This window comes from Gnatocerus cornutus, chromosome 8, assembly GCF_029298725.1.
Source record: "Gnatocerus cornutus isolate USDA-ARS CGAHR chromosome 8, icGnaCorn1.1, whole genome shotgun sequence".
In the NCBI taxonomy this organism is placed as follows: domain Eukaryota; kingdom Metazoa; phylum Arthropoda; class Insecta; order Coleoptera; family Tenebrionidae; genus Gnatocerus; species Gnatocerus cornutus.
In genome coordinates, this window is record NC_142240.1 from 7562398 (window position 1) to 7706576 (window position 144179).

Below are 144179 nucleotides of genomic sequence, written 5' to 3' on the forward strand. Positions count from 1 at the left end.
TTATTTTAAATCTAATGCAAATTGTGTTTAAAATTTGCGAAAAAAACGCTGTTTTATCAAGTTAGTTTTCAAAATTCTAACAGCGCAGCGGCAAACTACGTTTACACCAAAATTTCACAAGTCACATTATTCACTCTTATAAAGGTTAATTTTGATTATCACGGGTATGTTGCACTTTATGGACACCAGAAATCGTTAATTAACATCGACAAATCGACAATTTCACCAATTAAGACTTTTGTTACAATCTAAAGCGAACCAAAAGATAGATGTCATTTGGACACCAGATGTTGACAGATGGGTGTAAACGTAGTTCCCAATTTTGACGTAATAAAATTGGAAACTAACTTGATAAAACAGCATTTTTTTTTTCAAATTTTGAAGACAATTTGCATTGAATCTAAAACGACAACTGAGATATTTTTAACACATATATATTGAAAAAAAATTAAATTAGAGGTTGATATCACAAACCCTCACAATTAACTAAAAATTACATATTTAAGGCGTCGCGACGCCAAAATTATTAGTGATAAAAAACAAATCTTTGCGTCAGGTTCTAGAGCTTTGTCAACTATGAGCGTATGCAAATTTTCAAAATTTTATTTTTAAAATTAAAGACGATTTTGGGGGTGGACACAAGTGTTGCCGGACCCTGTATATACAGGGTGGCCCATCTAAGACTTTCGGGCTCAATATCTTTGTTATTTATGAACGGATTTTTCCAAAATTTAAAATATAATTTCTTGAATAGGTAAGGATGATGTGACATTACCAGCGTCATCCTTGTCTTAAAAATGTTAATTTTACTTGTCTTATTTTAAATTTTAATTAGTTAAGATTTATGTCATTTTATAAAACATCAATAATTATCCGAGTGTGCCAAAACTCAACCGTCTAGCTAGTCAAGTTGCCGAGAAAAAGAGAAAAAAGACCCTCAACATTTCGAAAAGATGCAAAATCATAGTCGGCTATGAAAAAAATAATTTCCCACGCCCAATTTTGGACATCCCTGCGTTCGGTTTGTCAATAATCGCTGACGTCAGTGACGTTCTTGACATTTGTAATATTTCTCATTTGAGGTTATGTTTACTTTTGAGCATGATGATGAAAATCATTGATTTAAACTTGCGCAGAACGATTTATCTCGATCTTTTGAAATTGGAAACTAATCACAATGCATCAGGCAACGTTTTGGTGCAAAAAATGCGTAGGCACAAGGAAATGTGAGTAAAAAAACTTGTTGAAAGTTGGTTATCACCAGAAAAATGATTGCAGATTGGTTTGCTATGAGGTGCAACTAGAATTCACGACTTCTTTAGAAATGTCACTGGTTTATTGGAAATGGAAATTCAGTGACACGTATGCAGTGAAGCGATTTGACTCATTTATGATTGCATTTACGTTAAAACAGTTATTTCAATTATGATGGAGACAGAATTAGCTGATTTCATCTTTTTTCGGCGCCTTCTTTACTGCGCCTATAAAATGTATGGTACTAGATACTTTTAACATTTTTCTTTTGTTTAATAATGTCATTAAACCAAAGTAGATTAAGCTCGAAGCTCCAATATGTGAACTACCGTAGTCAAGAAGTCAAAATTGGTTCACAATACGTATGAAATCTAGGACGTAGTGCTGCTATCGAAAAATGCTGGTGCAGTCGGTATAGTTGGTATGCAAAAGTAACGAAGAATGCTGTATCGTTGAGTGGCTTAGAACCTACAAGAGCAACGGCAAAGACAAGCTTACCCATGTCAAAACGGAGTTTTGTGGTATTTAGTGGCTATGCGACTAATAAATTCGTATGTTTCAATTATGATTTGTAGAAACAAAGTCGAATCGACAAATGTAGGCACAATTCTGCACACTTTCAAGACCGCCTTGCTAAAAGGTGTTATCATGAAAGTTTTTTCAAGTCCAAATTGGTCGTACAGTACCATTAATATTCCGTTTCGAAAGATTAGCAAATGAAACTTTGAATAGGAAACCAACTAATGATACCAAGACGTATAAGTAATATGGAAATCAGATACGTGTACTTACCGACAACTAAGCGGTTTTGGATCACCAAAAACGCATAATAGTGAGTTACATTTTCTAAGGTCATTGCAAATTGTAGGAACACTGTTTACATCTGATATTTCAGATTCGTGTTTTCGAACTGAATATGGTGCATGATGTTGCGAGTTGTATTTGTTGCTTCAACAAACCTTGCGAACTACCTAACGATCTAGGACCACTATACCCCTTCTATTATCATATGAAAAATGTGCTTGCACGGTATCAAGACAATTTCTCACTAAGAAAGAATAACGAGTCAAAGAAGTAGTGCAAGAAAAAAATGAAACAAAATGACAATGAACATCATTTATAACTGCGTTCTAATGAAAATTGCACACATGATATTTCTAACAAAGTATCGTCGGTCGACTCTTTCAATGGGATAATTCTTTAAACAACCAATTAATAACTTGGACGAGTGAAAAAAGACGAACAAGACTGAAAGCAACACACTGAAAATGATGCAGTACTTCAACACGGACTGTTACTTTCAATATTGAACCTGTTTTTTCTCAATGAACCGCCAAAAGATGCAAACATGTAAAGGACTCTTATTGACACCATATCGTACCCTGCTGCAAGCATTAAGAACGATTGCAGAACGTTCTGGACGGTGTTGTTGACCACCATGAACGACTATGCCACTTGGATTCTTCTAACATGGGTGGATATGTTTGACGGACAGTAACCAAGCTGCTAAAAGTGCAAAACCCTGCTTGTTGATGAATTCGATGAAGAGTCGCCGCAACATTACATGGTAAGTGTTCAGCGAAGGCAAGTGACTAGTACCATCGAAGCAATTGTTCCAGTTGAAAGCGACAAGCGATTTGCTCGGACCAAGGGACCGCAAATTCATTCTTCACCATCACAGAACATATCCAAAAACTTATGCTGCCCCTAATTGTTTGTGTCCATTTCGTTACAAGAAAGTTCAAGAAATTAGTTGCTAGTAAAAAAGAAAAAGCCAAGTCTCATCGCCAACAAGCAAAATGGCAGTGAACAAACGCAATATTCCAGCATTATTTGCACTTGTTATAAATGTTGAAAGTACAGAGACATGTTGTAACAGTGTAAATATTTGATACATTAGTAAATTTTTGTACATTCCTTCATTACTATTGTAGAAAATTTGGTGTTACATTGCTTTAATTGCCACTGGTATAGCTTATTCACTGTTAAAACTTTGTACCTTACAATAAAATACCTTGTAACAAATTATTTGTTAATCAAAGTAAAGTAGTTTCCTGAAAAAGGACGAAATCTTGTGATCATCTAATTCTGTCTTCATCATAAATGAGATTACTGTTTTAACGCAAATGCAATCATAAATGAGTCAAATCGCTTCACTGCATACGTGTCACTGAATTTCCATTTCCAATAAAACTGTGACAGTGCTAAAGAAGTCGTAAATACTAGTTGCACCTCATAACGAACCATTCTGCAATCATTTTTCTGGTGACGACCAACTTTCAACAAGTTTTTCGCTCACATTTCCTTGTGCCTATGAAATTTTTGCACCAAAACGCTGTCTGATGCATTGTGATTAGTTTTCAATTTCAAAAGATCGGGATAAATCGTTCTGCGCAAGTTTAAATGAATGATATTCATCATAATGCTTAAAAGTAAACATAACCTCAAACGAGAAATATCACAAATGTCGAGAAACGATGCTCGGTTCAATGCATTCTGATTAGTTACTAAAAGATCGAGATAAAAAATCGTGAATGTGCATGTTTAAATCAATAGTCCTCATCATAATGCTCAAAAATAAACATAACCTCAAATAAATGTCACAAACGTCATGAACGTCACGGATTCATCAACAAGTCAGGGATGTCCAAAATCTAAACTCGCTGTAGAAGTCGATTGTTTCATAGCCGACTATCAGTTTGTATTTTTTGGAAATGTTGAGGTCCTTTTTTGTCTTTTTCTCGGCAACTTGACTTGCTAGACGGTTGATTTTTGGCACACGCGTATAATTATTGCTGTTTAATAAAATGACATAACTTTTAACTAATTAAAATTTAAAATAAGACAAGTAAAATTAACATTTTTAAGACAAGGATGACGCTGGTAATGTCACATCATCCTTACCTATTCAAGATATTATATTTTAAATTTTGGAAAAATCCGTTCATAAATAACAAAGATATTGAGCCCGAAAGTCTTAGATGGGCCACCCTGTATATATTTTAATATAAATGTGTTAAAAATATTTAAGTAATTAAGGCAGTAAACCTTCATATTAATCCTGACATTGTAAATAATTCTTTAGCGATGGTAGGGAGCAAAGGTATCTTCAACTGCGACAACGCAATTTTACGCCACTGATTTAAAATCGGGCCCTAAGTTCTTATTTTTCAATGTAAATAATTAACTATTTCTATTTAGTATCCAAAAAGTGCAACAATCAACGTTAATCAAAATTGACGTGACTTGTAAAAAATTGATGTAGTTTGCCACTGTCCGTCATAGTTTTGAAAACTAACTTGTTAAAACAGCAATTTATGCTCAGTTACATTAAATTTAAGATGAAGCTGGTCACAGTTATGTTAAAAAAACAATTCGCGAGTATTTACGCAAAAACTCAAACATCGCTAAAAATTACTCTTCTAACGCATCGCAAATTTTTGCTTTAGATTGTTAAGCTTGATAAAGCGAATGCAAAATTGCAAGTATTTATTTTTGAAACTAAAAACGATTTTGAGGGTGATTATTACTGTTGCCGGACTCGGTATAATTCACTGTTTTTCACACAAAATTTTGTTATTTACGCATTAATTTTACATTTCGTATTTTCCAGTTTTAAATTAGAAGACCTTTTTTCCGCAATTATAAAATGTGTATTATTGGGAACATTTTCTATTTCAAAAACTTTATCCGATAATTCTGACTTAAAACCGCTAATTACATTTTTACTTTCGGAACTATTCCTAATATTTTTCATCACCGTTTTTTAATAAAATTGTTGGCTCAAATCTTGGTGTTGATAAAAATTATCAAAAACACAATTTATTCCCAAACACCAAATTTTGTCAAAAACTGCTGACGTGCAAGTTTGATAAAAGCAACTGACCAACTTTAATCGACAAAACTCTAGAAATTTAAAAAAGTAGGTACATTGATTTACAAGTCGAGCACAGTCAAAAACACAAGTATCCAAAGATTGAAAGAATTTAAATATTTTTTCAAGATATTTATTTATAGGTTTTCGAAATACATTTTTAATTGCTTTTAAAATTCGTATAATTAAACTACTAAGATGGCCCCTTGAGAACACAGCTACTTTTTAAGGAAAACACCCCGATTTTCAAGGGTTAACAGAAAAGCAGAAAAATCGTGAAAAGACTCCCGTTTTTAAGGTATATTTTAAAATTAACATTTTTTAAAGAATTTGTCCGGTTTTTCGAACTCTTTTTTAAAAAAGTCAAAATTTTAAGAAGTATATCCTGTTTTATCAAACGTGAATACGGTTTCGTACAAACAAATTTCCCTTTTAAAAACATTTAAAATTAGGAATTTTACCTTGTTTTCAAAGATTTTACCCTGTTTTGAATTTTGTACTAGTAGGCCCCCTCAGAACACAACACATTTTTAATGCTTTTAGCCTGGTTTTCAAACTAACTTGAAAAGTTAAAGTTTTTAAAGAATTTGACCGGTTTTTCGAAGTCACCCTTTTTTTTAAAAGTCAACATTTTAAGGAAAATACACCGTTTTTTCAAACAAGAATACGGTTTGGTCCAAACAAATTTCCTTTCAAAAACACTTAAAATTCGTCTTTTTACCCTGTTTTTCTGTTGGGCTACTTCAGAACAAAAATGAATACGGTTTTGGCCTGGTTTTCAAAGTAGCTTTTAAAAAGTTAAATTTTTTAAAGAAATTGCCCGGTTTTTCGAAATACTTTGTTTTTTAAGCAGTTTAGTCCTATTTTAACAGTCTTCTTAATTAAAAGATAAAATTTGCCTTTTTTGCTCAGTTTTTCTATGGAGCCACTTCAGCACACATATGAATATGGTTTCGGCCAAGAAAAGTTACAATTTAAATATACTTAAAATTCGTCTTTTGTCCTGTTTTCAAAGATTTTACCCTGTTTTGAATTTTGTACTAGTAGGCCCTCTCAGAACACTTTGTTTTTAATGCTTTTAGTCTGGTTTTCAAAAGTTTTTAAAAAGTTAAAATTTTTAAAGAATTCGCCCGGTTTTTCGAAGTCACCCTTTTTAAAAAAGTCAAAATTTTAAGAAATATATCTTGTTTTATCAAACGTGAATACGGTTTCGGCCAAGAAAAGTTACCATTTAAAAATACTTAAAATTCGTCTTTTTACCCTGTTTTTTCTGTTGGGCTACTTCAGAACAAAAATGAATACGGTTTCGTTCAAACAAATTTCGGACAAAATCTCCATGAGCGAAGCGAATTTCCCTTTCAAAAACACTCAAAATTAGAGATTTTACCTTTTCAAGTATATTTTTCAGACTTTCCCTTGTTTTTAAAAAAGTTAAAAGTTGAAGGTACTTATTTTTTATTCAAACATACATTTTTTTAAGTTAATACACTATATGTTGAAACAATAAGTAGTTAAATATATGATATATTCTAACTCAGATTATTATGCCTAGTTTTCTTAGTCATTTTCCTATTTTCTATGCATTTTTTTCAACAAAAACCCGTATTTCTAGCATCAAAAACATCAAAAAACAACATTGAACTTTAATCGATAAAACTCTAGAAATTTAAAAAAGTACATTGATTTACAAGTCGAGCCCAGTCAAAAACACAAGTATCCAAAAATTGAAAGAATTTAAATATTTTTTCAAGGTATTTATTTATAGGTTTTGGGTTTTACAGTCTTTTCTTGAAATGAAAATTATGGTGTTAGCTTCGACATATTTGAAAGCTAATTGTCTTATTGGTAACCTATAAAATCCACCGGTAGCAGGTAAGATTAGAGACGAGGATTATTGTGTAAAATTCGTACAATTAAAGACACAAGTGGATTCAGATTTTTTAAAAAATAGTTTTTTTGCATAATAACATTAAACGCCAATTTTGCTTTTCCTGAGTGGTTCTGGCTTAAAAAATATTAATTAGGGAAGTATTTTTATTGATTAGTGGGATGTATTATTATGAAGAGTTAACTTTTAAATCACAGAAAACAACAGAGTCTAAAAGGTCCAAAAACTCATGTGTCAGGTAAAAGGTTTGGTTAAAAAAAATTAAATGCGTTTTTCTCAAATAAAAATATTAAAAAAATAAGTAATTTTAAAATTTCCCCGGCGACCACTGAGGAAAAATTTTGGATCACATTTACGAAAATTACATTTTTCAATTAAAAAAACATTCTTCCATTACGTACTATGGGAACTGGAAATTTGGGGATTTTATACATACATTTTCCATTAATTGAAAAAAAATTACACCCGTAAAATTTTTGTCTACTAGAACCAGAAATTTCACAAGCTCAAAACGCAGAGAAACTCAAATCCGGATATTTTAACTCATCTTTGGTCCAACACGAATTTATTGTTCCAACCGCTGGGTTTCTTAGGAAATGTGCAGGTCAAGCGACCGTTTCCATAAAGTTTATGATCCGCTCATTACCAAATCCTCGGTAATCCCTTTTGGCAGCTGTCAATCAAAGGTGTTGTTAAAGTTGCATACTTTTCAAACACGAAATTTTCGGGCAGGCTCGTAGACCCTTAAAGACGAATTTGAGGATGGCCATAAGTGTTGCCAATCCTGTATACAGGTTGTCCCAAAATTCGCGAATTCCGAGTTCAGAGCGTTGTAGAAAATCACTCAAATCTGAAAAAAGAATAAAGATTCGGGAGTTCCCCACTCTTTGAACTGCATTTTATTCAAATGCAGACTAAAAATTCTAGTGTTGATTGTTATTTATAGTGTAGACGATTGTGATTGATAACAATGTAAAACAATTCCATAAAAAAACTAAGTTTCTAGAGAAAGTAATGTGGGTTGCAGGTCGCACGGCGCCATATTATTTATAAAAACCCATAAAATGGTGGAAACCTTCCTAATTTGCAGAAGGCGAAACGATATCTGGAAATTTCTAGTAACTAGAAAGTTAAAATATAGTATCTAACCTACATATCGTGTGATCCGTCAAAATTCCATTCGCAGTTGGCATTGAGAAAAAGTGTCATGACATCTGAAACCATTGCTAATACTTAATGTTCTAAAACTAAAACTTAAACTCATCCTCAGTTGACTTTGAAATTTTAAGTTATGAAGGTTTTGAAGAAGCAGTCATTTGTTTCTGTCAAATAATTTGATGTCAAACTGAAAATTTTGTTGAAATTTTAATAAAAGATTTTGACAAGTCCATTAAATTAATCACAACAAGTACACAACACGCTATGAAATTCCAAAGGTAACTGAAGATGAGTTTTTATTTGATCTCTCGATATTTGAGAAGTTTGACAGTTTTTCGAGGAAGAAACCGACATACGTTCAACATTCATGGTTTGCTTAGGAAATTTAATACCACATGATTGAAAACAAATCAAATTCAGTCAGCTTTGAGAAACAAAACCAATGAAAACGTAGGATTTGGTTTAAACCCTTCAATTGTCAATAACTGTCAAACGTCTAATTCAAACCAAGTTTTTCATTGATTTTGTTTTTCAAGGATAACTAAATCTGATTTTTTTTGAATGATAGTATATCACAATATAAAAAAAACTTAACAAAAATGTTCAAAAAATGTTTTAGAACTCAAACAGTTTATAAATTTAGAACATATTTTTTTTAGACTTTGCACTCATATAACTCTTAAACCACCAATTTTTCAAGATTTTACATTTTTTTACAATTGCAGTTAGAAACTTTCGAACATCAAACAAATTTGATAGTCAGCATTGTTATTTGTCAAACAGTTTCATGACTAAATGACTGCACATTCTAAAACTAAGACAAAGAAACAAAAATTTAAGAAATTAAGAACCTAAAATGCAGAGCTTGGCTTGCACTAGAGATTTATAAACTTTTTAATGCTAACTCTAATTAACATGTTTATTTTATCTGCTTGTGGACACCACTATACAGGTAATTCATGAAGATAAGCAAATATTTAAACCAGGGAGGGAAAGATGAGAAAAATAAAGACCCTAGTGAATCACCTGTATAACAATATCAATCTTTTGAAGATCGTTTCTTTTAAATTATAACGCATCTAAGATTAAATATGTCTTAAAACCTACGAGTTACGACCCTTATCACATAAATTATTATTATTTTAGTATAAAATTCATACAGTAAACTTATTGAACTCATTGTTACAGCTACATTCAGACGGGCTTAACAAAAACACATCGTGAATGTAAGAGGCACTTTTATTTCACAAAAATATGAAAATGTATAGATTAATTTTAAATATATAAATCTATTAAATACTATTTGGCCTTGCATGACTAGGATTAGGCACATATTACTGGTTTAGTTAAGTACATGATAAACGCAAAAAGATCACAATATAAAACATCTTTGGCAATATAATAAAAAATAAAACTCTTGGAGCAATCTAGCACTAAACCTGACACTCGCCCTCAGTCGGTAACCGTTTAATCTTACTTTTCTCCTGTTTCCTCGACTTCCCTGAAATGGGCTTCAAATCAGGCAAATGGCACTTTCTCTGGTGTTTTTTCAGCAGAAAATTCCGCGTAAACGTGGAATCACAGATCTGACAGCGAAACGGACGTTCCCCTGTGTGTATCAAAATATGTCGCTTTAAATCAGTCGGCCATCCAAACTTCTTGGGACAGTAATGGCACTGGTACTTCCGGACTTTCCCTGGACTGCCTCCATCCTCTGCCATTGTCACCAGACAGAACTTCAGAGGATTGACGTCTTCCACGCCAGAGTCGCTCTCAACGTCGGAGTCGACTTTCTTCCGGAAATTGATAGGGTACAAATCGGGGAGTCTCCTGGGGGTCAACGACTTTAGGGCATGAAATGCGAAATGTTGAAGCAACGCAGCGGCGCTTTCGAACTCCGATTGGCATTCTGAGCACACCAAATCTAAAAAGACAGTTTTAAAAACAGTACAAAGGGGGCAAACGCACCTTTCAACGCCTGCATTTCGAAGATTGAGGTTAGGTCACAGCATTTCCCAGGATCTCACATTTTCGAGTTTGATTTTTTTGGAAACGTGAAGTTCGGCGAATTACCCATAAGGCTTTGTTTACACCGGAACATCCGTTACGAGGCGGTCGCCATTACAACCGACAACTTCTCGCCAGGAAATTTTCACGTCTAAAACACTGCAAAATTACAAGAAGAGGCGGTTTTTACTATCACAAGCATAGGTGAGTCTACTTACTATATTTCCCAAGAATTTCACCAACGCACGACGCGAACTGCGTTGCAAAAGTTAAATTTTTAAGATAAGTCGCCATGTTGCATTTTCTTACCAACCCAACAACATAAAATCCTCTCACGACTAATCAGACTAATGACTAATTTCAACCCGCGACATCGAAAAATTACGCCACCAATTAACAGCAATCATTTTTGTGAAAATTGCGATTATTCAACTCAACCCATCGTTGAAATCATTGCGCCGAGTCAGGCATACCAACTTCGAATTCCGAAATCAATATGGCGCTAGAACTAGAAAATCGGCCAAAAATCCACGAAAATCGCAAAACCAGACGTGTTTTTCACAACACTCAAACATACGACTCTAATTACACTGTTGATGTATATTTATTTTTTATGATAACGCCTCAAGGCCTCTTACGTCATCGCTTTTCAAACGCGCGGCACAGGAAACTCCGCATGTTTCCGGTTGAGTATTCCATGTCGCCGCCATTTTGTACAAATCAAGTCTCTATTTCTACTAAAAACTCTTGTAAATTACGATATTTGTTAATTTTTTAAATGGTTTCAAGTAAAATTCTCACCGGTGATTCTGTGCAATCGATAACACAAGAAAATTCCAACCCGTGAAAACGTATTTCGGGAAAAACTGACGTTACAAGTTTCGTTCGTTTCGGAAGAACATCTTCAGGTAAGTGACATTGGGGACTACCGCTTTACCGGTTTTTGCAAACTTTCATTGATTACAAGGGGAAAAATGGTTGTTTGTGTAGCAGGAGTGATGAAACGGGTAAATAAACGCGAGGACTGAGTTCGTAGGTTAAGTTTGGCTGTTGGTTGGTTTAGATGAAATTTAATGGCGGCTCAGCGTCATGTATTTGGTTTCGCAGTGTTTTTTTATGGTTTTCGCGTGTTTACGGTGGCAATTGTAAATTGGGTCAGGTTAAGTCGGATGTCATAAATAATAAAGTTACATCATTAATCAATAGGTGATACAGTCGAACCTTGAGATTTGAATTCGTTTTGTTTTTATAGGGTTTTAATGATATAATGTTAGACGAATTCATGATCTTTTGAGGAATGAAATGGATAGGAATTAGAATATGCTGTATTTTTTGTTTTTATTCAATTGTAATTCACTTATTTCTTAAAATGTTGACAAAGGCAGTACTCTAACCTAGCGAAAAAATTATTGTTTTAAATTAAAATCTGACACGTGTCAATTTTTCTTTATTTTGATGGTACTAAACTATACAAAATTAAATTTATTTAGATACAGTATGTTCCAGAAGTAAGAATGTGTCAACCACATAATCTGTCTTACTTTTTTAGGATAATTATGCAAAAACAAAACCTTACTTAGAATTTATAATCTTACTTTTTGGAGTGTCAACTTTGACAGTTTTTATTTTTTAATTTCAAAACATTATAGAATTTACGGTATTTCTTATATTGCAAGGACCTGACTGCAGATCATATAGTTCTGTACTAAAGAGATTATTCTAATTTTTTTGGCTTTAAATACTTTAGTCATGATGATTTATAATTGACAACTTGCAGTTCTTTGATGTTCTAAATGTCAAAAATGACAATGGCAATAATGCAGACAAATATTTGCAACGTCAAAAAAATTACGTCCAATGCTGTTATTTTTTTGCCAAATGTCAAACAAGAACATTTATCAAATTATCACCAAATTGTAGGAGCATCTGCAATAAACTTGTTTTTGTTATTTTTAGGGCAGATTAACAGGTATTTTATTCTAATTTTTTGTTTTTTATTATTCTCGGCATGAAAAATAACAAAATAATAGTTTTCTCGCAAGAAGGAACGTTTTTATTTGACGAAATTTGAAATTGTGAGGTTTGTACTCTGAAGTTCTAATTTAAAATTAAGTTTGATCAATAAAATTAAGAGTTTTGACTTTTTTTGCATTTTTAAAAAAAAGATGATTTTAGCATCACGACAAAATGCAATTTTTAACGATTTTCAAGGACTTGGGGAACCAATTGCTAATTTATTTATTTTTTAATATAAATGCGTTAAAAATAACTCAATTGTCATTTTAGATTTTGCAAATTGTTTTTAAAATTTAAGGAAAAAATCAAGTTAGTTTCCAATAACCTCGAAATTCAGCTACGTCAACATCTTGTGTCACAAATGTCTAACAAAAGCGTGAAATTATCGCTGTTTCAATTTTATTTAACGATTTCTATTGTCCATAATCTAAAATACGCTGGCTTTAAATAAAATTGACTTTCATACGAATTAATTAAGTCAAAATTATGTAAAATTTTGGTATAAACGTTGTTTGCAACTGCTCCGTCTTGATTTTAAAACTAACAACTTGATAAAACGGCATGTTTTTCTTAAATTTTAAACGCAATTATCAAAAGATTTCAAGTAAAACCTGAGATACGATATATTATATTTTATTTACAATTAAGTTGAGTTTACGAGTATTTCTTAAACAACTAAAAAATCGACAAAAATGACACTTCTTGGCCATCACGACGGCAAACGAACGGTGACAAAAAACAAGTTTTTGCGCCGGATTGTGGAGTTGGTCAACCATAAGCGTATGCAAATTTGCAAATTTTTATCTTTGAAATTTAAGACGATTTTGAGGTGTCCATAAAAGTGTTGGATAAACTTGACGAATTCACAAAAGCCGGTCTTAACAAAACATAAGAAGTGGTTTTCGCTCTTATATCAGTTTCACTTTTTTTGATAGAACCATTTGAAACAAGCAGATAAATATTTTTTTATTTGAAAATTCAGTTAACTGTAACCATTATAATGAAGTTTTAAATCATTTGCAACGAATGCAACCAATTTTAATAAACAAAATATCAGTACTATAGTTTATCCGGTGAGAGATTGGGAGATTTCGACTGTTGACATACAGGGTGATTTTTTTAAAACGGCAGGAGTTGTAGAATTTTTATTTATAAACCGATTTCAAAAATTTTAAAAACAAATTAAATGGTTTTTAATTTACTATTAACTGATGATTTTAGAATTTTTTTAATCGTCTTAGTATCTTTTGGGCGATATTCAACTTTCTTATTTTAAATTGGCACCCATATTTTTTTTTCATAATTTGAATGATATTAATTTTCTTGATTCAGAAATGTGTAATATGTTCTAGTTTTACAAAAATATTTTTTAAATAAATATCAAAAATGAAGAAATTTTGGCAATAAAAGTTAATAAAATCTAGGTGCGTGCTGTCAAATAACACAATACCATTATTGTAATGTCAAAAAGCAGCAAATAACAAAAAGGATTGGCAATCTTTTTTGAAATTATTGATAACAAAAGACGATAATAATTACAAATCAGAAAAAACATCTACCTAATTTAATTAAAATACTGTTGAAACGCCATCCCGTTTTTTCATTGTACAATTGACACCATGCATTTAGTTTTTATTAACTTTTTTCGCCTATTTTTTTCTATTTTGATATATTTTTTTTAAATATTTGTTTGTAAAAGTAGAACATATTACACATTTCTGAAAGAAGAAAATTAATATCTTCCAAATTATGCAAACAAAAAATATGGGTGCCAATTTAAAATAAGAAAATTGAATATCGCCCAATAGATACTAAGACATTTATAAAAAAATTAAATTTATCAGTTTATAGTAAATTAAAAACCATTTAATTTGTTTTTTAAAATTTTGAAATCGGTTCATAAATAACTGCCGTTTTTAAAAAATCACCCTGTATAAGTTGGTATCAAATTATGCTACAAAATACACTAAAAACACTAAATTCCTACGCGAAATGGGTTGACAGGGTTGTCAGTAACTGGGGTTATTTTGCTATTTTAAATTTCGCGCGTATGGTACACTTTTCATTGCGTAGATTTAGTGACTTTTCTGTCATTCAAACTCTCACTGTACGAACTATATAAGGAATTGAAAATGTTAAATTTGTTTTGTGTAGAATATGGCAACACTGTATAACCACATCTTTGTCAAAAAAGCCTTTTGTTAAGTTTAAGTACCAAAACAATGGTAGACGTATTTTCAAAGCGTTTATTTTTAATTTTTGACTTTATTTATTGTGATCAAAGTTGGTTAGTACCATTATTTAACACTATGTGTACTTGAATATAGGGTGTCTATAATAGGTAAAACATACAAGGTGTTTATAAATGTTTCTAGCATCAAGGCTGGCTATGAAATGTCAAAGAAATTTGCCGCTCATGTGGGTTTCAATTTGTCAACTGACATTTGCAGTTAACCTCAAACATGAAGTAAAGTAAGTTTTGAGAAATAAACTGTTCTAGTTGTGGTTTAAAACCTGGAAATCAAAAGCTTGGACACAAAACTAACTGAAACGTCATTGACGTAAATAACATTATAAATAATTTTCAAGATAGTTATATTTACTATGAAAACAAAGCGGCAAAATAGTGTACGACAGGAATTCCAGAGCCACCCTTGATGCTAGAAACCTTTATAAACACCTTGTACTTTCTTGATTGTGTCAATTTCTTATTATCCTAGGTAATAAAATCAATTTTTACAAAAACCAGGGTACCTCTGTAATGAAACAATTTGCACTTCACTGTTTTGTCATGTTTGACTTTCAGTTTTACACAATATAACCGATAAATGTCAATTTGACCATTAAAATTTTTTACTGTCAACGGTAAGTCTGGAATTTGGGTTTTCATATTTCTTTATTCTCAAATTCACAAATTTCCATATCTCCAAACTCCATTTTCTAAATTTCCAGGTTGTTGACTTATGACATTCGCGGATTTTTTGTTTCTTAAGGATGTTTTTGAATTCATAGATCATGATATTCCGAATTTCTAAAATGGCATGCTTTAACGTTGTCTGCCAACTAAAAACAGAGATTTTTAAATCTTGCAGTTTTTCAGTTTCTGGAGGTTTCAGGTTCAATTTTGATGTCTGAATTTTTTAGGTTTTTTAATTTTTTTGGGTTTCTGCTAGTTTTCAAGTTTACGGGGTCGCGGTTCTCAGGGTTTTTGCTTCTTTTCAAACGCTTTGAAAATTTTAAATTTTTAGTTTGAGGTTCTTATTCTTGTACTTTTTAGTTGTTGCTTCAATTATCTCAGATTTTACAGCTTTCAAGCTCTTTATTTTAATGGCTTTTTAATTAATTCAAAATTATGCTGTAATTCGGGCCTTTTTTAGACGTTTTATTATGTTATGTACAAAATTTTTGCTTTTATGTGTATTTAAACTCAAATCATTGATATTCGTTTGAGTTCCAAATTTTTGTTTGGCTTTGAAATTTGAAGTCATGTCGTTGATTAAAGAAGAAGTCTTTTTTTGTCATCGTCATGGCCTACTCTGAAAGCATTTTTTATGTTATTAATTTCGCAAACTAGCACAAAAAAATCCATTGAACTTGTAATAACACTCATCCATTTTTTTTCAGGTGAACTCTAAATACCCAGAAATGGAACCTGGGTCTGATCTTGTTGAGAAACTTCTGCAAAGTACTGGTCTATCATGCGAAGATTTGCTTCAAAGACTACAACAATATCGCTCAAATATAACGAAAGATACTGAAGAAACAACGAGCGAATTGCCACACATAGGCAAGCAATGTAATAAAAGCAATGATAAAGATAATTGTACAGTTCCAAATGTAGACAGTGGCAAAAAAACAAACGATACACATCATAGTGACAAACCAGAAGGTGGTAAAAGTCAAGAAAAAGAGGTAGAAAAGCCTTCAGCAGTTAGAAAAACTCTGAAAAACGAAGACTCGACAGTAGTAGTAGCAGAAGTTAGTAAAAGTAAAGAAAAATCTCCAGATGGCGAGGACCCAACAGCAATTGAGAAAACTCAGAAAAAAGAAACCGTTGAAGTTTTAGCACTAGATAAAACGTCACTAGTAGCAGAAACTGGTAAAAGTGAAAAAAAAACTACAAATGAAGTTAAAAAAGCAACCGTAGAACTAGCAAAACCAGTAGACTGTAGTAAAGTACCAGCACTAGATAAGTCCACACCAATAAGAGAAGCTGCTAATAGTGAAGAAAAACCTTCAGAAGAGCTAGAGAAATTTCCCGAAAAAGTTGAAAGATCAGCAAAGGCAGTAGAATGTTGTAAGGCACTATTAGCAGATGGGAAAAGTAATGAAAACCCGTCAGAAAAGCTAGAAGAACCTCCAGAGAAAGTTGAAGAAACAAAAGCAATTTTTAAAGAAGTAACAAAACCAATCGAATGTAGTAAAGTCGCAGCAGCAGTTAAAACTACACCATCAGCAGAAGGTGGTAAAAGTAATGAAAACTCGTCGGAAAACCTAGAAATGCCTCCAGAAGAAGTTGAACTAGCAAAACCCGTAGAATGTAGTAAAGAACTTGGCACTTCTGATTTGAAAAACCTTGATAAAAAATCAGAAGACACTCCAAACGATCACAACTACAGCACCAACAACGAAGAGTTACAAAAATCAGAAGACAGCATCAGAGACAGCCTCAGGATGCAGCTGAGCTCGTTGCGCAACATGAAAAAGAGCTGCGGATATTTACCAGAACTGAAAACAACAGCTCTGTTTTTCCACAATCTAAAGAAGAAAAGAAAGTCGTGTGACGTAAATTCGAGCACCGAAAATGTGACAGACGACAAAGTGATGACTTCTAGTGACTCATTAGTGTCGCTGTCTGACGAAACTAACTTTCTCATCGTTGACGTGTCCGGAGGTGTAGACAGACTCAAAGAAAGTGGCAACGAAGCGGAAACTCCAAATTGTTACCGGAAGAAGAAGATAGCATCGTTCGAAAGTCCCCAGGAAATGCCGAACGTGTCAGTTAGAAACATCTCCGAGAGTTTCAACAGAGACCCTGGAATCAAAAGGTCGGTGAAGAACAGCGAGAAATCTCCATTCGTGAGTGATTCGTTGGAGGATTTTCTCAACGAGAGCGCGGAGCTGCGGGTTAGTTATCCCATTCCGAAGTTACGAGCCGAGGAAGGCATCAAAGAAAGCACCAAGACGAGCCCGTTCGACGATGTTGTCAGCAAACCGTCCAAAACTAAAGGACGAACCGTCCAGAAGGAAAAACAGAAAGTTGTCAAAGCCAAAACGTTGGCCGAGATGAGGCGGCAGTTTGAGAAGCTCAAAGCGAACGAACAAAGGACCATTAAAAAACAAGAAGTGAAGAGAAACTTATTTAATGAAGTGATGGTGAAAAACCGAACAAAATCGCGAAATAGTTTCATCTTCTTTAATAATAAGAAACTGTGGATGACGAGCAAGTATAGAGATCGCTGTCTAGGAGTGGTACGATCGAAGCACGAAGAGCCCGAAGAGGTCGTACCAAAAAAACCATCCCTTCTTTCAGGTTTAGCCCAGAACAGATCTGGGAAGATTACGTACCGACCCGGCCCCTTATCAAAGAAAGCATCTCTGCAGAGTGTGGACAGTAGGAGTCACTGGATGACTGAAGTCAAGGCGTTGCCCAAAATTTACTTGGAAGTGACTCCAGAGGCTTATAAACCGATCGACCCCGCGGTGGTGCATCTCTTGCCCACTTTTGATAATCCTGTGGTGACGGAAGAAAGAGCGAAATTCGCACTCAGTGTGCTTCAACCTAACACTTCAAACCAGGAGTCGTTCAGTTTCCACGTCCCCTACCACAACAAACAGGAGCAGATGATGGTGCGAAGACCCCACTCCTCTGTGTCTCCGGTGGTCCAAAACAGCACTGATGCTGAAGACCCGGAAAAAGTCATATCGAACATTCTCAACAATCTTTTAACATACGTGGAGATCAAAGAAATAGCAAACTCGGTCATCCAAGACGAGGTTGTCGACGCACCACTGGAAACCGAAACCACGGTAGAAGTTAGTCCCAAAAGCAAGAAGAAGGTTAAAAGAAAGAAGTTAGATCTCGAGCTGCGTCGACTCAACTGCAAAGTTATCGATGTCGCTACTACCGAAGATGATGTTAATTGTGCGAAACCTTTCTGCAGACTCGGTTGTGTCTGTAAAAGTCTTCAATGCGAGAGGATCTACTCGAGTCACTGTCAGTTAGTGGGGTGCATGTTCGGGTGCAAGTGCCCCCCGGAGAAGCTCAAAAATTCCTTATCCATCCTCACTGTTAACCACCTTGAAGACCAGGCCAAGAAGAATCTAGCGAAGGTAGAAAGAGAGTTTACTCAAACTCTCATCCACACCGACAACGACGCGATTCTCGTCGGCACGACGAAGATGCGGAGATCCTCGAAGCCGCCCAAGAAGTACACCGACTTTATCGGCAACGACTTCTTCGAAAGCAGCTTTAGGATTTCAGAAGAGGAAATATCAAGAGCGAAGAGAAGTCATGTCGTCTTAGAAAAACTCGACCTGGAAGGCGTGATTCCGTTGTGTCTTTACCATCACTCGTACAATTGCGCGTGTGAAGGTGAGCCCTTACCCAAACTTCGTCTCGTCAAGAGAAAAGACGAGAAAACCAAAGTGGGTCTCGACAGTTGCGCGAGGATCCGAAAGGTGTTTTCACAGTACAAAGAGAGGAATCGCAGTCCCTTCTACAACCAGAGGCTCATAAGGAACTTCCGAGAAGTGACACCCGCGCCTGACGCGCCTAAGAGGACCAACAAAAGAAAACAGTCGTTTACTATCCGGGAAGACTTCAGCACAGAGAAGGAGTTCGCGCTGCAACGACGGAAAAAGAAGGTTAAGATCACTAAGTACTCTCCGGTGTTTGAAGGCGAAATTAAACTTTCCCTGCAGGAGAACAAAGACATGTTGAAGATCATAGGAACCGAAAATGCGTCTTTAGAGTATTTGCGCATGCTACCGTGGGCTAAACTCATCTTGAGCTACCACTCTGGTGCTATAAAGATTTGGACTAAAATAAAAAAATCGACTATTTTGTTTTGTAACACCGCGGAGCATCTTCCTCCGAAAGGTTTCACTGATATCAAAAAGTCGCTTTACAAGTTTGACATCATCAAATGGATTTTGAGTGATTCTTTACCACCGGGACTCAACCGAGACCTCATGCATCTCATTTTGACTCCAAAAAGCGGACACTTTCTTATTGCCGGGTACTGTTTAAAGAAGATTAAAGAGACGCCAGTGGATCCGTTGAAACTTTCACCAACCACCAGTCAGAGATTTGAGGAGATCAATGCCAACATTCCGGGAATTCTAGATGATGAGTCGGATATCGAAGTCGACGACAACATAAATGAACACAGCCAACGTCTGATTGACGATTTGGTCGAAAACAAAGCGAAGAAGCTAAAGATGATCGGACGGGACATGATCAAGTTGGGGACGAAGTTCGATCATCTTTACGAAGAGAAGAAAAAACAGTCAACCGCGGTACCCGCGGAACCCGAGAAGATAAAGAGGCGGAAATACAACGATTTGATAAAAAAATTGAACGAACCTGTTGAGAAAATAGAAAAAGAAAATGGTGCTCTTCCGCCTACTAAGGTGTTTCGAAAGATATTACCGCGACCTCAGGACCCTCTTGAGATCCTCCCAACAGAACTCCCAAAACTGGTGATATTGAACACAGATAAGCCTCTGGAAGAACCTCCATCTACGCCCCAAGTAGAAGGGGTAGTTGGGCAACCGTCGCTCTGTATGACTAGCAAAGTGGTAAAGTTAAACTGGGGACCCAGTGAGGATCCTCTTTATGACCTTCCTCAAAGTCTCGCAAACAACGTTAAGGTGAAACACCGTACGAAGACATTAAAGAAAGACGACGAACCGAAAGACCCCAATCGCTTTCAGATAGTTCCAAACAACATTAATTTAAAAAAAATCACAAAGACACCAAAGAAAGACAAAGCGAAAGCCCCCAATCCCCTTGAGATCGTTACAAACAACATTAATTTGGAAAACTCATCAAAGGCATTAAAGAAAGAGAACAAAGCGAAAGCCCCCGATCCCTTTGAGATCGTTACAAATACCATTAATTTGGAAAACTCATCAAAGGCATTAAAGAAAGAGAACAAAGCGAAAGCCTCTGATCCCCTTGAGATGGTTCCAAACAGCATTAATTTGGAAAACCCCGCAAAGACACCGAAGGAAGATAACAAAGCGAAAGCTTCCAACCCCCTTGACATCGTTACAAATAACATGAATTTGGAAACCCCCACAAAGACACTAAACAAAGAGACCAAAGCAAAAGCCCCTGATCCCCCTGAGATTGTTAAAAACAACATTAATTTGGAAAACTCCACAACGACACCAAAAGAAGACAAACTGAAAATCTCGGAACCCCTTAAAATCGTTCCAACCGACGGTAATTCCAAGGACCCCGTCAAGCCTCTGGGAAAATTCATCAAAATCGCCCAGGTTAGGGAATTGATGTCTCGAAAACTGGCAGCTGTCAAACCCCTTAAGAGTCCAACCCCTATAGTTAAAACCGTGAAGTGCACTCTCAAACAGGGTGAGACAGACAACTCTACACAGCCAAAGACACTGATAGAAACTGATAGAATCTATAGAATCTTTCCGGAGCACGACCGTTGTGTGGACATTTTCCATCCTCCAAATACCGTGGATCTCGGTCAAGTGAAAGAAATGATTGCTCAGAAACGCTCCGAGTTCCAAACCCCCGATAACACAACTACTTTTAGCAAAATCGTGAGGTGCACCCACAAAGATATTTACAACAAAACTCAAGTTTTGAAGGTAACTAGTAAACTTTTCGCTAAGAGAGTTCTCCACACGGAAGAAGGTGAGATAATTGAGCTAAGTGCGGCATTGCCACATATCGATGACAATTTGAACTGGAGAATGATTTATCTAAACTCAGATTTTACATATCTAAGTCTGGAGAAGGGGAAGTACTCGATTAAGTACACGGATCTTATGGATGTGGCAAAGATGGCTTGTAATATCGAAGCCACGATAATTCTACAGAACGATAATTGTTTTAGAAAGTACAGACATCCTATGTTTGGGATTTTCTGCGTTCCTGAGTACGAAGATCGTCTTTTCATCGGTCCTTACACGAGGGAAGATCCTGACGTTAGAACCCTTCGATATTTGCAAGGTCGATTGGTCGAAACGTACCTCTTCGACAAAATGGTTGGACAGAAAGTCGTAGAAAAAGAGATCTTCTTGTACGAAGGAAAAATATCTAAAACCATCCCTGAAGCAATTGTGATTGATATATCAGACGACGAAGGAGACGTGGTGAATGAAGGAATGACCAATTGGCTTACTCCACCGTTCGTCGAAGTCCTGAAAGCAAAAGAACTTCAAGCAAAACGCAACGTCAATAGATATGTCATAACAAATATTCCACATTTGGGCTATTTTGAAGCTTGCCAACAAGATGGTAAAGCTATAGAGGTGTATTGGCCCACTGGCACCAAAGGCTATAGGTTCCCCAATGTGACTTTCGCTAAAAATTTGTTGACACAGTAAGTAGCTAAGTTGTTTGAATTGTTTCTTACTGGTTCTTTAGGTACCTGTTGCAAATTTTTTGCCCAATCCCGCAAGATTTTAAGATAAATGTCATCATTATGACGAATTTGGAAATTGAAGGTGATCACCCAATTGATACGAAGTACTTCTCTCACCCGGGGCCATTCGTAAGTAATCAGTGTTTGTTTTTACGCGATACTTATTTGAATTTGGAGCTTTGCGTTTTTGGGATTAGAAAAGTTGATTCTTAATTTCAAAGTTGACTTTTAAAGGAAAATACAGGGTGTTTTTGAAATGCATGTACAAAAGATTTGATTTAAAAAATGTTTTTTTAAACTTCTTAGTTTTTCTGGAATAGCGCTGTACTGTTTTGTACACTACCGCCTCAAAAGTATTTGCCCAGTTTAAAAAATATTAATAATTCTTTTGCGATTTCGCGGTTATTTCTGCTGATTCTGTGGTAAGAGATTATCATTGCACACGTTTCCACACCTAACTTAACTTTCTTCACCGTTTCTGTACAAAATTCACTAATTTTTTGAGAAAAACTTGTAGAACAATAAACTTTCGCAACCACAAATTAAAAAAGTTTTGTTGTCAAAGAGTTTTACGATATTAAAAAAACGGTAAACGTCAATCAACACTTAATTTGTGAAAATGTGTGAGACTCTTACTTTTTCAAAATTTTTAAAAGTACATAAAAAAAATAAAAAAATTGATCTTTCCTAAAATATCAGAAAAAGAAAAAAATTGCTGTTAGCATAAATGAAGTATATAAACATGAAAACAAAAAACGCCAAACAAAAGCGAAAGAAAGAAATTATTTTGGAGTTACTTAAAAAAATGTTTGTGGGTAAATACTTTTGAGCGGGAGTGTACATGCATTTCTAAGATATCCTGTATAAAGGTCTTTTTACATTTGACGGTTGACATTGTCCAAAATTTAGGCGTTGTATTTAAATTGCGCTACAGAAAATTTAATCAAAATCGTTAATATCAAAACATTTGTCAACGAAATGTCAAAAAAAAATTGAGTCTAACTTAGATGTTTAAAATTTCTATTTTTCAAAATTATCTAGTGTTCAACAGTTTTTTATGGTTACTGATGGTACTTTAAACTGTGACATTTCTATTTTTTGAACATTTTTTTTTGCATATTCATTTATCTACTCTTTATTTATACTGTAGAGCTCCTTACTATCGGTCCACTCATTAAAAAGTAAAGTAATTTTTAGTAATATAACAGTTGACAGCCAAAGCGTTTGATCTTGACGCTCGTGAGCTTTAATTTAGATATGTTGTGTGGAAACAACCAATCAACTGACAAACTTTCTACTCTATTAAATAAATTATTCAATTATTTTAATGGTTTGTGTCGATATCTAAATGCCACTTTTTTTTCCTTCAATTTTTACCTCATAATTTTGCTTTTGTCAATGTTTTTAGTCACGGACGGAAAAAAAGGAACAAGTACTGGAAATTTCGTCATTGTAATACGAATTAAAAAATTTAAAATTACATTCACACAGCCAAAATTTCGAAAATATCGCTGTTATTTTGTTCGTCACTAAAAATACAAGTAATGAAAGAAAGGTAAAAATATGATTTTCATTTTTGGAATGTATTTCGTTTGTGCCACTCGCGTTGCACTGTGTTTGAACTATGTATACTATATTTCAGAATTATTGACATCTCGGTAGGCCATGTCCGTGCCTCTAACAATGTGAACGACTTTTAGCATTTTGGTTCTAAAACTGTCAATGTAACATTTTGAGGTTATGAAGTAAATTACTTTTTTAAGCTAATGGATTGATATTTTAATCAGATTCTGAATCTACCATCATAACACAGATTTCTTCTGCTTCAGATTCCAGTTCCTCTTCAGAATCTGATGATCCAGATTCTAAGTTGACGTGACACACATTACATACACATAGGGATAAATATAAATCTAAAAACACTAAATACGCTTATATTAGAAGATTCTGCCAACATAAATTTGAATTTCCAAGGCAAACTGAGATGTCAATAATTCTGAAATATAGTATACATAGTTTTGTCACTTTGGACTTCTGTCAATAGTGTCATTTGTCAATCGTCAAAATTGAGCAGAGGTTTGTCCCTTTAGCGATCCAGAGTTCAAGATTAATACCTATCGAATAATTTTTAAAAAGTATTTTGAGGTTATGCAACCAACGTTCCAATCATCTTCGTAAAGCGGCATTTTTTATTCGGACGGAAAATCATAGGCGACTAGATGAAACTTAAATAGTGAGAGACTTTGATAGTATACATAAACAAAATGTATATACAGGTGTCCCAGAACTCGCGAAGAGCCCGTAAAGGACAGAATATGTCTAGAATTGTAGAGTAAATCAGCAAAAAAATCCCAACTAATTCAATTCAAAGTTAAATCAATTATTCGAAGATACATTAGTAGTTACTCAGCAACATGATTTTTTTTGTGATTAGTCAATTTAAAAATGTAACGTTTCTGATTGCCGATTTTACACAAAATATTTACACAAAAATCACTCTCAGAATGCAAGACAGAATTTGTGGTTAGCGAGTTCTTCCCGAATTCTGGAACACCTGTAGATAAAGAAGAAAATTAAGTAAAATAAAGACAAAATTTTAAAACGTGGTTGACTATGGTGAAAGTGGTCATTAGAGCTAAGTGGACAATTCGAATGTCATTAACGTACATTAAAAAATATGGTCAAATTACTCACCTTTAGCCATATTTATAAGTTGTGTCCACTTTTTTTGCTCATAACTGTACTAACAGATGTAAATTCTTGATGTTAAAATACAGTTGGGAGCAAATTTTGGGCATCAGTTAAAAGACACAGATCTTTGCTTTTTTGGTCGTAAACTAAAGCTGCGTTCACATTGGATAGTAAAGTGATTTCCACAACTTTTGGGTCATAATTGCACCCACTAATATCAATGAGTAAAGTTTAAATACAGTTAAAAGCAAGAAATGTTGCGCTTTATTTGATAAAATGTCGTTGAATTTACGTTGCAAAGTAAAGTTGTTCTAAATTTACGAACATATCAATGATTGACGTTAAAATACATGGGTTCAGAAAACTTGTTTTGTCTATTATAATTTGTATCTGTAAGTAATAAACTACAAGCTGTTTATAAATGTTTCTATAGTATATCCGGTGAGAGATTGGGAGATTTCGACAGTTGACACATAGGTTGGTAGCAAATTATGCTGCAAAATACACTAAAAACACTAAATTCCTACGCGAAATGGGTTGACAGGGTTGTCAGTAACTGGGGTGTGTTCATAAAGTGAGACGTCTGTTGGAGCGCGTGACGTCAGAGTGATGGGATTAACACTGAGATTCGCCAGAGCGTTGTTGCGTTTATGAACGGTTTCTTTGGTTATTTAAATGTTCGACGAATTGGTACATCATTTACATACAAAACGCAATTTTTGCGAAAATTTATGACTAAAACTTTGACAAATTTCCGATATCGATATCTCGCGTATTTTTTAGAGTAAACTTAAGTCATTTACATCATTGCACGCAGAATTTTACGCAGATTCCAAATCTGGGATTTAAATTTAGATCCGACAACAGATAACTGAGTTATGGCCGATCAAAGTTTCGGAAAGTTGGTTTTCATTTTTCCTAATTTTTAAAGTTAAATATCTCGGAAACTATTTGAGATATTGAGATGCGGTTTGCGTCATTCTGTTTCCCGGCTCATTTGACGTTAGAAAATGTTCTTAAAAGCCCAAAGTTCGATAGTCGATTTTTGCGAAAAAAAAATCCGACTAAAATGATGAAAATTTTACATTTTTTTTATTTTTGGTCATAATTCGTAAACTATTTGTCCGATGGATCTCAAATTGGGCCAGTGGATAGAGTTTGAGCTCCTCTTTCGACTGATGTAAATTCAAAGCTATTAAACGTCGTTTTCACTTTAAAAACTTTGGTTCAAAATCATCCGAAAATGACGTCTTCAAAACAGTTTTTGGCCAATGCCTCGTTTATTATTAAGCAATCTCAACAGATCTGAGCTCATTTTACGCAAATTGTCAAGCTGAATCCAAAAACATGAGAATTTTTAATTTTCGTCAACAAATAACTGAGTTATGGCCGTTTGAAATTTTGGGTTGTTGCCAGAGGGCCAAATTTTTGAAGGTTGAAAACAATTCGTGCTTGATATCCCGGAAACTATTTGCGATATTAAGATGCGGTTTGCGGCATCGTTCTTCTCGCGATTTTTTACATAAGAAAAAGTTCATAGATTTTCCAAAAGTCAAAATTTGCAAATTTTCGCAAAAATTCATGACTAAACCTATGCCAAATTTCTGATATCATTATCTCGCTTATTTTTTAGAGTAAACTTAAGTTATTGTACGCAGAATTTTCCGCAGATTCCAAATCTGGGATTTAAATTTAGGTCCGACAACAGATAACTGAGTTATGGCCGATCAAAGTTTCAGAAAGTTGATTTTCATTTATCCCCATTTTTTCTAATTTTTAAAAAATGTATTTTTCTTAAACAAAAAATTGAAGCACAATTTTCAACGGGGTGCGGAGACCTGCTTTCAGGTTCTAAGAAGTGCGGCTTACTTGGAAGGTTAAGAAACAATTATTTATGGCAACAAACATTTGACGTGCATTTGAAATCCAAGTCATTGTGCATGCGGAGCGTTTTTTATCGGGTTTCTGAGTCCGGCGATTTTCGAGCACTCTGTGCGTTCTTAGCGTGGTATTTATGAACGCTCAAAGTCGAGTGACAGAAAGCATTGCGCATCTTTATGAACGCTTTTGTGTCACATTTTACACGGAGTGATTTTTATGAACGCAGCCCTAAGGTTATTTTGTCATTTTAAATTTCGCGCGTATGCTACACTTTTTATTGCGTAGATATAGTGACTTTTGTGTCATTCAAACTCTCACTGTCCGAACTATAGCATCAAGGGTGGCTCTGGAATTCCTGTCGTACATAATTTTGCCGCATTGTTTTCATACTGAATATAACTATCTTGAAAATTATTCATAATGTTATTTACTTCAATGACGTTTTAGTTACGGTTTTGTGTCCAAGTTTTTGATTTTCAGGTTTTAAACCACAACTAGAACAGTTTATTTCTCAAAACTTACTTTGCTCCATGTTTGAGGTTAACTGCAAATGTCAGTTGAAAAATCTAAACCCACATTCGTAATGAGCGGCAAATTTCTTTGACATTTCATAGCCACCCTTGATGCTAGAAACATTTATAAACACCTTGTATGTAAATTATATGTTTTCCAGTTTTGCGGGGAATTCGGGATTTACGAGAAAGACTTGATCCCTACGGACCTCCTCATGAAATGCAATGTCCCTTCAGTGGACACTCTATTACAAACCCACAAAAAAAAACAACAAAGCGAAGAAGAAATGATACGAATCTTCGGCTTATTCTTGATGTCTAATGAAGAATTGCGGAAACATACTCAGCCAGAAGAAATCCTAAAATGGGTACTTTATTTCTAATATTTCGCGATGATTTATCTTACAACTCTTCTATTTCAGGCAAAATCCGAAATCTACATTTTAAAGAAACTCTGCGATAACTACGAATCAGAGAAAGCTGATCTGATGGGCATAATCCGTACAAAAACATGGCAGATCAGAACGCAGAACGTGACCCACATTAGCGACACGCGAGACAAGAATTCGTCGGAAACGATAGAAATTAAAGATTCGGATGAAGAAGACGATGAAGTACCGACGATACCGGTCTTCAGGAAAATTTCCACAAGCGGAAAGGTAAGAAAAATGCTTTTTTCGAATTTGCCGCTTTAATAGATCCATTAGAGTACTCAATTTGGAGTCGTTTATAGGTATCTACAGGGTGATTTTTGAAAAACGGCAGGCGTTGTAGAATTTTTATTTATGAACCGATTTCAAAAATAAAAAAAACATATTAAATGATTTTTAATTTACTATAAACTGATGACTTTTTTTTTTAATTTTTCTAAATGTCCTAGTATCTTTTGGGCGATATTCAACTTTCTTATTTTAAATTGGCACCCATATTTTTTTGCATAATTTGGGAGATATTAATTTTCTTGATTCAGAAATGTGTAATATCTTCTACTTTTATAAAAAAATATTTTTAAAAAAATTATCATTGAAAAAAAATAGAAAAAAGTTGCAATGAAAAATTATCATTGAAAAAAAATAGAAAAAAGTTGCAATGAAAAAACGGGATGGCGTTTCAACAGTACTTTAATTAAATTATGCAGATGTTTTTTCTCATTTGTAATTATTATTGTCTTTTGTTATCAATAATTAAAAAAGATAGCCAATCCTTTCTGTTATTTGTTGATTTTTGACATTACAATAACGGTGTTGTGTTATTCGACAGCACGCACCTAGATTTTATTAACTTTTATTACCTAAATTTTTTCATTTTTGATAATTTTTTAAAAAAAATTTTGTAAAAATAGACTATATTGCACATTTTTAAATCAAGAAAATTAATATCTTCTAAATTATGAAAAAAAAAATATAGGTGGCAATTTAAAATAAGAAAGTTGAGTATCGCCTAAAAGATACTAAGACATTAGAAAAATTCTAAAATTCTCAGTTTATCGTAAATTAAAAACGATTTAATTTGTTTTTTAAATTTTTGAAATCGGTTCATAAATAAAAACTACAACGGCTGCCGTTTTTTAAAAATTGCCCTGTATAAGAGAACTCAAAGAAGGAAATTTTGTTTTTAAAGAGTTGGCAGAACTAATTAGTCAAGTCAATTTCACCATTACGGATTTTACGATTCGTGTTTAATAAATTGCTGCGTGAATAAAAAATGTATCAATATAATTGATAAAATAATTGTTCTTTGCGGCCAACAATATATGTACCTAAAGATAATAGATGTGAATGTAGGTTGTGAGGTTAGGTTACGTTAGGTGAAACTCAATAAGTGTCAAATTTTAAATTGAATTTGAAAATCAAGTGGCTAGTCGTGGTTACAAAACCATTATCAATCGTGTAACACGAAAACTCTTAGAATTGGAAAATTTAAATTTTTTATTAAAAAAAGGTTGCAAATTCGAAAAAATAGTATAAAGGACTTGTTTTATAATGGCATTGGTGTACTCGTCCCATACATTGGCCTTTATTAAAACCCGTTCTTTAATATACTACTTTATTATATCTGTATCATAATTCTAAATTAAAACACGCAAAAGCGTGCAAAAAGTGGTCTGACCTGACCTGACCTGACACATAGATGGCGCCACTTTTAAGTCAAAATAAGCGCTAAAATTCAAAAAAAATATGTAAAATTAAGTAAAAACCTGTAATTTTTGACATTTTTTTAAGTTCCAGACCTGACACATAGATGGCGCCACTTTATGGTCAAGTTAGGTCAAATTATACTTAAAAATCAAAAAAAATATGTAAAGTAAAGTAAAAACTTGTAATTTTTGACATTTCCGAAGTTCCAGACCTGACACATAGATGGCGCCACTTTTGAGTCAAAATAAGCGCTAAAATTCAAAAAAAATATGTAAAATTAAGTAAAAACCTGTAATTTTTGACATTTTTTAAGTTTTGAGTCAAAATAAGCGCTAAAATTAAAAAAAAATATATGTAAAGTAAAGTAAAAACTTGTAATTTTTGACATTTTTGAAGTTCCAGACCTGACACATAGATGGCGCCATTTTAGGGTCAGGTCAGTTCAAATTAAACTTAAAAATAAAAAAAAATATGTAAAGTAAGTTAAAAACCTGTAATTTTTGACATTTTTGAAGTTCCAGACCTGACACATAGATGGCGTCACTTTTGCACTATTTTGTTTGAAGGTTTGAAGATTTCCATCCCACCTGACGTTTCAACTCATCGATGCTCATACCACTGTTTACCATAATCGGGTAGATTCAAAATTAAACGCAGTTCTGCCTGTTCTGCTAGCCTTTTAATATCTTCACTCATTTTGTGAAGGGACTTTTACAAACGTGAAAAAATGTGCAAACAAACAATTGCTAACCGTCTCACGAAAACGATTCACACACAACCTTTGATAATTTTATTGTGTAAATTCACATTTTTTCAATGCTCTGAAAGGATTGTAAATGGATAGGTATAATAAAAAATAGCGTACAACACTCGTTTATAAGCGCCTTTAAAACACTTGCGACGTTAACCTGGCGCGTGTTTTAAAGGCTTGCTTATAAACTTGCATAATAATATACTATTTTCTCCAAACGTCACAAAAAACACTCTTTTTTAGTCGTTTTTAGACAACAAAGCAGGCAATTTTGTTATAAGTAATGAAAAGCGCACTTCTTGTGACAGTTACTAGTTGAGACGTCCATTTTGTATGGCACTTTTAGGTGTTTATAAATGTTCCTAACTATTTTGCCGCTTTGTTTTCATAGTGAATATAACTATCTTGAAAATTATTTTTAACGTCACTTACATTCATGATGTTTCAGTTACAATTTTGTGTCCCAAGTTTTTGATTTTCTGGTTTTAAACCACAAGTAGAACAGTTTATTTCTCAAAATTAACTTTGCTTCATGTTTGAGGTTAACTCAAAATGTCGGTTGAAAAATCGAAACCTACATTTGTAATGAACGGCAAATTTCTTTGACATTTCATAGCCACCCTTGATGCTAGAAACATTTATAAACACCTTGTTGTTCAATTCGAGTTTACTTATTGTCGGTCGTGTAATTGAATCTTTCGTTTGGAGAAATAGTATATTAAGTATTAAGAACGGTAAGGACACTTTACCGATCGAAGACAATTGTTTGGAGGAGGAGCGCAGCGACGACTATAATTATTGTCTGAGATCGGTATAGTCCCTAACGTTCGTGATGCTTATAATATTTTTTGCACCATAGACAAATTTCGATTATTTTTATAAAACTAAAAATGTTACAAATAATTGACATTAATTGTGCTTCAAAAATTCCTGAAAAGTCAAAATTTCGGTCTGAGAATGGATATAAATCCTTCATTTTTAATGACTATTTTTAAAGTTTACCGTTTTGTTTATCTTGGTAACCAGTAAACTCAACTTACTGTTCCAGCAGCAGGCGCGGTAACTAAGCAAAATTGTTCTATCGTGCAAAAACGTATTTATTATTTGCTGTCTCGCTATTTTGCATTCGCCTTGCTACTCCAATTTGATTGCTCGACAAAAAGTGCCACTTTTCTGCCGTATAACAAAATCTACTATTCTTGTATGTTCGTCACTTACCAATTTTTTTTTTCAGATCGACACGGATGTGGTTTTTAAAAACAACAGTCGCTCATTACTAAAACCAAATGTTGTAGTAAAACCTGGACATTCGCTACTTAAAACTACCGACCAAAGACTGACATTGGAGGCGAAGGACAAGTCGCCTTCAAAAAGAGTAAAATTACTTAGTTCTGTTGTCGTGAAAAAGAAAGTTGTTGGTGTCTAATAAGATAAAATAAGACTTGTACATATTTATTACGTATTTTGTTAATTATTAGTTTTTAATATAAGTGTACTTTTACTATGCCATGGGGGATCCCAGTTCTGTGATTACATACCACGTTTGTTATTTTTAAACTACGAGAAATAAAAATTATTTGGTAGCACCATCGGTTTTTAACTTGTAATTAAAAGTGAATTAAGCGGGATGATTAAGCATGTGGAGCTATCCGGGTGTGACAAAAGGGGTGAGGATGCGGTAGAAAATCATGTTTATTCTGTGAAAGTGTTGTGGGTTTTGGTGAATATTTAGGGGAGGTCATCTGGTGGTGTCTATTTAAAAATGCATTTTGCTCATTTTCCCCACAGAACAATAAGGGAATGTTATCACCGTGTGTGAAATAATTTTTGCACTGAATTACAAACAAGATTTTTCTGCAGGTATTTTACCGAAACACACTGTATGTTGGGTTGCCGAATGCTTCTTTCTATTTTCGTAATTTGTTTAGGACCCCTAAAATTGCCTTTAATTTTAAAGATAAAATTTTGAAAACTTGCATACGTTCATAGTTGACAAAGCTCTAGAGGCTGATGTGATTTTTTTTATTTTATTACGGTTCGTTTGGCGTCGCGACGCCCACATAGTATAATTTTTAACTTTGAGTTTTTGTGGAAATACTCGCAAATTCAAATTTGAGTTTTTATATCTAATGCAAATTGTGTTTAAAATTTGCGAAAAAACACTGTTTTATCAAGTTAGTGTTCAAAATTATGACGGCACAGTGGCGAACTACGTTTACGTTGATTTTGTTTCTCGATCGAAGTGATAAATTATCACTTGCGATAAATGTCATTGCGTAGGTTTTACTGCAAAACTTGTTATTAAATCCCCAAAAGTTTACAATTAACCCTTAATTTTAAAAACTTATAACTCAGAATTACAATTTTGAACTTCTATTTCGACATAAATTTCCAATATTTATCACCTCACTAAGAGCTATCGAGAAAATTGTTACAGAATGTAGCATCTCAACCAATCAGCAAACGAGATTTTATCGCTAGTTTTTTTCGAAGGTGTAAACGTAGTTCCCAATTTTGACGTAATGAAATCGGAAACTAATTTGATTTGCATTAAATCTAAAATGACAACTGAGATATTTTTAACACATTCATATTGAAAAAAAAATTAATTAGCGGTTGATTTCACAAACTTTTACAATTAGCTAAAAATTACATTTTTAAGGCGTCGAGACGCCAAAACTATCGGTGATAAAAAACAAATTGAAAGTTAAATGTTAATCTTTTAAAACACCACACACAGGTGTCATTTTGAAATTTTAATTCGAAAGGTAAAATACACTTGATTAAAAAATGCCTGACCTTACATCAAACTAAGAAAAAACACAAATATGGCTGAAATTTTTTTGAATATATTTATATTTATATTTGAACATATCTAATCATTTCATTGAGGATCATTTTACCCCGGTCTCCCCTACTTTTTCTGCCCAGACAGAAAAAGTGTTTCCTTGTCAACGAGCGCTTTTCATTACTAATAACAAAATTACCTATTTTACTGCTTAAAATGAACAAAAAAATAGTGACTTTTGTGACGTTTGGGGAAACAATATTTGTTTAGTTGGTGTGATTGCCAATAATTTTTTAAAGCCATTTTTAAAATCAAAAAGTCGATTTTGCGGGATAGTGTATTTTCTACAGGGTGTTCAGGGTTTCGGCTGGCTAATTTACAATATATTTATCTTGATAATCAAGAGCATTTTTAATTTTTAAGGTCATCGTTTGTTCACAATAATATTAACACTAGTCAATTAGTCAATAAATTTTGCACATTTTGGACATTTCTAAATGTGAAGCCCGTTTTTCTCAGAAGTTTTTGTAAAATATATTTTCTAATACCCCGCGTTCACTTTTGTTTTTTTCAACTTTGCTTTACAACGTGTAAAAATATGGAACTCTAAATATACCGGGTGTTTTTGAAATGCATCTACAAAAAGCGTGTAGTAATGCCTTGACACAAATTGAGCCTATTAAGAGAAAAAAGTTTTAGTAAAAGTCTTGTTTTCGAGTCAAAATGGCACAAAAATTTCAATAAATTTGCTTGTGCGCCACTGATTTTAAAAGTTAAGAAACTCAAGTTGCTGGTTGCTTAGGAAACAAGCCATTCCAGGTGCGTTTTTTGCCAGTGGTGTAGAAAGTTCGTGGATTGGGGTTAATTTTACCTTGTCAGTTTTTGACCTAAAAATTAGTTTTTAATACTTGCATTTCAAAAACACCCTGTATATCATTGGAATGGTATTTAAATAACTTTTCCAACGAATTATTGTAGAAGTCGCCGAGAAAATCAGTTTTTGCGAAGATATTTGAGTAAAACTCACGAAAATTTTGAAAAATGAACGTTTTTTTTTAATTTTGACACTTTTTTGTATTAACTTAAATTTGTGTTTTGATTGTTTATTGTAATACGTCATTATAAAGGTTGAGATCTCTGCTTTCTAACGCGGTGCTAAAAGTTTATTATTTCTTTGTCATTTGTTTATAGTGACTTTTTTATAATTTAGATAAATTTGAAAACGTTTTATAATATCAATCAAGATAAAATATATATAAAATTGATATTTTCATCGGTTTCGTATTCGAATCGAAATTATTTATAATGTTACTTTACTTCAATGACGTTTTAGTTATTGTTTTGTGCCCAAGTTTTTAATTTTCAGGTTTTAAACCACAACTGGAATAGTTTATTTCTCAAAATTTACTTTGCTTCATGTTTGAGGTTAACTGCAAATGTCAGTTGACAAATCGAAACTCACATTTGTAATGAGCGGCAAATTTCTTCGACATTTCATAGCCACCCTTGATGCTAGAAACATTTATAAACACCTTGTATAAATAAGTAATAATTACGTAAACATCTCTTAAAAAAATAATTTAAAGTAATATTTATAATTCAAGGGTGGCTCTGGAATTCTTGTTGTACAATATTTTGCCGCTTTGTTTTCATACTGAATATAACTATCTTGAAAATTATTTATAATGTTATTTACTATTTACGTCAATGACGTTGCAGTTTTGTGTCGCAAGTTTTTGATTTTTAGATTTTAAACCACAATTAGAACAGTTTATTTCTCAAAACTTACTTTGCTCCATGTTTGAGGAGTTGAAAAATCGAAACCCATATTTGTAATGAGCGGCAATTTTTTTTGACATTTCATAGCCACTCTTGATGCTAGAAACATTTATAAACACGTTGTACAATTACACAAAAATTTCAATAAATTTGCTTGTGCGCCACTGATTTATAAGTGAACAAAAAATCTGTCAAATTTGCTTGGGTTATTACCAAATTAAAACTGAAGCATTGAACATTAATAATTTTTATTAATTCTCAGAAGGAAATTTTATATTTCTGGATACCATTATTTTTTTCTGTGTCAACGTAACAAAAAATATATTCATTGTCAATTACAATCGACAATTTTTGACGTCGAGAATCGAATGAATTATCACAGAAACGCCGTTTGGAATTTGTAACCGTTTTTTTACACTTGTGTTTACACTTGTGACAGTCTCCATTTTGTAATTTCAAAATAATTAGACGTTTTTAGTGTTCCGGTTTTGCAGGGCTATAAAGTTCGTTTTTTTTTTAAACCACCAACACGCCATCTTCTTCTGCATTACAACCGGCAACGTTGCCCAGGGAGATTTTTGGTGAGAAAATAGTTGTCAAATTTTTGACATTTCTAAAAATTAGGCAGTGTTTCCGTTAAAAACGTTTCTTTTACAGCCTAGTAATGTTACTTTAATTATTAAATTCTTTGATTTGCAATGCAACCGGGTGTAAAAGAAACGTTTTTAACGAAAACACTGCCTAATTTTCAGAAATGTCAAAAATTTGACAATTATTTTCTCACCAAAAATCTCCCTAGGCAACGTTGCCGGTTGTAATGCAGGGGAAGATTGCGGTGTTGGTGGTTTTTAAACAAAAAAACGGACTTTAATTGTGCTCTTGTTGAAATTGAGTTTAACAACAATTTTTTTTTAAAGTCTTACAATTTTGACAATTTCTGAGGCAGATTGTAATAATTTACGAGAATACAAACTTTTGATTGCAGTCTTAAAATGAAAATTACAGTCGTTTTAGTCAAAGTGTCCACTTTGAGAGTTATTTCTTTATTTATGGTTAGAATCTTATAACTGAATTCACTTTGGAAATTTTAAGATGACACGGTTGGCATCCCTTAGAATTTGACATTTGTTAATTTTGAGTTTGCTGATGAGGAACGAATGACATAAGAAATACTTTAAAATTTGTGACCTTTGCTGGAAAGATTTCAAGATGGTATTTTAAAACTTAATTCGTATACATTTGCGAGCATAATATTTTGGACGTCATTTTTGACATTTTCAAAATTTGAGTAGTCCATGCGTTACCGCCACTTTGACATGTTTGAAAATTAAAATTAGTACACTACCGGTTATAAAATTGTAGGCAATGTCAACTGTCAAGTGTGAAATGCCATTAAAAAACAATTTTGAAGTTTTGACACATTAATCAAAATGACAGTAAAGCATGTATAGTTTATCCGGTGAGAGATTGGGAGATTTCGACAGTTGACATATAAGTTGGTAGCAAATTATGCTACAAAATACACTAAAAACACTAAATTCCTACGCGAAATGGGTTGACAGGGTTGTCAGTAACTGGGATTATTTTGTTATTTTAAATGCGTTTATTGCGTAGATTTAGTGACTTTTTTGTCATTCAAACTCTCACTGTACGAACTATATCAGCATGCTATGAAAGTGATTTAACTTTGACAATAATTAAAATTTAGAATTAAATTACATCCAAAATAAAATATATTTTTTATATACAGTTACTGTCTGAAAATTTCGGACCTAAAAGACATGGAATTGTCATAAAGTCTGTTTTTATTATGGCAGTGAAAACTTTTCAAAATGTCAAAAATTTCAGGTACACTTTTGGTCATACAGTCGAGACTAAATTATTTCATTTTATTGACATTTTGAAATGACATTAAATCACGATTTATATTAGTTTTTTCTTTGGTGTCATTTAAAATCTTGTCCAAAATTCTCTGACCGCATGTGTACTCAAATTTGGTTATTGAAATTTTCTTAAGTAGCAAACAAAGTATTTTCTACCATAGGTAAAGTAAGAGCTTCTACAAGGTGTTTATAAATGTTTCTAGCATCAAGCGTGGCTATGGAATTCCCGTCGTACACTATTTTGCCGCTTTGTTTACATAATGAATATAACTATCTTGAAAATTATTTGTAATGTTACTTTACTTCAATGACGTTTCAGTTATTGTTTTGTGCCCAAGTTTTTAATTTTCAGGTTTTAAACCACAACTGGAATAGTTTATTTCTCAAAATTTACTTTGCTTCATGTTTGAGGTTAACTGCAAATGTCAGTTGACAAATCGAAACTCACATTTGTAATGAGCGGCAAATTAATTTCATAGCCACCCTTGATGCTAGAAACATTTATAAACACCTTGTATAAATAAGTAATAATTACGTAAACATCTCTTAAAAAAATAATTTAAAGTAATATTTATAATTCAAGGGTGGCTCTGGAATTCTTGTTGTACAATATTTTGCCGCTTTGTTTTCATACTGAATATAACTATCTTGAAAATTATTTATAATGTTATTTACGTCAATGACGTTGCAGTTTTGTGCCGCAAGTTTTTGATTTTTAGATTTTAAACCACAACTACAACAGTTTATTTCTCAAAACTTACTTTGCTCCATGTTTGAGCCAAATGTCAGTTGAAAAATCGAAACCCATATTTGTAATGAGCGGCAAATTTTTTTGACATTTCATAGCCACTCTTGATGCTAGAAACATTTATAAACACGTTGTACAGTTGCGGCGGATGAAAAGTAAGACAAAATGACAAGTTCAATATTTTGTCTTTGTAAAACCACCTATAATTGAAGTTTTTGAAATGTCAGTTCGATTGTCATTGAGACAGGACGATTCAGTGTCGTAGAAGAAAGAACTTTAGTTCAAACTTCAAATATTTAATAAAATTAAATGTTGTTAACAAAAATTAATATTTTATTGCTGCATCACCGGAATTAATAACACTTTCAAGTCTTCGTGGCATCGACATAATAGCATGTTGAACGAAATGTTCAGGTATCATTTGCCAGCTATCCGAAATGCTCTGGATCAATTTTTCGCGATTATTGGGCAAAATTTGTTCATTTATATTTTTGGTCATGATACCCCGAATGTTCTCAATAGGATTCAGGTCGAGACTCTTTGCCGGCTAAGGTAGTGTTTGCGCCCTGTAAAAAATTGCTGACAGGGCTCGGACTGCAGTTGAAAAGGGGTTTTTGCGAAGAAAATTTCTTAATACCACGTCTTCGTCCGGGGTTGATATTTTTCTTCAACCAGTTCCTTGCTTCTTGGTTCCTGTCTCTCGAAACTAACTTTTTGCACGTAAAATCGTATTCTTATTGACACCAACTTTATTTGCAATAGTTTTTATGGCGAATCCATCTATCAAACGAGCTAGAATCAGAGTTTTTTGCAATTCTGTGAGTTGGGGCAATTTAAAGATGTTTGGGACGACTCTGGTTTATTTTCTGTTGACAGTGACATTGTGATCCTTGATTAAAACCTAATTTAGACCTTATAATTTTTGAAATTTTCAAATACAGGGTGAAAAGTCGATGTCTTACTTTTCATCCGCCGCAACTGTACAATTACACAAAAATTATTAAATTTGCTTGTGCGCCACTGATTTATAAGTGAACAAAAAATCTGTCAAATTTGCTTGGGTTATTACCAAATTAAAACTGAAGGATTGAACATTAATAATTTTTATTAATTCTCAGAAGGAAATTTTATATTTCTGGATACCATTATTTTTTTCTGTGTCAACGTAACAAAAAATATATTCATTGTCAATTACAATCGACAATTTTTGACGTCGAGAATCGAATGAATTATCACAGAAACGCCGTTTGGAATTTGTAACTGTTTTTTTACACTTGTGACAGTCTCCATTTTGTAATTTCAAAATAATTAGACGTTTTTAGTGTTCCGGTTTTGCAGGGCTATAAAGTTCGTTTTTTTTTTAAACCACCAACACCGCCATCTTCTTCTGCATTACAACCGGCAACGTTGCCCAGGGAGATTTTTGGTGAGAAAATAGTTGTCAAATTTTTGACATTTCTAAAAATTAGGCAGTGTTTCCGTTAAAAACGTTTCTTTTACAGCCTAGTAATGTTACTTTAATTATTAAATCCTTTGATTTGCAATCCAACCGGGTGTAAAAGAAATTTTCAGAAATGTCAAAAATTTGACAATTATTTTCTCACCAAAAATCTCCCTAGGCAACGTTGCCGGTTGTAATGCAGGGGAAGATTGCGGTGTTGGTGGTTTAAAAAAAAACGGACTTTAATTGTGCTCTTGTTGAAATTGAGTTCACCATCGATTTTTTTTACTCATGTTCCCAGATTTAGTTGTAAGTCATTAAATTTCCATTCGTAGTTGGCTTAGAGAAACAATTTCATATGTCGCAATTAACACCACTGCTGCAGTTTTGACTTGACACTAAATAATTATTTCAGAATGTTGACAGTTCTTGAAGAAGCCGGTCATAAAGTCCGTTTTTTTTTTAAAACCACCAACACCGCACTCTCCTACCACTTTACAACCGGCAACGTCGTCGATGGTGACTTTAAATAGGTTAGTTGCCTAATTGACAATTTGATTCCACAAAACGGCCTTTCAGGCCGTGCCGAGTCTTTTCACTTTTAAATCCTTTGATTTGCAATCCAACAGGCTGTAAAAGAATAGTTATTTACAGTCGCGTGTGGTAACTTACATTTTACAGCGCGAAATCAGTTTGAAGCACGACGGCGTAGCCGGAGTGCTTTAATGATTGAGCGCTGTAAAATGCTTAACGCACAAGAGTTGTATTAAACTTTTTGGCCGAAAAACTTTTAATTTAAATAATTGGGTTCTTCAAAATTCATAAGAACTGTCACACCTGACATTTGTAAATTTCATCATCTGTCAATTCTGTCAATTTTGTAGTTGGTGCACAAAAAGTACACAAGATAGCGCTGTAAAAAACGTTTTAATATTACTTTAAAAATAGAAATATTGTCTTAATTGAAATAATAATTTAGGTAGATTCCACTTTGGTGATCAATCTTCATTATGGTAAAGTGATTTTAATTTATAAACGCATCTGAAGAGCAGACGATTTGGGCAATTTTTACCGCACGGCGTGTGTAAACGTCCAGGGCGCTTGTAAATCTAGTGTTTTCGAAGATGTCAATTGAATGTTAATTTGACGTTTACAATTCATGAGGCCAAAAACGTTTTTAACGGAAACAGTGCGTAATTTTCAGAAATGTCAAAAATTTGACAATTATTTTCTCACCAAAAATCTCCCTAGGCACCGTTGCCGGTTGTACGTTCAAATCTTGGCTCCATATTGAATTTTTGGATCATTGACATTTTTGAATTTTTGACCTAGTTAGTTCATCTTTATCGGTAAAGGAGGGGCAACCGCCCCTACATCCCCCCTTCAGGTACGCTCATCCATATTTATAGTAGTCTAATATATCTTATCAATTTATCAGTTATTATCATACAGGACTTTAGAAAAAATATATATATATATATATCATTTTGAATTGGCAGCACATTGTTAAATTTCGCAATGTTTTGAATGTTTAGCACTTTCAACTATGTAATTCCACATTCTGAAAAATAAAACCCATTCCAGCTCAAACTTGTACACCCAAACAAAACCCGACTTGATAAACCTCGCAACAAACGAGATTATTATGAAATGTAGCAGATGTTTACACAGGTAGAAAGAGTGGAACTCGAGGTGCAGGTCTTCCTGTCCACCAGCCCAGGTGTCGTTTCCCTCCACTTCGCATGCGCGCCCACCACACGTGTATCAACATTACTCCTCCCTCGACAGCTTTCACGTTTCCACCAGTTGCGAAAGACCGTTGAACGCAGGAAGAAGTGTCCGTTCAACTCAGTGCGCGCTAACCACGTGAATGAGCTTGTTGTGTTAGATTTGTTTACAATGGATCTTGCCTGTACTGAGAAATTCACCGCCCCCAATTACGCTCCCAAAGACCCAAACATCTTCAACGACTTCCGAGTTATGAAACACTTGTTGAGCGACGAGATGTTGTATACTCCTCACACCAACTACTTCCAGAATGTCCAAACTGACATTGAGCCGTTCATGAGGAAAGTCGTGGCGACGTGGATGCTGGAGGTACTTCTTGGAGATGACGTCGGAAAGGTACTCATTTCGATTGATTTTAGGTTTGCGAAGAGCAAATGTGTGAGGATCAAATCTTACCTTTGGCGATTAATTTGATGGATCGCTTCCTTTGTGTGTGCGACATCAAAAGACAGCAGTTGCAGCTTCTTGGAGCCACCTGTTTGCTCATTGCTTCCAAGGTTAGAAGCACGAATCTTTTACCCATTGACTTACTTTGTGCCTATACGGACTACAGCGTCAGCTATGAGATGATGGTGGTAAGTTGGCATGACAATTATGCAATTTATTGAATGTCAATACAATTTTATGCAGTTTTGACAGTTTTTTCGACAAGTATTTAAGACAGTACTTTGAAATTCTTACAATTTTGAAAGTTTCTGAGGCAGATTGTAAAAATTTCCGAGAATACAAACTTTTGATTGCAGTCTTAAAATGAAAATTACTGTCGTTTTAGTCAAAGTGTCCACTTTGAGAGTTATTTCTTTATTTATGGTTAGAATCTTATAACTGAATTCACTTTGGAAATTTTAAGATGACACGATTGGCATCCCTTAGAATTTGACATTTGTTAATTTTGACATTGCTGATGAGGAACGAATGACACAAGAAAAATTTCAAAATGTGTGACCTTTGTTGGATAGTTTTTAAGATTTTAAAACTTAATACGTCTATACGTTTGCGAGCATAATATTTTGGTCATTTTTGACATTTTCAAAATTTCAGTAGGTCATGCGCTAGCGTCACTTTGATAACATGTGATCCACAAATTTTTTATTTAGGGTAGGCTTTGACAAAATTTCGAGAAAAAATTTGACAGTAGTTTGACATTTGTCATTTGATTTAATTTCAATTAGTTTTCAATACATTATTGATTCTGCAGAGTCACACGATACATTTTCTCTTATTTGCACCTCGTAATGTAACATATTTTAATCAAAAAATTGAAGTTATATCAAAACTAAATTTCACTCCGACATGACTTCTATTTTTGTCTCTCTCTTTCATGGCCTACCCTTAACAAAAATTTTGTGGCTCACATGATATGTTTGAAAATTAATATTAGTACACTTCCGGTTATAAAATTGTGGACAATGTCAACTGTCAAGTGTGAAATGTCAAAAAAACAATTTTGAAGTTCAAAATCAAATCAAAATGACAGTAAAGCATGTATCAGCATGTTATGAAAGTGATTTAACTTTGACAATAATTAAAATTTAGAATTAAATTACATCCAAAATAAAATATATTTTTAATAAACAGTTATGGTCAGAAAATTTCGGACCTAAAAGACATGGAACGGTCTGTTTTTATTATGACAGTGAAAACTTTTTAAAATGTCAAAAATTGCAGGTACACTTTTGGTCATACAGTCGGGACTGATTTATTTCATTTTATTGACATTTTGAAATAACATTAAATTACGATTTACATTTGTTTTTCTTGGCGTCAGTAAAAATCTTGTCCAAAGTTTATGACCGCAAGTGTACTCAAATTTGGTTATTGAAATTTTCCCAAGTAGCAAACAAAGTACCATAGGTAAAGTAAGAGCTACTATTAATAGGTAATAATTACGTAAACATCTCTTCAAAAAATAATTTAAAGTAATATTTACTGTAAAGTGTCAAGGAGCAGTAAAATTTACTTTGTTTTCACCATAAAAAGTTATAAAGTAACTTACTATTCTAATTTTATCGGCTTTAAATACTTCAGTCATGACAATTCTGAATTGACAGTAATGACAATGACAGTAATGCACAAACTACACTCAAATTTTTGAAATGTCAGAAAAATGACGTCTAAGATTTTGTGTCCGCGGCTGTAGTTACATTTGCTGGTATTTTTTACGAATTTGTTACTTTAAAATGACCCTTTAAAGTAAAATTGGATATGCGATTTTTTGTTGAATTACCATAGACTAGCAAATACAATTAAAAATCCTAATAAAGTAATATTTACTTTATTACTGGATTTTAAGATTAATTATTAGTAACTGTTAGATGAAAAAAAAACAACTTAAAAGTGCAAAATAGAGCCCTCCACCCGAATAGTCGTTTGTACAAGGTGTTTATAAATGTTTCTAGCATCAAGGGTGGCTCTGGAATTCCTGCCACGCACTATTTTGCCGCTTTGTTTTCATAGTGAATCAACGTCAACTATCTTGAAAATTACAATGTGACTTACGTCAACGAAGTTACAGTTTTGTGTCCAAGTTTTTGATTTTCAGGTTTTAAACCACAACTAGAACAGTTTATTTCTCAAAACTTACTGTGCTCCATGTTTGAGGTTAACTGCAAATGACAGTTGAAAAATCGAAACCCGCATTTGTAATGAGCGGCAAATTTCTTTGACATTTCATAGCCACCCTTGATGTTAGAAACATTTATAAACACCTTGTAGTAGTGAATGTTGAGGTTGACAAGATTAAAATTGGCCCCAAACCATTCCAAATCTCTGCTGCCAAGAACATAAAATTTGCTTGGATTATTACCAAACTAAAACTGTCACGTAATAAAATTATTACAGAAATGTCGTTAAGAATTTGTAACCCTACTTTTTTACACTTGTGACAGTCTCCATTTTGTATTTTCAAAATAAATATACCAGAGCTCATTACTATCGGTCCACTCATTAAAAAGTTAAGTTGGCAGCAGCCCCTAGCGATTTTTATTAATAATAGTTGGCAGCAATAGCATCTGACGTTGATCTAACTGTGGCATGCGCAGAAGCTAATCGTTGTGCACTAGATTGACAGAACTTGTTAAATCTTTATTGAAATCTTTCTTTTGCAGCAAAATTTTTAATTAAATATTGAATTATACACTCAACTTTGACAACGTGTTAACCTCAAAAATCGCTGCATTCAATTTTCCCCTAATTTTCTCCCTAAAGAATTGAAAGCCTGATTTACACCCAAGAATTTTCGAAAATTTACACAGGAGAGTGGACTGATAGCAATGAGCCGCACTTTCGACGTTTTTAATCTTCCGGTTTTGCAGAACTAAACAGTGACGGCCAAATCATTTTATTGACATTTTAGTTTAGTCTATGCATTACTGTCAATTTGTCATGCAAATTTCAATTATTTCTGTCAAAACTGAGAGTAATGATTAAATACATAAAGGATGCTGATTTTATGACAAACGTATCTAAAATTTTTTGGCCGCGGCTGTAGGCATAATAGTAATTAACTTGACAACTTGTCAACACTGAAAAGTTAGAAAGTTAGAAAAAAAATATTTTTTTGCGTTTGTATCAGATCTTCCGCGGATTGCTGAACATAGGGAAATAAAATATGAAAATAAAAATTAAATTTTATTAATTGTGAATCGTGCTTTAAGAAGTTCTTAATTCATTTATCATCCAATTTTATTGTGGCATTATTAATCAAAAATTGAATCAAAAAAGTGTTGAACTGACCTGAAAATTTGACAGCTGTCACACCATTTTCTAATCTAACCTAATTTTTTAAATTTACATGTGCGTGGATAGCAACACATTTGCAGTAAAAAGCTTGTTTTAGGCGTAATTCGACTTTACACAGTGACATATCTTCAGTTTGCAGCCACAACCTTCGAAGTTTCGGGCGGTAAATTTGAAATTTTTCTTTTTTTTTTATTAAATTTTTTACCAATGCTGTAATAACAGAAGTCTAAAAATAGCTCTTCTGTAAAGCACAATCCGCCTGTAACCAAATTTAATTTGAGGGTTCGGCAGAGCAGGAAAAAAGTAAAATTCAAATTTCTTATGTTCAGCAATCCGCGGAACACTTGGTACTTCATCAATGTTTGCAAATTAAATTTTCGAAACTCGCGCTTTGGGTTTGACTTTATTTGTTAGTTTCACAATCAATTGATGCAACAAAATTCTGTCTGTCGCTTGACATAAATAAGACTGTTTCAATCTACGACGTGACTTGAATCACCTTTTGAATCTATAGGCAGTCAAACGTGACATTTCAAATAGTTGGTTTTATTTTGCAAGTTGGCAGCGCTGCATAAATGTCAATTGTGTCAATTTGTGTGCAGATTTGGAGGCCAATGACCATCGAAAATAATAAAGGTAAATTAATTACGTAAAAATACCACAAAATTTTGCTGAAACACATTTGAATTTAAATTAATTTGCAATCGTTTGATTTGAATGTGGTGCTACCAACCTATTTCCCAGCTGATGAAATTTCCCTAAATGAGGGAATGACGTTTCAAATTCAAACCAAAGTCAAAATAAATAACTATTAATAATTGTCGGCGCACAAAATTTCGTGTTTGACACAGCTAGACAATGTTTTGGAAATGCTCGGATTTCAATACTTTCCTTGCATTTCCAAAAGACCATTTTCTAGCCTAGTGAAACAAATAACTATTGATTGCCTGATATTTCCAGGTTCTGTGAAGTTCTCGGTTTATATTTTTCTGACCTCTTTTCTTTCTTGGAAAAACCGAAATGGTTATTGAAATATTGCGATCATTGTCGAGGTAATGCGCGCTCTCCTGTCCACTTCCTTTCTTCGTGCGCCTTGGAAGGATGTAACAAATTTCTTGATATTAACATCCGGACGTATTATCTGCTCATCTTACCTCGAAGACATCGGCATTGTCCGGTTATTATTTTGATTGTCGCTTCCGTAAACTGCGACTACTCTCTAACCGCAAATTGGTCGTGTAGGTGCCACCAATAAAGGGGTGCGCAACCACCCTGAATCCTGTGCCCCAAGATATGATGCGATATCTTCCTCCCCACATTTTCCGATTCACTAATAATCGGGTCATGCTTATTATGTGTATTATGAGTATGGTAATAATCGGAAGCTGGATGGGAAGAACCAGAAACTTTTCTTTATGGTTCCGGTCCTTTTTGGGACCCTTGTTTGTCCCCTCTGGCGCAACGGGCCCGTACTGGAATCGATGACAAAGGTGTCTGTTCTCACACGGGAATTTTACCGGCGCGACCTGCTCTTTGACCGTTGAGGCAGGCCATCGGACGTAGTGAGGCTTGAAGTGGTGTCGTTAGGGTTTTCTGTATTATTATTTAGAGCAAAACTTGAGGAAATGGGGGAGAAACGCGCGGTTCTCACGATTCGCGTTTTTTCTGGATAAAACGATCGTCTAGAAGCAGTTTCAACGGCGCACTTCTTGGAACCATTAAAATTAAGTTATTTAACATTTTGAAATTTATTTATAAATATACATACTTTCGTTACATTTTTGTTACATAGTCGCACTCTTAACTTGCAGAATTACTGAACAAACGATAGTTTTTGGTTTTTGAGAGAACCAAAATTATTGAACAATTTTTTCAAAAAACAATTCTTTTAATGCGTGACTATTTTAAAATTTTCAAAGGTTCTTAATATTACCAGTTTATACATACAAATATACTGCGCAAACTAATTTGCAAAATTTTTGATACAACGGATTTTATAAAAAAAAGTTAATTAAGAAAAGTTTAGCCGGAGATAAAAAATTTATTGAAAAATTGTTTATTTATTGTACAATTTCTTTAGTTTGCAAAAGCGAGCTAGATTTTATAAAATCGTTTTTTTAAACCAAAATGTTTTATTAATTTAAATTAGTTATTTAATTTGTTTGAAAGTTTGTTGTCAAGCTGTGGTGAGTACTTTTTCATAAGCTTAACAAAATGTGAATGAATTGAAAGAATAAATTCTAAGTTGAAAATACTTATTTTGAAATTTCAAAAATATTTTTCTAAATTTTACAGTTAATAAACGAGTTAAAATAGTAAAATTTTCAAATTTCATCGCTGTGGCACCAGCACAACCAAAGATACAATTTTTTTTTTAGGATTTTGAAATTTTTCGGTTCGTTCTAGAAATTTGGAAAATCCAAGTCTGTTGTTTAAGAATTTTGAAATTTGGTACAGTTAATAAACGAGTTAAAAATAGTAAAATTTTCAAATTTCATCCCTGTGGCACCAGCACAACCAAAGATACAATTTTTTTTTTAGGATTTTGAAATTTTTCGGTTCGTTCTAGAAATTTGGAAAATCCAAGTCTGTTGTTTAAGAATTTTGAAATTTGGTACAGTTAATAAACGAGTTAAAAATAGTAACATTTTCAAATTTCATCGCTGTGGCACCATCACAACCAAAGAAACAATTTTTTTTTATAGGATTTTGAAAATTTTCGGTTCGTCCTAGAAATTCGTAAAATTCAAGTCTGTTGTTTAAGAATTTTGAAATTCGGTACAGTTAATAAACGAGTTAAAAATAGTAAAATTTTCAAATTTCATCCCTGTGGCACCAGCACAACCAAAGATACAATTGTTTTTATAGGATTTTGAAATTTTTCGGTTCGTCCTAGAAATTTGTAAAATCCAAGTCTGTTTTTTAAGAATTTTGAAATTTGGTACAGTTAATAAACGAGTTAAAAATAGTAAAATTTTCAAATTTCATCTGTGTGGCACCAGCACAACCAAAGAAACATTTTTTTTTTAGGATTTTGAAATTTTTCGGTTCGTCCTAGAAATTCGTAAAATTCAAGTCTGTTGTTTAAGAATTTTGAAATTTGGTACAGTTAATAAACGAGTTAAAAATAGTAAAATTTTCAAATTTCATCCCTGTGGCACCAGCACAACCAAAGAAACGTTTTTTTTTATAGGATTTTGAAAATTTTTGGTTCGTCCTAGAAATTCGTAAAATTCAAGTCTGTTGTTTAAGAATTTTGAAATTCGGTACAGTTAATAAACGAGTTAAAAATAGTAAAATTTTCAAATTTCATCCCTGTGGCACCAGCACAACCAAAGATACAATTGTTTTTATAGGATTTTGAAATTTTTCGGTTCGTCCTAGAAATTTGTAAAATCCAAGTCTGTTTTTTAAGAATTTTGAAATTTGGTACAGTTAATAAACGAGTTAAAAATAGTAAAATTTTCAAATTTCATCTGTGTGGCACCAGCACAACCAAAGAAACATTTTTTTTTTAGGATTTTGAAATTTTTCGGTTCGTCCTAGAAATTCGTAAAATTCAAGTCTGTTGTTTAAGAATTTTGAAATTTGGTACAGTTAATAAACGAGTTAAAAATAGTAAAATTTTCAAATTTCATCCCTGTGGCACCAGCACAACCAAAGAAACGTTTTTTTTTATAGGATTTTGAAAATTTTTGGTTCGTCCTAGAAATTCGTAAAATTCAAGTCTGTTGTTTAAGAATTTTGAAATTCGGTACAGTTAATAAACGAGTTAAAAATAGTAAAATTTTCAAATTTCATCCCTGTGGCACCAGCACAACCAAAGATACAATTTTTTTTATAGGATTTTGAAATTTTTCGGTTCGTCCTAGAAATTTGTAAAATCCAAGTCTGTTTTTTAAGAATTTTGAAATTTGGTACAGTTAATAAACGAGTTAAAAATAGTAAAATTTTCAAATTTCATCTGTGTGGCACCAGCACAACCAAAGAAACATTTTTTTTTAGGATTTTGAAATTTTTCGGTTCGTCCTAGAAATTCGTAAAATTCAAGTCTGTTGTTTAAGAATTTTGAAATTCGGTACAGTTAATAAACGAGTTAAAAATAGTAAAATTTTCAAATTTCATCCCTGTGGCACCAGCACAACCAAAGATACAATTTTTTTTTTAGGATTTTGAAATTTTTCGGTTCGTTCTAGAAATTTGGAAAATCCAAGTCTGTTGTTTAAGAATTTTGAAATTTGGTACAGTTAATAAACGAGTTAAAAATAGTAACATTTTCAAATTTCATCGCTGTGGCACCAGCACAACCAAAGATACAATTTTTTTTATAGGATTTTGAAATTTTTCGGTTCGTCCTAGAAATTTGTAAAATCCAAGTCTGTTTTTTAAGAATTTTGAAATTTGGTACAGTTAATAAACGAGTTAAAAATAGTAACATTTTCAAATTTCATCCCTGTGGCACCAGCACAACCAAAGAGACATTTTTTTTTTTAGGATTTTGAAATTTTTCGGTTCGTTCTAGAAATTTGGAAAATCCAAGTCTGTTGTTTAAGAATTTTGAAATTTGGTACAGTTAATAAACGAGTTAAAAATAGTAAAATTTTCAAATTTCATCCCTGTGGCACCAGCACAACCAAAGATACAATTTTTTTTATAGGATTTTGAAAATTTTCGGTTCGTCCTAGAAATTCGTAAAATTCAAGTCTGTTGTTTAAGAATTTTGAAATTCGGTACAGTTAATAAACGAGTTAAAAATAGTAAAATTTTCAAATTTCATCCCTGTGGCACCAGCACAACCAAAGATACAATTTTTTTTATAGGATTTTGAAATTTTTCGGTTCGTTCTAGAAATTTGGAAAATCCAAGTCTGTTGTTTAAGAATTTTGAAATTTGGTACAGTTAATAAACGAGTTAAAAATAGTAACATTTTCAAATTTCATCGCTGTGGCACCAGCACAACCAAAGATACAATTTTTTTTATAGGATTTTGAAATTTTTCGGTTCGTCCTAGAAATTTGTAAAATCCAAGTCTGTTTTTTAAGAATTTTGAAATTTGGTACAGTTAATAAACGAGTTAAAAATAGTAAAATTTTCAAATTTCATCCCTGTGGCACCAGCACAACCAAAGATACAATTTTTTTTATAGGATTTTGAAATTTTTCGGTTCGTCCTAGAAATTTGTAAAATACAAGTCTGTTTTTTAAGAATTTTGAAATTTGGTACAGTTAATAAACGAGTTAAAAATAGTAAAATTTTCAAATTTCATCCCTGTGGCACCAGCACAACCAAAGAAACATTTTTTTTTAGGATTTTGAAATTTTTCGGTTCGTTCTAGAAATTTGGAAAATCCAAGTCTGTTTTTTAAGAATTTTGAAATTTGGTACAGTTAATAAACGAGTTAAAAATAGTAAAATTTTCAAATTTCATCCCTGTGGCACCAGCACAACCGAAGAAACAATTTTTTTTAAATAGGATTTTGAAAATTTTCGGTTCGTCTTAGAAATTTGTAAAATCCAAGTCTGTTGTTTAAGAATTTTGAAATTTGGTACAGTTAATAAACGAGTTAAAAATAGTAAAATTTTCAAATTTCATCCCTGTGGCACCAGCACAACCAAAGAAACATTTTTTTTTTTAGGATTTTGAAATTTTTCGGTTCGTTCTAGAAATTTGGAAAATCCAAGTCTGTTGTTTAAGAATTTTGAAATTTGGTACAGTTAATAAACGAGTTAAAAATAGTAACATTTTCAAATTTCATCGCTGTGGCACCAGCACAACCAAAGATACAATTTTTTTTATAGGATTTTGAAATTTTTCGGTTCGTCCTAGAAATTTGTAAAATCCAAGCCTGTTTTTTAAGAATTTTGAAATTTGGTACAGTTATTAAACGAGTTAAAAATAGTAAAATTTTCAAATTTCATCCCTGTGGCACCAGCACAACCAAAGATACAATTTTTTTTATAGGATTTTGAAATTTTTCGGTTCGTCCTAGAAATTTGTAAAATACAAGTCTGTGTTTTAAGAATTTTGAAATTTGGTACAGTTAATAAACGAGTTAAAAATAGTAAAATTTTCAAATTTCATCCCTGTGGCACCAGCACAACCAAAGATACAATTTTTTTTATAGGATTTTGAAATTTTTCGGTTCGTCCTAGAAATTTGTAAAATCCAAGTCTGTTGTTTAAGAATTTTGAAATTCGGTACAGTTAATAAACGAGTTAAAAATAGTAAAATTTTCAAATTTCATCCCTGTGGCACCAGCACAACCAAAGATACAATTTTTTTTATAGGATTTTGAAATTTTTCGGTTTGTCCTAGAAATTCGTAAAATCCAAGTCTGTTGTTTAAGAATTTTGAAATTTGGTACAGTTAATAAACGAGTTAAAATTGTAAAATTTTCAAATTTCATCGCTGTGGCACCATCGCAATCAAAGATACAATTTTTTTTATAGGATTTTGAAAATTTTCGGTTCGTCCTAGAAATTCGTAAAATTCAAGTCTGTTGTTTAAGAATTTTGAAATTTGGTACAGTTAATAAACGAGTTAAAAATAGTAAAATTTTCAAATTTCATCCCTGTGGCACCAGCACAACCAAAGATACAATTTTTTTTATAGGATTTTGAAATTTTTCGGTTCGTCCTAGAAATTTGTAAAATCCAAGTCTGTTTTTTAAGAATTTTGAAATTTGGTACAGTTAATAAACGAGTTAAAAATAGTAAAATTTTCAAATTTCATCCCTGTGGCACCAGCACAAGCAAAGAAACATTTTTTTTTATAGGATTTTGAAAATTTTCGGTTCGTCCTAGAAATTCGTAAAATTCAAGTCTGTTGTTTAAGAATTTTGAAATTTGGTACAGTTAATAAACGAGTTAAAAATAGTAAAATTTTCAAATTTCATCCCTGTGGCACCAGCACAACCGAAGAAACAATTTTTTTTAAATAGGATTTTGAAAATTTTCGGTTCGTCTTAGAAATTTGTAAAATCCAAGTCTGTTGTTTAAGAATTTTGAAATTTGGTACAGTTAATAAACGAGTTAAAAATTGTAAAATTTTCAAATTTCATCCCTGTGGCACCAGCACAACCAAAGATACAATTTTTTTTATAGGATTTTGAAATTTTTCGGTTCGTTCTAGAAATTTGGAAAATCCAAGTCTGTTGTTTAAGAATTTTGAAATTTGGTACAGTTAATAAACGAGTTAAAAATAGTAACATTTTCAAATTTCATCGCTGTGGCACCAGCACAACCAAAGATACAATTTTTTTTTATAGGATTTTGAAATTTTTCGGTTCGTCCTAGAAATTTAGAAAATCCAAGTCTGTTGTTTAAGAATTTTGAAATTTGGTACAGTTAATAAACGAGTTAAAAATAGTAAAATTTTCAAATTTCATCCCTGTGGCACCAGCACAACCAAAGATACAATTTTTTTTATAGGATTTTGAAATTTTTCGGTTCGTTCTAGAAATTTGGAAAATCCAAGTCTGTTTTTTAAGAATTTTGAAATTTGGTACAGTTAATAAACGAGTTAAAAATAGTAAAATTTTCAAATTTCATCCCTGTGGCACCAGCACAACCAAAGATACAATTTTTTTTATAGGATTTTGAAATTTTTCGGGTCGTCCTAGAAATTTGTAAAATCCAAGTCTGTTTTTTAAGAATTTTGAAATTTGGTACAGTTAAAAAACGAGTTAAAAATAGTCAAATTTTCAAATTTCATCCCTGTGGCACCAGCACAAGCAAAGAAACATTTTTTTTATAGGATTTTGAAAATTTTCGGTTCGTCCTAGAAATTCGTAAAATTCAAGTCTGTTGTTTAAGAATTTTGAAATTTGGTACAGTTAATAAACGAGTTAAAAATAGTAACATTTTCAAATTTCATCGCTGTGGCACCAGCACAACCAAAGATACAATTTTTTTTTATAGGATTTTGAAATTTTTCGGTTCGTTCTAGAAATTTGGAAAATCCAAGTCTGTTTTTTAAGAATTTTGAAATTTGGTACAGTTAATAAACGAGTTAAAAATAGTAAAATTTTCAAATTTCATCCCTGTGGCACCAGCACAACCAAAGATACAATTTTTTTTATAGGATTTTGAAATTTTTCGGTTCGTCCTAGAAATTTGTAAAATCCAAGTCTGTTTTTTAAGAATTTTGAAATTTGGTACAGTTAAAAAACGAGTTAAAAATAGTCAAATTTTCAAATTTCATCCCTGTGGCACCAGCACAAGCAAAGAAACATTTTTTTTATAGGATTTTGAAAATTTTCGGTTCGTCCTAGAAATTCGTAAAATTCAAGTCTGTTGTTTAAGAATTTTGAAATTTGGTACAGTTAATAAACGAGTTAAAAATAGTAACATTTTCAAATTTCATCGCTGTGGCACCAGCACAACCAAAGATACAATTTTTTTTTATAGGATTTTGAAATTTTTCGGTTCGTCCTAGAAATTTAGAAAATCCAAGTCTGTTGTTTAAGAATTTTGAAATTCGGTACAGTTAATAAACGAGTTAAAAATAGTAAAATTTTCAAATTTCATCCCTGTGGCACCAGCACAACCAAAGATACAATTTTTTTTATAGGATTTTGAAATTTTTCGGTTCGTCCTAGAAATTTGTAAAATCCAAGTCTGTTTTTTAAGAATTTTGAAATTTGGTACAGTTAAAAAACGAGTTAAAAATAGTCAAATTTTCAAATTTCATCCCTGTGGCACCAGCACAAGCAAAGAAACATTTTTTTTATAGGATTTTGAAAATTTTCGGTTCGTCCTAGAAATTCGTAAAATTCAAGTCTGTTGTTTAAGAATTTTGAAATTTGGTACAGTTAATAAACGAGTTAAAAATAGTAAAATTTTCAAATTTCATCCCTGTGGCACCAGCACAACCAAAGAAACATTTTTTTTTTTAGGATTTTGAAAATTTTCGGTTCGTCCTAGAAATTCGTAAAATACAAGTCTGTTTTTTAAGAATTTTGAAATTTGGTACAGTTAATAAACGAGTTAAAAATAGTAAAATTTTCAAATTTCATCCCTGTGGCACCAGCACAACCGAAGAAACAATTTTTTTTAAATAGGATTTTGAAATTTTTCGGTTCGTTCTAGAAATTTGGAAAATCCAAGTCTGTTGTTTAAGAATTTTGAAATTTGGTACAGTTAATAAACGAGTTAAAAATAGTAACATTTTCAAATTTCATCGCTGTGGCACCAGCACAACCAAAGATACAATTTTTTTTATAGGATTTTGAAATTTTTCGGGTCGTCCTAGAAATTTGTAAAATACAAGTCTGTTTTTTAAGAATTTTGAAATTTGGTACAGTTAATAAACGAGTTAAAAATAGTAAAATTTTCAAATTTCATCCCTGTGGCACCAGCACAACCGAAGAAACAATTTTTGTTAAATAGGATTTTGAAAATTTTCGGTTCGTCTTAGAAATTTGTAAAATCCAAGTCTGTTGTTTAAGAATTTTGAAATTTGGTACAGTTAATAAACGAGTTAAAAATAGTAAAATTTTCAAATTTCATCCCTGTGGCACCAGCACAACCAAAGAAACAATTTTTTGTACAAAATTTCGAAACTTTTTAGTTGGCCCTAAAAATAAAACTTATAAAATCAGAGCCTGTGGTTCAAAATTTTGAAATTTAGTGCATTTAATAAACGAGTTATGGATGGCAATCTTATAAATTAATTCGCGGTGGCAACAACAGAACCAAAGATACAATTTTTTTTTAATAGGATTTTGAAAATTTTTGGTTTGTCTTAGAAATTTGTAAAATCCAAGTCTGCTTTTAAGAATTTTGAAATTTGGTACAGTTAATAAACAAGTTAAAAATACTAACATTTTCAAATTTTATCGCTATGGCAGTATCACAACCAAAGATACATTTTTTTTATTTTCAAACTTTTCGGTTTGCTTTAAAAGTAAAAAATTCTAAAATCCGTTTCTGTTCCAGAATTTTGAAAATTGGTTTAGTTAATAAATAAATTAAAAATTCCGACGTTCCTAAATTTCAGTTGCTCTAGAATTCTATTGCTCCTTCTACTTTTAACTAATTTTTAAGATCTAATCAACTTCTATGTAGAAGTTTTGCAATTTTTTTCTCTATTTTTTTAATTTAGCCTCTAGAACAGACAAATTAGTGGAGGTGGTTTTTCCTAAGGTACTTGTTAAGTGTGCCAAGTAACAAAATTATAGAGCAAAAAAGAAATTTTTTGGAAGTTTTTATTTTTAGTTTCAATTTTCAATTTTCCAAAAAAAAATTCTTGATTCTGTTAGTTTTGACATGGAGCATTTAAATTTTCCTTCTACTTTTAACTAATTTCTTAAACAATCAAATTTAAGAAAAATGGAAAAGTCTGGTGAAATTGTAAAAATTTTTGTTTGAGTGAACCAGAATTTCAAAAATTTGTTTTAAATCGAGTTGTTAGTTTGAAATTTGCAAAAAAAAAAATTAAATGGTAAATAAAATCATATCAAATGTAGAAGTTTTGTAATTTTTTTCTCATTTTTTTTTTTAATTTTGCCTCTAGAACAGACAAATTAGTGGAGGTGGTTTTTCTTAAGGTACTTGTTAAGTGTGTCAAGTAACAAAATTATAGAGAAGAAAAGAAAATTTTTGGAAATTTTTATTTTCAGTTTCAATTTTCAATTTTCCAAAAAAAAATTTCTTGATTCTGTTTGTTTTGACATGGAGCATTTAAATTTTCTTTCTACTTTTAACTAATTTCTTAAAGTAATCAAATTTAAGAAAAATGGAAAAGTCTGGCGAAATTGTAAAAATTTTTGTTTGAGTGAACCAGAATTTCAAAAATTTGTTCTAAATCGAGTTGTAAGTTTGAAATTTGCAAAAAAAAATTAAATGGTAAATAAAATCATATCAAATGTGTTTAATAAACGCCAAATTACAAATTAATCGAAAAATTAAAGAGATTTTAGACGTTTTTATTTGAAGGTCTTTAATAAATTCGTAAATTAATGATTCCTTATTGTTTTAGAAAATTTTACTCTAAGAAAATTTGTTTTTTTGAGAACTTAAAAGTCTGAAAGTTTCAAAAATAGTTGTTTATAGGTCTGTAACCTTGAAAACAGCCAAGGTTACTACAACGTTACTACAACGTCTCCAATAAAATTTGAAAAGTTAGTCTAAAAAAAAAGTTTTGGAGATTTTTGTGGGCTGAAGACAGAGATGGGGCAGCGGCAAATTTTGCATCAAGCGGAAGCAGTTTGCGACATCTGTCCGCATTAATTAATCGCAATGCATTAACCTCTTCAGTGTGTTAGCAGTGTCCTTCAAATTCGGCCTAACTTCTCCAACTAGAAAATTTTCCGTTCGTTTTCTACCCCCCGATAAAATCGCGCACCATACGTTTATCACACAATAATTGTCCCCGATGTCGCATTTTCCAACTACCACAAATTAGCATTAATTGTGCTGGGGCGACCGCAGCTCTACGCGACAAATTTGAATGGTCATCTGGCGGCCCCGTGAGAACAAAGCGGAGCAAAATCGGAACACCTTTTATAAATCTTGATGGGGAGATCAGAACGCCGTTAAGGAGGGTTTCCAAACAATGACGAAAAGTCTGTGGGAATATGGGGAGGGGGAGGCGAAATGAAACGATAATTAATTAAGAGGGTCTTGAGGTTGATACAAGTTTCTTTTTTGCAGAGTTGGGAGCTTCTGGTTTTGTCCAAGTTGAAGTGGAACGTTGCTGCCATCACCGGATTTGATTACATCGACCAAATTATTGAGAGGTGTTCGTGGGGCGGCGAAAGCAACTTGTTGAGGAGGCACGCGCATACGCTCGTTTCCATCTGTTATACAGGTAAGATAGAACACCTGACATTGACCAATTAAGGTGGAGATGTTGTTTTATGATATAATTGGGTTACAACGGATAGATTGGCAAAGGCAGGAGAGATAAGTTTTATAATGAATGGGACTAGCAATAATTTAGGCTTTAGACCTCTTTAATTAGTTTTCGATACTAATTTTTTGGATTCCTTCTGTTGGTCTCCTAAACAACTATTAAACTTCTAGATCATAACAGACCAATTTTAAAAAATGATATTTTTTCAAAGTTCATTTTTAGTCCTTTGATTTTGCAAGTTTGGGCTTCAGCGGAATCAAATCTGTAGAAGTTGGTTTTCTTAAGCGATTTATTAACTCTACCAACTTACAATATTATTGAATTGAAAAGAAAAGTTTTTAAAATTTTTATTTTCAGGGGTTATCAAAATTTTTCAAAAAATTTTCTAGCTGACTCGATAGTACCGAACTCTATCAAATTTGAAGCATATTAGAAATTTTCAAAATTTTATAGTTGTTCTTCCGATTCGGTTCTGGCGCTAGATCAATCAAATTTCTCAAAATTACTCATTTTTGGCAAAACTACAAAATTGTGGAGATGAACAGGTAATTTTAAAAAAATATAATTTTTAGATCTAATCAACTTCTATGTAGAAGTGCATTTTTTTCTCAATTTTTTTTAATTTTGCCTCTAGAACAGACAAATTAGTGGAGGTGGTTTTTTTAAGGTACTTGTTAAGTGTGTCAAGTAACAGAATTGTAGAGCAGAAAAGAAAATTTTTGGAAATTTAAAAAAAAAAAATTTTTGATTCTGCTAGTTTTGACATGGAGCATAAAATTTCTGAAGGTGATTCTTTCTGAGCAACTGATAGTACCTAACAATGTCAATTTTTATTTTCAGAGCAAATCGGAAATTTCCAAAATTTTATACTTCCTCCGATTCTATTAGTTCTGAGACTAAAACATTAAAATTTCTTAAAATTGCTCTTTTTGGGCAAATCATTAAAGGTGCCAAAGTACAAAATGGAATTAAAGTTTATTAGCAAAAGTTATATACATAAAATTAGTAATAAATACCCTAACAATAACAGAAAAAAAAATAATTAAAAATACAATAAATATAAAAGATACAGTAATAGTAGGTCGCGGATAATAAATAAGACATAACAAACTGAAAAATTTGAAATAAACAACTCCCTTATTAACAATAAAATTGTTTTATGTTGAAATTACAACCATTTCTTAATATTGTTTGTCTTTTACATATGTTATAATTTTTTTTAAATATGTAGAACTGAACAGGCAAATTTTAAGAATTTTCATTTTTAGAACGAATCAATTTTTACAAATTTTGCAATTTTTCCTGTTTTCATTAATTTTGTTTCTGGGGCAATCAAATTGCAATAATTGTGCCAATTTGCAATATTATTTATAGATATTTCCTTTTTCAGAGCTTTTAAAAAATTTTGAAAAATCGAAAATCTGTGTCCGTTGCTCTATAATTTTTAAATTTGATACAAATAATAAGTAGCTCAAATATAATAATGTCCCCAAATTTCAATAATAAGACATTAAAACTACCAGAGTAACAACTATTTAAAAAATGGGTTAAAATGTTTGGATTTTGGGTCAAAAATAAAAAAATCCAAAATCTGTGTCTGTGGCTCTATAATTTTGAAATTTCGTACAAAGAATAAGTACGTGTGAAATAGTAATGTCCCCAAATTTCATTGTTAACCCATTAAAACTACCAGCGTTAAAACTATTTAAAAAGTGTTAAATTTATTTGATTTTAGCTCAAAAATTAAAAAAAAAAAACGAAAACTGTGTCTGTGGCTCTATAACTTTGAAATTTGGTATAAATAATAAGCAACTCAAATATAGAAACGTTCCCAAATTTCAATCTTAAGACATTAAAACTACCAGAGTTACAACTATTTAAAAAATGTGTTAAAAATTTTTGACTTTAGCTGGAATATAAAAAAAAATCTAAAATCTGTGTCCGTTGCTCTATACTATTGTAATTTGGTACAAATAATAAACAAGTCAAATATAGTAATTTCCCCAAATTTTAATATTCAGACATTAAAATTACCAAAGTTACAATTAATTAAAAAATGTATTAAAATTTTTTTATTTTAGCTACAAAATAAAAAAAACTAAAATCTGTGTCCGTTGCTCTATAATTTTGTAATTTGGTACAAATAATAAACAAGTCAAATATAGTAATTTAATATTATTTATAGAAAAGAGAAATTTTAAAAAATTACATTTTCAGAGCTTTTAAAAATTTTTGAAGATTCTGCATTTTTTCTATAATTTTGTCAATTTTGCTCATAAGGCAAATTGTAGACTTTGTGGAAGTTGGATTCTGTAAGACACTTATTAAACGTATCAAATTACAAAACTAAAGCAGAAAAGACAAATTTTGGAAATTTTCATTGTCAGAGCGAATGAGAAATTTCAAAATTGTTGCTTTTTCCCTCTAATTCTCCTAATTTTTTCATTTTAGCTATGTAGCACTCAAAATTCATGATTTGTCAATAAATTTCTAAATTCGACAGTTTGAGCGCTATAAGACAACGAAATTTGGTGGACTTATCTTTCAGTTTCTGAGAAATATCGCCAAAAAATGAACTGGTCCACCTATTGCCAATTTTTGGGATTCATCTTACTAAAAGTATTCAATGGCCCTTTACCTCTCTCGAGCGCTTTCTAATACTTGCAGCTGTACTCTGTTGCAACAAGTGGCAGGTTGTTCCTAAAACTGCTTAAATTAACTAACCTGCTGCAATCATGGAAGCAAAACATTTCAAGTCTCCCTCTTTATTAATTTTTTTTGATGAATGTCCAATTCCTTCAGCTTTGACACTCCATAACCAAATTAACCCAAACTCGTTTAAAACCCACTTTCCTCCAATTACCATTCATAGTCCGCGGCAATATAAAATTGATAGGCAGCTGTGAAGTAATGCATGTGTGTCACCGCGTCCCCCTAAAACACAGGGCTTCCCCCAGCAGCTGTAGATTTCACTCGATACACATACCGTAGGAGCACAATGCTTCTTTTTTCCAGCGCCCATATCAAAAATCGAAATAGCACCATGTTTCCATATCACAAGAAAAATTCGTAATCAGCCGAAAAGTCCATTCACATTCAAATGCGCGCCTTTGTTTGAGGGGGCAAGGTGCTGGCACGCTGTTGCATTCCACCCTTTATTCTTACTAGAACGAGAGGGAATCTTGTTGGATTTGCAATGTGGTGGTTGGACCAGTTCACCAGCAGATGCCTTCTGTGTGTGTTTTTTATTTTGGACTCGTAGCGTTGATTTACGCCAGGTGTGCGGGCGCACATGCCATCCGCGGACATTTAAATCGGACGCCATTTTTAAATGCCTTTGTTCGGAGCACGTGGACGAGGATTTGGAGTTTTTCATTTTGGCTGCACTTTACGACTTCCGACTTGTGTTTGTTACAAGCGATAAGTCGCTCAATGCATAACGCCTCATCTAGTAAGCTGTTTAGATCGGTCAACAAACTCTGAAACTGGATACTCATTTTTGTTCTTTTGTCCAATTTTAACTCTGATTTTTTAATAATTTGCGACTTTAGCTGTAACTCCCAAATGTAAAAAAAATCTTATTTTAACTCTCAATTTTTTAACCCTCAAACTTTTTGCTAATTCTTCTGGCTTTTTATTTAGTTTTTGTAAACTTTGTTAACTGTGACTAACATTTAAGAGTATTTGTGGCATGTGAGGTAATTTTAACTCTCAAATTTTTAAAAAGATCTAATTCTCTTTTAAGGTTAATTTTTCTAACATTTTTTAACTGATTTGGACTGTATTCCAGCATTGAATGTAACTCTCAATTTTTTGTCGAACTAATTTCTCTCAATTTTTTAAACTCGACTCTTTTTGCTAGCGATTATTCGTTAACTTTTCCGCATTTTGCACTTTTTTTTATCGATTGTATTCTGTGAACAGAAGAATATAATTTGTGAAGCTGAAACTTTCAAATTTTCAAAAATCTTCAATTTTTCTAAGCTAATTTATGTACCCTTTTGTAAAATTTAGCTGTAACTCTCAAATGTAAAAAAAACTTATTTTGACTTTCAATTTTTTAACCCTCAAACTTTTTGCTAATTCTTCTGATTTTATCTTTAATTTTTGTAAACTTTGTTAACTGTGACTAACATTTAAGAGTTTTTCTCGCATGTGAGGTAATTTTAACTCTCAAATTTTTAAAAAGTCCCGATTCTCTTTTAGGGTTAATTTTTCTAACATTTTTTTAACCGATTTCGACTGTATTTGGAATAAGCGCGATCTAATTTCTTCAACTGTAACTCTCAAAAAAACAGAAAGTGATCTAATTTTTTCAGCTCTAATTCTCAAACTTTGCTAATTTTTACTCTCAATATTTCAAAATGGATCCGACTCTTTGTAAGTAGACCATTTTGACTTTTTAACTTTAACTCTTAAACTTTTAAGGAGGCGCGAGTCTCATTTAAGAGCTAATTTTTCTAATTTCTAATTGTAACTCTCAAACAACAACAAACCGATCTAACTGCTTAAACTGTAACTCCCATTTTTCTAATATCAGGTCCACTGATTTTTGGGATTTAATTACTGTTAACCTGTTAACTCTCAATTTTTAAACAAAATTTGCGATTGATCTGAAATTTTAAAATGTTGAGAATGCTTTTTGTTAGTTAATTGTGCAATTATAACTATTAATTTCTCAAACTTTCCTTACTCTTTTGCAAACAAAGCGATTTAAATTGTTTAGCTGTAACTCTCAAATTACCCAGGACTACCTAAGAGCTAATTTTCAAATTTCCAAGTTCCCAAAAAAGCGCGACTCTTTTTAAGAGCTAATTTTTCTAATTTTAACTCTTAATTTTGAAATCATTAAGAAGGAAACAATATAATTTCTTCAAGTCTAACTCTAAGTTTTCTGAAATCAAGTCGGCTATAATTTTAGATCTAATTTCTACAGCTATAACTCCAAAATTTTTAAAAATTACATCGAATATATTTATGAAATGATTTCTCTTTTTTTAACTCTCGGTTATTACGCAAACTGACCCATTTTTTTTAAACTCGACTCTAATCTTTTTTTGCTAGCAACTAATTTCTTCAACGGTAACTCTCAAATTTCTAAGAATTATTTTTGTTTGCTCTTTTGTGAATAAATTGGTGAAACTTTTTCTCTTAAGTTTGAAATCTCTTATCGACTGTCTTTCACAAACAAATCAAAATAACTAACTTTTCATCTTTAACTCTCAAACTTTCAAAAGTTCAATTTTCCACTTTAAACCAATTAAATTTATTCAACTTTAACTCTCTAACTTTTAAGGACTCAATTTTTCAAATTTCTTCAAAGTTCTTCAACTAACTTTAACTCTCAAACTTCGAAAAACCCGCGACTTTCTTTAAGAGCTAATTTTCTTGTTAGCTAACTCTCAAATTCTGAAAAACACGCAACTTATATCTTCTCACTATTAGAACAATGACATAATTTCTTCAACTCTAACTCTCATTCTTCTGCTGAAATAACTCGACTGTATTTTTCGATCTAGTTTTTACAGCTATATAACTCCCAAACTTTTTTTTGTCTTTTACAAACAAAGCGAAATAACTGACTTTTCATCTTTAACTCTCAAACTTTCATAAGTTCAATTTTCCACTTTAAACCAATCAAATTTATTCAACTTTAACTCTCAAACTTTTAAGGACTCAAATTTTCAAACTTCTTCAAAGTTCTTCAACTAACTTTAACTCTCAAACTTCGAAAAACCCCCGACTTTCTTTAAGAGCTAATTTTCTTGTTAGCTAACTCTCAAATTCTGAAAAACACGCAACTTATATCTTCTCACTATTAGAACAATGACATAATTTCTTCAACTCTAACTCTCATTCTTCTGCTGAATTAACTCGACTGTATTTTTCGATCTAGTTTTTACAGCTATATAACTCCCAAATTTTTAACAATTAGGGAATGTTTTATGATCTGATTTACTACTTTTTCATCTCTAACTCTCAAATTTCTAAAATTCAGTTTTCTAAAGTCCAAACCAATGAATTGTTTTCAAACTTCTTTACTCTTTTGCGAACAAAGCGATCTAAATTCTTCAGCTGTAACTCTCAAATTTTAAAAAACCCACGACTATTTAAGAGCTAATTTTTCTAATTATAACTCAATTTTGAAATCATTAAGAACGAAGCAATATAATTTCTTCAAGTCTAACTCTAATTTTTCTGAAATCAAGTCGGCTATAATTTTCGATCTAATTTCTACACCTATAACTCTAAAATTTTAAAAAACTACATCGAATATATTAATGAAATAATTTCTCTTTTTTCAATTCTCGGTTATTTTGCAAACTGACCCATTTTTTTTAAACTTGACTCTAATCTTTTTTTGTTAGCAACTAATTTCTTCAACGGTAACTCTAAAATTTTTAAGAATTATTATTTTCGCTCTTTTGTGAATAAATTGGTGAAACTTTTACCTTTTTTTTTGTCTTTTACAAACAAAGCGAAATAACTGACTTTTCATCTTTAACTCTCAAACTTTCATAAGTTCAATTTTCCACTTTAAACCAATTAAATTTATTATTATTTATTTAACTCTCAAACTTTTAAGGACTCAAATTTTCAAATTTCTTCAAAGTTCTTCAACTAACTTTAACTCTCAAACTTCGAAAAACCCCCGACTTTCTTTAAGAGCTAATTTTCTTGTTAGCTAACTCTCAAATTCTGAAAAACACACAACTTATATCTTCTCACTTTTAGAACAATGAGATAATGAGATAATTTCTTCAACTCTAACTCTCATTCTTCTGCTGAAATAACTCGACAGTATTTTTCGATCTAGTTTTTACAGCTATATAACTTTCAAATTTTTAACAATCAGGGAATGTTTTATGATCTGATTTACTAACTTTTTCATCTCTAACTCTCAAATTTTTAAAATACAGTTTTCTAAACTAATTTCTTCTACGGTAACTCTCTAATTTTTAAGAATTATTATTTTTGCTCTTTTGTGAATAAATTGGTGAAACTTTTACTCTAACTTTAACTCTCAAACTTTTAAGGACTCAAATTTTCAAATTTCTTCAAAGTTCTTCAACTAACTTTAACTCTCAAACTTCGAAAAACCCGCGACTTTCCTTAAGAGCTAATTTTCTTGTTAGCTAACTCTCAAATTCTGAAAAACACGCAACTTATATTTTCTCACTTTTAGAACAATGAGATAATTTCTTCAACTCTAACTCTCATTCTTCTGCTGAAATAACTCGGCTGTATTTTTCGATCTAGTTTTTACAGCCATATAACTCTCAAATTAGGGAATGTTTTATGATCTGATTTACTACTTTTTCATCTCCAACTCTCAAATTTTGAAAGTTCAGTTTTCTAAACTCCAAACAAATGAATTTTTTTTCAAATGTAACTCTCAAACTATAGTTCAAACGATACTTCTTAGAACTGCCAACCCTAAAAATTAAATCAATTCTACCCTTTGGCACTTTTTAACATTAATACCATTATGCTAAAACGACCCGGAACCGCGCACCTATCATCCCCAGGTGTCGCCGGCTAGGTCATGCTCTTTCTTCTTCTTAACCTACCGCAAATTTCGCAGTCCCTTTCTTAACTTTTACCTGAACCGTCTGGTCGAGACTCCACAGATGCGCCCTTTGAGGTCGCGTGCTCTACCGTCACCCATCTTAAGTCACAATACTGCATCCCTCGGCCCCAGACAGTATTGTATTTTGCATTCTCGCAGCATCTTGGTAGACGACACGAGCCCTGCCAGGTGTTATGCAAGTAGTTAGTAAGGAACCCCACGGACGCATTGTGAAGAAATCTAAGGACCATCAGGCAAAAAGTCCTGTACTTGGGTCTTTTGTTATATGGTGCACAAGACGACTAATCGAAGGGTGCCAAAGAAAAAAAAACTTGGTTCGTTTACTACCCCTCCGGTCAGACTCGCTTTTGTGGGGCTTGGAAGTTTCGATTATGATTACGGGCTTTGTCAAAGGACAGGATGGTTTTCTTTCGCGACTGCTTGGGGTTGGGGGATGCAGACGGTTCTACCGTTACGCGCGGGGCGAAGGCTGTACCGTTAGAAATATTATTATTTCGAAATATTTCATATCTTGGGAGGTCATGATTGCGTGAAACACCCCTTATGGTGTAAAGCGACCTTTATCAATTTTGGTTACAAATAAGTCTCAATGTCAAAGTCGCAGCAGTTTTGACATTTCAAAACTAAATATGTGGCAGATTTGACTTTTTTTTGTCCAAACTGTCATTGCGGACGAGTGTCTGATATGTCCGTTTAATGACAATGTAAAAATAGTGTCAATAATTTCATGCTCAGTTGCCATCGAGAACAAAAAATATGTTGTGTCATTTAAAAAATTAATTAGGCAGGCCATGGGTTTGTTTCACAATTTGGTAACACTACACTTTTGACATTTGATAACTAAATATGTGACAGATTTGACATTTTTTTGTCTAAAATGACATGTCTGAAATGTCAATGTTTACTTTGAAAAAAATGTGTCATTTATAAAATTAATTAGACAGGCCATAATTTTCATTCATAATTTGGTAACAGTGAAAAAAACAAATGAAAAAAATGACATCTAGTATGAAAACTGAATATATTGCAGATTTGACTCTTTTAGCCCAAAACTGCTGATATGTGTCTGCAATGTCAGTTTAATATCAATGTAAACAAAATGTCAATAATTTTAAGTCTAGTTGACTTTGAGAAACAAAAATGTGTCATTTAAAAAATTAATTAGGCAGGCCATTGGTTTCTTTCACAATTTGGTAACACTGCAATTTTGACATTTTATAACTAAATATGTGACAGATTTGACCTTTTTTTTGTCTGAAATGTCAATGTTTACATTAAGAAAAAAAAGTGTCATTTATAAAATTAATTAGACAGGTCATGATTTTTTTTCACAATTTGGTAACAGTGAAAAAAAAGCAAATGAAAAAATGACACCTAGTATGAAAACTAAATATATGGCAGATCTGACTCTTTTAGCCCAACATTGCTCATATGTTTCTGAAATGTCAGTTTAATGTCAATGTAAAAAATGTCAATAATTTCAAGTATAGTTGTCTTTGAGAAACAAAAATGTGTCATTTAAAAAACTAATTAGGCAGGCCATGGGTTTGTTTCACAATTTCACACTACAGTTTTGACATTTGATTACTAATTATGTGACAGATTTGACTTTTTTTTGTCCAAAATGTCATGTCTGAAATGTGAATGTTTACTTTGAGAAAAAAAAGTGTCATTTAAAAAATTAATAAGGTAGGCCATGATTTAGTTTCATAATTTTATAACACTACCATTTTGACATTTGAAAACTAAATAATTGGCAGATTTGACTCGTTTAGCCCAAAATGTCATTGCTAATATGTGTCTGAAATGTCAGTTTAATGTCAGTGTAAAAAAATGCCAATAATTTCAAGTCTAGTTGTCTTTGAAAAACAAAAATGTGTAATTTAAAAAATTAATTAAGCAGGCCATGAGTTTGTTTTACAATTTGGTAACACTGCAATTTTGACACTTGATAACTAAATATGTGACAGATTTGACATTTTTTTTGTCTGAAATGTCAATGTTTACTTTGAGAAAAAAAAGTGTCATTTATAAAATTAATTAGACAGGCCATGATTTTCATTCGCAATTTGGTAACAGTGGAAAAAACCAAATGAAAAAATGCCACTTAGTATGAAAACTAAATATATGGCAGATTTGACTCTTTTAGCCCAACATTGCTCATATGTTTCTGAAATGTCAGTTTAATGTCAATGTAAAAAAATGTCAATAATTTTAAGTCTAGTTGACTTTGAAAAACAAAAATGTGTCATTTAAAAAATTAATTAAGCAGGCCATGGGTTTGTTTTACAATTTGGTAACACTGCAATTTTGACATTTGATAACTAAATATGTGACAGATTTGACATTTTTTTTGTCTGAAATGTCAATGTTTACTTTGAGAAAAAAAAAGTGTCATTTATAAAATTAATTAGACAGGCCATGATTTTCATTCGCAATTTGGTAACAGTGGAAAAAACCAAATGAAAAAATGCCACTTAGTATGAAAACTAAATATATGGCAGATTTGACTCTTTTAGCCCAACATTGCTCATATGTTTCTGAAATGTCAGTTTAATGTCAATGTAAAAAATGTCAATAATTTCAAGTCTAGTTGTCTTTGAGAAACAAAAATGTGTCATTTAAAAAACTAATTAGGCAGGCCATGGGTTTGTTTCACAATTTCACACTACAGTTTTGACATTTGATTACTACTTATGTGACAGATTTGACTTTTTTTTTGTCCAAAATGTCATGTCTGAAATGTGAATGATTACTTTGAGAAAAAAAAGTGTCATTTAAAAAATTAATAGGGTAGGCCATGATTTAGTTTCATAATTTTATAACACTACCATTTTGACATTTGAAAACTAAATAATTGGCAGATTTGACTCGTTTAACCCAAAATGTCATTGCTAATATGTGTCTGAAATGTCAGTTTAATGTCAGTGTAAAAAAATGTCAATAATTTCAAGTCTAGTTGTCTTTGAAAAACAAAAATGTGTCATCTAAAAAAATTAATTAGGCAGGCCATGGGTTTGTTTCATAATTTGGTAACACTACAATTTTGACATTTGATAACTAAATATGTGACAGATTTGTCATTTTTTTGTCCAAAATGTCATGTCTGAAATGTCAATGTTTATTTTGAGAAAAAAAGTGTCATTTATAAAATTAATTAGACAGGCCATGATTTTCATTCATAATTTGGTAACAGTGAAAAAAACAAATAAAAAAATGCCACCTAGTATAAAATTTTTACGTAATGGATTTAAACGTCAGTCATCGATTGACATTTTAAATCTCAGTCATTGGAGTCATGACCTGCCTGATTTTTTCAAAACACTCCAGTATTTGACACTTGTCTTAAATGTCAATCAATTTTTACCTCATATTCCATGGCCTCCCGAGATGCGGTCATCTCGATCGCTAAATTTAGAATTGTGCTTTTTTTTTCTACACTTCCGTTATGCATCTCGGAATCTCGGACACTTGCAGCTTGTTTTTATCGCCGATTCAAAGAAATGATTCACAGCCAGACATCACGTGCAAATCTCTTTCTTGTCATTCGGCGAGACCAGAGGCGGATTAAGGACTGTTTTAGACGAATTTACGGGTTCTTGGATTTTTGGTTTCTTTTTAGATTCCATCTAACTTCTATGGAATGTCGTATTTTCCTTAATTTTTTGGGATTTTTTTTAGATTCTTTTGGATTCTCGAAATACGCTTCATATTTTTTTCAGATTTTTTTTTGATTTCCTAGATTTTCTATAGGATTCGCATTAGATCCCTTCTTTTCATTATATTCTACAAGATTTTTATAAATGTTTCTAGCATCAAAGGTGGCTATGAAATGTCAAAGAAATTTGCCGCTCATAACAAATGTTTCGATTTTTCAACTGACATTTGCAGATAACCTCAAACATGGAGCAAAGTAAATTTTGAGAAATAAACTGTTCTATAGTTCGTACAGTGAGAGTTTGAATGACAGAAAAGTCACCAAAACGACGCATACGCGCGAAATTTAAAATAACAAAATAATCCTAATTACTGACAACCCTGTCAATTCATTTCGCGTAGGAATTTAGTGTTTTTAGTGTATTTTGTAGTAGAATTTGCTGCCAACCTATATGTCAACTGTCGAAATCTCCCAATCTCTCACCGGATATACTATAGTTGTAGTTTAAAACCTGAAAATCAAAACACAAAACTGTAACTGAAACGTCATTGACGTAAATATCATTATAAATAAATTTCAAGATAGTTATATTCACTATGAAAACAAAGCGGCAAAATAGTATACGACAGAAATTCCAGAGCCACCCTTGATGTTAGAAACATTTTTGTATGTTTTGTATTATTCTCTTGATTTCGTGTCTAAATTTGGTCAGAATTTTCCAGATTTTTACACCAAATCACTCATCTTCTTGATATTTTTTATTTCTGTCCCTTGACATTTCAAGTCAAGTCTTTGATTAAAAATTGTCAATTTTGAGGTTATGAGATGAAATCTGTCTTGCCATGCAATAAACGCAAAACCTGAGTAGACTTGTGGTCAAATGATCACAAAACCGTCTTTTGCAAGACGTTTCGAACATCTGCACAACATCCTCAGTTCGACAATGTCCCAATTCCTTCAATTAATCAAAGACATGACTTCAACTTCATTGGGTCGCGTGCTACAATTTTCGACTTTTCGATAATTCCAAACCACCAGATGGGATTCCACCCTGGATTCGGCAATCTCCCTCTTCTCGCTTGACCAATTCGGGAAGTGGGTTGTGTTTTATCGCCGCTTTCGGTGTAAAGTTATCTGCACTCAGGTGACGCGAGCTGAGCTCCGGGCACCACCCCAAAACACCCCGGATCCAGATGTGTATTCCGGTCGCGGTCAAGCAGCTGCCCTCGTCCCGGAACTCCCCGAAATTGCCTCCCCGACGAATTTATTAATGCAAATCGCGAAAGAAAACTTCGCTGGCAGGTGCGAAGACGAGGGGACCAAATTCACCAACAATGGAAAATGTTACAATAAGAAGTGTAACAATGAAACCAAGAAGGTTCACATATTGGGCCAAAGCAAATACTGATCGTGATGTAATGCGATGACGATTGTGCGTTATGATGGGCGAGCAGCTGCGTTTTTGTTTGAAATCGCAGTTGAGGAATTCAAGTGAAGCGTGGAAGATATGGAAGATCCATAAAAATTGTGTTATTGGAGGACCAGAAAATGTGGCGTTTGCTTAAGATTGCGTATCTTTAGACGCAGAACCAATACACCTGGTCGATATTTTATTGGAATTGTTATGATCGGCAGAGTTCACAACAAACTTCAGTTTGATTGAGATTGACATCTGCAACACTGAAGTCAACACGTTTTATTTCATTTTTACAATTTTTACTGGTAATCGGCGTTTAATTTTATGGGTTAGGGTGATTATTATTTATACAATCATTATTATAAGAATTGTTATACAAGATGTTTATAAATGTCTCTAGCATCAAGGGTGGCTATGAAATGTCAAAGAAATTTGCCGCTCATTACAAATGTGGGTTTCGATTTTTCAACTGACATTTGCAGTTAACCTCAAACATGGAGCAATGTAAGTTTTGAAAAATAAACTGTTCCAGTTGTGGTTGAAAACCTAAAAATCGAACACGAAATAACATAAATAATTTTCAAGATAGTTATATTCACTATGAAAACAAAGCGGCAAAATAGTGTACGACAGGAATTCCAAAGCCACCCTTGATGCTAGAAACATTTATAAAACACCTTGTATGATTATTATGAATATTTTCTGGGTTATTATTAGATCGGGTTATCTGTCCAAAAATGATTCGATTTTGTTGATCATTTTAATAACTACAATTTTTTTCATAATGGTCAGATACATGATCATAAGAAATTTCTGTAAAATAAAATGTTCCTAATCAAATTATGAAAAACAATTGCTAATCTGGTTTATCAAAAAGTCAGAATTTTTGGTTGCTCATCAACTTATAATATGATCATTGGAAGAATAATAAGACAGTTTAAACCTATTATAATAGTTTAAAGATCATTTTGACATCTTAACCATGATTAAAATCATTATCATAATACACATCTTTGGCTAATATTTTACGTTGGTTGATTAAGGGGGATCATGGTTATGATTCACAATTATATGATCATTGAAAAAATCAATATCAGAAACAACAACGCATCTAAATTTTGTTACGTTTGTTGATCATTATCAGATTTGGTTATTTCTCCAAAACTGATCAGATTGTCTAAACCATTTTGACATTTTACCCATGATCAATATCATCAGAATACACACCTTTAGCTAATAAATAAATTACTTTCTGTAGTATAGTTGATTAAAGCATCACAATTTTTAGTTCATCAATATCTTTCTCAAATCAAAATCATCTGATTATCATTATCATCGTCGTCAGATTGGTTCCATTTTCTTGATCAAACAGACACTTTTTTAATCATGATCTGAATTATTATCAGAATTGAGTTTCTTTATTTCAGATTTGTTGATCAGTGAATCAGGGAATGATCATTGTCACGATCATTTGCATTATTTCTCCATAACTTCGTTCAATTTCTGTGATCATAGGTAATGTTTATATCCATCGGCAGGATCATTGTCAATATTAGAAAACTGAACTACATACTTTATTTTTCATCATAATCAGATACATGATCATAAGAAATTTTTGTAAAATAAAATGTTCTTGATCAAATTATAAAAATAGTTTCTAATCTAGTGTAACAAAAAGTCAAAGTTTTTAGTTGTTCATCAACTTATACTATGATTATGGGAAGAATAATCAGATAGTTTTAATCTATTATAATAGTTTAAAGATCATTTTAACATTTTAACCATGATCAAAATCATTATCAGAATACACACATTTAGTTAATTTACTCTTTAGCATAGTTGATTAAAACGTCACAATTTTTAGTTCATCAATTTATGATATTATCATTGTGACAATATTTTGAAAATTAATACGATCATTATCAAAATCAATATCTGTCTCAAATCAATATCATCTGATTATTACGATCATTGTCTGGATTCCATTTTCTTGATCAAGCAGCCACTTTTTTAATCATGATCTGAATCACTATCAGAATTGAGTTTCTTTATTTCACATTTGTTGATCAGTGAATCATGGAATGATCATTGTCACGATCATTTGCATTATTTTTCGATAACTTCGTTCAATTTCTGTGATCATAGGTAATGTTTTATAATCATTGTCAATATTAGAACACTAAAGTCTGAGAATTATTTCCAAGTTGATCAAAGAATCAGCATAATTGATCTTTTATTAGATCATGATCATTTAATTTTTGGTGCTCATTATCATAATTAATTTACTGATAGAACAATCTTATTCTTATTACAATCATTTCAATTTTGATTGTTTTATAGAAAGAATTCATTATCTTCTGATGATTTTGACAATGATTAGGCATAACAAGATTTGATTTGATCATCAGATGATACGTAATTCTGTCAGTTATCGGAGCTACGAGCTGAATCTAAAATTATGCTAATAACGTCTTTTGACGACGAAAAATGGAATATGATGTGACATATTTTAGGGTAGTACCAACAGTTGCCAACCCCTTAAATAAAAAAAAACGACCTGTGAACTCACGCTTCAATTTTTCTTTACAAGATCCAAAGACATAAAACTTCAGGGGTGACATCCTGCATATTGAAAGATGCCCCAACTCGAGGTGAAAGTTGAATTGAAATTTATATGAGATTCCGGTACCCCTAGAAAAAACGGTAAAAAAACAACCCCCTATTGAATAGAACTGGATGAAAACGGTGCCTGTGCTAACTCCAAATTACACAATACCTTTCAAATTTAGAATAAGCTTTACCAAGGTTGAATCCTCTTTGTTAAATTCTACCTGTGTTTCATTTTCGTGTGAAAATTCTTGTTTTGCTCGAAAAGCGTTCGGTCGACGACTTGTAGAGTTCATGTCAGAGGGTAATTTCTGCTTTCAATAATTACGTCGGAGGCAGGTGGCAGACATAAGGCAGGTAGTATTGCGTCCGTTTTATAGAATGCACCTTGCGTCGTCCGCGAGATGCTCATTAATGTGTTTTTAAATCTTCGAACAGATGCCATAGCAGCTTCCAACGACCTCCAAACTCTTACCTACTTTGAGTTCGAGTTTGATTCTTTCATGACCCGCGTACCGGTTGCACCAACTGTTGCACTTTGCCATCATTAATTGAATGTCTTGAAACCGAAAACCGATCTGTTGGAAGGAAGTTCATCGAGCGTAACCATCAACGTTACAAATAACAAGCGCGTGTCTTGCGGCGTGTGCTGCTTCCAGAAGCATGACTTGGAACTCGAAGGACGCGGCATAAGGAAGCTCTTCGGGATGAGCACCACCTGCTAGCCGTACTATCGGTAGTTTTCTACCTTGGCATATGCTTTTAGTTTCTTAACCTCGCGTGCTTTTATCGGGGGGGACGAAGGAAACTTTCGTAGTGAAATTAATAAAACATAAAGATAGGGGCGAGCAGGGACAACGACATCGTGACACCTGGAATATACGTTCCTGCGACAAGACGAGCGATTAACGAACGATACCGCAAACAAAAAATGCCGATTTCAAGAACCCCTCTCAATTGAACACGTTGCCAGAACGGATAATTTGTCTTCCTTGTTTGCCGTCGTAAATATTTTTGAAACCGACATTGTTAGTACCAGCGGTTGCTCAAAGTACGAACTTGAATTTTCGCACTTTTAATATTTATGCCAAATTTTATGATTTTCGCTACCAGAATTTGGCACCAGGACTAGCAGTCAAACAACTATACAAGCATTTTCTGAAGTAATTAAAAATAAGCAGAATTTGTATTTGAAACCTATAAACTTGAAATTTGGCATATCTAATAATTATACCGCATGCCAAATTTTGACATTATAGTGTTTTGAATACCAGAGTTAGATCACAAACTGTGGATTCTATTCTTTAAAAAACTAGCTTATAATTTTGAAAGTTGTAATTTTTACTAACTATGCCAAAGTGAGTAATCGTACCAAATTTTTTAGCTATGGTCCCGGAAATGCCAAAGTTTTGATCCTATGATTAGTATACTAATGGAAAATCAAGTCTTGTAAAATCTGTATTTCTTAACTTAAAATCATGAAAGTTGGCACTCATAGTAATCATGCCAAAGTGAGTAATCGTACCAAATTTTGTAGTTATCGTGCCGTAAATACCAGAGTTGTGTACAAGTGTACTAAAAATCCGTTCATGTCGAAGAGTCCAACATTGTAAAATCTGTAGTTTTAGACTTATTGAAAGTTGGCATTCTTACTAACCATGCCAAATTGAATGATGGTACCAAATTTTGTAATTATTGTGTCGTAAATAACAGTTATGATCCTTACTCTAGTATACTTGTGAAAACGGTTAAAATATAAAGCAAGCCTTGTAAAATCTGTATTTTGTCACTTAAAATGATAAAAATTGGCATTCTTAATAATCATGCCAAAGTGAGTAATCATACCAAATTTTTTCGTTATGGTGCCGTAAATGCCAAAGTTTTGTTCCTACGAATAGTATTACTACTGGAAAATTAAGTCTTGTAAAATCTGTATTTCTTAACTTAAAATCATAAAAGTTGGCACTCATAGTAATCATGCCAAAGTGAGTAATCGTACCAAATTTTGTAGTTATCGTGCCGTAAATATCAGAGTTCTGGCACTCATACGAATGTACTCGAACTAATTTATTGGTGAATTCGTCAATATTGAAAATTAAGCACTGCCAAATCTGAAATTTCGCACACTTAATAACTATAACACAGTTTGTAATCGTACCAAATTTCGGCATTATAGTGTCTTGAACGCCAAAATTATGGTACTTAAACGAGTACACTAATGGATTCGTACCTATTAAATACTAAGTAATGTGGAATGTTGACACACTTGACACCCATGTCACAATTAGTAACCGTGCCAAATTTTGTAGTTATCCTGCCCTAAATGCCAAAGTTCTGGTTTTGCGACTAATATGTTAATGGAATCATTTAAATGGAAAATTAGGCCTTGTAAAATCTGCATTTATTAACTTAAAATAATGAAAATTTGCACATTTAATAATCATGCCAATGTGAACAATCGTACCAAATTTTGAAGTTATCGTGTCGTAATTGCCAGAGTTGTGGCACTCATACGAATGAACTAGAAAATTCGTTCCTGTTGAGGACTAAGCATTGTTAAATCTGTAGTTTTTGACTTATAATTTTAAAAGTTGTCATTTTTACTAACTTTGCCAATCGTACCAAATTTTTTAGTTATGGTGCCGTAAATGCCAAAGTTTTGGTACTATGAATAGTATACTACTGGAAAATCAAGTCTTGTAAAATCTGTATTTCTTAACTTAAAATCATGAAAGTTGGCAGTCATAGTAATCATGCCAAAGTGAGTAATCGTACCAAATTTTGTAGTTATCGTGCCATAAATACCAGAGTTGTGGCACTCATACGAATGTACTAGAACTAATTTATTGGTGAATTCGTCAATATTGAAAACGAAGCACTGCCAAATCTGAAATTTCGCACTTATAATCTTGAAAATTGGCACACTTAATAATTATACCACAGTTTATAATTGTACCAAATTTCGGCATTATATTTTCTTGAAAGCCAAAATTATGGCACTTGGACGAATATACTAGTGGATTCATCCATAATTCGTAATTGTAAACTGTGTAGTTTCTGTTTTGTAATGTTGAATGTTGACACACTTGACACCCATGTCACAATTAGTATTCGTGCCAAATTTTGTAGTTATCCTGCCCTAAATGCCAAAGTTCTGGTTTTGCGACTAATATATTAATGGAATCATTTAAATGGAAAATTAGGCCTTGTAAAATCTGAATTTACTAACTTAAAATAATGAAAATTTGCACTTTTAACAATCATGCCAATGTGAACAATCGTACCAAATTTTGTAGTTATAGTGTCGTAATTGCCAGAGTTGTGACTCTCATACGAATGTACTAGAAAATTCGTTCTTTTGAAGACTAAGCATTGTCAAATCTGTAGTTTTTGACTTATAATATTGAAAGTTGGCATACGATTACTCACTTATCCCAAAGTGAGTAATCGTACCAAATTTTGTAATTATTGTGCCGTAAATACCAGAATTGTGGCACTCATACGAGTGTACTAAAAAATCCGTTTATGTTGAAGATCAAACTTTGTAAAATCTGTAGCTTTAGACTTACTGAAAGTTGTCATTTTTACTAGCTATGGTGCCGTAAATGCCAAAGTTTTGGTACTATGAATAGTATACTACTGGAAAATCAAGTCTTGTAAAATCTGTATTTCTTAACTTAAAATCATGAAAGTTGGCAGTCATAGTAATCATGCCAAAGTGAGTAATCGTACTAAATTTTGTAGTTATCGTGTCATAAATACCAGAGTTGTGGCACTCATACGAATGTACTAGAACTAATTTATTGGTGAATTCGTCAATATTGAAAAGTAAGCACAGGCAAATCTGAAATTTCGCACTTTTAATCTTGAAAATTGGCACACTTAATAATTATACCACAGTTTATAATCGTTCCAAATTTCGGCATTATAGTGTCTTGAATGCCAAAATTATGGCACTTGGACGAATATACTAGTGGATTTGTACCTGTTAAATACTAAGAATTGTAAAATCTATAGTTTCAGTTTTGTAATGTTGAATGTTGACACACTTGACACCCATGTCACAGTTAGTATCGTGCCAAATTTTTTAGTTATCCTGCCGTAAATGCCAAAGTTCTAGTTTTGCGACTAATATACTATTGGAATCATTTAAATGGAAAATTAGGCCTTGTAAAATCTGTATTTATCAACTTAAAATAATGAAAATTTGCACTTTTAATAATCAAGCCAATGTGAACAATCGTACCAAATTTTGTAGTTATCGTGTCGTAATTGCCAGAGTTGTGACTCTCATACGAATGTACTAGAAAATTCGTTCCTGTTGAAGACTAAGCATTGTTAAATCTGTAGTTTTTGACTTATAATTTTGAAAGTTGTCATTTTTACTAACTATGCCAATCGTACCAAATTTTTTAGTTATGATGCCGTAAATGCCAAAGTTTTGGTCCTATGAATAGTATACTAATGGAATATGAAGTCTCGTAAAATCTGTATTTCTTAACTTAAAATCTTGAAAGTTGGCACTCATAGTAATCATGCCAAAGTGAGTAATCGTACCAAATTTTGTAGTTATCGTGCCGTAAATACCAGAGTTAACGCACTCATACGAGTGTACTAAAAAATCCATTCATGTTGAATTCGTAGTTTTTAGGCATATAGAATTAAAAATTGGCATTCTAGCTAAAGTAACTTTACTATTCCACTAAATCGAATCTGATTGTTGCAGAACCGTCCCTCGTCCAAACGCCGCCGTCGGCCATCGCCGCCGCTTGCATCTGCTCAGCGGTCCGAGGCCTCAAACTGACTTCATCCGACGCCGCCACCAGAGACGTCTGTTCAATGGTCGCTTTAGAACACGAATCTTTAGAAGTCCTCGTCGGCATCGTCGACACCGCCGTCGATAAAGTCGTTCCAAAATCCCAAGAACCCTCGACTAAAACCGTTGAGGACTTGGAGAGTCCGCAGTATCCGCAACCCGAAACGCCGACTGAAGTTGAAAATATCTACTTCTAAATCTGTCTAAATTTTTGTTTGTTTGTGTTAATTATTTAGATTTAATTTTATTGACGAATTTTAGACAAGTTTGAAGTAATGTTGTGTTGCGAAATAACCAAAAAGACAGAATTCAGACAAATTGGATTCTTGTAAAATATGATCTCTTATTTACCAGTAGTATTGAACGTAATTGTAGTTTGTATTGTCTTCATTGAAGGTTAAACGTTTGATCTCACAAAAATAGTGTTAAAAAGAGTGCAGGTGCATCGTAATTATAAGGAACTCTACTGTGATTCCATCAAACCATGTTCAAATTCTTTTAAATTACTGACTGGTAAGCTACTTAAAGCTATTAAAAAATTGTTTTTTTTGATTTAATTTTTTTGGTTATTGGTTTGTTATCTAGTCTTTAGTTTTGTATTCACGTTAGTTAATTTTTTTTCACATATTTATAGTAGCGTAATATACTCAAATAGTGTTATCATACTTGTATGTTTGTACTAAGTATTTATTTTTATAATCTAATAACTTATTATAAGACCAAAGTTTTTAAGTTGAGTACTTAAAAGTGTTCAATATTTATATCTTCTTGTAGGTGATCATAAAATGTACAGTTTAATTAGTTTTTTTATTAAAACCGACTTTTTAAAATGCGTTGTTTTCTTTGTGGGTTGGTATCCCTGCAGCAAAGGACCAATCACAGAGCTGCATTTTAAGTTTTCCGTTGAACCTAATTAATTCCTTCTTTTTACAATAAAGCCTTCTTATATTTTCCTTATCTTACAAAAATAGCAAATAAATAAAATTCTTAAATAATCTTGGTGGGCTGGAAATGTTGGTAATAGCTGCGTGTATACTCCACCATCAAATCAGCCTGGCATTCGGGTAAATCCCCAATGTTCGTCCCCGGGGAGCCCCCATACCGTGTGAAAGGTGGGACCACAGTCTCGGGGGCTAAAACTGTGTTGTCTTCAATAACACAGCAGTCTTTCAAGACGCATCGTCGCCCCTGCAATGTTACCATCAAAATACAATGTGTTTCTAGCATCAAGGGTGGCTATGAAATGTCAAAGAAATTTGCCGCTCCTTATAAATGTGGGGTTAGATTTTTCAACTGACATTTGTAGTTAACCTCAATCATTGAGCCAAGTAAGTTTTGAGAAGAAAACTGTTCTAGTTGTAGTTTGAAACATGGGAATCAAAAATTTTGACACAAAACCGAAACAGAAACGTCGTTGACGTAAGTAACGTTATAAATAATTTTCAAAATAGTTATACTATATTTCAGAATTATTGACATCTCAGTGTGCCTTGGAAATTCAAATTTATGTTGGCAGAATCTTCTAATATAAGCGTATTTAGTGTTTTTAGATTTATATTTATCCCTATGTGTATGTAATGTGTGTCACGTCAACTTAGAATCTGATTCATCTGAACTGAAATCTGAAGCAGAAGAAATCTGTGTTATGATGGTAGATTCAGAATCTGATTAAAATATCAATCCATCAGCTTAAAAAACTAATTTACTTCATAACTTCAGTTTTAGAACCAAAATGGTAAAAGTCGTTCGCATTGTTAGAGGCGTTTTACACAGACATGGCCTACCGAGATGTTAATAATTCTGAAATGTAGTATAAATATATTGCAGATTTGACTCTTTTAGCCCAAAATTGCTGATATACAGGGTGATTTTTTTAAAACGGCAGGCGTTGTAGAATTTTTATTTATGAACCGATTTCAAAAATTTAAAAACAAATTAAATGGTTTTTAATTTACTATAAACTGGTGATTTTAAAATTTTTCTAAATGTTTTAGTATCTTTTGGGCGATACTCAACTTTCTTATTTTAAATTGACACCCATATTTTTTTTTCATAATTTAGAAGATATTAATTTTCTTGATTCAGAAATGTGTAATATGTTCTACTTTTACAAAAAATATTAAAAAAAAAAATCAAAAATGAAAAAATTTAGGCAATGAAAGTTAATAAAATCTAGGTGCATGGTGTCAATTGTGCAATGAAAAAAACGGGATGGCGTTTCAACAGTATTTTAATTGAATTCGGTAGTTGTTTTTTCTGATTTGTAATTATTATTGTCTTTTGTTATTAATAATTTCAAAAAAAAAATGCCGATCCTTTCTGTTATTTGCTGCTTTTTGACATTACAATAACGGCATTCTTTTATTTGACACCATGCAATAGATTTTATTAACTTTTATTGCTTATTTTTTTTCAATTTTGTTAATTTTTTTAAAAATATTTTTGGTAGAAGTAGAACATATTGCACATTTCTGAATCAAGAAAATTAATATCTTCCAGATTATGAAAAAAAAAATATGGGTTCCAATTTAAAATAAGAAAGTTGAGTACCGCCCAAAAGATACTAAGACATTTAGAAATTTTTTAAAATCATCAGTTTATAGTAAATTAAAAACCATTTAATTTGCTTTTTAAATTTTTGAAATCGGTTCATAAATAAAAATTCTACAACGCCTGCCGTTTTAAAAAAATCACCCTTATGTCTGAAATGTCAGTTTAATGTCAGAATAAAAAAATGTCAATAATTTCAAGTCTAGTTGTCTTTGAGAAACAAAAATGTGTCATTTAAAAAATTAATTAGGCAGGCCATGGGTTTGTTTCATAATTTGGTAACAGTACAATTTTGACATTTAATAACTAAATATGTGACAGATTTGACATTTTTTTGTCTGAAATGTCAATGTTTACTTTGAGAAAAAAAGTGTCATTTATAAAATTAATTAGACAGGCTATGATTTTCATTAATAATTTGGTAATAGTGAAAAAAACAAATGAAAAAATGACATCTAGTATGAAAACTAAATATATTGCAGATTTGACTCTTTTAGCACAAAATTGCTGATATGTGTCTGAAATGTCAGTTTAATGTCAATGTAAAAAAATGTCGATAATTTCAAGTCTAGTTGTTTTTGAGAAACAAAAATGTGTCATTTAAAAAAAATAATTAAGCAGGCAATTGTTTCACAATTTGGTAACACTACAATTTTGACATTTGATAACTAAATATGTGACAGATTTGATATTTTCTTGTCCAAAATGACATGTCTGAAATGTCAATGTTTCCTTTGAGAAAAAAAAGTGTCATTTAAAAAATTCATTAGGCAGGCCATGATTTAGTTTCACAATTTTATAACACTACTATTTTGACATTTGAAAACTAAATATGTGGCAGATTTGACTCGTTTAGCCCAAAATGTCATTACTGATATGTGTCTGAAATGTCAGTTTACTGTCAGTGTAAAAAAATGTCAATGATTTCATGTCTAGTTGACTTTGAGAAACAAAAATGTGTCATATAAAAAATTATTTAAGCAGGCCATGGGTTTGTTTCACAATTTGATAACACTGCAATTTTGACATTTGATAACTAAATATGTGACAGATTTGACATTTTTTGTCTGAAATGTCAATGTTTACTTTGAGAAAAAAAGTGTCATTTATAAAATTAATTAGACAGGCTATGATTTTCATTAATAATTTGGTAATAGTGAAAAAAACAAATGAAAAAATGACATCTAGTATGAAAACTATACTATATTTCAAAATTATTGACATCTCAGTGTGCCTTGGAAATTCAAATTTATGTTGGCAGAATCTTCTAATATAAGCGTATTTAGTGTTTTTAGATTTATATTTATCCCTATGTGTATGTAATGTGTGTCACGTCAACTTAGAATCTGATTCATCTGAACTGAAATCTGAAGCAGAAGAAATCTGTGTTATGATGGTAGATTCAGAATCTGATTAAAATATCAATCCATCAGCTTAAAAAACTAATTTACTTCATAACTTCAGTTTTAGAACCAAAATGGTAAAAGTCGTTCGCATTGTTAGAGGCGTTTTACACAGACATGGCCTACCGAGATGTTAATAATTCTGAAATGTAGTATAAATATATTGCAGATTTGACTCTTTTAGCCCAAAATTGCTGATATATGTCTGAAATGTCAGTTTAATGTCAGAATAAAAAAATGTCAATAATTTCAAGTCTAGTTGTCTTTGAGAAACAAAAATGTGTCATTTAAAAAATTAATTAGGCAGGCCATGGGTTTGTTTCATAATTTGGTAACAGTACAATTTTGACATTTAATAACTAAATATGTGACAGATTTGACATTTTTTTGTCTGAAATGTCAATGTTTACTTTGAGAAAAAAAGTGTCATTTATAAAATTAATTAGACAGGCTATGATTTTCATTAATAATTTGGTAATAGTGAAAAAAACAAATGAAAAAATGACATCTAGTATGAAAACTAAATATATTGCAGATTTGACTCTTTTAGCACAAAATTGCTGATATGTGTCTGAAATGTCAGTTTAATGTCAATGTAAAAAAATGTCAATAATTTCAAGTCTAGTTGTTTTTGAGAAACAAAAATGTGTCATATAAAAAATTATTTAAGCAAGCCATGGGTTTGTTTCACAATTTGATAACACTGCAATTTTGACATTTGATAACTAAATATGTGACAGATTTGACATTTTTTGTCTGAAATGTCAATGTTTACTTTAAGAAAAAAAGTGTCATTTATAAAGTTAATTAGACAGGCCATGATTTTCATTCATAATTTGGTAACAGTGAAAAAAACAAATGAAAAAATGACATCTAGTATGAAAACTATACTATATTTCAGAATTATTGACATCTCAGTGTGCCTTGGAAATTCAAATTTATGTCGGCAGAATCTTCTAATATAAGCGTATTTAATGTTTTTAGATTTATATTTACCCCTATGTGTATGTAATGTGTGTCGCGTCAACTTAGAATCTGATCCATCAGATTGTTATGATGGTAGATTCAGAATCTGATTAAAATATCAATCCATTAGCTTAAAAAACTAATTTACTTCATAACCTCAAAATGTTAGAGGCGTTTTACACAGACATGGCCTACCGAGATGTCAATAATTCTGAAATATAGTACAAGGTGTTTATAAATGTTTCTAGCATCAAGGGTGGCTATGAAATGTCAAAGAAATTTGCCGCTTATTACAAATGTGGGTTTAGATTTTTCAACTGACGTTTGTAGTTAACCTCAATCAAGGAGCAAAGTATGTTTTGAAAAAAAAACTGTTTTAATTGTGGTTTGAAACCTAAAAATCATAAACTTGGACACAAAACCGTAACTGAAACGTCATTAGAGCAAGTGACATTATAAATCATTTCCAGGATAGTTATATTCACTATGAAAACAAAGCGGCAAAATGGTGTACGACAGGAATTCCAGAGCCTCCCTGGATGCTAGAAACATTTATAAACACTTGTATATATTCACTATCAAAACAAAGCGGCAAAGTAGTGCATGACAGGAATTCCAGAGCCACCTTTTCGGGACTTACGATAACGCAGTTTTTTCCTATGTAAACGTACGATCCTACTAGTGCGGCACTAACAACGGATCTTTCACCAACAAAGACGTGGTCGCCCATGGACAATGGGAAAAAAGCAACTCTGAAAAATGTGATATTAAAATTAAAAGTTCAAAACTTTATTGAATTTTACCCTTTACTGAATTTCTTGTACGGCGGTCTAATAACAGCTTCTTTGCTGATTATACAGTAACGCCCTGTCCTGACATTCGCCAAGTCTCCTCGGATTATTGCCTCTGATTGCACGATCACTTTCCCTTGCAAAATGATGTTTTGAGAGCCACATAACACTGTCTGGCGGCAGACTTTATTACCGGAGGCCTTTAAAATAAGATTTTGTTGGTAACATAACCTCAATTTTAGAGTAACAGTGTACTTACGGTTTCCACGTAGTCGACTTTATTGTAGTTTATTTCGCGGGGTTCCATTTTAGTCTGCGGTTTTAAAAAAGGGGCATTAAGAGCCTCATTGAACGATATTGACAAGTGTTTGACAGCTGTCACTTTGACACTGCGTGTTGCGGGTTGTCTAGGTTACCGGCGAACACTCGTAAGCGCGGAAACAAAAAAGGCGTATCGCATAAAACTTGCATCAGCGCCCTCACGCGGCGGCGCTGACATTTTTATTAGTAAACATTTCATTAATTACCATCCAATAATGCGTATTATTCTGTTTTGAATATGAAAAGGCACATTTCTTGTGTATATTTTTCATTCGGTACATCAAACAATACTTAACCGATACTCACTTGCTTCCATGAGGAGTAAAAGCGAGCAAATACTTAACCTTAATAAGTAAACGTGCGCTCATAAATTTGCTAGTTTCATTACCAAATACGAGACTCAAATCGTTCCAAAAGCAAATTATGTACAATTCCAGTAAATTTTCTTTTTTTTTTTCATCATATCAATTATTGAGGTTTAGGAATCTATTTGTCACGGCTGTAAAAAAGATAGAAAAAAGCCCAACTTTTTGTTGTCATACAAACCAGAAAACCGATAAAAGATTTAATTTTGTACCCAAAACAAAACCGCCAATAGTGTCGCTGCCTGGAATTCTTTTACAAGTAACATTTTTAAATTTCAGAAATAACTTCAGTTTTTTAATAATATTTTTGAAATTACTGAGCCCAGTGTTGAGTTTCCTAGCTCGTTGGAAAGCTTATTTAATAGGCTTTCTAAAACAGTAATGCACAATTCCATAAGCAGCATAACCTAAAAAAATATTTTTTGAATAACACCTCTAAGTCTGAACCTGATGGATCAAAACAGACTTTATATTCAAAATTAGAAGACAATACATCGGAGAAAACATCGATTTTGAAAAATAGTAAATAAAAAACTCAATATAGCCATTGAGTATAAAAATAAATAAATTTTAATACTCAAGGATATAGCATAGTTTATTGTGAAAAACAAAAATGAATAAAATTCTTAAAAAGGCAACAAAATAATAAGCAAATACGAGAAAAACAAAAATAAATAAAAACCATAAGTAATAAACAAAATAATAAGTAAATAAATTATAAAAAAAATAACAAATTCGAAATTAATAAGAATAAACAAAATTCTAAAATAGAACTCTTAAATTTTCAAATATCACCAAAATCAACAGTGTAAAATAAAATACATACATCGAAACCGCAATTATCGATTTTTAATGATACATCGAAAATAAAAATATATGTATTAAAAATCGATGTTTTTTGGCCAAATCGATATTAATAAAAAATCGATATAAAAGTCCTAGATTTAATCGGAACTAATAATCTGTATAATTTTGTCTGTGAAAATCTGCAACTGCAACTTTAACCTGACTGCAAATTTCGCATTTACAACATCTATGGCAGCGCGTGTTTACATACACAGCTGTCCCAACTCGTGTTGAAAGAGTCTCACTTATCTGCAAAAATTATATTCCCACACTAATCATGTAAAATACTGTTAATCCCAGTTTAGCTGTTTCTCCGCATATGCTTTAGAGGGCGCCACTGCTCGAGCAGTTTTGGGAATATCTTACCATATTAGGTTTATTACCAACATTGTTTTTGGCATTTCAAATTTGCCTAGGGAGATTTTTGGTAAGAAAATAGTATTTGACATTTCTGAAAATTAGCCAGTGTTTCCGGTAAAAACGTTTCTTTTACAGCCTATTGGTTTGCAAATCAAATGATTAAATAGTGAAAAGACTCGGCACAGCCTGAAAGGCCGTTTTGTATAATCAAATTGTCAATTAGGCAGCTAACCTATTTGATTTTATCACCAAAAAGCAATTTTAATCGAAAAAGCGTTTGACCTTGAAGCCATTGTGACATGCGTAGATGCTAATCGTCCTGCACAAGTTAACCAAACCTAGTTAAATCCTTACTTAAATCTCTCTTTTGGAACTTTGATTAATTCTTAACTAATCTGAGATGTTGATGCATTAAACTTTGACAACGTGTTAACCTCAAAAATCGTTATTCAATTTTTCCCTATTTTTCTCCCTAAAGAATTGAAAGCCGGATGTACACTCAAGAATTTTCGAAAATTTACACAGGAGAGTGGACTGGATAGCAATGAGCTGGACTGGTCGATACAGTCATCCCTAGATTAGGAGAAAATCCCCAGACCTGGCAACACTGGTACAGTAATGTTAGTCGCGCGTATGACGCTTGCTTTCTCCGCCATGTTCGGTGGCATTCGGGCGCTTCCGCCGCTTCATTGACAGTCAAACGTCACTTTCATTTCATGAGTTTTTTAGTTTCGCGATTTCATCAGATAAAATTTGACGCGTTGCGAAAAGCACATGTTCTAGTGAATTCTTCAAGATTACCTTATAAACGCAACGAAATCGGTTTCAGTGAGTTGTTATCCACATTGTGCAATGTCAAACAAACAAATTCTGGAACAACAGATTAAGGCACAGGGTGAGATTGTCAGAAAGTACAAAGCCGCCAAAGAAAGCAAGGAAAAGGTACGTCTGCACCATTGCATCATCTTCACTTTTCACAATTCAAAAAACGCGATAAAGTCTAGAATTGTGTGGACTCGAAATTGAGGTTAGAATTCTTGAATTCCTTCAGGGTCAGAACGGATTTTCACCACCCTTTCGTTCGATCTCAAGTTGTAAACGCGACATTAACAGTTTTGTCCATCTCAAGCGATGGCACAATCACATTAAGGGCTTTTCCTGGGCCGAAAAACGCAGATTGTAATTACTTAATTGATGTTGAACTTTTCTCTTTGAAGTGCTGAAAATTTGGTTGCCGCCACAATGTTGCGCACGATTTGTCGCTTGCCACGGCCTGTGGGATTCACCCAATTTTTTTGCACGGCTGCGAGTGGAAAACCACAGGTCAGTGCCTTTTTGTAGTTTGACCAAGGGAGAGTCTAGGGGGCTTTGAAGTTTTCGAATGAGTTGGTAACACTGTCTCTGCCTTGTGTCCGAAACGGTCCATCTAACTAATCCACAAGATACTATTCTACAAGGTGTTTATAAATGTTTGTAGCATCAAGGGTGGATGTGAAATGTCAAAAAATGTTGGTTTCGATTTTTTAATTTCAGATGCTAAAAACATTTATAAACACCTTGTATGAGACAACGGAGCTACCAACATTACATTTGACAAAATGCAAGGCCGACTAGACGCCGTTTTTTCGATATTAAATGTTGAACTGAAACGTTTCCTCTGTGACCTCGCGAAATCTTGACAGTAAAAAGCGGTTGCATGATTTATGTAATCTCATTTCGATCGTAAAAGTCGATAAATCGGAACATTTAACTAGTTCAGCATTTAACAAAGTCACCTTCTTTATCTACGGATTGTTTTTCTCAGATTGCAGAAGAAGTCAGTAAGTTATTAGAGCTGAAAGCCAAACTGAACGACGATGACAGCCCCACGCAAGGCTCCCAAAAGTTCATCCTCAAAACTCCCAAAGGAACCAGGGACTTCTCGCCGGAGCAAATGGCTGTTAGGACTTCGGTCCTCAATAAAATCATCTCAGTATTCAAGAAGCACGGTGCCGAGACTATAGACACTCCGATTTTTGAGTTGAAAGTAAGTGTGGGTTGTGGGAAAGTGGATGACCTTGATCGTGGAGGTGTGTCTGACATTTTTAGTTCCTCGTGAGGTGTAATTTTATGCAGATTTGCTTACGTTATCTGGAGAATGAATGTAAAATCCAGCTGTGATTGGTAGATCAGCAGTTCGATTTACATACACCGTGCTAATACTATGGGCTGTTCAAATCAATTGACCTTCTATATGTTACTTTTCCTGCATATATTTTATCTCTACCAGAGCTCATTACTATCAGTCCACTCATTAAAAAGTTAAGTTGGCAGCAGCCCCTAGCGATTTTTATCAATAATAGTTGGCAGCAATAGCGTTTGACCTTGATCCAACTGTGGCATGCGTAGAAGCTAATCGTCTTGCGCAGGATTGCCAGAACTTGTTAAATGTCTATTAAAATCTTTCTTTTGCAGCAAATTGTTAATTAAATATTGATTAATACAATCAACTTTGACAACGTGTTAACCTCAAAAATCGCTATATTAAACTTTCCCCTAATTTTCTCCCTAAAGAATTGAAAGACTGATTTACACCCAAGAATTTTTGAAAATTTACGCAGATACACTGATAGCAATGAGCCGCATTTTATATACAAAAGAGCAATTTTGGACATCAGCAGGATTTGAAAAGGATAAGTTAGATACCTGCACAACTAAACGTCAAATTTATTAATACTCACAAAATATAATGATGAAAAGAGTAAAGTAATAAAAAAATCTCCTAATCTGCATTGAAAATAACAAAATCAAGGTTATTGTTTGCTGATGCTCCTACAATTTAATGACAGCAGGAATAGAAGGAGCATTGTGTTCGTTTTGCTGAGCAACCAATCAAATTTTTCAAATTTCAATTTTCAAATTTTTCAAATTTGGCGGCAAAACTGCCTTTCGTTATCCATCGAAATGATTTTTTAACCTATATTCGTGTCACTGGTTATAATAGTGACAGTTTTGTTAACCAGTTCACATAAGCAATAAAGGTAATTTTTCCTGCAGAGAATTTTTTGTAGGCGTCAAATTTAAAATGCGGCTCTGTGATTGGTCGTTTAAAAGAGCGAGTCGTCGGAACTGTCACATTTGTCAGATTGTCATCAAGTTGTAGGAGCAGTTGCCGAAAAATTACCTATAACTCACAAAACAGTGCTTTATTGAGTGTCGTGAAGCTCTGAAATATTACATTTTGTTCCAAATGTATGTACTGTGTACATTTTCGAAAATTTTGGAGGTTAACAGGTTAACACGTTGTCAAAATTGAGAGTATGGAGTGCGGCCACTACCGCCTGTAAAGTATGCAACCTCCCACTCTGGAGGATCAACAAACCGTGTCGGCTCATTTAAATGCCACTGAAAGAGTTGTTTAGATGCAGTTTTTAATTATTTTTTGTATTGTAGTTGGATTGCAACTTCTTAAAATGTATTGCCTTAATCATAATTTTGATCAGTGAATCGTAAATATTAAATTTCAGCCAGAATACAAGCTGGTACCTGTGTTAATTTTTGGCATATTAAGTTAAATTTCGATAAAATCGTAAAGTTCTTTTTAGGGATATTTATATGCAACTTGCAACTTTGTAAAATTCATGACGATACTAAAAACAGCAGATATGGCAAATTCAGTTTATTAGAATTTTTTGAATAAAGCTATTTTCTTGTAATTTACTTCGCGTTAGGAATATCTTTAAAAGTTAGGTATTATTCTAAAAGAAGTTGCTTAGAATCGAATGCTAAATTTAATTTAAATTTAAATTTAAGCCAAATAAGGAGTTTTTAAACGAAAAATTTCCAATTTTCATTTTATCACATACATAAGTTCTTTTAAGCAGTAATAAGAATTGGGGAACCAAAATGAGCTCTCTTACATAGTTTTGAACCATTTTCAACTTTAAATTTTGAGTTCCTATTAAGTATAATTTTATGCGGACTAAAAAATAAACAAAATCATTTATTTAGCAGAAATGAACAAAATAATAATATTTCATTATCAATAATTAACGATCGAATTTAAAGATTTTAATATTTTAAAAAATTAGAAATAAGAATTTTAAGTTGAAATCTTGTCAAGAATGGATTCTGAGCAACTTTTTTTTAAAAATGTAAGATGTCCAACACCAAGGAAAAGTTCACTTTAATCAAAAACTCGCGGACAATCTATTATTTTCAAAATTCTTTCTTCTAAAATTAAGGAAGATAAAAGCTTATTCATTTAAAGTACAAAGCACTGTATTATTTTTCTGTCTAATCTGCAGATATTTCAATTTTATTTTAATTTTCATCGTCAAGCGACAAACGTCTGTAACTTTTTTGGCGATTTTTACAATATCAAATTTGGAAAATCGTCATTCGTTGGCGTTTTTGGACCACTACTTACGCCAAAAGTGTCGTAAAATAAACAATTACTATTCAATGACAGTATAGATAATACATATTAAAAGGTTTCAACCCAACCTAGTAAAAACACAGTCAAAAATAATTAAATACTGCATCTAAACAACACTTTCAATGGACCGACACGGTTTGTTGATCCTCCAGAGTGGGAGGTTGCATACTTTACAGGCGGTAGTGCCCGCATTCCATTTGGAAAGATCCTGAGAAAAACTAAAAAATATTTGCAGAATCTATTCAGTCATAACAATCTAGAGATTTTAAGCAGGATTTAAGGAAAATATAAAGAGAACTTGAAGACAAATTCAAAGTAAATCTTTAGTTTACTTAGTTTAATATGTAGTTTTTTTTAACCATTAAATTCTTTATAAGAGCTCTAGTATACATTTTTTGAGGTTCTGTTCATTTTATTGAAATCATATGTCATTTTTCCTGCTGGGAATTTTTTGCAGGCGCCAAATGTAAAACGTGGCTTTGTGATGCAGATTTTTTGTTCTGCGAAATGTCAAACAAGAACTCACATTTATCAAATTTTTACCAAATGGTATGAGTACAGCAATAAGCAGCAGATTGACAGATATTTTATTATTATTTTATATTTTTCATCATTATACAGGTGTCCCAAAAAGCACATCCTTTTAATAGGAAATTCTACATCAAAATCTGAGTTGATTGTTGTATCGCACAATGTTTGGGCATTTATAGTTTTCAAGTTACAAGCGCTTAAAGTTGACCATTCACAGCGCACCTTTAAGCAATTTAAGGAAAAATATTGGCATAAACGGAGCAACAGAATGTTATCCAGCGATTTATGGACTGTGATTGGCCAAACAACTGTGAAAATGTCAATTTTTTTCAACACTGTAATTTCGTTGTTTTTACTGCGACAGGAACGAAATTTATGCATGTTGTTTCGCTTGTTTGTTTTAGTAATATCACTAATTTGCAAAAATTTAGATCAAAAAGTCGAATTTTTAGAAAGTTTCGTTTTAAGACCAAAAAAAATGCCACCAATTTTTTTGAAAATCCTGCAATTTCTTTATTTTTTATGTGATTTTAACAAAATTTGTGGAGATTATCACTCTTGGCCGTCTTATTTTCAGTGCCGATTTACAAAAATTTAGAGCGAAAAAGAGAATTTTTAGAAATTTATATTTCGAGCAACTAAAAAAAATGACAAAAAAACTTGAACGCGCTTTAATTTCGACATTTTTGGTGTCACAAGAACGAAATTTGTAAGGTTAAATATAAGTTGCTGAATTGGGGTTAATTTTATTACAAGGTGTTTATAAATGTTTCTAACATCAAGGGTGACTATGAAATGTCAAAGAATTTTGCCGCTCATTACAAATGTGGCTTTAGATTTGTCAACTGACAGTTGTAGCTAACCTCAATCATAGAGCAAAGTAAGTTTTGAAAAGAAAATTCTTCTAGTTGTGGTTTAAAACCTAAAAATCAAAAACTTGGACACAAAAACCGTAACTAAAACGTCATTTGAATAATTTTCATGATAGTAATATTCACTATGAAAACAAAGCGGTAAAATAGTGTATGACAGGAATTCCAAAGCCACGTTTGATGCTACAAACATTTATAAACACCTTGTATATCTTTGTTGGCCGTTATTTCTAATCAATCACGTACTTTTTTTTTGTAAAAACATTGATAATTATTTTGAATGTTTCTATTACTAAGTGGGACTTAAGTCCAGATAATCTAGTTTTTCTTAGAAGCATAAGGAACCAAAATATGCCCAAAACATTATTTTTGGATCAAAGGTTACGACTATTACGCAGGATTTGAAGTAAATAGTCATCAATAACTTGTAATTCGCATTTGCAATCAATAATTAATTAAAAATTTGTTGCAAAAGAAAGGTTTCAATAGAGATTTAACAACTTTTGGCAATCGTGCGTAAGATGATTAGCTTCTACGCATGCCCCAGTTGCGTCAAGGTCAAATGCTTTTGCTGTCAACTGTCACGAATAAAAATCGCTAGGAGCTGCTGCCAACTTAATAAATTTGCCGCTCGTTACTACTGTGGGTTTAGATTTTTCAACTGACAGTTGTAGCTAACCTCAATCATAGAGCAAAGTTAAAAATAAATAATTGTGAACATAGTTATATTCACTATGAAAACAAAGCGGCAAAATAGCGCATGACAGGAATTCCAAAGCCCTCCTTGATGCTAGAAACATTTATAAACACCTTGTTTATCTGAGACTAAATGTCAAAACTGACAGCAAACTTAAGTGACAGGACCTGTCCGGTTTACCATTAGACAGACAGGACTGCCAACATATCTTCAAACTACAAAACCGCTTTATCATACACTGACATTTAGTCGAACAGTGTGCAAACTTGACGACAAGAAAAATTCTCTGTTCCCAGGAAGTATTAACTGGCAAATACGGCGAAGATTCGAAGTTGATCTACGACTTGAAAGACCAAGGTGGCGAAATCCTTTCATTACGTTACGACCTGACAGTTCCTTTCGCTAGATACCTGGCGATGAATAAAATCTCCAATATCAAACGTTACCACATCGCCAAAGTGTACCGCAGAGACAACCCTTCAATAGCCCGAGGACGTTACCGGGAATTCTACCAATGCGTACGTTTATCTCCCTACATTCCTTGTGAAATTACAACGAAAATTTCAGGACTTTGACATTGCCGGCGCGTTCGATCCCATGATTCCCGACGCCGAATGCGTGAAGATTGTCTACGAAATCCTGGAAATTGTCGGAATGGATCAGTTCGTCATTAAGTTAAACCATCGATTGCTCTTGGACGGTCTGTTTGAAGCTTGCGGGGTGCCGAACGAGAAATTCAGGTCGATCTGTTCAGCCGTGGACAAATTAGATAAGGTAGATTTTTTACTGGCACTTTCTCTTTTAATTAACGAATTGACAGTCGCCTTGGGAGGAAGTGAAGAAGGAAATGGTCGACGAAAAAGGTCTAACCGAAAGCGTGGCGGACAAAATCGGCGAATACGTGCGATTGAACGGCAAAGAAGAACTCGTAGAGAAGCTCCTAGCAGACGAGAATTTGACGAGAAGCAAGGCGGCCGTCGAAGGATTGGAAGCGATGAAGTTGATTCTTCACTACTGCGACATCTATGGGACGAGCGACAAGGTCTCTTTTGATCTGAGCTTGGCGCGCGGCTTAGACTACTACACTGGCATCATCTACGAGGCGGTTTTGACAGGAGGTACTATATTACAACACGAGTGAGAAAGTTGCTCGTTTATACCCCGAGAACTTTTTTTTCCAGGTGATGCGACCGGCGATCCTGAAGGTTCAGTGGGCTCCATCGCGGGTGGCGGCCGATACGACAACCTCGTCGGCATGTTCGATTCCAAAAACAAACAAGTCCCATGCGTGGGTGTTTCCATCGGTGTCGAACGGATCTTCGCTGTTCTTGAGGCGAAATACGCGGCTTCCAAGACGAAAATCCGAACGACGGAGGTTCAGGTTTGCGTTGCCACCGCTCAGAAGAATCTTGTGGAGGAACGGATGAAACTTTGTCGACAGTTGTGGGATGCTGGTTTCAAAGTAAGGGAAAATTGGTTCAAGCTCCATTTTCTTATCGTTTTGGTTTAGGTTGAACACTCGTACAAGAAGAATCCGAAGCTTCTCGCTCAGTTGCAACACTGCGAAGAATTTGGTATTCCATTAGCTGTTATCTTAGGGGAGTCGGAGATACAGAAGGGCGTCGTGAAGTTGCGGGAAGTCACATCAAGGGCTGAGGTTGAGGTCTCGCGGACGCAATTACCCGACGAAATTAGGAAAAGGCTCCAAAATTATTGTCTGAATGGGACAGTTTGACTTTATTCCATTATCAACATTTTTTAAGTCGAAATGTGACTTATTTATTTTAGCGGTAAAATTATTTATTTCTTACTGGTGTTTTTAATAATCCCAATTATGTTGCACAATAAACTTTGTTAAAATTTTTAGCTAGTTCTTTTAGCCACTGATTCCTTCTCGTTAAAATGTCAGAAGTTCAATTAAAATTACGTTTTCATTTTATGATGCTAGCGAAGCGAGTTGCATTTCTACAATTCCTGCTGCATCAAGTTGGCGTTGTATTTTTTAAACAAATGGTGACAACAGAATGCTCTGCTGGACGACCAATCACAGAGCCTCATTTTAAATTTGGCGCCTACAAAAATTCTATTCAGGAAAATACAGTGTTTATAAATGTTTCTAGCATCAAGGGTGGCTCTGGAATTCCTGTCGTAGACTATTTTGCCGCTTTGTTTTCAGAGTGAATATAACTATATTGAAAATATTTATAATGATGCTTAAAGTCCGTTTTTTTATTAAAAAACCACCAACACCGCACTCCCCCACCACTTTACAACCGGCAACGTCGTCGATGGTGACTTTTTGGTGATAAAATCATATAGGTTAGCTGCCTGATTTGACAATTTGATTATACAAAACGCCCTTTCAGGCTGTGCCGAGTCTTTTCACTATTAAATCCTTTGATTTGCAATCCAACAGGCTGTTAAAGAAACGTTTTTAACGGAAACACTGGCTAATTTTCAGAAATGTCAAAAATTTGACAACTATTTTCTCACCAAAAATCTCCCTAGGCAACGTAGCCGGTTGTAATGCAGGGGAATATTGCGGTGTTTTAAAAAAAAACGGACTTTAGAACCGTTTATTTCTCAAAATTTACTTTGCTCCATGTTTGAGGTTAACTGCAAATGTCAGTTGAAAAATCGAAACCCACATTTGTAATGAGCGGCAAATTTCTTTGACATTTCATAGCCACCCTTGATGCTATAGTTCGTACAGTGAGAGTTTGAATGACAGAAAAGTCACTAAATCTACGCAATAAAAAGTGTACCATACGCGCGAAATTAAAATAACAAAATAACTCTAGTTACTGACAACCCTGTCAACCCATTTCGCGTAGGAATTTAGTGTTTTTAGTGTATTTTGTAGCATAATTTGCTGCCAACCTATATGTCAACTGTCGAAATATCCCAATCTCTCACCGGATATACTATACTCTTCATTTATTTTGAATACCGCATTTCAAGGTCATAATTTGTGAAAATTGGGGAGCTCTATGCCAAATTTGAGAGGAATTATGTATTGGATTGAACATAAACGAGTACTTGAACACCCAAAGCCTCGTTCGTGATTCAATTCAATACATAAATCCTCTCAAATTTGCCGTAGGGCTCCATAATTTTCACAAATGATGACCTTGAAATGCGGTATTCAAAATAAATGAAAAGTAGGAACATTTATAAACACTTGTAGCTAAACAACGGGCAAAATGACACCTCACACAAACTTTATCAAAAACAGTTGATTATTTTGGGTCGGATGAAATAAATAAAAATTTTGCGCCGCCACCTAGTGAAAATTAGCCAAACTCCACAGGAAGATCCCTGTTTTACCGACCAGGGTGGCGCTGGCGTCGCTAAACCGAAAACAATTCCTTCGTGTTGAAACCTGTCAAAGGTACGTGAATAAATTCAATTTTATACCCCGAATTTCCGATCATCGGCCCCAAAATCCCTCAAAATCGTGCTTAATTTAGTATAAAGTACGCTCCATAGTCAGTATTTTCCATTTTCATTCACGATTTTCGTGTTTATCCCTCCAAAGTGTCTCCGACTTGCTGTCCGAAATTTTTAGGTTAGTTTCCTGTTGTAGGTACCATGGCCAAACAAAAGGGCGAGAAGAACCGCAAATCTGCCATCAACGAGGTGGTGACTCGCGAATACACTGTTAACCTCCACAAGAGGTTGCATGGAATCAGTTTTAAGAAACGCGCGCCGCGTGCTGTGAAAGAGATCCGCAAGTTTGCGGAACAACAAATGGGGACCCCTGATGTGAGGATAGACACCCGTTTGAACAAACAGTTGTGGTCCAAAGGAATCAGGTTTGTCGTTTTTCTGTTTTTAGGGTTTATTGTAATTTGTATTTTTTGTAGGAATGTTCCCTTCAGAATCCGCGTTCGTTTGTCCCGCAGGAGAAACGATGACGAGGATTCAGTTAACAAACTTTTTACTTTGGTGACTTTTGTGCCCGTGGCGACTTTCAAGAGTCTGCAGACTGAGAATGTTGACGCCAGTCAGGAATAGATGAAATAAAAGTTTTCTTGTACAGATTTTGTTTCAATGTGTCCTTGGGTGCGGGGGCTTCCTGGATTCGTTGGTTTGTTTATGTAGAGTGATTTATTTTCTCTCCATCTGTTTTATTAACATTTTTAGATTCTCATTTTTTTTTAGATTTTTTACCTTTGCAGCAACTGTGAAAAATGTGTTGGTCGAGCTTTTTACAACGGGTGTCTAATTAAAAATCTGGTCAAGAGCGCAATGCCACCAGCTTTTGTTTTTTTCCGTATGTCGGTTCCAAACTCAACGGCTGTCAAAATGATAGGTTATTTCTCCATAATCTTTCAAAAAAAAACATTTTGTGTTAGCTTTCAACCATAAAGGCTTTTTGTTCACTAGAGAATACCATTTTTGAACAATAATAAACACGTTCAACGAATGACGGCTGTCAAAACTGATTTAGGAGAAGACATACGGAAAAAAACAAAAGCTGGTGGCATTACATTCTTGATCAGATATTTATTTAGAGACTCATTATTAAATTTTATAGACATTTTTGGCCTCATGAATTGTAAACGTCAAATTAACATTCAATTGACATCTTCGGAAACATATTTACAAGCGCCCTGGACATTTACACACGCCGTGCGGTAAAAATTGCCCAAATCGTCTGCTCTTCAGATGCGTTTATAAATTAAAATCACTTTACCATAATGAAGATTGATCACCAAAGTGGAATCTACCTAAATTATCTCATTTAAGACAATATTTCTATTTTTAAAGTAATATTAAAACGTTTTTTATACAGCGCCATCTTGTGTACTTTTTGTGCACCAACTACAAAATTGACAGAATTGACAGATGATGAAATTTACAAATGTCAGATGTGACAGTTCTCATGAATTTTGAAAAACCCAATTATTTGGATTAAAATTTTTCGGCCAAAACGTTTAATACAACTCTTGTGCGTTAACCATTTTACAGCGCTCAATCATTAAAGCACTCCGGCTACGCCGTCATGCTTCAAACTGATTTCGCGCTGTAAAATGTAAGTTACCACACGCGACTGTAAATAACTATTACATAACAAGTGCGGAAAGTGACCAATTTCACACGAGTGTGAATGTAGATGCACGAGTGCAAGAAAGACACTTTGTTCACAAAAAATTTTAAAACGTTCTTAAAATTCATAAATAATTTCACAATTCTGCGCAGTAAGTGAAGAAAATAAGCCCCCAAACCGCAGATTTTGGTTTTTTTTTGCATACAGGAAAATTTGCTGCATTAATTTTGTGACCAATTTAAGTTTGAAATTTAGATTTTATTAAACAGTAGCTTTGAGTTTTTTTTATAAAATTGCCACAAAATACCAAAACATAAATTTTTCTGAAAAAATTTTAAATGTTTTTTGTCCTACATCTTCTAAGCAATAAGAGAAAGGCATGCAATTTCATGGGCTTAAGTCCTCTTCGATTTTTTTAACAAAGATTCGGTTTTTATTTTTTCCATATTTATCGTTAAATCTGATATTGAAATTTTGGGGACTAAAAATACAGTGTTTTTTAATACTGAAATAATATCACATAAAAGATTCCAACGTTAAAGCTTTTTGTCTTTGTTTTTACAAAATTGAAAACGTATTTTATCCAAAAAAGGACTTATCTTGAGTTATTATATGCAAAACTGCGTATAAAAAAACTCTCAAAACAGTGTTTTGTTTGGGACATGAGATCAGTTTTTCAAAAATATCTAAAAAAGGACTTACATTTTTAATTGTGAAAAAAACAATAGAACTTAAAAAAACATTTTTAAATAAATAAATAAATAAATAAATGTTTATTGACGCAGAACTTATACATGAAATAAAATACAAATAGAACACAAACAGATTAAGAATAATACAACAAGAAAATACAAGTACAACACAAATACAATACAAGTACAACTAGATTAGGACAACAGAAGCGGTTTTTTTAAATTTACCCTTTGACATACCAAAAAATTCGATTTCATCATGCCATGCGTTAACATTGTTTAACATTCGAATTAAAGGACTATTTTCATAGTAATCAGTTCTAGCGTAGTTCAATAAATTCTCTAAATGCTGATCTGATGGAATAAAACAGACTTCTTAGTTTTCATCATATTCTTTCTAGGGTTTTCTTTAGATTCTCTCTAAATTCTTGAGTTTTCTAGATCCTCTCTAAATTTACTGTAGCGTTTCGTTAGTTTCGCATTTTTCTGTATATTTAAGAACGGTTTACCACGATCACATTTTTTCTCAAGTTTTTACGAACAAAAATTTAAGAATTTTTCTTTTAAAAAAGTTAACGTTCAAAATTTGACAAAATTAATGCAGAAAAATGTTTCCTGTTTGCTCATCTCCAAAATCAACAGTTTGGTGATTTATTCTCATCACTTGGCAGCATTGTAAAATGTTCGCAAATTTTTAGAACATGTTTTAAAATTTTTTTGCAAAAATCTCCAATTTCGCTGTTTGTCACAAGAATATTTGTTTGAAAATAAATTCTCACGTTTTTACTCGTTTTATTCGTTAAAATGTGATCGTGTCAAACCGGCTTTAAATTAGATTTTGTCTAGTTTGTCACTTTGATTCTCAAAAGTATTCTAATATTTCACTAGTCAGTAAGTAAATATTTTTTAGATTTTTATTACATTCTGTTTACTGACTTAGACATAAGTTCTCCAGATTTAGATTTCTTCCACCTTTTTTCTTTACATTCTCTAAACTCTCTAACTTTTTTAGATATTCTCTTCAGATGTTCCGCAAATTCTTTCGATTCTCTACATTACGATTCAATTGCCTGTATGTCTTAATTAGATTTTTGGCTTTTTCAGATTCTGGTTAGAATTTCATTTAGATTATCTTTGGATTTTCCTCAAATTATTTCCCTAAACTCTTTCTTCTTTGTTTTTATTTTAAATTGTCTTTAGTTGTCTAATTTCTAGTTGTTTTTAGATTTATTTTAAATTTTCTCTAATGCCGATCTGAATTCCCTTTATATTCCGTCTAGTTGTTAGATGTTTCAAATTTTCTGCAGATTGGTTTTATTTTTTCGAGCGAATCCAGCCAGAAAACTTCGAAAATCAGCGAGAAATCGTCGTTTCGCATCGAAATATGCCGATTTCTCTAAGAATTTTGATAATTTAGTGCAGATTTTTGCTGTTTTCTTGCAATTCAGCCGTTAAATCTTGATTAAAAGTGATGGTTTTGTAGATTTCGAGCTCTTCTTTGCGAATTCAAGCCAGAAAACGGCGAAAATCAGCGAGAAATCGTCGTTTTGCATCGAAATAAGCGGATTTCTCTTTCGATTCCCTAGATTTTCTTTATATTTTTCTAAGATTCTCTAAATAATTTCTCGATTCTGTTTAAATTTTCTCCTATTTTCACTAACCTCTGCATAAATAAGTATCCTTAGTTTTTGTTTATAAATTCTATATTTTGTAGACTTTAAAGATTTTTTTATGTTCTCTAGATTTTCAGTTGAGTTTTTCAAAATCCTCTATGGTTTTTTGTTGTCTTTAGATTTGTAAGTTCTTCAAATTTTCATTGATTGTTCCACAAATTCTCTCGATTATCTTGTCATGATTAAGATTGCTTATAGCTCATTGCTTGCCTTCAGGTTCTATAAGGGTTTTTAGCATTTTTCGATTTTGTCCTGATCGTCCTTCTATTTTCTAGATTTTATCTTGATTGTATACTATATTTCAGAATTATTGACGTCTCGGTAGGCCATGTCTGTGTAAAAGCCTCTAACAATGTGAACGACTTTTAGCATTTTGGTTCTAAAACTGTCAATGTAACATTTTGAGGTTATGAAGTAAATTAGTTTTTTAAGCTAATGGATTGATATTTTAATCAGATTCTAAATCCACCATCATAACACAGATTTCTTCTGCTTCAGATTTCAGATCAGATGAATCAGATTCTAAGTTGACGTGACACACATTACATTCACATAGGGATAAATATAAATCTAAAAACACTAAATACGCTTATATTAGAAGATTCTGCCAACATAAATTTGAATTTCCATGGCACACTGAGATGTCAATAATTCTGAAATATAGTATAAATACATAAATTCTTATAAGAAATCGTTTTGATTGCCTTTCGATTTTTCTTCTTTATATTCTTCAAATTCTCTCTATTCCTTAAAGGAATCCCTAAATCTAGATTCTCTCAAAATTTACCTTGAACACTAGCTGGAGCTTTGGATTCCACAGATTTTCCTCTAAATTGTTTCTAATTTGACGGAAGACAACTTGGTTAACTGCAATTAACTAATTAAGTAGAATTCAATTTAATTTCCAACTTTCACAAAAAGTCACTAAATCACTCGTACCAACCTCCACTTGTCAAATCCCAAGTAATGGAATGCCGGTAACAAAGGAACCTGTACCTTCAATTGACGTGTGAATCATGACGTGTAACTAACCTAAATCAATGTGAAAGTTCAGTTCATCAAACAAATTACACTTACAAGCCATGGTGATGATGACTATGATCGCCCGGGTGGCGGACGGCCTGCCCCTCGCCGCCACAATGCAAGAAGACGAACAGGTAACCCAATCCATTTCGGTGCTTCTAAAAACATCTCAAATTACAGTCGGGCCGCAGCATTTTAGACTACCAGAACCAAGCAAAAATGCTATTCCGAAAGCTGGGCCCCCAGTCGCCCCCGAGATGCACAATAGAAACTGGACCTTACCTATTCCAGTAAGTTGCCATGGGGGCTGTCGCACAATTGCAGTGTTTGCTTTCAGTTACCTGATAGAATATGAAGTCTGTTATTTAGTGTTGTGTGAAAAGAACTATTCTAAACGATTGGCCTACTCCTACCTTGAAGATATAGCTCAGGAGTTCCACGCTCAGCATGGGAAAAGAGTGAACACTGTCACTAGGCCTTACACATTTATAGAGTTTGATACTTACATACAGAAAGCGAAGAAGGTTTTTACAGATTCGAGGTCTAGAAGGAATCTAAACACCATAAACAATCAACTACAGGATGTTCAAAGAATTATGGTGCAAAACATTGATGATGTTCTACAGAGGGGCACAGTTCTCTCAGGTTTGTTATCAACGTCATGGGTGGCTTTGGAAAACAATATGAGAAGAGACGTCATTTGTTAACTCGTGTCAAAATTCAAATGCAGCTCTGTGATTGGTCACTCAACAATTTACACATTTACGTTATGTTAAGAAAAACTAAGTGAACCATACTTTAATGTCATGATTGATGTTTCAAAACTTCAAAGTTTAGTGTTCATGGGGGTCTAAAGACCAATTCACACTTAATGTGACCAAAGTGTATAATTAATAACTATACTATATTTCAGAATTATTGACATCTTGGTAGGCCATGTCTGCGTAAAACGCCTCTAACAATGTGAACGACTTTTAGCATTTTGGTTCTAAAACTGTCAATGTAACATTTTGAGGTTATAAAGTAAATTACTTTTTTTAAGCTAATGGATTGATATTTTAATCAGATTCTGAATCTACCATCATAATATAGATATATAGATAAATATAAATCTAAAAACACTAAATACGCTTATATTAGAAGATTCTGCCAACATAAATTTGAATTTCCAAGGCACACTGAGATGTCAATAATTCTGAAATATAGTATAGTTTTCATACTAGATGTCATTTTTTCATTTGTTTTTTTCACTGTTACCAAATTATGAATGAAAATCATGGCCTGTCTAATTAATTTTATAAATGACACTTTTTTTCTCAAAGTAAACATTGACATTTCAGACAAAAAAATGTCAAATCTGTCACATATTTAATTATCAAATGTCAAAATTGCAGTGTTACCAAATTGTGAAACAAACCCATGGCCTGCTTAATTAATTTTTTAAATGACACATTTTTGTTTCTCAAAGACAACTAGACATGAAATTATTGACATTTTTTTATACTGACATTAAACTGACATTTCAGACATATCAGTAATGACATTTTGGGCTAAACGAGTCAAATCTGCCACATATTTAGTTTTCAAATGTCAAAATAGTAGTGTTATAAAATTGTGAAACTAAATCATGGCCTGCCTAATTATTTTTTTAAATGACACTTTTTTTTCTCAAAGTAAACATTGACATTTCAGACATGTCATTTTGGACAAGAAAATATCAAATCTGTCACATATTTAGTTATCAAATGTCAAAATTGTAGTGTTACCAAATTGTGAAACAATTGCCTGCTTAATTAATTTTTTAAATGACACATTTTTGTTTCTCAAAGACAACTAGATTATTGACATTTTTTACTCTGACATTAAACTGACATTTCAGACATGTATCAGCAATTTTGGGCTGAAAGAGTCAAATCTGCAATATATTTATACTATATTTCAGAATTATTAACATCTCGGTAGGCCATGTGTGTGTAAAACGCCTCTAACAATTCGAACGACTTTTAGCATTTTGGTTCTAAAACTGTCAATGTAACATTTTGAGGTTATGAAGTAAATTACTTTTTTAAGCTAATGGATTGATATTTTAATCAGATTCTGAATCTACCATCATAATACAGATACAGAGATAAATATAAATCTAAAAACACTAAATACGCTTATATTAGAAGATTCTGCCAACATACATTCTGAAATATAGTATAGTTTCTTTTTACAAAAATTGTTGTTACAACAGCAGATTAGAAAAATCAAGTTTGTTTGTGTAACTATCTGTCTTCACCGTTCTTCTCTTATTTTTTCCATGGCCATCTACTTTTTGTGTCTGCGTTTAACACTAAAATCTGTTGTTTTCAGAGCTTGATACCAAAACGCAGAATCTTTCCATGTTGACTCAAAAATATAAAAAGGATGCGACATATTTAAACACGAAATCCATGTATGTGAAGGCGGCAGCGGGATGTATTGTCATTTTTGTGATATTTTTGTATTTCTGGGTACTCTAGGTGCAGTGGTGTCTGGTTTGGCAAATATGGGCTCATATAAAAATTGTTTTCCCTTGCAAGGAAGTTATTTATGGTCTAGATACTGTATATCCAATAATAAAAGTATTTAATTTTAAGAGGTTTAAATTGCAAGATAAGGCGTAATTTGACATGAAAATTGTCCATGCTCAGTTGGCTTAGCAAAATCACGTCATTGTTGCCGTTTGACAACTATTTGACATTGTTATAGTAGGCAACTAGATCTTGAAAATTAAAATGTTTTTTGACATTTGGTTGACTTCTAAAATGCAGGGAAATTTCTTAACTGTTAAAAGTAACGGAAGGACATTCACGAATAAAATTTATTTATTAAATACTACATTTTGGGCCGGTTTACAGAAATTTCGAATAAATATTTATCATGTTAAAGTGACATGTGATCGTAACAAATGTCAGCAAAATTTCGAAAAAGTTAAAATATAAATTCGGTAGAATGACTTAGATTCGAACCTGAGGATTCGTTTTCTCTGATCGTGCAAAAAGTAGGTTTTTTTGTTTAAGAAATACCCGTTTAGTTTTTTATTACTTAGAAATACAGGTGTTTATAAATGTTTCTAGCATCAAGGGTGGCTCTGGAATTCCTGTCGTACACTACTTTGCCGCTTTGTTTTCATAGTGAATATAACTATCTTGAAAATTATTTATAATGATATTTACGTCTACGACGCTTCAGTTACGATTTTGTGTCCAAGTTTATGATTTTCAGGTTTCAAACCCCAACTACTCTTCATTTATTTTGAATACCGCATTTCAAGGTCATAATTTGTGAAAATTGGGGAGCTCTATGCCAAATTTGAGAGGAATTATGTATTGGATTGAACATAAACGAGTACTTGAACACCCAAAGACTCGTTCGTGATTCAATTCAATACATAAATCCTCTCAAAATTTCCGTAGGGCTCCACAATTTTCACAAATTATGACCTTGAAATGCGGTATTTAAAATAAATGAGGAGTGGAACTGTTTCTTTTTTTTCAAAATTGACATTGTTTCATGATTGAGGTTAACTACAAATGTCAATTGAAAAATCTAAACCCACATTTATTGACATTTTGCACTAAGGTTTCGCGCCACATTATTCTGTCAAAAATCAGCTGTTAAATGACACTGTGGGATCTTGTCAAAATTCGAATGGAAAAAACACGTAAAAAATCAAACTTGAAGTTTGTTTTGATAGTTTTATCGTGTGAGAAAAGCCAAAATCTTACTGTTTCAAAAGAAAATTTAATTATTATAATTAATTTTTCATCACGTTTCCCACAATAAAGCATGTGGGGTTTAGTTCAAGAATCACCACCAGAGAGCGTATTGCTTAGCAGCAATCTAGAGTTACTGGATTTAGATTAATCTAAATCTAAATCTAAATCCAGTAACTCTACAGCAATCGTCAATAATGGAGTGCGGGCACTACCGCCTGTAAAGTATGCAACCTCCCACTCTGGAGGATCAACAAACCGTGCCGGTCCATTTAAATATCATTGAAAGCGATGATTAAATGCAGTATTTAATTATTTTTGACTGTGTTTTTACTATGGTTGGGTTGAAACCTTGGCTTAATTAGTGGTCCAAAAACGCAAACGAATAACCACTTTCCAAATTTGATATTTTAAAAATTGCAAAAAAAAATGTTACAGGCGTTTGTCGCTTGACGATGAAAATTAACATTAAATTGAAATATCTGCAGATTAGACGAAAAAATAATACAGTGCTTTGTACTTTAAATAAATAAGCTTTTATCTTCCTTAATTTTAGAAGAAAGAATTTGAAAATGATAGATTGTCTACGAGTTTTTAAATAAAGTGAACTTTTCCTTTGTGTTGGACACCTTCGATTTTTAAGAAAAGTTGCTCAGAATATATTTCTTACAAAATTTCCACTTAAAAATCTTATTTCGATTTTTTTTATATTAATCTTTAAATTTGATCGTTATTACACTGTGTAACAAAATTTTAGAAAAGTCATATTTGTCTGTTTTTTTTTCTTAATATAGTTGCATTTTGGCTTTCTTTTAAAGAATATAAATTCCTTTGTTTCTCGCTTTGGAAAATTAACAATTATATTCATAAAATAATACAAAAGCGTTAAAAATACAATAAACTATAAAATAAAATGCGGTTTTACGTTAAAATTCAAAATATAGTTTTTGTTCTTTTCCTTTTTGCTAGCAAATGAAAAATAACAGCAACCCAAAATAGCAGTTACTGAAATGATCTTGAAGTTGTAAAGACACTGGGATTTGTAAATATTATTGTCTTCAAAGACTCACGAATACCATGACTTTAGACTCGAGGGGCAATTTTTTTTCTTCTTTAATTGTTATAAAACATCCCCCTATGTAGATAAATAGATCTGCAAATAATTTACATTGTCATTTTTTGTGGTCACTTTTAAATTCGCATTGAGGCAAACAGCGAAAACAAAAATTTTTGAAAATGTTTTTTTCTCTTAATATAACATTTCGACAAAACCAATGATAACATGTCAAAAAGTTCGTCATCTCTAACAATAAATGTAAAAAAAATAACATAATAATTTTTGTTGTTACATAGTTTTATTGATAATTAAATATTATTATTTTGTTCATTTCTGTTAAACAAATGATTTTGTTTATTTTTTAGTTCGCATAAAATTATACTTAATAGAAACTCAAAATTTAAAGATTTTGGTTTGGCAATTCTTATTATACAATGTATTACTGCTTAAAAGAACTTATGTATGTGATAAAATAAAAATTTGAAATTTTTTCCTCATTTGGTATAAATGAATTTAAAATTCGATTCTAAACAACTTCTCTTAGAATAATACCTAACTTTTAGAGATATTCCTAGCGCCAAGTAAATTACAAGAAAATAGCTTTATTCAAAAAATCCTAATAGATTGAATTTACCATAGCTGCTGTATTTAGTATCGTCATGGATTTTGCAAAGTTGCAAGTTGCCTAAAATATCCCTAAAAAAGAACTTTACGATTTTATCAAAATTTAACTTAATATGCCAAAAATTAACACGGATACAAGCTTGTATTCTGGCTGAAATTTAACATTTACCATTCACTGATCAAAATTATTATTAAGGCAATTCATTTTAAGAAGTTGCAACCCAACTACAATACAAAAAATAATTAAATACTGCATCAATCAACGCTTTAAATGGTATTAATGGACCAGCACGGTTTGTTGATCCTGCAGAGTGGGAGGTTGCATACTTTACAGGCGGTAGTGCCCGCACTCCATGGGCGGCAAATTGCTTTGACTTTTCTTAGCCACCTTTGATGCTAGGTACATTTATAAACACCTTGTAGAACAGTTTATTTCTCAAAACTTATTTTGCTCCATGTTTGAGGTTAACTGCAAATGTCGGTTGAAAAATCTAAACCCACATTTATAATGAGCGACAAATTTCCTTGACATTTCATAGCCACCCTTGATGCTAGAAACATTTATAAACACCTTGTAGAAACAATCAGATAAAATGTTTATATAAAATAGTTTCAATAGGAGCGAGCTTTTGAAATTTCGCTTCGAAAATCGGGAAATCCGCTACAGGAAAAATTAAATACATACAATAATGAATTTATACGAAAATTGAGACTGACATTTGCCAAATTTAGTTTAATGATATTTCATGACAGATTTCATCTCATAACCTCAAATTTGACGAAAGCGGTAATAACAAGTTTTTTTAATCAAAGAATGCACAAACAAATTAAGTAACAATAAAGCTTAAATTGTTAAAATGAGTGAGTCGAATATGACAGAACAAGGTTATGACAGCTGTGCCAAAAATCAATGGCGTCTCTTGTCATCTTGCGAAACCTAAATTACTGTGTAAATGTGATCTTGACGTATTTTTTAGGATGATCTGAGTAACAATCAACGATAAAAACCAAAAAGCGGTTATTTAATGTCTAGTGTTAGCGAAATACAGATAATTATCATCTTCCCCGTGACCCCGACCGCTCCTACGCTCATGTCCAAGTGTCTCACGGTCTTAAGTTCGTTGCGTTGGTTGCGTTCAATACATGTGTAAAGATGCAAAGCCGACTTTGATTTACGCCAAATCATATTTAAACCAGAAGGCCATGGGTGGTGTAATGACGGAATTATGACACGTGGGCGTGGTAACCACAGTCCGAGGCTTCCATGAAAAGTTTTTCTACACAATTTTCATGACTAATGTCGGGATTCCCTACTTCCGGTGTGCCGACACGCAAATCATGCAAATTATTTCGATTCGAAGCAAATCTGTCCTGAATGTCCTCATTTTGTTTACACGCACCGAGACCGTACGCACGTGATAAGTGGGAACAATTCACCTGTGGAAGTCGCCAGAATGTGACAACGCTCAATGTTGTGAAAACCGTGTCGAAAAAGATGTTTGAGAAGATCAATTTTAGTCCGAAAAATAGAGTCCTGGGGATCGCAGGGCTGCACGGGGTAAGTTTTTGTTTTTGTTTGGTTGTAATTGTCATAGGCGTGGGTGTGGGTGTGTTGGGGTGGAATATAGGCAACTAACAATACATTTCGTTTCAGGTAGCGGCGTTGTACGGACTGTTTTATGCGATTTTAAACATAATTAAAGAAGAAAGGCCGATTACTGATGGGGATGTCTTTTATATTCTTTTACACATGTTGTTGCATGTGTTTTTAATATCTTCTTTGGTCGTGGGGGCCACTACGGTAAGATTTCATAAATTTTTGATTCTGTGGCGCCATTCTGGAATTCTCTGCTTATTCTTTTTGGGATTTTCAAATTTTGTGTATACATAGTTTTTACAAAAGAATGGTGTGTTCTGGAAAACAAATGATTTGAACCCATAGCCACGATTTGGCATTTATTGCGCAAATAGTTAAGGTTGCAAATGTGCACCCAAGGTCACACATTTTAAAATTTTGATCCTGCAATTCGTTCCTGTTTCGAAAGGCGATCAATTTCTGAATTTTGAGGAATTTGAAATAGGGTTATTTAAAAAAATGGAGTGCGGGCACTACCGCCTGTAAAGTATGCAACCCCCCACTCTGGAGGATCAACAAACCGTGCTGATCCATTTAAATACCATTGAAGCGTTGTTTAGAAGCAGTATTTAATTATTTTTTGTATTGTAGTTGGGTTGCAACTTCTTAAAATGTATTGCCTTAATGATAATTATTATCAGTGAATGGTAAATGTTTAATTTCAGCCAGAATACAAGCTGGTATCTCTATTATTTTTGGCATATTAAATTAAATTTTGATAAAACCGTAAGTTCTTCCAATTTATATGTAACTTTGCAAAATCCATGACGATACTAAATATACCAGATATGGCAAATTCAATCTATTAGGATTTTTTGAATAAAGAAAAGTTGCTTAGAATCGAATTTTAAATTCATTTATACCAAATGAGGAGTTTTTAAAAGAAAAATTTTCAATTTTTAATTTATCACATATAGTTCTTTTTTAAGCGGTAATGTATTATAAGAATTGGTGAACCAAAATGAGCCATGAATTCTTTAGTACATACAATGTTGTCCATGCGCTCTCTTACACAATTTTGAACCACTATCAACTTTAAATTTTGAGTCCCCATTAAGTATAATTTTATGCGAACTAAAAAATAAACAAAATTATTTATTTAGCAGAAATGAACAAAATAATAATATTTCATTATCAATAATTAACGATCGAATTTAAAGATTTTAATATTTAAAAAAAATCGAAATAAGAATTTTAAGTTGAAATTTTGTAAGGCATGTATTCTGAGCAACTTTTCCTAAAAATCGAAGATGTCCAACACCAAGGAAAAGTTCACTTTATTCAAAAACTCGTAGGCAATCTATCATTTTTAAATTCTTTCTTCTAAAATTAAATAAGATAAAAGCTTATTCATTTAAAGTACAAAGCACTGTATTATTTTTCTGCCTAATCTGCAGATATTTCAATTTTATTTTAATTTTCATCGTCAAGCGACAAACGCCTGTGACTTTTTTTTTACGATTTTTAAAATGCCAAATTTGGAAACACGTCATTCGTTGGCGTTTTTGGGCCACTAATTACGCCAAAAGTGTCCTAAAATAATCAATTACTATTCAATGACAGTATAGATAATACATATTAAAAGGTTTCAACCCAACCTAGTAAAAACACAGTCAAAAATAATTAAATACTGCATCTAAACAACGCTTTCAATGGTATTTCAATGGACCGACACGGTTTGTTGATCCTCCAGAGTGGGAGGTTGCATACTTTACAGGCGGTAGTGCCCGCACTCCATTTGGAAAGATCCTGAGAAAAACCTAAAAAATATTTGCAGAATCTATTCAGTCATAACAATCTAGAGATTTTAAGCAGAATTTAAGGAAAATATAAAGAGAACTTGAAGACAAATTCAAAGGAAATCCTTAGGCTTGAAAAATTATGTATCCATGGAATTGTCTATCATTTCTGCTTTTATTTATTATTTAATAGTTTTTTTTAACCATTTAATTCTTTATAAGAGCTCTAGTATACATTTTTGAGGTTCTGTTCATTTCATTGAAATCAGTAGGTTCCCTCCATATGTCATTTTTCCTGCAGAGAATTTTTTGCAAGCGCCAAATGTAAAACGTGGCTTTGTGATGCAGATTTTTTGTCCTGCGAAATGTCAAACAAGAACTCACATTTATCAAATTTTTACCAAATGTTGGGAGTACAGCAATAAGCAACAGATTGGCAGATATTTTATTATTATTTTATATTTTTCATCATTATACAGGTGTCCCAAAAAGAACTTCCTTTTAATAGGAAATTCTACATCAAAATCTGAGTTGATTGTTGTATCGCACAATGTTTGGGCATTTATAGCTTTCAAGTTACAAGCGCATAAAGTTGACCATTCACAGCGCACCTTTAAGCAATTTAAGGAAAAATATTGGCATGTAACGGAGCAACAGAATGTTATCCAGCGATTTATGGACTGTGATTGGCCAAACAACTGTGAAAATGTCAATTTTTTTCAACACTGCAATTTCGTTATTTCTACTGCGACCAGAACGAAATTTATGCATGTTGTTTCGCTTGTTTGTTTTAGCAATACCACTAATTTGCAAAAATTTAGATCAAAAAGTCGAATTTTTAGAAATTTTCGTTGTAAGACAAAAAAATGCCACCAATCTTTTTTAAGATCCTATATTTTCTTTATTTTTTATGCGATTTGAACGAAATTTGTGGAGATTATCATTCTCAACTGCCTTATTAAGAGTGTCGATTTAGAAAAGTTTAGACCGAAAAATAGAACTTTAGAAATTTTGATTTCAAGGAGCAAAGAAAAATTTTTAATGAATGTAAGTTCTTCATTTTTAATGCCACTATAACCAAATTTGTGGAGTTTTCAAGTCTTGACTGTTTTATTAAGAGTACCGATTTAGAAAAATTTAGACCGAAAAGGAGAATATTTAGAAATTTTTATTTGGACGACTGTGAAAATGTCAATTTTTTTCAACACTGTAATTTCGTTATTTCTACTGCGACAGGAACAAAATTTATGCATATTGTTTTGTTTGTTTGTTTTAGTAATATCACTAATTTGCAAAAATTTAGATCAAAAAGTCGAATTTTTAGAAATTTTCGTTTTAAGACCAAAAAAAGCCACCAATTTTTTTGAAGATTCTGCAATTCCTTTATTTTTTATGTGATTGTAACGAAATTTGTGGAGATTATCACTCTTGACTGTCTTATTTACAGTGCCGATTTACAAAAATTTAGAGCGAAAAAGAGAATTTTTAGAAATTTTCATTTCGAGGAGCAAAGAAAAATTTTTGTTTTTTGACCAATAAAAATGTGATCAAAAATGTTTAACGACCTGTAAGTTCTTCATTTTAATGCCACCATAACCAAATTTGTGGAGTTTATAAGTCTTGACTGTCTTATTAAAAGTACCGATTTAGAAAAATTTAGATCAAAAAGTCGAATTTTTAGAAATTTTCGTTTTAAGACCAAAAAAAAATGCCACCAATTTTTTTTAATATCCTGTAATTTCTTTATTTTTTTATGTGATTTTAACGAAATTTGTGGAGATTATCACTTTTGACCGTCTTATTGACAGTGCCGATTTACAAATATTTAGAGCGAAAAAGAGAATTTTTAGAAATTTAAATTTCGAGCAGCTAAAGAAAATTACAAAAAAAACTTGAACGCGCTTTAATTTCGACATTTTTCTTAGTTTTTTTAAGGTTAAATAGAAGTTGCTGAATTTGGGTTAATTTAATATATCTTTGTTAGCCATTATTTCTAATAACGTATTACCTTTTTTTTTGTAAAAACATTGATAATTTTTTTGAAAGTTTTTATTACTAAGTGAAACTTAAGTCCAGACAATCTAGTTTTTCTTAGAAGCTTAAGGCCCGAGTGTAAAAATATGCCCAAAAAATAATTTTTAAATATGACAACTTTATAATATTTTGTATATTTTCAGAGCAATTTTTTATATCTAATACCGTGGCTAATATTCAGCCTCCCCATTTTCATATCAATATCGTATTATACATTGAAGTATTCTCGTGTTAGCTACACATCGCAAGTGGTAGTCAACATTTTCTTTATTAGTAAGTAAACAAAATTCCCTATTTCAATATTTTTAATTTTTAATTTTCAGGTTTAGCTTGGTATTGCTGGTTCACAGTGTTTTATTGTTGTAAAAAGTTGTACAATGGGAAACGGAAACTTGACTTAACGTAGTGTTTTGTTTAAATTATCCACTTCTGCCTTATCCAGCTGTGATTCGCGACAATATGTCTATCTTTTGTCTATACAAATTTGTATATATTTTTATTAATGTCTAATAAATAGTAACGATTTAGTACTTCATTCTTGTTTCAAGTTGTTTATAAATGTTTCTAGCATCAAGGATGGCTACGAAATGTCAAAGAAATTGCCGCTCATTACGAATGTGGGTTTAGATTTTTCAACTGACGTTTGCAGTTAACCTCAATCATAGAGCAGTTTTAGTTATGATTTGAAACCTGAAAATCAAAGATTTGGACACAAAACCGCAGCTAAAACGTCGTTGACGTGAGTGACATTTTAAGTGTGGTTAAATATAGTTATATTCACTATGAAAACAAAGCGGCAAAATAGTGCATGGCAAGAATTCCAGAGCCACTCTTGATACTAAAAACACCTTGTAGAAAGAATCGAAAGAGAATCTAGGGCAATTAAAAGATTTAGGACAATATTAAACGAATGGAAGCCAAGACTAAAACTAAAGAGAATTTGAATGAAATATTGAAAACATCTAAAGGGATAAAGTGAATCATTTAGAAAAAGAACAGGGTATAAAGAGACCTAGAGAAGACAATCAAACTGAGAATCTAGGAAAAAGTATAAAGAATTTCAAGCTCATCTTGAAAGAATAGAAAACAAATTGTACACAATTTAAGAAAAATCTATAAAAACAGAGAATCAAGAGAGAATTTGAAGTAGTCAAGAGAGAGAAGTGGAAAGTGATTTCTAAATTGGAATGGCCTGCTTATTCCGAATCTGAAGTGGATTTTGCATTGAGATAAATATATTGTTGGAGATTAATTTTTTTTGGTTTTGCTGTACAAACATTCATTTTGTTCATATTTTCAAGAAAACTTGCAAATTTATGGAATTTTTACAGTACATTAGAGAATTGAATGAATTTCATAAAAAAACTAAATTTTTAGGCGACTTAAACTGAAAGTGGAAATTTTAGGCCTCAAAAGCAGCCTAAAAGTAAGTCTTTTCTGGCCGATCTATGGTGGCGCCATCTATCCATAGTTTTGCATATTACATCAATATACCGATATTACCCCAATTTTATAATTATTTGGGTAAAATCAAATCGTCAAACTGCTGTAAAGTGTAATAAAAACGTGTTGAATTATTGAAGATGAACATGTCTAGCAGTGCTGCTGCCACAACATCAAAAAGCACATCAAACCTAATTCATACAAATTGTGAAGCTACACATGCCGAAACTCCAAATGTAAATAAAAAAAATATGAACTTTTTTGAAGGATTCAGAAATATTTACAATTATTCAGTTGTTATGTCGTCTAAAAAATCTTGTGTGTAACACGGCCAAAAAGTGCCATTTTGCCCTCGCCTTCTTTCTGGCCTCGGCCATTAAAAAAAGGCTAACTATTTTGAATAGATATTTATTTTGTGAATATTCTAAATCTATATGTGTAAAAAAAATAAATTTTTATTGCTGTTTTCCAAAGCTTATTTAATAAAGTTAACAACAACTTATAAAATATATTGCTTTTTGATTAAGATATTTTTGAAAAACTGATTTCATGTTACAAAAAAAAACGGTGTTTTGAATTATTTTCATATGTAATTTTCTACCAAACTCATTGATTTTTCATTATAATTCATCATTCAAAATACGGACATTTTGCTTTTTAGACGCGCTGATAAATGCAAAAGAACTGTAGATTCTGATTTAACAAAAATCTAAGAAAAAATCTTTAAAATTATCGAGTAAAAACTTGAAAAATTCCAAAGAGAATCTAATCAGAGTACATACAAGGTGTTTATAAATGTTTCTAGCATCAACGGTCGCTATGAAATGTCAAAGAAATTTGCCGCTCATTACGAGTGTGGGTTTAGATTTTTCAACTGACATTTGCAGTTAACCTCAAAGATGGAGCACAGTAAGTTTTGAGAAAAAAACTGTTCTAATTTTGGTTTGAAATCTGAAAATCAAAAACTTGGACACAACACTGTAACTAAAACTTCGTTGACGTAAGTAACATTGTAAATAATTTTAGATAGTTATATTCTCTATGAAAACAAAGCGGCAAAACAGTGCATGGCAGGAATTTCAGAGCCACCCTTGATGCTAGAAACATTTGTAAACACCTTGTACAATAAATTTAACAACAAAACATTTAAAACAATCGAATTAATGCTCAAAATTCCACGCTAGGAAAGAATTGGACCGAATCTAAACGAAATTTAGAGAATTTCAGGGAATTAGAAAATAATGTGCTATTCTTTATGAGAGCCTAGTGAAAATAGGGGAAAATTTAAACAGAATCGAAAAATTATTTAGAGAATCTGAGGAAAATACAAAGAAAGTCATGTGAATCGAAGAAGGATCTGAAGAGAATTCAACCAAGAGTAGATTTTTCTCAATGGAAGAAAAATGTTTAAACACATCTTAAGAAAAATTGAAGCATCCAATAAGAACTAAGCAGAATCTAAAGGGAATTTAGAAGATCTATCGGAATTAGAAAAAAATTAAAGCAAATTTAAAAAGAACTAGAGTAAATCTGGGAACATCGAGTAAAAAAAATTGATGTTGAACTCAATTTCAACAAGAGCACAATTACATCGATTTTGAAAAATAGTAAATAAAAAACTCCATATAGCATAGTTTATTGTGAAAAACAAAAATTAATAAAATTCTTAATAAAGCAACAAAATAAACAAATACGAGAAAAACAAAAACAAATAAAATCCTTGTAATAAACAAAATAATAAGTAATTAAATTATAAAAAAAAATAACAAATTCGAGATTAATAAGAATAAATAAAATTAAAAAATATACGTTGCCAACCAACCAAACGAAATATCACCAAAATAAAGAGTGTAAAATAAAATACATACATCGAAACCGTAATCATCGATTTTTATTCATACATCGAAAATAAAAATATATGTATTAAAAATCGATTTTTTTTAGCAAAATCGATATTAATAAAAAATCGATATAAAAGTCCCAGATTTAGTACCGCAAAAACTATTTTTTTATACTACATTAGAGAATTGAATGAAAGGACTAATTTCATACACAAAATAGTTTTTGAGTAGATAATTAGTAAAATAATCAAGAAGATGCCTAGATTTAAGAGTCTACTATTTTGTGAATTTTCTAAATGTTTATTGAACGAAATATTAAATGCTACAAAGAATTAATTGACAACACCAAACAAAAATGTTAAACATAATAGGAATTTGTTCGATGAAATTTTAATGTAAATTAATTTAAATTCGAATGTCTAATTCCTCAGGTACAATTTGACAAATTTCTTCATTCTCTATTGCTTCCTGGATCTGGGCGACATTAGAACCACGATAAAGAGTACAAATTGTGGCTTTGTTTTAAACGTTTGTAATATAGAAAATGTCGATTTTTGCCAAAAATGGAAATGTCCGCTTTTGAAACCAAGCGACTGAATTGCTGTTTTGGAAAGCTTATTTAATAAAGTTTACAACTTACAAAATATATTGCTTTTTGATTAAGATATTTTTGAAAAACTCATGTTACAAAAAAAAACGGTGTTTTGAATGATTTTCATATGTAATGTTCTACCTAACTCATTGATTCTTCATTATAATTCATTATAATGCATTATTGAAAATATAAATATATAAATGCAAAAGAACTGTAGATTCTGATTTAACAAAAATCCAAGAAAAAATCTTAAAAATTGTTGAGTAAAAACTTGAAAGTTCCAAAGAGAATCTAATTAGAGTACATACAAGGTTTATAAATGTTTCTAGCATCAGGGTGGCTATGAAATGTCAAAGAAATTTGCCGCTCATCACAAATGTGAGTTTCAATTTTTCAACTGACATTTTCAGTTAACCTCAAACATGAAGCAAAGTTAATTTTGAGAAATAAACAGTTCTAGTTGTGGAACATGAATGTAAGTTACATTATAAATAATTTTTAAGATAGTTATATTCACTATGAGAACAAAGCGGCAAAATGCAAAAGCAAGATGCTAGAAACATTTATAAACATCTTGTACTACACAAAAATTTACTTCTTTCACTTTTTCTTGAAAACTTGCACAGTTATGAGATTAATTCACCTCTAATTTTAGGCATACGAGCTCAAAATCTGTCCTTTGATAATAATTTACTAGACCTTTCCAATTTCCAATGAGAGAAAGAAGCTGCAAACGTCACAATCAAACAAAAACAAACAGAATCACTTTATTTTGCCAAATTTTCGTTTCATAGTACACATGTTGCTACTTAAAACGTAAATAAAACTAATGTTTATAAACAAACATTTTGATATTCGTTCAATTAGTGTCGCTTGTCTGATAATAAATTATAACACATTAAGTTTGCTGTTATTGCACAGTTTTTAATTAACACGTGTAGAAAAACCACACGTGGAAACAAAAAATCCAACCAATTAACGCGACGGCCTTCAAGTTTAGAAAAACGTTGGTAGCATTGCCTGTCTAGCCTTCTGAGGTTAAGTTAGGTCAACATTGTCGTTTTACTATTATGCGTCTAGAAATCGCGTTTTGTTGACTGTTTTTCGGATAATTATGAACCGGAAAGTCTCCGCCTTTATCTTCCTCAATAAATTTAGCGAATAAATCAAATGCAATCATAAATACGCTAAAAGGTTATCGCCATATGACAATCCAACTCAAAACAATAATAAAAAAGAGGACGCTGCTATATTTACATGAATATAAACTGGTTCACTTAATTAAAGTCAAAACCGCCAACCAAGAAACATGCCGATGACCATACTAACAATCCAAGAAGCGAACAATATAATCAGTGAGCATTTTATTAAGATCTTCGGCAATGTGATCGAACAGTATCCTGCGGCTGCGATTGGAATTATCAAATGCAGGCCTTTTCAAAATGCGAGTGATATTTCCGCGGCGATTAATCATTTTCTAGACAAACTCAGTCTGACAGGTGAGCACACTTAACCTCGAAATGTGAAAACAGTCCTGCCAACATATTTGCAATTTTAACGTGCCCTGAAATTGCAGAAAAACAGAACATTTTACAACGTTACCCAGATCTGGTGGGTAAACTCGCGGATTTGAGCAAATTCATGTTGCACATTGAACAGTACCAGAGAATCTCAGGGGCGGATCGGTTGACTATCGAAGATAAGCTAAAACTGGCACAATTGAACACACGGTGAGGTTTTTGCAGGGGTTGAAGTTTTCACTAATTTTCTTCTGTAGCTATAAAGAAAAGTTTGGTTTTCCTTTTGTGACGTACGGGAAAGCTTACAAGGACGTTTTTACGATATTTTCGGAAATGGAGGCGCGGATTGAGAACAAGATTGAAGAAGAGACTGAACTTGCTATCAATGAGGTGAAAAAGATCGGGAAGTTGAGAATTTGTGAAATTTTGCAGCGATAAAGTATCACTTTTATCTGTATTTTTCTCTGTATTAGATAAACGGATATTAATTATGTTTATTGTTCTTTGTTATTGTAGATATCTTTGAGTCTAAATAAAGAAAATCATTTTATTGAATGGCCTCGCTTGTTATATTTTAATTTATGATTTTTTTATCGCTTTCAGTTGAATTACTATTACATGTTATCATATAGGCGGTGTCTCAACCTTTCGATTGTTGAATTCTGCTTCGTAATTTTACAGTGATAAAAATTATGAGAATTTCTTACGACTCTCTTTCTATGTGCTAAATTGCAAAATTATACAGGGTTCTTTAGACCAGTGTCGAAGCCTTCAAAAAAGGTAAAAAGTGCAAAAAAATCGTAGTAGAATGAAACCTATTGGAAAATGTTGAGAATATTACAAAATATAATAAAAAGATCTACAACTTTTGTATTTAGACTTTTTTCTCATAACCTCAAAATTTACATGAAAAACTCAAAAAAACACGTTTTTGGTTTTTTATTTTTATCTTTTACCAAAAAAATTTTTTTTTTATGAAATTTGGTGAGAACTTACCTTTGTATATGCCAAATACACAAGAATTTTTTGGATTTGAAAAATTTATTTTTTCTCCTTATTTTTATTTAATACCGAAAAAGCACCCTAATTTTCAATCGAAAATTCACGCGTCAAAATATCAGCTTTTTTAAAAAAGTTGGTGGGCGTTTTATTCGTTGACATCTCTACTTTCTGATAGTGTAATAAAAAATATACGTCACTATGGAAAATATTTTCAAAAAATTTAAAAAACGAAAAAAACTCGAATCGAAAAATTTTTTTCTATCATTATGTACAATTTTGAGCTATTTATTAATATTAACACTGTAATTACTCATTTAGCGAATGATTCTAAGTTACATTGATTAACAAAACAATTTTCAATCAAAAGGTACTACTATAATTAACAAACAACTAAGTTAATAATGTGTATATTTGATAAAACATCTACAATTTGATTGCTCTGGCATTTAAATTAACAGAGTTACAGTTTTAACATATTTTTTCCAAAAGTTTATAGTTTATTCCCAAAATAAAAAAAACCAAAATTTGACATTTTTGATCTGTAATAGCATTTTTTTTCCCAGTTAATTGTATATTAATTACTGTACGTCTAAATTAGTAATCTCCTCAATTTTCATGTTTGTTAAAAATACAGCCCTTAATACATATGTATATAATTTAAACAGTTAACGGTTTAATAAAAAAAAATTAAATTTGCCAAAATTAGTACGTTTTGCTGTAGAATTTTGAAATTTAGCAGACTTAGTAATTAAGTTCAAAGTAGTAATTTTGCCAAATTTGATTGCTTTGGCATTAAAATTGTTAGAGTTACAAGCATTAACATATTTTTTCAAAAATTTCTAGTTCCATCATCAATTTAAAAAATTTCGAAATGTGTTTCTTTTGATCGATAATTTTGTAATGTGGCACAATTAATAAATAAGTCTAGATTAAAAACCTCTCGAAATTTCATTGCTAGAATCGGAAAACGACGAAGGAAAATAAATCTGTCAAAGAGACAGAAATTATTGAACTAAAAAATATTCTGAAGAACATTTATATAGTATGAGATTTTTTTATGAGAAAAATATAATAAAACTGTAATAAACCAGCTTTTTTACTGAAAAAAAAATCCTCATTTTTTAGATAAAATTCCCTTTAAATCCTATCTTGAATATTTTTAACAACCATTTTCCCATGTTTTATTTTGCAATCTTAATGTTTGATGGATTGAAAATTTTTTTGTTTATCAATGTAACATAGAATCATACGCTAAATAAGTAATTACAGTGTTGATATTAATAAATAGCTCAAAATTGTACATAATGATAGAAAAATAATTTTTCGATTCGAGTTTTTTCGTTTTTTAAATTTTTTGAAAATATTTTACATAGTGACGTATATTTTTATTACACTATCAGAAAGTAGAGATTTCAACGAATAAAAAGCCCACCAACTTTTTAAAAAAGCTGATATTTTGACGCGTGAAAATTCGATTGAAAATTAGGGTGCTTTTTCGGTATTAAATAAAAATAAGGAGAAAAAATGAATTTTTCAAATCCAAAAAATTCTTGTGTATTTGGCATATACAAAGGTGAGTTCTCACCAAATTTCATAAAAAAAAAATTTTTGTAAAAGATAAAAATAAAAAACCAAAAACGTGGTTTTTTGAGTTTTTCATGTGAATTTTGAGGTTATGAGAAAAAAGTGTAAATACAAAAGTTGTAGATCTTTTCATTACCTACAACTTTGCCATTTAACTTTTTTCCATAAGACTTGTAGTTTTGCCGGAAATCGAGATAAACCGATTTTAACCCTTAAAAACCAACCCTCTCCGAATTCCCGACCTCGAATCGACCGTAATTTATTTTTCCTTTCATTTTTGTAATATTCTCAACATTTTCCAATAGGTTTCATTCTACTACGATTTTTTTTGGTTTCAAAAATTATCGACCCTGGTCTACTTATGGACTTTTGATTTTTAATTTTTTAATTTTTCTTTTTTCTCTTAATTTTGGGTAATCCTTTATAGACTTTAGACACTCTCTAGAAATTATGTCTAGATTTTTTCAGTCACTTATTTGAAGGTTCTCTATAAATTTTCTTTAAATTCTGCGTAGATTTTTCTTCATAGATTCTTTCTTATGATTTTTATTTGTCTTAATTCCGGAGCAGGGAATTTTTAGACCTTTTTAGGACAAACGCAACATTTCAACTATTTTATATAAAATTTGATAACTTTGACAATTTTGAACTGTGGAATTTACAGTTGTTACCAGTTTAAACTTGTTTAATAACTGTGCCAAATTGCATAATTTTAGAACAAGATTGTGAATTTTCAGCATTTTTTTTAGAGCAAAGAAAAAAGCAACTGTTTTTTATTAAATTTTGGCAATTTCGGTTGTGAAACAGTGAAATTTAGAGTTACTACTTTGGACTTATTTGATAAGTGGGCAAAATTTCAAATCTTTACAACTAAACTGAAAATTTTTACAACATTTTTTACAAAATAGAAATGCGTAGAAATTTGGATTAGAAACGCAATGATTTTGTTTATGGTGTATAGTTTAAACCCAGCTCTAATTGAACAGCCAGTTTTTCTTCCATTCTCGTATGTCTTTATTCTAAATAGCCAGAGAGGGTAAGTTCTCTAAATTTTATTACCATAAACAAAGAATTACTAGAAATACAGGTTTTGAAAAGAAACTTTGGTTTAGTCTCAAAGCAAAAATTTCTAAAATTTGTCGTTTACATCCAATATTTTTGTAATTTGGCGGATTCGGTTATGTCAAACATAGTCAGCTCTCTAAATTTCATTGTCATAGAACCAAAATTACCAGAACTGCAAGTTTTGAAAAAAAGTTCGATTTTTTTTCAGCTTCAAAAAAATTCTAAAATCTGTCATTTATGCTTGAAATTTTTGTAATTTGGTACACTTAATAATAATATCAAAGGTACTATGCTGCTTAGATTTCATCGACATACAACGCAAAGTATCGAAATTACAATTTTTGATAAAATAAAGTTCAAAATTTTCGGTTCTGTTCTACAATAAAGACTTCTAAAAATTTGCCTTTGAAATCAAAAATTTTTGTAATTTGGCACACTTAGTAATAACATCAAGCACAGGCAGCTCCTTCAATTTCATTTTCATAGAGCTAAAATTACTAGATTTACAAGTTTTGAAAGAAAATTCAAAACTTTTGCTTCAGTCCTAAAATGAAAATTTCTAAAATCTGTTATTTATGCTCGACATTTTTATAATTTGGTACACTTAATGACTGAGAGTTAAAAAGTGGGCAAAATTTTAAATGTCTAAAACTAAACTGTAATTTTTTCAGCGTAAATAGCGGATTTGAGCCCAAAAGGGCTGTTTCTTTATTAATTAAAAGAGAACAAATATCATACTGCTATTAAAAAAGTAATTGGATAATTGAGACGATGAAAGAAGACTTTTTACAAAATAGAAATGCGCGGAATTAAGATTAGAAACGCAATATTTAGTTCTAAGAATACCAACAATTTAATGACAGCTTTTTCAAAGGTTTGCAACAATAATAATAACAGCACGAACTTCATTTTTTTTAATTCTCTTTAGGCATATTTTTGTTTGAATTGTACAAGGTGTTTATAAATATTTCTAGCATCAAAGGTGGCTCCTGTCATGCATTACTTTGCCGCTTGGCTTTCATAGTGAATATAACTATCTCGAAAACTATTTATTTTGTTACTTACGTTAACGACGTTTCAGTTACGATTTTTTTTTAATTTTTGGTTTTCAGGTTTTAAACCACAATTAGAACAGTTTTCTTCTTAAAACTTACTTTGCTCTGTGATTGACAAATGTCAGTTGAAAAATCTAAACCCACATTGATAGTGAGCGGCAAATTTCTTTGACATTTCATAGCCACCCTTGATGCTAGAAACATTTATAAACACCTTGTAGAACCTAAAAAAACAATTCCTCTTATTTTTATTTTCTACATTCCATCTTAATTGCCTATAGATTTTGTTTAGATTATCTTTGGATTTTCCTCAAATTGTCTAATGAATATCATCAATTTTCAAGATGCTTTATAATTTCTTCTAAGGATTGTCTCTAGTTTAAATCTGGGACTTTTACATTTATTTTTTTATTAATATCGATTTTGCTAAAAAAACATCGATTTTTAATAAATATATTTTTATTTTCGATGTATCAATAAAAATCGATAATTACTGTTTCGAAGTATGTATTTTATTTTACACTCTTGATTTTGGTGATATTTCGTTTGGTTGGTCGGGTCAGGTCAGGTCAGGTCAGGTCAGGTCAACGTATAAAACTAAAGCAAAACGGGATTTACTTGTGCTGCGGTCTAAATAAAGAAGACTGGAATTTAATTTAAGGGTTATATTTTTGAATTTTGTTAATTCTTATTAATTTCGAATTTGTTATTTTTTTTATAATTTAATTACTTATTATTTTGTTTACTACTAGGTTTTTATTTGTTTTTGTTTTTCACAATAAACTATGCTATTTTGAGTTTTTTATTTACTATTTTTCAAAATCGATGTTTTCTCCGATGTATTGGAGATTGATCAAATTGTGCTCTTGTTGAAATTGAGTTTAACATCGATTTTTTTTACTCGATGTTCCCAGATTTGCTCTCGTTCTTTTTCAATTTGCTTTAATTTTTTTCTAATTCCGGTAGATCTTCTGAATTCCCTTTAGATTCTTATTGGATGCTCCAATTTTTCTTCAGATTTGTTTAAATTTTCTACATTTTCCTTCCATTGAGAAAAATCTACTCTTGGTTGAATTCTCTTCAGATTCTTCTTCGATTCACTTGACTTTCTTTGTATTTTCCTCAGATTCTCTAAAAAAATTTTCGATTCTGTTTAAATTTTCCCCTATTTTCACTAGGCTCTCATAAACAATAGCACATTATTTTCTAATTCCCTGAGATCTCTAAATTTCGTTTAAATTCGGTCCAATTCTTTCCTAGCGTGGAATTTTGAGCATTCATTCGATTGTTTTAAATGTTTTGTTCTTAAATTTATTGTACAAGGTGTTTACAAATGTTTCTAACATCAAGGGTGGCTCTGGAATTCCTGCCATGCACTATTTTGCCGCTTTGTTTTCATAGTGAATATGACTATCTTGCAAATTATTTACAATGTTACTTTCAGTTACAGTTTTTGATTTTCAGGTTTTTTAAACCACAACTAGAACAGTTTATTTCGCAAAACTTACTTTGCTCCATATTTGAGGTTAACTGCAAAAATCGAAACCCACATTTGTAATGAGCGGCAAATTTCTTTGACATTTCGTAGCCACCCTTGATGCTAGAAACATTTATAAACACCTTGTATGTACTCTAATTAGATTCTCTTTGGAACTTCTCAAGTTTTTACTCGACAATTTTAAAGATTTTTTCTTGGATTTTTGTTAAATCAGAATTTACAGTTCTTTTGAATTTATCAGCGCGTCTAAAAAGCAAGATGTCCGTATTTTCAATGATGATAATAAAAAATCAATGAGTTAGGTGGAAAATTACATATGAAAATCATTCAAAACACCGTTTTTTTTTGTAACATGAGATCAGGTATTCAAAAATATCTTAATCAAAAAGCAATATATTTTATAAGTTGTTGTAAACTTTATTAAATAAGCTTTCTAAAACAGCAATAAAAATTTATTTCCTTTTAACATATAGATTTAGAAAATTCACAAAATAAATATCTATTCAAAATAGTTATTTGTGCACCAAGGCCAAAAAGCCTTTATTTAATGGCCGAGGGCAAAATGGCACTTTTTGGCCGTGGTACACAAGATTTTTTAGGCGACATCATTAAATTTGTAAGTTAATTAATTCTTATTTACTATTTATTGATCTAATCATTTATAGCAGCTGAATAATTGTAAATAATTAAATAAAATAATTGAATCTAATAACTTTGAAATTTGCTATGCTATAATTAGGTACTTTTAGAATCAATTAAATCCATCCTGTCTTCCTTTTGTATTCACTCTACTTTTTTTTTTAGATTATCTATAAATCTTTTTATTGGTAAATATTCTTACTACATTTAAATTCTCCCAATTTCATTAAAATCACAAGACGCGGTCTTATCACTTTTTTGAATTTTTTTTACATTCTTCATTTATTTCTTAACATTCGTTTTATAAGAATTTTTTAGAATCGATTGTCGATGATTTCCTTTCTTAAATTTTTCATGGATTGTTTGGATTATCTAGATTCTTTTTGAAGCTTCTTTACATTCTTGTTATTTTTTCCATAATCTTATTAAATCAAAAATGCACAAACAAACCCATTAGCGACTTCCAAGAAGGATTAAGTGAAAATGACGACAATTAAGCTAATCATAATTAGCGTCCCACCCTTTCCCACTTACCCCCTTTCCTTATATAAACAGGTACCAAATTCAGAACATTATTAATAGAAATAAACTAAATTTCGAAGGTGAGTACTTAAATTTTCTCCTTTGATTTTCAGTTAACCCTAATTCGCATTTCAGGTTCAAAATCTATTTAAGAAAATGGTCTGTTTCTGCTGTCATCGATTTGTCATTGACGCCCTGCAATGTGAAGAAAACCATTTCGTGTGCCACGACTGCCAGGACCAACTCAAAGGCATTTTTCCTATGATCATGCATATGTGCTTGATCTGTGGTTGGGATTACCTAGAAGCTGGAAAGATGAGACCGAAATATAATAAGCGGGGACGGCGTGGAAAAAAGTGGTGATGCATAGTTCATTTTTGTACATAATTTATTTTTATTTGTTTGTAAATAAATCCTTCAAATTTGCTGAAATGTAGAGGAGAGGTGATTTTCATTTTTTCTAATTTTTAAAATTAAATATCTCGGAAACTATTTGAGATATTGAGATGCGGTTTGCGCCTTTCTTTTTCTCGGCTCATTTTACGTCAGAAAATGTTATCAAAAGCCTAAAATTCGATCGTCGATTTTTTTCGAAAAAATAACGAAAACGATAAAAATTTTCATTTTTTTATTTATGGCCATAGCTTGTAAACTACTTGTCCAATCGATCTCAAATGTGACCAGTAGATAGATTTTGGGCTCCTCTTTCGACTGATGTGTAATTCAAAGCTTTTAAACGTCGTTTTTCATATTGAAAACATTGATTGAAAATCACCCTAAAATGACGTCTTCGACAAAACAGTTTTTGGCCAATGCCTCGTTTATTTATTAGACAAACTCAACAAATCTGGGCTCATTTTACGCAGAATGTCACGCTGAATCAAAAAACATGAGAATTTTTAATTTTCGTCAACAAATAACTGAGTTATGGTCGTTTGAATTTTTGGGTTCGAAAAAATTCGTGCTCGATATCTCGAAAACTATTTCAGATATTGAGATGGGGTTTGCGCCATCGTTTTTCTCGCAATTTTTTAGATAAGAAAAAGTTCTTAGATTTTTCTACAGTCGAAATTTTCAAATTTTCAAAAAAAATCATGACAAAAACTATGCCAAATTTCTGATATTAACATCTCGCTTATTTTTTTTGTAAACTTGAGTTGTTTTACATTAGTTTACGCAGAATTTTCCGCAGATTCCAAATCTGGAATTTAAATTCAGATCCGACAACAAATAACGGAGTTATGGCCAATCAAAGTTTCGGAAAGTTGATTTTCATTTTTCCTAATTTTTTCTAATTTTTAAAGTTAAATATCTCGGAAACTATTTGAGATATTCAGATGCGGTTTGCGCCATTCTTTTTCTCAGCTCAATTTACGTTAGAAAATGATATAAAAAGCTCAAAATTCGATAGTCGATTTTTCGCGAAAAAAAAATCCGACTATGAAACTATGAATTTTTTTTTATTTTTGGCCATAACTGGCAAACTGTTTCTCCGATCGATCTCAAATTTGGCCAGTAGATAGATTTTGAGCTCCTCTTTCGACTGATGTGTAATTCAAAGCTTTTAAACGTCGTTTTTCATTTTGAAAACATTGATTGAAAAATCACCCTAAAATGACGTCTTCAAAAGAGTTTTTGGCCAATGCCTCGTTTATTTATTAGGCAAACTCAACAAATTTGGGCCCATTTTACGCAGAATGTCACATTGAATCCAAAAACATGAGAATTTTCGATTTTAGTCAACAAGTAACTGAGTGATTGTCGTTTGAATTTTTGGGTTGTCGCCAGAGGGCCAAATTTTTGAAGGTTCGAAACAATTCGTGCTCGATATCTCGGAAACTATTTTAAATATTGTGATGCGGTTTACGCCATCGTTTTTCTCGCAATTTTTTACATAAGAAAAAGTTCTTAGATTTTTCTACAGTCGAAATTTGCAAATTTAAAAAAAAATCATGACTAAAACTAAAAAATTTCTGATATTGACATCTCGCTTATTTTTTTGAGTAAACTTGAGTTATTATACATCAGTTTACGGAGAATTTTCCGTAGAATCCAAATCTGGAATTTAAATTCAGATCCGACAATAAACAACGAAGTTATGGCCAATCAAAGTTTCGGAAAGTTGATTTTCATGTTTCCTTATTTTTTCAAATTTTGAAAGTTAAATATCTCGGAAACTATTTGAGATATTGAGATGCGGTTTGCGCTATTGATTTTCTCAGCTCATTTTACGTTAGAAAATGGGATCAAAAGCCCAAAATTCGATAGTCGATTTTTTGCGAAAAAATAACGAAAACGATAAAAAATTTTCATTTTTTTATTTTTGGCCATAGCTTGTAAACTACTTGTCCAATCGATCTCAAATTTGGCCAGTAGATAGATTTCGAGTTCCTCTTTCGAGTGATGTGTAATTCAAAGCTTTTAAACGTCGTTTTTCATTTTGAAAACCTTGATTAAAAAATCACCCTAAAATGACGTCTTCAAAAGAGTTTTTGGCCAATGCCTCGTTTATGTATTAAGCAAACTCAACAAATCTGAGCTTATTTTACGCAGAATGTCACACTGAATCCAAAAACATGAGAATTTTCAATTTGCATCAACAAATAACTGAGTTATGGCCGATCAAAGTCATGCAGAGCGTTTGAACCCTCAAAGTCGAGTGACAGAAAGCATTGCGCATCTTTATGAACGCTTTTGTGTCACATTTTACACAGAGTGATTTTTATGAACGCAGCCCTGCACTGTCCCCCAGAATTTCACGTTGCAGAGAGGCGGCAAATTTAAAATAAAAACTCGCTAGGGTAAAACTATCAATAATCGGCACCATTAGCAAATTTCTCGAGTTCAAAACGGTGTATGAAATTAAATGTGTGATTGTTGTTATTTTCCTTAGGAAAACTTTAATTTGTTGTAAAAACACAGCTAATTAAGGCAAGCCTTGTTCACATTTGCGAATTGTTTATAGCAGTGAGGGTATGCAAAAAAACATGTGTTACTAAGAATTTTTATTAAAAAAAACGTAAACTAATATATGAATTTATTTTGAACAATAACTTGTAAGTATTGTCGGTTTTAGCTTCTTTTAAGACTCTTCAAATAGGAGTAATGAGTAATTTACGCAATTTTTACAACCCGCAACGTCACTTAAAGAGATTAACTGATGAAAAAAAACCTAATTAGTGACATTTCTGAAAATTACGCGTTTTTCCGTTAAAAATCGTCTCTTTTATAGTGCGTTGAATTAAATTAATTAAAGAATTAATAAAGGAGTTATTTTTCAAAATTCAATAAATTCAATTTTGACTGACATTGGGTTTGATGTGAAATTGGGATTATTTTGGGTAAATCTAAGAATGTGTATTTTTTATTCAGTGAAAAACTTCTTACAGGTGGTTTTGTAGATTTCGAGCTCTTCTTTGCGAATTCAAGCCAGAAAACGGCGAATATCAGCGAGAAATCGTTGTTTAGCATCAAAATAAGCGGATTTCTCTAAGAATTTTGATGATTTTGTGCAGATTTCTGCTGTTTTCTTGCAATTCAGCCGTTGAATCTTGATAAAAATAGGTGGTTTTGTAGATTTCCAGCTCTTCTTTGCGAATCCAAGCCAGAAAATGGCAAAAATCAGCAAGAAATCGTCGTTTAGCATAAAAAAAGCGGATTTCTCTAAGAATTTTGATGATTTTGTGCAGATTTCGGCTGTTTTCTTGCAATTCAACCGTTGAATCTTGATAAAAATACGTGGTTTTGTAGATTTCCAGCTCTTCTTTGCGAATCCAAGCCAGAAAATGGCGAAAATCAGCGAGAAATCGTCGTTTAGCTTCAAAATAAGCGGATTTCTCAAAGAATGTTGATGATTTTGTGCAAATTTCTGCTGTTTTCTTGCAATTCAGCCGTTGAATCTTGATAAAAATGATGGTTTTGTAGATTTCGAGCACTGCATTGCGAATCCAAGCCAGAAAACATCGAAAATCAGCGAGAAATCGTCGTTTGGCATCAAAATAAGCGGATTTCTCTAAGAATTTGGATGATTTCGTGCATATTTCTGCTGGTTTCTTGCAATTCAGCCGTTGAATCTTGATAAAAATAGGTGGTTTTGTAGATTTCAAGCTCTTCTTTGCGAATCCAACCCAGAAAACGGCGAGAATCAGCGAGAAATCATCGTTTAGAATCAAAATAAGCCGATTTCCTAAAGAATTTTGATGATTTTGTGCAGATTTCTGCTGTTTTTTTGCAATTCAGCCGTTGAATCTTGATAAAAATAGGTGTTTTTGTAGATTTCGAGCTCTTCTTTGCGAATCCAAGCCAGAAAACTGCGAAAATCAGCGAGAAATCGTCGTTTGGCATCCAAATAAGCGGATTTCTCTAAGAATTTTGATGATTTCGTGCAGATTTCTGCTGTTTCTTGCAATTCAGCCGTTGAATATTGATAAAAATTGGTGGTTTTGTAGATTTCGAGCTCTTTTTTGCGAATTCAAGCCAGAAAACGGTGAAAATCAGCGAGAAATCGTCGTTTAGCATCGAAATAAGCGGATTTCAGAATTTCAGCTCTTTGCAGTTTAATCTTACAAACTGTAGAATTAGCAACATTATGTACTTGTGCATTTACACTTAAACAAAATTAACCTCTTCACTTGGAAAGAACTGACTTTTGACTCGTCCTCACTGTAATGGTCTTTCAGAACTTTAAATTGTGTTTAAATGTCAGCTGATGATATTTCTGGCTGTTGAATTTTCATAGTCCATCTATAACAGTCTAAAACATGAAATACTGCCAATTTGGTGTGAAATGGGTACTTACCAAGTAATTTCTCTGAAGAATTGCAAGTTGGTGCATCTCTGGTGAAATGTAAGAACAGTTAGTGTATTATTAGACCCCAGTGTAAATAATTCTACAAATAAATAAATAAATATAATCTTTATAAGCAGAAGATTAATGGAACTCACCAGTTTCAGCTTGGTAATGAATATCGTCATTGCTGAACCAACTATTTAATGAAACCAAACAAGAAGAACAATGTAACTTCAAGCTTTTTTATAAAACTCAACACTACAAGCTGTTTCTCTCTTTGAATTACGTGTTTCCTCGTCAATTTAATTCGATTAGGAATCTGTATTGTTCAGTATCAAAGCTTCACAACTTATGTGACAAAAACACAGAGTCCGCCACCATCGCCCAATGCCAAACAAGGGCCTATGAAGTGATCGCCCCGTGATCATTAGACTCAGTTAAATGAATTAGCCTAAGTCAATAATATTCGGTGAAAGGAAAAATTATGAATTTTTTCATCTGTACTTTTATTTGTTACATCTAAGATAACTTTCAGAAATAAGTTTAGCACCCGTTCTTCTTTTACAGTGGTTTTGAACGAGCATTTTAAACATTTAACATTTTCCATATCAGTTTTTCCATTGCACTTATGACATTTGTATCATGTGAGCCACAAAATTTTTGTTTAGTGTAGGCCATGAAAGAGAGAGAGACAAACATAGAAGTCATGTCGGAGTGAAATTTTGTTTTTGATATAACCTCAATTTTTTGATGAAAATATGTTATATTACGAGGTGAAAATAAGAGAAAATGTATCGTTGGTCTCCAGAATCAATAATGTATTGAAAACTAATTGAAATTAAATCAAAAGTCAAACTACTGTTTTTCTCGACTTACGTAAATTTTGTCAAAGCCTACCCTAAATAACAATTTTGCGTCATTTTACACATTTTCCACATAAATGTGACAATATTACCTGTACCAAGAGGACAAAAGAATGAACAAGTATATTTCATTTCAATTTAGCAGTTTTTTAATTTATACTTTATGACCATATAAGACAAATGATTGCAACCAGAATAATCATTCGTCTACACCTTCAAAATGTGTATCAAAGCAGGTGAAAATTATGGTGTTAATGTTGGTTCTGACTACTTGAGGACTGGGTAGCCGGTTTGCCGCCCAGTTTTATTGCCAATCAACTGATTGACTGGTTCAAGCTCGCTGTCAAGCCGATTTTGGTCAGGAAAGTGAAAGTTTCTGACCTGACCTGACCTGGTATCTTCTCGGCCGAAGACTGCCTGTTCCTGCTTTTGCGTCTTGGCTTAATTTCGATCTCAATCAGCAAGTTGCCGGCCGACACTGGAGCTTGTCAAAGAGAGAAGGAGTTGGCACTTGGCAGTTTGCTAAGAGAGTTTCGGCACTTGTGGGGCTTTTGTGCCTGAGTTCCTGGAGGCTTGGAACTCTGCGATGTTGCAGTCCATCTGCCCTTTGATGTTCTTAAAGTCACAGATTTTTATCTTCTGACTGGTGGTGTTGGTGATTGTCCAAGCAGAGTTGTGCTGTCAACAGGAGGCGGTCTGAGGTCAAAAGGTGTTCTGGAACAATAATGTGGTCAATAATTGACAAGCAAAAAATTATTTCAAAATCTGTTAAAATAGTAATTTCATTTGAACAAAAAGCATGGTTGAAACCATATATTGATTTAAATACTAAATTGGGACGAAATGATTTTGAAAAAGATTTCTTTAAACTAATGGAAAGCAAATGGAAAATGTAAGAAAAAGATGTGAGGTTAGTTTATTAAGTAGATATGAAGAATTTCAATATTGTAAGTCTTTTACAAATAGGGACATTATAGATAATGAAAATGTTTTAGTATACAGAAAACAAATGACAGTAACATTAAATAAACCAATATTTGGTGGATTTGTTGTATTAGAATTATCAAAATTAATGATGTATAAATTTTATTACAATTTTTTAAAACCAAAAAATGGAAAGGAAATTAAATTATTGACGACTGATACAGATTCGTTTCTAGTTTATATAGAAACTGATGATGTTTATGAAGATATAAAAGAGAATATTCAAAAAAGTCTCATTGGATGGTTTGATTCTTCAGACTATAAAATGGATTGGATGCCAAAACAAAATAAAAAGATTCCTGGACTATTTAAAGATGAATATTCTGGAATACCACTAAGAGCATATGTAGGGTTAAGATCAAATATGATTCAAATGCTTTCAAATATGATTCAATGGAATCAAAATATAATATACAAGGTGTTTATAAATGTTTCTAGCATCAAGGGTGGCTATGAAAGATGAAAATGTCAAAGAAATTTGCCGCACGTTACTAATATGGGTTTAGATTTCTCAACTGACATTTGTAGTTAACCTCAATCATTTAACAAAGTTAGTCTTGAAAACAAACTGTTCAAGTTGTGGTTTGAAGCCTGAAAATCTAAAATTTTGACACTAAATCGTAACTGAAAAGTCGTAGGCGTAAGTGACATTTGAAATAATTGTGAACATAAAGTCCGTTTTTTTATTAAAAAACCACCAACACCGCACTCTCCCACCACTTTACAACCGGCAACATCGTCCATGGTGACTTTTTGGTGATAAAATCAAATAGGTTAGCTGCCTAATTGACAATTTGATTACACGCAAAACGGCTTTTCAGGCTGTGCCGAGTCTTTTCACTATTAAATCATTTGATTTGCAATTCAACAGGTTGTAAAAGAAACGATTTTAACGGAAGCACTGTCTTAATTTTCAGAAATGTCAAAAATATGACAATTATTTTCTCACCAAAAATCTCCCTAGGCAACGTTGTCGGTTGTAATACAGGGGAAGATTGAGGTGTTGGTGGTTTAAAAAAAAAAAACGGACTTTAGTTGTATTCACTATGAAAACAAAGCGGCAAAATAGCGCATGACAGAAATTCCAAAGGCCCCCTTGATGCTAGAAACACTTATAAACACCTTGTGGTTTTATAATTGCATACAGTACTTAGTAAACTTTTTTCATTATCTCTATTAGCCTCTCTGAGCTTCATTTTAATTACTTTATGGTTAAGTATTGTTATACTTTTTTATAATTTTTGGCATTTCTTCAATTAATTCCTAAATTTTTATACATTAGAGGTCTTAATTTGTTTCCTAAAGTTCTGTTAAACCGTTCAATAATAATCATTGCTTTATTTTTTGTTCCAGTGCTATAAAGATTAATGTTGTATTTATCTAAAACCGCTTTAACATTTTTGTTATAAAACTCTTTACCTTCATCAGTGTGAAGATGTTTTAGAGGATTATGTTTGTCACTATTGCATTGAAATAAAATTTTGGATAAAGCTTCAGCAGTATCTATTCCTGATTTAGTTTTTAATAGTTCTACCCAAACAAATTTAGAGAATGTGTCTATAACAACTAAAATATATTTGTAATTAACACTTGCATTTTATTTTACAATTTTTTATATTCATTATCAACAGTTTGGTGTTTTGTTCTTAAATTATATTCATGATCTTCTAATTTACCTTTTGGTCTGTAAAAAGAATATAAATCAGCTTGCCAAGTATCATCTATTCCTTTCTGTATGTAATGTCTACCCAAGTAACAAATTTTGTTTTATTCATGTGCTTAAGGTGTTTACAAAAAAAATTATATAGCCAAAAGCCGTATAATTTTTTGTTATAAAAGTGTAGAGAATGGTTACATGGCATTTATAGAACCAAAAAAGGCGCAGCTTATAAAATCTATTAGAGTTATAAGAATTATCTTTGTTATGATTATAAGATTTTTAATAAACAATCATGTAAATGTTCTTTCAGCAGTATAATAAGTTTACTATAAAATATATTTACTAGAATCTACTAATAATATATAAAGCAACTATACAACACTTTTCTTATTATCATATATATTGATGAATTTGCTCAGAAAATGGCAAAGCCAATGGGATTACTAGTGCATACAAACTAATTGACACATTTTTCACAAGGAGATTTATCACCTTATGTTCATGGGCGGGAGGGTCTAAAGCAAACGTGGACAAAATTGCATTTAAAACATTTAAAAATGTCATTTTATTGTTTTTTAAGATTATTAAAATTGCCGACATTCATTTTACTCATGATGATTGTGAAATTTTTTTTAAAAACATAATACGTAATTCTACAAAGAGGAATGAAAGTAAATTGCAACGTACTTCCAGCAAAAAAAAATGGCCGAATAAGTTAGATTATAAAATCAAAGGCAAACTCACAGCAAGCGAGGAACTGACCCAGAAGAGAGAGATATTTCATCGTTGAAGATACTGAAGCCGATTTAGAATAAAATACATAACGATTTGTGTGTTTAATTTTTATATTTGTTTAAAATGAGTATTTGTGTTTGCATTTATGAATTAAAATTGTCTATGTATGTTTCAGAATAAAAAGTTTTAAATTTAAATGTTTTATTTGTCCTAAAAGTCAATTTTGTTTTATAAATAAATATATTAAAAGTTAAAAATAAAGGATAGGTACATACTTATACAAATATAAATGTAGATAAACAAGTTTATTTGACAATAAGAGGTAAAACGATTATAACAAATATTTATCGAATGGAAAACAAAACTAGTAAATTGTAAAGTTCACAATGAAAAATATATCCAGATGTTTATGAAATACTTCGATGAACATAAACTTACAACATAGTTTATGTGTCAATTATTAAAAATGGCGATGAAATAAACTGCAGAAAATATCTACAAAAAAAAAACGTTTTATTGAAGTTGTCTAATTCAATAACATGACTTTTATATAACAACTTTATAGAAAATGTTTTGGAGATATTATTTATAAACTGTATTTATAAGAACACGATTTATACTGCACTTTTATTATAATTTCTTATAACTGTTTTTATAACAATTTATAAAATTTAAAAAAAATTGCACTGAAAAAAGCTGTAAGAATGTTAATAAAGAATATTTATAAAAAATACGAGTTATTTGATTACGAAAACTTTAATAAAGACCTCATAAAAAAAACAATTTGGTCTTTTAACTGAACAAAATTGTTACCTGGGCAGAAGTGCATTTGTCACAGCTTACATTTATGTGCGTCAAAAGCGTCTGAAGTATTTTCAGATGAAACTGACTTTCTACTTAAAGAGACATACAATTGGTTTAAAAATAGCACTGTAAGATTACACACATATACAGAGATTTATAACTTGATCAATACAAATACAGACAATCGGTTTAAAAAATTAACACGGCTTTCTGCAACACGATGGTTATCTAGGTATGGAGCATTGGAGAAAATCTTAACGCAGTATTTGGAGTTGCAAACTTTTTTTTCAATTAACGCCCCGAAAGAGAGATGCCATACAGCAAAATTATTAAGTGAGGCATTCAATAATATAGAAAACAAAGTTATTCTTATTTTTTTAAAACCAATTCTGAAGCAGATTCATATCTTAAACATGTACTTTCAAAATGCAAATGTTGATTTTTACCAGGCGTTTGAAGACGTAAACACAACAATATGGTCATTGGCAAGGCAAATCATAAGACCACCTGTAATTAACAATCTAAATAATAACCTTGAATTATTAATGAATTGTATGCAGTTCAGTCAAATTTTTTTAAGAATGGATGATTGCGATTTTGGATATGATTTTAGTCAAGCTGTAAAAGCAGCTAATTTGGCCAACGATCGAGTACAAGAAATACAAAGCAAATGCTTGGAGTTCATAAAATGTTTATTGAGAGAATTAATCCAAAGGATGCCTAATCATTTAAACGTATTTCGACAGGTAAAGGCTTTCAGTCCAAAAATCATTTTAAATCCTGCACTTAGACCAAAATTTTCCGAATTACCATTAATTTTCGCAAAGGTTCAGAAATTAAGTGATATTGAAACTCAATACCGAAATCTAGTAAACGTTCATTGGAACGAAATTTTTAATGATGCCATTCCCGATGATCCTATTGTGTTTTGGAAAAAAGTAATCACTTTAAAAAATGCGGCTGGTGATCTTATGTTCAAAGACCTTTCTCTTTTTGCGTTTACCATGCTTAGTCTTCTATCATCAAATGCTGTTGTAGAAAGATGTTTTTCGGTTATGAATATAGTTAAATGCAAACTTAGGAACAAAATGATGTTGGATTTACTGAACTCAATAATGTCCCTCAAATTTCACTTTTATGTGAATAGAATCTGTTGCAAAACATTTGAGCCTACAGCTAATATGTTCTCTAGATTTAATTCAAACATGTATAATCATAATAACATTAACGATAATAACGATGCCTCTGACGTTGATGAAATTATAAATATTTGTGGAGAATTGTAATAAATATGTTGCTTCTCTTTGTTTATTATTTATTTAATAATATCCCCAACCCTAATTGGGCATGGCAGTATGCAAATTTTGTTTTGAATAACAAGCCATAATTCTGTCATTGGTTGGAAAAGGCGGCGATTTTGGGCGATTTTTAAGTGTTAGGTTGGCGACACGACTTCAGAAAATCTGGCAACACTGGTCTTAACTTGACTATTTTGACAGCACACATTGAGGTTATGTTCATGATTTACTAAACTTATTTTCAGAGTACAACAAATGATTAACAACGATCCTGCTTGCACAAGAAACTACCAGAATTCTTTACTGTTTACTTTCTCGTTCTTCTGGGCATGGTAGCAAAGAAATTACACAAGTTAAGAAGTTCATTTGAAGCTATTTAGAGTTGGAGTTGATTTGCAACAAATTTATGGGTCTTTATTGAAATTTTTAAACGCAGGTAACTGAAAACTGAATTCCAGCCTTAAAATGTTTCGTGGTATTTCAGGTTCCAACCCAGAGTTTATTATTGAGAGACTGAATCGATGGATGATACCCATAGCCTAAGATGTCGAAAAGGCGGTTGTCGTCGCTCAACGCTAAAGGACTCTGGAAGTTATTGCACAGAATTGAAGAAACCACCCATTCAGTGCTCCCAGAGTACAGTGAATTGATCCAGGAGCATAACATCACGAAAAAGGTGCTGCTTTACTGCAATATGGATGAAAAAGGTTAAATTCAAACATTAAGTGAAAGTCAAATGTTCTTTTTTCAGTGTGTGACTGGGAGAGTTATGGCCGCTTGAAATTTTGGGTTGTCGCCAGATGGCCAAATTTTTGAAGGTTCCAAACAATTCATGCTCGATATCTCGAAAACTATTTGAGATATTGGAATGCGGTTTGCGGCATCGTTTTTCTCGCGATTTTTTACATAAGAAATAGTTTTTAGATTTTCCGATAGTCGAAAGTTGCAAATTTTCGCAAAAATTCATGACTAAAACTATGGCCAAACTTCTCATACCGATATCTCGCTTATTTTTTAGAGTAAACTTGAGTTATTATACACCAGTGTACGCAGAATTTTACGCAGATTTCAAATCTGGGATTTAAATTCAGATACGACTGCAAATAACCGAGTTATGGCCGATCAAAGTTTCGGATAGTTGATTTTCATTTTTTCTCATTTTTCCCAATTTTCAAAGTTAAATATCTCGGAAACTATTAGAGATATTGAGATGCGGTTTGCGCCATCGTTTTTCTCGGCTCATTTTTCATTAGAAAAAGTGCTTAAAAGCCCAAAATTCGATAGTCGATTTTTCGCGAAAAAAAATTGCGACTCAAACGATGAAAATTTTTCATTTTTTTTTTAATTTTTGGCCATAACTCGCAAACTATTTGTCCTATAGATCTCAACTTTGGCCAGTAGATAGATTTTAAGCTCCTCTTTCGACTGATATATAATTCAATGCTATTAAACGTCATTTTCATTTTGAAAACATTGATTGAAAATCACCCTAAAATGATGTTTTCAAAACAGTTTTTGGCCAATACCTCGTTTATTTATTAAGCAAACTCAACAAATTTGGTCTGATTACTACTAAGATGGCCCCTTGAGAACACAGCTACTTTTTAACGAAAACACCCCGATTTTCAAGGGTTAACAGAAAAGCAGAAAAATCGTGAAGACTCCCGTTTTTAAGATATATTTTAAAATTAACATTTTTTAAATGGCCCCTTCAGAACACAACACATGCTTTTAGCCTGGTTTTCAAAGTAACTTGTGAAAAGATAAAAGGTTTAAAGAATTTGCCCGGTTTTTCCAAACGTACCCATTTTTAAAAAGTCAAATTTTTAAGAAATATATCCTGTTTTATCAAACGTGAATACGGTTTCGGCCAAGAAAAGTTACCATTTAAAAATACTTAAAATTCGTCTTTTAACCCTGTTTTTCTGTTGGGCTACTTCAGAACAAATCCGGAGAAGATTATATTAAAAATGACTTATAACCCCGTTCAGCACAACAGTTAAAATATTAGAAATTCTGTCCTATTTTTATTAGGTAGAACATATTGTTATAATCACTAATAAGATTTCATGTATTTGTAATTAATTTTTATTCATATTACTTAAAGTATAGTGGGTGGTAGGTTTATCTCTGATAACTAAGCTTAACCTTTGCTCCTGATACTACCCTACGTCTGCCCTTTGATCCGGGTAGATATTCTTAATTTGTATTTCTAATAGAATAATGTATTTGATCTTTGATCCGGATGCGACCCCCATTAGACATTTGGTCTTTAACCCATTTTTATCTGTTAGAACTCATATAAAACCACCACCATAATTCAATTCCGTTTTTACCATCGTACGTTGCGGTTACCCTGTAAACGTATTTTTGTCCAATATACATTTTAATTAAGTACATTGAGTGTCTCTGTGAGTGCCCATCACTGATTTCCCTTTTTGACGACGACAAGTCCCAAGAAGGTCCCATAACAAACTATGTGTAATAAAATTTGAAAACCACATATTATTATAATGCATTCACGATCTTTTTAGACCGCGGCAAGCCATGGAAATCTAGTAACTTGGTTGGTAGTCAACCTTTGTGAGCTATAGTTTCCTGAAAATGATTGACATTTGTTCTGTCGATTGGAGTTGTCACCTTTCTTTGGTTATGAATTGTGTCTGAAACCTTTCCTCTGTTGCCAGTTTGAACCGAACATTCAGAATTTGATAATTTTATTGAATTTTTATCTAAAATTTTTAAAATTATTTTTCAAATGCAATATTAATCATAATGGAAGACATTACTGCTGCTATATTCCAATGGCAAAAAGTTTACCATTCTCAAGAAGCACTTCTGCCAGGTCTTGATTCTAGTCATAAAACCTTAAAAAAGTTTATTTGATCGAATTAGCATTTGACCCAGGCTTTTATGGTATGGAATCTCACACTAAAAGCAAACTTTGGCGAATTTCGTTAACTAAAAAGTGCAGCAATTTAGAATTTGAATTGTTTTTGTTTACATAAAGTCTTGTGATCGTTCACTTCTCTGTTTTTGTAACTCATAGACTTAATAATTTTGAAAAGTGTTGTTTTCTCGGCATAAAATTCTAATTGTTGCCGCTTATCAGCCAAAACTTTTCATCTTTGGTGTCCAGAACATTGAAAACGGTTGCACACCGCACCTAAAAATATTTTGAAAACAAACGTCTATGGGACCTTGTACCTAATTACAAAGAATATATTTGTAACACCTCAGATCGTTTGTTCCCGTCTTAAATCAAGCCGATCTTTTTCAAACAGCAAATAGCACATTTTTTGTTCGAAAACGAAATCACTTTAGGCATTTTATTGCAATATTTTGAAGATAATGTCTTTAAACTGTTACTTTCACGATTAAAAGGAAACACGATTTTTCCGGTATCAGAAAAGTGGCAAACTTGCATGCATGAAAGACACATGTCAGATGTGACAGTAAAAAAACTACCTCTGTCAGTCATTATAGCCAACAAAAAGAAAAAAAACATGGCCTACTCTGGTCTAAAAAGATCGTGAATGCATTATATAACCATCAAACATTTCTGGGTGCATAAAAACTGTTTTTTTTTTAAATCACCAACACCGCAATATTCCCCTGCATTACAACCGGCAACGTTGTCTAGGGAGATTTTTGGTGAGAAAATAGTTGTCAAATTTTTGACATTTCTGAAAATTGGGCAGTGTTTCCGTTAAAAACGTTTCTTTTACAGCCTGTTGGATTGCAAAACAAATTATTTAATAGTGAAAAGACACGGCACAGCCTGAAAGGCCGTTTTGTGTAATCAAATTGTCAATTAGGCAGCTAACCTATTTGATTTTATCACCAAAAAGTCACCAACGACGATGTTGCCGGTTGTAAAGTGCTGGGAGAGTGCAGTGTTGGTTATTTTTTAATAAAAAAACGGACTTTACTTATATACAGTAGTATTACTAAGCTGTTGTCCTTTTGTGGCGAATGGCAGACTTACATTTCACGAACATTGATTTATTATTAACATTTATTGTTAGAATAGGAAATATGTATTAGTTTTGATGAGACTGAAAAAGATTTTGTTTTGTTAATGTATCTGTAATAGTTTAAGATATTATGTTAAATGTTAACATTTCTATATGTATGTTGAATTTGTTTAAATAAATCGATTTCTATATAATTCCAAACAAATTTGATTTCTACGCGCTCTACCTTCTTCAGCAGCATGGAAAGCAACATTATCATTATCTTCATTATGTAACACATTATTCATTCCTTCTTCAATGTAGTCATTGATAAACAAATCATTATAATCCAAGCACAAATTATGAAGTACACAAGCAGCCAATACTGTTCCAGGGACAACGTCCGTTCGATTCATGTCGATACACTTTAATCTTCGGAATCTTCCAAATAATAAACCAAAAGTTCGTTCTATAACTTGACGGGTCTTCGCATGAATTGAGTTAAAGTGCATTTGTTGCACTGTTAAGTTGCCTCGATTGATGTAAGGTGGAATGCACCACGGTAATGTAGGATACCCTTTATCACCAATCAGAAATTCATCATTGGGAAAATATCCATTAACGTTACGAAGTATTTCACTATAAATATCTGAATTTCTAAAAATTCGAACATCGCTTACACTTCCTGGATATCCAATAAAGACGTTGGTAAATTTGAGGCTTGGATCTGCTATTGCTTGAAGAGTAAATGCATAATTACATTTTCGTGTAATATAAGCTTCAGCATCGTCTTTTGGTGCTTTAATTGGTATGTACGTTCCATCTACGGCACCTAGAACATTTGGTAATCTTGATATGTCATAAAATCTTCTTGTCACATCAATACGACGTTGTCCCTATGGCCATTTGATTATTTGTGGAGCAAGAGAATTCAACAACTTTATGATTCTCATAAAAGCAACAGACAGAGAAGATTTTGCCAAATTAAATCGTTCGCTAACAACAAAAAAAGGCCTATTTACTAAAAATAATACCTAATCTTGCACAATAACTGTACCTATATGAATCTGGAGTAGCTAATAACCATAAAACTGACAAAAATTCTTCTTCTTCACTACTGTCTTCATATTCATTATCACTTAATTGAATAGGGATACCAAACAACATTTCACATGCTAGTGGCATAAACATAGGCACAATGGTAATCACTGTATCTTCCATTATACTACAAAACTATGGGCACGGGTAACAACTACACAAATTTAAACAAAATCGTTCATAATTAAGAAACGCTCGCGTTACACTCTGGCAGTACACACGACATCGCTCTGACGTCACACGCTCCACCACACAGCTCATTTATGAACGCACTCCAGTTGGAAGCAACACAGCAAGGCTTGCTAGACGCTTTCCCAACTCAAGCATTTGTAATGTACAATAAACGTATTTACAAATCAAATAAGTGCATTTATCAACATGGTCCTTCGAAACGGATGAGTTATTACGGTATCCAAAAGCATCCCATCATTGGTACATCAAGTACAAGAAAACATGGCATCGCAACAACCCTGGTTTCTTCAGCAGTCCAGCAGTCAAGGACTCAGCAGGACGGGAAAGATCAGCGGCAACAATTTTGTTGAGCAACTGTATGCATTCCAAGAAGCAAAAGATTCAGCGAATTTGGCGTAACTAGCATACATGTTCGATGTATGTATGCCAATGTATGGCCAAAAGTCGACACACATGCGTGTCATTCAAGTTTACAAACTTTCCTGAAAATCATGCATGCCATACAAGCGTGACATGCAAGAGTGTGAGAAGAGTGTCGGTGTATGCCCGCGCATCACGCCTCATTCACATGCTTATGGAGTCCAGCACTGGGACTATGTAAGAGAATAGAAAAGAAATTCCTTTCTTTCTTTCTCTTGTTTCTAAATTCGCACCATGTAAAGAAGATCGAGTACATTCGGTAGTCCCGAAGCAAATCTCGGAAGACTGGAAATACCATATGAGCAAAAAAACTTTAGATAAAGGGTGGCTGTCTACAAACTTTTGTTTTGGAAACGTATGTCGGCTTTTGTTGTCATACCCAATCATATGTGCTTGAATCTTTGATGTCTTCGGCTCTTTGAACTTCTTGTTCTGCCAGAACCATTGCTACGATGCACGCTCCCGATTTCTTCAAATAACTGCACACCAATCCATACCATAATAAAATAATCACCATCCAAAGATGCCATGCCGAGAACTGTCAAATTTTGACGGCTTAGTTTAGACAATCAACGACAAATTCATTTGTTTTTCATGGCCTCCTATTATCTAAAATTTTGTTGCTCATACGGTAGAAACAGTCGGGGATGTCTTTCCACACTCTTTCTTATTTATTGTCTTTGTTTAAACAACTCTTTCGCATATAACTTCTACTCTCTCAGTATGTGAGGTTATATTGTCATTTAGCGGGAAGTTTTTAATTGTGTTGTGATTGCGAATTTGAAAATGGATAAGTACGAAAACATTATCTATCTGTAAGACAAGTGAGACGATACATTATAAATTTATATTACAGAGTCAGAACAAGAGTTTAAAACAAAGTCTGAACACTGGACATTAATTATTAATTATTTGGAAATGTATCCCTCCTTATTGAGAAACAAATTTCTTCATAAAGACGGGGACAATGCCCGGAATAAACAATATTGGACGGAACTAGCAAATCAATTAAACAGCCTTGGGTATGGTAGAAAAACCGTGGACAAATGGCAATTGGTATAGTGTTTCACATGTTGTATCAATGTACCATTTAGATTGTGTTAACAGGCAGTAGGGCGTTGGAAATCCAAAGTTAAGGCCAAAGCAACAAATATTCGTTTAGAAATGAAACGCACAGGTGGAGGCCCTGCGAAAACAGCACCCCTAACAAATGTTGAAGAACGGCTTATCTCGTTGATGGGGTGGAAATTTGTAACTGGAGACTTAAACAAAGAATTGGGCTTGGTACGTATTATTAAAACACGAATATAAAAATTCACCTACATAATTGCCTGTAATACATATCTGTAGGAAGCTATAGAACTGGAAACAAATATACCATCAGCAATTCAAGAAATGCCACCATCAGTAGTCCACGAAATGCAACCATCAACTGTCCAAGAAATCCAACCACCAGAGTTTCCGCTAGCAGGACCATCAAACTCACCTCCGCCATTAGAATTGTATTCAAACCAAAAAAAAAAACATTCACTAAACGTAAAGTTCCGCTAAACACAGAAAGTTAAAAAAAAATGTAGATTTGGCAAAAATACACAATGATAACACAGAAATTTTGAAAAACATTAATTCAAATTTGGAGACCATCGCGAACGTCATGCAGCAAATACTTGCAACTATGCAACAATATCAGAACAAAGGATAATGTAGATTCTGAAGAGTTATTGTTTTTGTTTCACTTTTTATATTGTTTATTATTAGTTTAGTGTTGTTACAAATTAGTTAGATACGTTACTGTTGTTTAGGTTGTTAGTTTTGGTTTTGAAAATAAAGATTTACTATGTTTTGTCGCTGTTGTTGACCTTGTTGAAGTATAACTGCAGGAAAAAGATGAGGAACATTTCGTTCAATCTCATCATCATGAGCTTCTTCAAAATCATCTTCTGGGATTCCAGCTCTGATGCACATGTTGTGTAATACACAGCATGCATTAATTATAATTCCTACTGTGTTGGGGTCATACCTTAATATTCTTTCTTTTAATAGACACCTAAAGCGACCTTTTAGAACACCTAGAAGAAAAAGTGAAAATACAGCTAATAAATTCTAATAAGATGTTTACCAATGCATCGTTCAACGATATTTCGTGCAGATTTTAGAGCATCATCATATCGCCTTTCAGGTGTTTCCTCGATGGTATTTTCAAGTGGAGTTATGAGCCATGGCTGTTGTGGATAGCCACTGTCTCCAATTAACCACGATCGTTCACCTCTTTGGTAGTTATTTTCCAAATATCTACAGGGTGTCCCAGAACTCATGCCTAGCCGAAAACCGGGCATATCGGGAAAAGCTGTGAATGTGTAAATTGCTGAAAAAAAAGTTCCAACTTCAACAGAAACTGAGAAAAGACATTACAAAGTTGACCAATCACAAGGCCGCGAGGACATGGTCTGGAGGATATACTCGCGTGTTGCTAAGAGACCAACATTTTTACCTAGCAACATTATTATTATTTGTGCTTGAGCTTCTAGGATTGGTCATCAAGAGAAACAATTTCAATTTATGAAGATCATAATTATTTGCTTGTTTTTTCATCAGTGGCAATGTTCAATGTAGTAGAAGATATTATTGACCATGTTTCTGGGTTTATAATTCGGAAAATATGTCCAAACTGGAGTACGATATATGCATTAATGCAGTGAAAGCCGAGAAATCATCTGCTAATTTAATTAATTTTAAAAATCGTGGAGGTCTTGTACATCCTTCAAATGACGTTATCAAAATTTGGCGCGAATCTGAAAAAATGTCCCGGCGGGTTTTAAGCAAAAATCGTCCGGCTTTTTTTCAAAAAATCGAAAATGTCATTTTTAATAATTTATCATTTAATATATTTGATTCCATAAAAGATCACCTCATGGACTTGGAAGTATTTGGCAAAAGTCACAATTTTGAATTAATTAAAAATACAGGGTGTCCCAGAACTCACGCCTAGCCGAAAAAGGGCGGATGCCGACAGCAATCAGGACGCCAAAAATGCAATTTGTTTTGTCCTGATGTGCATTAAAATTTAGAAATTGCTTAACAAAAATGACCAAGCCCAGACGCTCAAGCACAAATAATATTAATGTTGCAAGGTTTCATAATTAAATCCTAAAAAAGAAAATGTATTTGGTCCACTACATTTTTATAACTGACATCTAATGTCAATTGGACAGATGAAAACCACACAATTTTTTTTACATCTTCAAGAATAAGATTTTTTTCTTCAAGTGTAACAAAATATCTGTGTTATGATCCACAAGTAGCCATGGAGAATTAAGTAATTTTTTTGCAGTTAAACAAAGTTGACATTATAATAACACATGTAGTGATATTTGTAAGCCAGTTGACATTTCTATCCGTCGGTGAGATGAACACTGCAGTGTCGTCTTAATTCAAGCTCGAAAAGCAATGAAATTAATTAGCATTTAGAAAGCCATGCCTGCATTGTTGTCATGAAAATACGTCATTTTTAAATTTATTTTCTCAACAATATAGTAATTTTAAATCTGTTTCAAATGAGTGAGTGAAGACTACTTATTTATTCGTACATTATAAATAAAAATCTATTAATCAAATTTCAGCTGTTTTCAGAGAATTTTTCTACAAAGTTACTGTTTTACATTTGATCTAGACTTTACTGCGAAGAAAAATACATATTTGTATTGGGAGTTTGTTTGGTCTTCGGGAAAATTCCGTCAAGTATATGTTTTCCATGAATGTAAAAATAAAATAGATTGCTTTTTTTGTACTCAGATATTTGTATCACTGATTCAATTCAGTCCAACAACTCAAACTCTTCAAATTCCAACTCTTTTAAATACACAATCAAAAACATTCCCAAAGAAATCTCCACTCAAAAATCCTTTTACTCCCACTTGACAACTGCGTTAAAGCTAAAATCCATCGAAGTCCTCAAGGTCAACTGGAACCAAACCGCCCTGCTAATCTTAAATACTCCAATTCCAACAAACTTCGTTGCCCAAACCAATCTTTTGACCCAAACAAATTCAATCTCAGTTCATCCAATCAACCGAAAACCCCAAAACTCCCAACATACTCCGTCGTCACCAGGAACGTGGAACAGGACATCACACCTGATGACATCGAATCCGAACTGTCAACCCAAGCTTTCGATTTCCAAATAAATTCTCTTTGGAGAATTAAATCCCGCAAAACAGACCGACCAACTTCCTTCATCCGTGTCCTCTCCACGGACACGGCAATCATTGATGAACTCCTCACTCAGGGTGTGTCGTTGTACGGCAACATCTACGAGTGTGAGCCGTCAAATCCACCAGCTCCAACTCCCATCATCTGCCAAAAATGCTTCCAACCTGGTCATTGCATGTCAGAATGCCCAAACTCACAAATCTGTCTCAAATGTCCCAAAGCGCATGCCCCAAACAAATGTCCTACTCAGGACAATCCCACTTGCCCTTTTTGCAAAGAGACCCAAAAATGCCCCAAACTCCGTGACTTTTGTGAAAACAAAGTCACAGAAAAAACACCAATGATCCCAATCCAGATCACCAACAAACCAGAAACTCTTCGAGCCCAGTCACTTCTCGCTAAATAATTTCTTTCATTACCAAAGTTCTTTTCGATCTTTCCCCTTTGCACCGCCCAAAAATCCAACAGTGCATGGAAGAAACCTCTCTTAAAGTCTTCGACACTCTGACCAAAATTTCCCACTCGGGAAATAAGGTCTACTTTACTTTCGAGTAAAGTCTTTCTCCCCTCCTCGTCTAATTCTCTGTTGCTATGCCTGCTACACCTTTAACTAATATTTCCACCGTAAACTGTGCCGGGATCTCCCGGAAAATTCATCCCATTAAAAACTTTCTTTCAACAGACAATATCCAAATTCTTTCCTTCACTGAAACTAAAACTTCAAAACCTGTTTATACAATTAACAACTTCAACTTTTACTGTCGCCCTTCAACTGTGCGAAACTCTCGAGGTGTAGCCCTTCTAATTCACACTAATCTAATCTCAACTCAACTTACTCTTCCTCCAAATCTTTCTGATCTTGAGCTCGTCGCAGCCACCGTGCACGTCAACAACCTTGAAATAGCCATTTTCTCCTACTATAATCCACCACTTGAACACATCTCTATTTCACTTCTTAATTTCGTGTCCCAATTTAGGTTTGCTGTCATTTTAGGAGACTTTAATGCTCGGCATACCGACTTTGGTGACACACTCACAAATCGAAATGGGAGAGTCCTCAAACTCTCTCCTCACAGATCTACCTCTTTGTCGCCTCCTAAATCGATCACCC

General features: G+C 32.4%; 9 protein-coding genes and 1 long non-coding RNA gene across 13 annotated transcripts; 7 read left to right on the forward strand and 3 right to left on the reverse strand.

Annotated features, from left to right (window-relative positions):
• Nucleotides 1–9395: 9395 nt before the first annotated feature.
• Nucleotides 9396–10287, reverse strand: LOC148169401 (zinc finger X-chromosomal protein-like). The gene is made up of 2 exons (XM_088042731.1): nucleotides 10143–10287; nucleotides 9396–10098 (listed from the first exon to the last, which is right to left on the reverse strand). The coding sequence occupies exons 1-2, from the start codon at nucleotides 10156–10158 to the stop codon at nucleotides 9608–9610; spliced, it is 507 nt and encodes a 168-aa protein (XP_087898857.1). The 5' UTR covers nucleotides 10159–10287; the 3' UTR covers nucleotides 9396–9607.
• A 10-nt stretch (nucleotides 10288–10297) lies between these two features.
• ocm (over compensating males) lies at nucleotides 10298–31297 on the forward strand. Of its 3 annotated transcripts, XM_088042729.1 has the most exons (7): nucleotides 10340–10385; nucleotides 10971–11089; nucleotides 15822–21778; nucleotides 21823–21949; nucleotides 27066–27272; nucleotides 27327–27563; nucleotides 31028–31297. In XM_088042729.1, the coding sequence occupies exons 3-7, from the start codon at nucleotides 15843–15845 to the stop codon at nucleotides 31217–31219; spliced, it is 6699 nt and encodes a 2232-aa protein (XP_087898855.1). In that variant the 5' UTR covers nucleotides 10340–10385; nucleotides 10971–11089; nucleotides 15822–15842; the 3' UTR covers nucleotides 31220–31297. The 3 variants fall into 3 exon arrangements, with proteins under 3 accessions (XP_087898856.1, XP_087898855.1, XP_087898854.1); XM_088042730.1 differs by lacking the exon at nucleotides 10971–11089 and having other exon boundaries at nucleotides 10298–10385; XM_088042728.1 differs by lacking the exon at nucleotides 10340–10385 and having other exon boundaries at nucleotides 10878–11089.
• Nucleotides 31298–40210: 8913 nt separating this feature from the next.
• Nucleotides 40211–76704, forward strand: LOC148169403 (G1/S-specific cyclin-D2-like). Its single transcript, XM_088043665.1, has 4 exons — nucleotides 40211–40529; nucleotides 40580–40795; nucleotides 55616–55772; nucleotides 75817–76704. The coding sequence occupies exons 1-4, from the start codon at nucleotides 40332–40334 to the stop codon at nucleotides 76101–76103; spliced, it is 858 nt and encodes a 285-aa protein (XP_087899791.1). The 5' UTR covers nucleotides 40211–40331; the 3' UTR covers nucleotides 76104–76704.
• On the reverse strand, nucleotides 76697–82038 carry DCTN5-p25 (Dynactin 5, p25 subunit). The gene is made up of 4 exons (XM_088043664.1): nucleotides 81876–82038; nucleotides 81629–81816; nucleotides 81466–81577; nucleotides 76697–77094 (listed from the first exon to the last, which is right to left on the reverse strand). Exons 1-4 carry the CDS (start codon nucleotides 81921–81923, stop codon nucleotides 76894–76896), a joined length of 549 nt encoding a protein of 182 aa, XP_087899790.1. The 5' UTR covers nucleotides 81924–82038; the 3' UTR covers nucleotides 76697–76893.
• A 2136-nt stretch (nucleotides 82039–84174) lies between these two features.
• Nucleotides 84175–91888, forward strand: HisRS (histidine--tRNA ligase). Its single transcript, XM_088043680.1, has 7 exons — nucleotides 84175–84450; nucleotides 85313–85534; nucleotides 90322–90543; nucleotides 90593–90799; nucleotides 90846–91143; nucleotides 91207–91487; nucleotides 91536–91888. The coding sequence occupies exons 1-7, from the start codon at nucleotides 84361–84363 to the stop codon at nucleotides 91758–91760; spliced, it is 1545 nt and encodes a 514-aa protein (XP_087899806.1). The 5' UTR covers nucleotides 84175–84360; the 3' UTR covers nucleotides 91761–91888.
• A 1428-nt stretch (nucleotides 91889–93316) lies between these two features.
• Nucleotides 93317–94066, forward strand: RpL31 (ribosomal protein L31). Its single transcript, XM_088043270.1, has 3 exons — nucleotides 93317–93416; nucleotides 93612–93840; nucleotides 93892–94066. The coding sequence occupies exons 2-3, from the start codon at nucleotides 93617–93619 to the stop codon at nucleotides 94040–94042; spliced, it is 375 nt and encodes a 124-aa protein (XP_087899396.1). The 5' UTR covers nucleotides 93317–93416; nucleotides 93612–93616; the 3' UTR covers nucleotides 94043–94066.
• A 4348-nt stretch (nucleotides 94067–98414) lies between these two features.
• Nucleotides 98415–101086, forward strand: Sec22 (vesicle-trafficking protein SEC22). The gene is made up of 4 exons (XM_088043759.1): nucleotides 98415–98600; nucleotides 98647–98756; nucleotides 98804–99111; nucleotides 100822–101086. Exons 1-4 carry the CDS (start codon nucleotides 98526–98528, stop codon nucleotides 100968–100970), a joined length of 642 nt encoding a protein of 213 aa, XP_087899885.1. The 5' UTR covers nucleotides 98415–98525; the 3' UTR covers nucleotides 100971–101086.
• A 3517-nt stretch (nucleotides 101087–104603) lies between these two features.
• Nucleotides 104604–113887, forward strand: LOC148169408 (uncharacterized). Of its 2 annotated transcripts, XM_088043258.1 has the most exons (4): nucleotides 104604–105445; nucleotides 105542–105688; nucleotides 109440–109569; nucleotides 109620–109831. In XM_088043258.1, the coding sequence occupies exons 1-4, from the start codon at nucleotides 105263–105265 to the stop codon at nucleotides 109700–109702; spliced, it is 543 nt and encodes a 180-aa protein (XP_087899384.1). In that variant the 5' UTR covers nucleotides 104604–105262; the 3' UTR covers nucleotides 109703–109831. The 2 variants fall into 2 exon arrangements, with proteins under 2 accessions (XP_087899384.1, XP_087899385.1); XM_088043259.1 differs by lacking the exons at nucleotides 109440–109569; nucleotides 109620–109831 and adding an exon at nucleotides 113831–113887.
• Nucleotides 113888–114153: 266 nt separating this feature from the next.
• Nucleotides 114154–115463, forward strand: LOC148169409 (2-oxo-4-hydroxy-4-carboxy-5-ureidoimidazoline decarboxylase-like). Its single transcript, XM_088043480.1, has 3 exons — nucleotides 114154–114674; nucleotides 114752–114905; nucleotides 114953–115463. Exons 1-3 carry the CDS (start codon nucleotides 114485–114487, stop codon nucleotides 115131–115133), a joined length of 525 nt encoding a protein of 174 aa, XP_087899606.1. The 5' UTR covers nucleotides 114154–114484; the 3' UTR covers nucleotides 115134–115463.
• An 11254-nt stretch (nucleotides 115464–126717) lies between these two features.
• On the reverse strand, nucleotides 126718–127757 carry LOC148169410 (uncharacterized). The gene is made up of 3 exons (XR_015770591.1): nucleotides 127005–127757; nucleotides 126859–126949; nucleotides 126718–126803 (listed from the first exon to the last, which is right to left on the reverse strand). It is a non-coding gene; the product is annotated as an uncharacterized LOC148169410 (long non-coding RNA).
• Nucleotides 127758–144179: the final 16422 nt, after the last annotated feature.

Bases quoted from the DNA above. Each gene is read 5' to 3' on its own strand.
- ocm (XM_088042730.1), top strand. From the start codon at position 15,843: ATGGAACCTGGGTCTGATCTTGTTGAGAAACTTCTGCAAAGTACTGGT. The intron at 21,779-21,822 runs GTAAGTAGCTAA...CTGGTTCTTTAG, and splicing joins GCTAAAAATTTGTTGACACA to GTACCTGTTGCAAATTTTTT. The intron at 27,273-27,326 runs GTACTTTATTTC...CTTCTATTTCAG, and splicing joins CAGAAGAAATCCTAAAATGG to GCAAAATCCGAAATCTACAT.
- HisRS (XM_088043680.1), top strand. From the start codon at position 84,361: ATGTCAAACAAACAAATTCTGGAACAACAGATTAAGGCACAGGGTGAG. The intron at 85,535-90,321 runs GTAAGTGTGGGT...CTCTGTTCCCAG, and splicing joins CTCCGATTTTTGAGTTGAAA to GAAGTATTAACTGGCAAATA. The intron at 90,800-90,845 runs GTAGATTTTTTA...ACGAATTGACAG, and splicing joins CCGTGGACAAATTAGATAAG to TCGCCTTGGGAGGAAGTGAA.
- DCTN5-p25 (XM_088043664.1), bottom strand. From the start codon at position 81,923: ATGGAACCCCGCGAAATAAACTACAATAAAGTCGACTACGTGGAAACC. The intron at 81,817-81,875 runs GTAAGTACACTG...CTTATTTTAAAG, and splicing joins AAGTCGACTACGTGGAAACC to GCCTCCGGTAATAAAGTCTG. The intron at 77,095-81,465 runs GTAAGTCCCGAA...GTAACATTGCAG, and splicing joins TAGGAAAAAACTGCGTTATC to GGGCGACGATGCGTCTTGAA.
- LOC148169408 (XM_088043258.1), top strand. From the start codon at position 105,263: ATGTCCTCATTTTGTTTACACGCACCGAGACCGTACGCACGTGATAAG. The intron at 105,446-105,541 runs GTAAGTTTTTGT...ATTTCGTTTCAG, and splicing joins GGATCGCAGGGCTGCACGGG to GTAGCGGCGTTGTACGGACT. The intron at 105,689-109,439 runs GTAAGATTTCAT...GTATATTTTCAG, and splicing joins TGGTCGTGGGGGCCACTACG to AGCAATTTTTTATATCTAAT.
- LOC148169403 (XM_088043665.1), top strand. From the start codon at position 40,332: ATGGATCTTGCCTGTACTGAGAAATTCACCGCCCCCAATTACGCTCCC. The intron at 40,530-40,579 runs GTACTTCTTGGA...GATTGATTTTAG, and splicing joins TGGCGACGTGGATGCTGGAG to GTTTGCGAAGAGCAAATGTG. The intron at 40,796-55,615 runs GTAAGTTGGCAT...TCTTTTTTGCAG, and splicing joins TCAGCTATGAGATGATGGTG to AGTTGGGAGCTTCTGGTTTT.
- RpL31 (XM_088043270.1), top strand. From the start codon at position 93,617: ATGGCCAAACAAAAGGGCGAGAAGAACCGCAAATCTGCCATCAACGAG. The intron at 93,841-93,891 runs GTTTGTCGTTTT...TATTTTTTGTAG, and splicing joins TTGTGGTCCAAAGGAATCAG to GAATGTTCCCTTCAGAATCC.
- LOC148169409 (XM_088043480.1), top strand. From the start codon at position 114,485: ATGCCGATGACCATACTAACAATCCAAGAAGCGAACAATATAATCAGT. The intron at 114,675-114,751 runs GTGAGCACACTT...CTGAAATTGCAG, and splicing joins AGACAAACTCAGTCTGACAG to AAAAACAGAACATTTTACAA. The intron at 114,906-114,952 runs GTGAGGTTTTTG...TTTCTTCTGTAG, and splicing joins CTGGCACAATTGAACACACG to CTATAAAGAAAAGTTTGGTT.
- Sec22 (XM_088043759.1), top strand. From the start codon at position 98,526: ATGGTGATGATGACTATGATCGCCCGGGTGGCGGACGGCCTGCCCCTC. The intron at 98,757-98,803 runs GTAAGTTGCCAT...GTTTGCTTTCAG, and splicing joins ACTGGACCTTACCTATTCCA to TTACCTGATAGAATATGAAG. The intron at 99,112-100,821 runs GTTTGTTATCAA...TGTTGTTTTCAG, and splicing joins GAGGGGCACAGTTCTCTCAG to AGCTTGATACCAAAACGCAG.